At 39.0% G+C, this 136,188-nt stretch overlaps 19 protein-coding genes across 48 annotated transcripts; 8 read left to right on the top strand and 11 right to left on the bottom strand.

Annotated features, from left to right (window-relative positions):
* Positions 1 to 6,481: 6,481 nt before the first annotated feature.
* On the bottom strand, positions 6,482 to 7,706 carry LOC106375776. Its single transcript, XM_013815764.3, has 2 exons — positions 7,444 to 7,706; positions 6,482 to 7,065 (listed from the first exon to the last, which is right to left on the bottom strand). Exons 1-2 carry the CDS (start codon positions 7,627 to 7,629, stop codon positions 6,700 to 6,702), a joined length of 552 nt encoding a protein of 183 aa, XP_013671218.2. The 5' UTR covers positions 7,630 to 7,706; the 3' UTR covers positions 6,482 to 6,699.
* A 6,167-nt stretch (positions 7,707 to 13,873) lies between these two features.
* LOC106375775 (protein S-acyltransferase 8) lies at positions 13,874 to 16,550 on the bottom strand. The gene is made up of 5 exons (XM_013815763.3): positions 16,239 to 16,550; positions 15,611 to 15,796; positions 14,996 to 15,295; positions 14,675 to 14,908; positions 13,874 to 14,580 (listed from the first exon to the last, which is right to left on the bottom strand). Exons 1-5 carry the CDS (start codon positions 16,275 to 16,277, stop codon positions 14,110 to 14,112), a joined length of 1,230 nt encoding a protein of 409 aa, XP_013671217.2. The 5' UTR covers positions 16,278 to 16,550; the 3' UTR covers positions 13,874 to 14,109.
* A 3,979-nt stretch (positions 16,551 to 20,529) lies between these two features.
* LOC106396827 (glucose-6-phosphate isomerase 1, chloroplastic-like) lies at positions 20,530 to 24,235 on the top strand. The gene is made up of 14 exons (XM_013837324.3): positions 20,530 to 21,217; positions 21,289 to 21,411; positions 21,593 to 21,691; positions 21,783 to 21,866; positions 22,054 to 22,197; positions 22,277 to 22,342; positions 22,450 to 22,518; positions 22,618 to 22,725; positions 22,951 to 23,003; positions 23,088 to 23,226; positions 23,312 to 23,468; positions 23,549 to 23,627; positions 23,717 to 23,783; positions 23,874 to 24,235. Exons 1-14 carry the CDS (start codon positions 20,696 to 20,698, stop codon positions 24,009 to 24,011), a joined length of 1,848 nt encoding a protein of 615 aa, XP_013692778.2. The 5' UTR covers positions 20,530 to 20,695; the 3' UTR covers positions 24,012 to 24,235.
* Positions 24,236 to 24,772: 537 nt separating this feature from the next.
* Positions 24,773 to 31,969, top strand: LOC106396526. Its single transcript, XM_013836937.3, has 21 exons — positions 24,773 to 25,423; positions 25,687 to 25,859; positions 25,945 to 26,016; positions 26,158 to 26,292; positions 26,410 to 26,528; positions 26,603 to 26,905; positions 27,008 to 27,095; positions 27,194 to 27,299; positions 27,373 to 27,486; positions 27,924 to 28,087; positions 28,180 to 28,300; positions 28,649 to 28,873; positions 28,955 to 29,145; positions 29,642 to 29,809; positions 29,879 to 29,984; positions 30,285 to 30,422; positions 30,614 to 30,775; positions 30,865 to 31,065; positions 31,153 to 31,347; positions 31,419 to 31,490; positions 31,578 to 31,969. The coding sequence occupies exons 1-21, from the start codon at positions 24,980 to 24,982 to the stop codon at positions 31,728 to 31,730; spliced, it is 3,450 nt and encodes a 1,149-aa protein (XP_013692391.2). The 5' UTR covers positions 24,773 to 24,979; the 3' UTR covers positions 31,731 to 31,969.
* Positions 31,970 to 32,190: 221 nt separating this feature from the next.
* Positions 32,191 to 33,764, bottom strand: BNAC01G16470D. 2 transcript variants are annotated; one of them, XM_048744156.1, is made up of 7 exons: positions 33,413 to 33,730; positions 33,318 to 33,382; positions 33,146 to 33,236; positions 32,919 to 33,073; positions 32,807 to 32,834; positions 32,588 to 32,696; positions 32,191 to 32,469 (listed from the first exon to the last, which is right to left on the bottom strand). In XM_048744156.1, exons 1-7 carry the CDS (start codon positions 33,573 to 33,575, stop codon positions 32,388 to 32,390), a joined length of 693 nt encoding a protein of 230 aa, XP_048600113.1. In that variant the 5' UTR covers positions 33,576 to 33,730; the 3' UTR covers positions 32,191 to 32,387. The 2 variants fall into 2 exon arrangements, with proteins under 2 accessions (XP_048600113.1, XP_022550449.2); XM_022694728.2 differs by having other exon boundaries at positions 33,318 to 33,764.
* Positions 33,765 to 38,730: 4,966 nt separating this feature from the next.
* LOC125579816 (heat shock 70 kDa protein 5-like) lies at positions 38,731 to 39,525 on the bottom strand. Its single transcript, XM_048743675.1, has one exon. The coding sequence runs from the start codon at positions 39,523 to 39,525 to the stop codon at positions 38,731 to 38,733; it is 795 nt and encodes a 264-aa protein (XP_048599632.1).
* Positions 39,526 to 42,168: 2,643 nt separating this feature from the next.
* On the top strand, positions 42,169 to 48,925 carry LOC106396939 (rho GTPase-activating protein REN1-like). Of its 3 annotated transcripts, XM_048744154.1 has the most exons (24): positions 42,538 to 42,625; positions 42,705 to 42,858; positions 42,950 to 43,012; positions 43,178 to 43,214; positions 43,384 to 43,460; positions 43,545 to 43,618; positions 43,747 to 43,825; positions 44,179 to 44,323; positions 44,619 to 44,735; positions 44,814 to 44,891; positions 44,992 to 45,047; positions 45,126 to 45,195; positions 45,417 to 45,501; positions 45,691 to 45,934; positions 46,045 to 46,290; positions 46,454 to 46,753; positions 46,863 to 46,927; positions 47,139 to 47,199; positions 47,315 to 47,398; positions 47,504 to 47,617; positions 47,701 to 47,870; positions 47,972 to 48,038; positions 48,118 to 48,270; positions 48,356 to 48,925. In XM_048744154.1, the coding sequence occupies exons 2-24, from the start codon at positions 42,745 to 42,747 to the stop codon at positions 48,680 to 48,682; spliced, it is 2,826 nt and encodes a 941-aa protein (XP_048600111.1). In that variant the 5' UTR covers positions 42,538 to 42,625; positions 42,705 to 42,744; the 3' UTR covers positions 48,683 to 48,925. The 3 variants fall into 3 exon arrangements, with proteins under 3 accessions (XP_048600110.1, XP_048600112.1, XP_048600111.1); XM_048744153.1 differs by having other exon boundaries at positions 42,169 to 42,858; XM_048744155.1 differs by having other exon boundaries at positions 42,170 to 42,858; positions 48,136 to 48,270.
* On the bottom strand, positions 48,897 to 50,237 carry LOC106396941 (mitochondrial uncoupling protein 4). The gene has a single exon (XM_013837450.3). It carries the CDS (start codon positions 49,988 to 49,990, stop codon positions 49,043 to 49,045), a length of 948 nt encoding a protein of 315 aa, XP_013692904.2. The 5' UTR covers positions 49,991 to 50,237; the 3' UTR covers positions 48,897 to 49,042.
* Positions 50,238 to 55,445: 5,208 nt separating this feature from the next.
* Positions 55,446 to 60,454, top strand: LOC106396521 (ubiquitin carboxyl-terminal hydrolase 16). The gene is made up of 11 exons (XM_013836932.3): positions 55,446 to 56,106; positions 56,453 to 57,743; positions 57,851 to 57,936; positions 58,104 to 58,189; positions 58,296 to 58,458; positions 58,562 to 58,685; positions 58,774 to 58,931; positions 59,083 to 59,167; positions 59,266 to 59,478; positions 59,580 to 59,641; positions 59,725 to 60,454. Exons 1-11 carry the CDS (start codon positions 55,823 to 55,825, stop codon positions 60,212 to 60,214), a joined length of 3,042 nt encoding a protein of 1,013 aa, XP_013692386.2. The 5' UTR covers positions 55,446 to 55,822; the 3' UTR covers positions 60,215 to 60,454.
* A 62-nt stretch (positions 60,455 to 60,516) lies between these two features.
* Positions 60,517 to 63,818, bottom strand: LOC106396522 (AP-4 complex subunit mu-like). The gene is made up of 13 exons (XM_013836933.3): positions 63,649 to 63,818; positions 63,222 to 63,316; positions 62,872 to 63,075; positions 62,675 to 62,791; positions 62,477 to 62,605; positions 62,217 to 62,343; positions 61,813 to 61,913; positions 61,631 to 61,735; positions 61,440 to 61,534; positions 61,239 to 61,326; positions 61,104 to 61,164; positions 60,940 to 61,013; positions 60,517 to 60,844 (listed from the first exon to the last, which is right to left on the bottom strand). Exons 1-13 carry the CDS (start codon positions 63,707 to 63,709, stop codon positions 60,746 to 60,748), a joined length of 1,356 nt encoding a protein of 451 aa, XP_013692387.2. The 5' UTR covers positions 63,710 to 63,818; the 3' UTR covers positions 60,517 to 60,745.
* Positions 63,819 to 67,075: 3,257 nt separating this feature from the next.
* On the bottom strand, positions 67,076 to 82,429 carry LOC106391375 (polyadenylate-binding protein-interacting protein 6). Of its 19 annotated transcripts, none has more exons than XR_007317866.1 (7): positions 81,844 to 82,283; positions 80,999 to 81,321; positions 68,802 to 68,999; positions 68,375 to 68,718; positions 68,024 to 68,301; positions 67,594 to 67,764; positions 67,076 to 67,487 (listed from the first exon to the last, which is right to left on the bottom strand). XR_007317866.1 is itself a non-coding variant. In XM_022694725.2 (4 exons), the coding sequence occupies exons 2-4, from the start codon at positions 81,305 to 81,307 to the stop codon at positions 78,695 to 78,697; spliced, it is 474 nt and encodes a 157-aa protein (XP_022550446.2). In that variant the 5' UTR covers positions 81,308 to 81,321; positions 81,844 to 82,215; the 3' UTR covers positions 78,561 to 78,694. The 19 variants fall into 19 exon arrangements, 4 of the variants coding, with proteins under 4 accessions (XP_022550446.2, XP_022550447.2, XP_048600109.1 ...); XR_007317864.1 differs by having other exon boundaries at positions 68,375 to 68,701; positions 68,779 to 68,999; positions 81,844 to 82,282; XR_007317867.1 differs by having other exon boundaries at positions 68,843 to 68,999; positions 81,844 to 82,281.
* Positions 82,408 to 85,787, top strand: LOC106394683 (MADS-box protein AGL24). 5 transcript variants are annotated; one of them, XM_048744150.1, is made up of 9 exons: positions 82,408 to 82,612; positions 82,842 to 83,061; positions 83,888 to 83,969; positions 84,223 to 84,284; positions 84,804 to 84,903; positions 85,022 to 85,063; positions 85,152 to 85,193; positions 85,276 to 85,412; positions 85,502 to 85,787. In XM_048744150.1, the coding sequence occupies exons 2-9, from the start codon at positions 82,880 to 82,882 to the stop codon at positions 85,518 to 85,520; spliced, it is 666 nt and encodes a 221-aa protein (XP_048600107.1). In that variant the 5' UTR covers positions 82,408 to 82,612; positions 82,842 to 82,879; the 3' UTR covers positions 85,521 to 85,787. The 5 variants fall into 5 exon arrangements, with proteins under 5 accessions (XP_048600107.1, XP_013690707.2, XP_022550445.2 ...); XM_013835253.3 differs by having other exon boundaries at positions 84,220 to 84,284; XM_022694724.2 differs by having other exon boundaries at positions 82,435 to 82,612; positions 82,862 to 83,061.
* A 4,598-nt stretch (positions 85,788 to 90,385) lies between these two features.
* Positions 90,386 to 92,925, top strand: LOC106396516 (O-fucosyltransferase 31-like). Its single transcript, XM_013836926.3, has 8 exons — positions 90,386 to 90,830; positions 90,930 to 90,992; positions 91,105 to 91,186; positions 91,273 to 91,343; positions 91,423 to 91,511; positions 91,580 to 91,783; positions 91,888 to 92,158; positions 92,232 to 92,925. The coding sequence occupies exons 1-8, from the start codon at positions 90,693 to 90,695 to the stop codon at positions 92,868 to 92,870; spliced, it is 1,557 nt and encodes a 518-aa protein (XP_013692380.1). The 5' UTR covers positions 90,386 to 90,692; the 3' UTR covers positions 92,871 to 92,925.
* An 882-nt stretch (positions 92,926 to 93,807) lies between these two features.
* LOC106396515 (NADPH--cytochrome P450 reductase 1) lies at positions 93,808 to 98,143 on the top strand. The gene is made up of 17 exons (XM_013836925.3): positions 93,808 to 94,304; positions 94,489 to 94,548; positions 94,646 to 94,722; positions 94,811 to 94,868; positions 94,963 to 95,046; positions 95,136 to 95,172; positions 95,355 to 95,424; positions 95,591 to 95,782; positions 95,871 to 95,960; positions 96,178 to 96,403; positions 96,498 to 96,581; positions 96,663 to 96,814; positions 96,906 to 97,002; positions 97,089 to 97,316; positions 97,399 to 97,521; positions 97,602 to 97,715; positions 97,817 to 98,143. Exons 1-17 carry the CDS (start codon positions 93,990 to 93,992, stop codon positions 97,895 to 97,897), a joined length of 2,088 nt encoding a protein of 695 aa, XP_013692379.2. The 5' UTR covers positions 93,808 to 93,989; the 3' UTR covers positions 97,898 to 98,143.
* A 146-nt stretch (positions 98,144 to 98,289) lies between these two features.
* On the bottom strand, positions 98,290 to 102,639 carry LOC106393044 (NADPH--cytochrome P450 reductase 1-like). Of its 2 annotated transcripts, XM_048744144.1 has the most exons (17): positions 102,005 to 102,542; positions 101,831 to 101,890; positions 101,657 to 101,733; positions 101,519 to 101,576; positions 101,316 to 101,399; positions 101,193 to 101,229; positions 100,917 to 100,986; positions 100,580 to 100,771; positions 100,400 to 100,492; positions 100,058 to 100,283; positions 99,886 to 99,969; positions 99,648 to 99,799; positions 99,452 to 99,548; positions 99,147 to 99,374; positions 98,942 to 99,064; positions 98,736 to 98,849; positions 98,290 to 98,620 (listed from the first exon to the last, which is right to left on the bottom strand). In XM_048744144.1, the coding sequence occupies exons 1-17, from the start codon at positions 102,314 to 102,316 to the stop codon at positions 98,540 to 98,542; spliced, it is 2,088 nt and encodes a 695-aa protein (XP_048600101.1). In that variant the 5' UTR covers positions 102,317 to 102,542; the 3' UTR covers positions 98,290 to 98,539. The 2 variants fall into 2 exon arrangements, 1 of the variants encoding a protein (XP_048600101.1); XR_007317853.1 differs by lacking the exon at positions 98,290 to 98,620 and having other exon boundaries at positions 99,147 to 99,367; positions 102,005 to 102,639.
* A 706-nt stretch (positions 102,640 to 103,345) lies between these two features.
* On the bottom strand, positions 103,346 to 106,125 carry LOC106396513 (protein ECERIFERUM 2). 2 transcript variants are annotated; one of them, XM_013836922.3, is made up of 2 exons: positions 105,517 to 106,125; positions 103,346 to 104,309 (listed from the first exon to the last, which is right to left on the bottom strand). In XM_013836922.3, the coding sequence occupies exons 1-2, from the start codon at positions 105,955 to 105,957 to the stop codon at positions 103,497 to 103,499; spliced, it is 1,254 nt and encodes a 417-aa protein (XP_013692376.2). In that variant the 5' UTR covers positions 105,958 to 106,125; the 3' UTR covers positions 103,346 to 103,496. The 2 variants fall into 2 exon arrangements, with proteins under 2 accessions (XP_013692376.2, XP_048600102.1); XM_048744145.1 differs by having other exon boundaries at positions 103,346 to 104,114.
* Positions 106,126 to 106,245: 120 nt separating this feature from the next.
* On the bottom strand, positions 106,246 to 108,501 carry LOC106396514 (protein SICKLE-like). Of its 3 annotated transcripts, none has more exons than XM_013836924.3 (3): positions 108,348 to 108,501; positions 107,853 to 108,188; positions 106,246 to 107,299 (listed from the first exon to the last, which is right to left on the bottom strand). In XM_013836924.3, the coding sequence occupies exons 2-3, from the start codon at positions 108,160 to 108,162 to the stop codon at positions 106,620 to 106,622; spliced, it is 990 nt and encodes a 329-aa protein (XP_013692378.2). In that variant the 5' UTR covers positions 108,163 to 108,188; positions 108,348 to 108,501; the 3' UTR covers positions 106,246 to 106,619. The 3 variants fall into 3 exon arrangements, with proteins under 3 accessions (XP_013692378.2, XP_048600104.1, XP_048600103.1); XM_048744147.1 differs by having other exon boundaries at positions 107,853 to 108,164; positions 108,348 to 108,446; XM_048744146.1 differs by having other exon boundaries at positions 107,853 to 108,180; positions 108,348 to 108,444.
* Positions 108,502 to 108,643: 142 nt separating this feature from the next.
* Positions 108,644 to 112,433, top strand: LOC106396711 (geranylgeranyl transferase type-2 subunit alpha 1-like). Its single transcript, XM_013837182.3, has 9 exons — positions 108,644 to 108,752; positions 108,873 to 109,050; positions 109,143 to 109,305; positions 109,643 to 109,803; positions 109,889 to 109,993; positions 110,451 to 111,209; positions 111,287 to 111,464; positions 111,638 to 111,809; positions 111,901 to 112,433. Exons 2-9 carry the CDS (start codon positions 108,935 to 108,937, stop codon positions 112,284 to 112,286), a joined length of 2,040 nt encoding a protein of 679 aa, XP_013692636.2. The 5' UTR covers positions 108,644 to 108,752; positions 108,873 to 108,934; the 3' UTR covers positions 112,287 to 112,433.
* A 744-nt stretch (positions 112,434 to 113,177) lies between these two features.
* LOC106396512 (serine/threonine-protein kinase CTR1-like) lies at positions 113,178 to 117,897 on the bottom strand. Its single transcript, XM_013836921.3, has 12 exons — positions 116,854 to 117,897; positions 116,471 to 116,769; positions 116,241 to 116,385; positions 115,785 to 115,900; positions 114,836 to 115,490; positions 114,672 to 114,740; positions 114,486 to 114,586; positions 114,306 to 114,390; positions 114,051 to 114,218; positions 113,822 to 113,953; positions 113,547 to 113,741; positions 113,178 to 113,470 (listed from the first exon to the last, which is right to left on the bottom strand). Exons 1-12 carry the CDS (start codon positions 117,685 to 117,687, stop codon positions 113,438 to 113,440), a joined length of 2,832 nt encoding a protein of 943 aa, XP_013692375.2. The 5' UTR covers positions 117,688 to 117,897; the 3' UTR covers positions 113,178 to 113,437.
* Between the last annotated feature and the right edge of the window lie 18,291 nt (positions 117,898 to 136,188).

Raw genomic sequence — 136,188 nt, 5'->3', positions numbered from 1 at the left:
TATGTGCATTGCCGCTTTGTTGTCGCAGAACATGTCCATGGGACTGTCTTGAGTGACGCCCAAGTCAGCCAGCAACCTCTTCATCCATAGTAACTCCTTTAAACCTTCTGCCATGGCTCTGTATTCTGCCTCCGCTGAAGAATGTGACACTGTGTCCTGCTTCATTGCTTTCCAGTCCACCGGAGACCCTCCAAGATGAACAACATAAGCTGACAACAAACGACGTGTAATAGGACAAGATTGCAAGGATGCATCACAATAAATTTGAGTTCGTAAATGTCCTTCAGCATGAAACATGATTCCCTGACCCGGTGTCCCTTTGAGATAACGAACGACACGAACTGCTGCGTCCCAATGAGCCTTTCTCGGATTATGCATCACCTGAGACAAAATGTGAACTGCATAACACAGTTCCGGACGGGTAATTGTGAGGTAGACCAGACGACCAACTAGGCGACGGAACTGGTAAGGGTTTTCATACAGCGGCCCATCGTCTGACAACAGCGAGTGATTTTGCTCGACTGGAATGGACAAAGGCTGACATCCAAGTAAACCTGCATCCTCAATGATATCCAAAGCATATTTTCTCTGAGAGAGAAAAATACCAGATTTTCCCCTTGATACTTCAATACCAAGAAAATATTTAGCTTTTCCAAGATCTTTCAATTTGAAACAATCACTGAGATACTTCTTTGAATTTAACGAGCATGTCCAGGTTGTTGCAACTAATGATAAGGTCATCAACATAAATGAGAACGCACAGGCTGTCGTCACCTTTGATAAAAGTGAACAGTGAGTAGTCCGAACGGGACTGAACAAAGCCGAACTGTAGTAGAGCATTACTGAGCTTGGCAAACCAACATCGCGGAGCCTGTTTAAGACCATATAAAGACTTTCTCAGCCTGCACACCTTAGAGGGATCATCTTCTTTGAAGCCAGGTGGCATCTTCATATAAACTTCTTCTTCCAAATCACCATGGAGAAATGCATTTTGCACATCCATTTGGTGAATCTCCCAGCCCTTAACAGCAGCAATTTTGAATAGAGCACGGACAGTAGCAATTTTAACAACTGGGGCAAAAGTTTCATCATAATCCTCCCCTTCAACCTGACGATTACCACAAACAACCAGTCTTGATTTAAGACGCTCGACTGTGCCATCTGCATTGTATTTGATTTTGTGAATCCATTTGCAAGAGAGAGCTGTCTTTCCGGGTGGTAAAGTCGTGACATCCCAAGTTCTAGCCTCTTCAAGAGAGGTTATTTCTAGGCCCATCGAGTTTCTCCATCGTTCATCTTGCATTGCCTCTTTAAAGGTTTTGGGTTCTTCACCCGCAGTAATGGCTGCTAGAAAAACACGATGGTAGGCAGAGAAAACATCATCAAAAGTGTAGTAGTGGATGGGATAAAGAGTGTTACCTCGGACCGCAGGAGAATGCACTGAAATGGGGCCGATGAGAGGTGTGTCCGCAGAAGTATGTTTATCAGGGGATGGTGCCGACGAGTTGTAAGAGACAAAATCTGTTAGTTTTACCGACGGACGTTTCTGTCTGTGGCCTCGTCCTAGTAACTCTGTTTCCACAACAGGCTGAACAGGTACGTGATCAGAGTGTGTATTGGTTATGTAGTTGCCTGTGCGGCGGGTACTATCTCTTGTTCAAAATTATCATCATCAGCGTGAATAGGAGTAGGAACGACAATCAGACCAGTTGGCTCTGTAGTTTCGTATGGAAAACAAGTCTCATCAAAGACCACATCACGGGAGATAAAGAACTCATTTGTCTGGAGATCGAGCAACTACCACCCTTTCTTGCCATAGGGGTAACCAACAAAGATGCATTTTCTGCTTCTTTCACCGAATTTATCTTTGTTTCTGGTGTAACGATGTGCGAAACAGAGGCATCCAAACGTTTTGATGCTCTGGTAAGGTGGAGGCTTTCCATAGAGGAGTTTGTATGGGGTTTTTCCTTTCAAGACACTCGAGGGAGTTCTGTTAATAACATGAGCAGCTGCAAGAACACTTTCTCCCCATAATTTTGTGGGTAGGTTAGCCTGAAACAAGAGTGACCTGGACACGTTCAGTATGTTTCTGGGTTTCCTCTCAACTCGACCATTTTGTTGTTGTGTTGCAACACAAGATGTTTGGTGAATAATGCCATTCTCACTGAAGTACCTGGAGAGACACAAGAATTCGGATCCATTGTCTGAGCGAACAATCTTGACAACTTTATTAAATTGTCGCTGGACCAGCGCACATAAATTTGGTAAGACCGTACGCACTTCACTTTTCTCAAGCAATAGATAAATCCATACTGCGCGAGATAAATCATCTACAATAGTGAGGAAGTATGTTGCACCGCAAGAAGAAGGAATCCGATATGGACCCCATAAATCAACATGTATCAAACAAAAACTTTCTGTTGCTTTATTAGAACTTTCATAAAAAACCTCACGAGTTTGTTTCGACTTAAAACACACTTCACAACCACCAAATTTCTCTGGGATGTGTTTAACACCAACAATAAATGGTAAAAATTCCAAAACACCATAAGCAGGATGACCTAGACGTCGATGCCACAACGTATGATCTTCAGCAGCTCGTATGCTGTTGCTTCTGACTACTATGACATCCCGATAAACATACACACCATTGCGAACCTCACCTGCTCCAATCAGGGTCCTCGTAAAACGGTCCTGCAGTATACACAATGTGTCAGTGAACATAGCAAAACAACCAGTCTGCTTTATATCTTCGCAACAGACAACAACGTGCAAGTCAAGTTTGGTACGAAAACAACGTTCTCAAGATTTAGTTTCTCTGATAAAGAAAGCTTTCCAGACTTGGTAGCGTATACCACGCTTCCATCAGCAAAAGAGATGGGACAGGGAGGAATGGTGACAATCGATTCAAGGATGTACTTGTCACCGGTCATGTGAAGCGACACTCCTGATCGAGTATCACCTCCCCTGTTTGAATATTACCGTTGAGACGATCTGGAATGGGAGTTGGCTTTTGTTGCTCGAGAAGTTGAGTTAAAGTCGTCCACTGTTCCGGAGTGAAGTTAGGAAACGTCGAGGCTGATGATGCTTGTGCTTGGGCCGCATTTGAACTTGCTGATGAGAAGGACTTCCTCTTCCTCGTCCACCACGACCTTGAGAGAAACTTCCTCTTCCTCGAGTATTACCTCTGTTTCCTCGATCGCCTTGGTTCTTTTCTAACCACCATTCCGGAAACCCTATGATCTGCTAGCAGTCCTTCTTCTCATGTCCACTGCGACCACAGTGTGAGCAGTTGATACCTTGACGATTTGTCATTGCAGCTGCATTGAAGGCACCCTCAGCTGCCAGAGTCGTCTCTGTTTTGGCACTAAACTCAACTGTGGCTCCATCGAGATGATGTTTGTGACCACACTACCAAATCACACCTCATCCAGTCCCATAAGGAACTGATGCACACGTCCTTCTTCATGCTCCTTAGTGACCTGTGTCATCGCAGAACATGTACATTTTGGTAACGGCTTGTACGAAAGCAGCTCCTCCCATCTTGCAGATAGCTTCCCAAAGTAATCAAGCACGCTCATACCATCTTGCTTACACGCAGACAGTTCTGCTCGGAGTTGATGTGCTCTGACAGAATTCCCCATGGAAAACCTTTGATGTAGTTGTTCCCACAACTTGTGAACATCAGAGGTAAACGTTACGGTGGAACGGATTTTGGGCGAGATCGACGTCCTTATCCATCCTACAATCATGGAATTTACGGTATTCCACATATCAAGATCAGAAGATTCTTCGTCAGGTTTGGAACATCAATGAAACCTGACTTCCTCTTTGCGCGAAGAGCATTCTCCAACTCGGAGGACCATTCAGCATAGTTTTCCCCAGTTAACTGAACCGGAAAGATAGCTACTCCAGGGTTGTTGGACGACGACTGATCGTATGGAGAAGGTACCTTTTTGGTTGTTGCTGCGGCCATTGAAAAAAAAAATTAGAGAGGTTCTGATACCATGTAAAGTAAGCAGAAGCTTTAGGTAAAACTGTTCTGTATTAGACGTTGGCAATTGCCTTGTATATATACACACGATATAGATAATATACTTAGAGATATACTTGACAACTATACATGTTTATCACCTTGATATTAGGACTTATCTATACCCTTCTCAACATATGCTTTTGCTAAATTGTTTAATAGGATGATTGGTAGAGCAGTATGAGTATACTATTTAAAATTATTATAAAAATTAGTATATAATATATAATATATTTATTTTAATGAATATATTTCTAATATATATATATACAAATATATTAACATATAAAATTAATTTATTTTATTTATTTTATTTAATAATTTAAAAATTATGTTTATATCAAAAAATATCATTTTAAAATAAATTTATAATTAAAATATCTATTTTTAAAAATAACATTTCACATTTGAAGTAAATTAAATTATATAAATTAAATTATATTTTAAATGTGAAATACTATTTAAAAAAAGATATTTATTGTAAATTAATTTTAGAAGTCAAAAATTTTATTTCTGGATATAAAAATAATTTTATGATATTATTAAATAAAATAAATGAATGAATTATATATTTTTCTTAATTTTATAAATTATAAATGAAAATGCTCTTCTAAAAGCTTCATTTGAGAGCATTGGTTAGAGAGCATTTGGAGAGGATTAAATGCTTGGATTTTTAACGTTAAAACCTCTCAACTAAGTTTATTTTGGGTAAAAACCCCCAAACTAAGTATTTAAAGAAAAAACTCTCAAACTAACGTTATTTAATGAATTAAACCCTAGCAGATCATAATTACCATTACTACCGGTAAATCTTTAATTTAGGGGTTTCTACATTAATTAAACATAGTTGAGGGGTTTTACAATTAAAATTTTAAAAAACAAAAAAAAATCAAAATTTTATAGTATTATTTAAAAATTAGTAACTTTTTTTTTATAACATAAGCGAGAACTAAGTAACTGGACCGCGCGATTCCGAAAGCCAAACCGAAAGTATTGAATCTACATATAACATAGCTGAAGGAGAACTCCTCACACCACTTCCAAGCTTGTCCGCCATAGTATTTTGTGCTCTTGGAATATGTCTGATCCGGAAGTTATGGAAGAAAGTCTTACTGCGTCTAAATTCTTTATATAATTTTTGTTATATTTTCTCGGTTTTTACATTTTTAATTTATACATATATAATGTTGATGTTAAAAACACATCAAACTCATATATTTACAAAAAGAAATTTAAAATGCTAATTTTGAAAATTTAACTTACTAATTTTTAGATAATATTATAAAATTTTGATTTTTTTATTTTTAAAGGTAAAACCTCTCAACTATGTTTACTTAATATAGAAACCCCTAAACTAAAGATTTACCGGTAGTATTGGTAATTATGATCTGTTAGGGTTTACTTCATTAAATAAATTTAGTTTGGGGGCTTTACGTTAAATATTTAGTTTAGAGGTTTTTACCCAAAACAAACATAGTTAAGAGGTTTTAACGTTAAAAATCCTAAATGCTTCTGTAAATGTTTTTCTAACAATTGATGATCGGATAACGCAAGGCCTAAGTAGAATACAGACTGTGCGGTTCGACCGTACTTTATAGCCATTTTCCATTAAATTAATTAAGATTTTCGATTCTTTCAACTCATATAGGTTCAACTCTATTGATTTCACACCATTTTCTTATAGAATCCACATCTTTTGAATAATGAATAATATTAACATATTTTCAAAAAGTCATACTCAGAGAAAAAAAATCAGTTGACCTAAACATATTGAAACTGTTTAGTTTGAGTAACAACCCCTAAACAATCAGATATTTGCCTTAACTGATTTAGATTTTATTTTATATTTACATTAAATCCAGAAAGTTCGAATCAATCTTAATAAATATTGCCTTGTCTGGTTCATAGTCAATTTTTTTCTGATTTCGTAAGAAAAATATTAGAAGAAACCGCGAAATCTATAGAAGATGGACTAATTTATGAAAATTGAAATTTTCAATAATTACGTGAATAAATAATTTATAAATTTGAACTATGTATTAACAGCTTCAAAACTTGATGTTAGTAAGAATAAAAAAGGTGAAAGTTTCTAATTCTAGGAATTATATTCGCTAAGCTAGAAACAACACAATTTATTTTCCTGAAAAAGAAACAACACAATTTTCAAAGAAGATCAATCCTTAGGCCGATTTTCCAGATCGACCAGACAACAACCAAGGATGAGCTTCAACTGCCACTTTACTCAATAAGCTTAGGTGAGATTCATCTTATCTCTTAAGTCTTAATTTGGCCAACGATTAGATTTCTATTTCAGTTCCGTGTTTTGTAAGACCTTTTTCTTGGGGTTTTCCAAAACTCAGTATGTTTTTCCTAAAGCTTATAAAAGTCAATATGTTTGTACCAGGTGATGTCTTGTTAATCTTTGTTCGCTTTTGGATTTTCCAACAATTGATACAAATCAGATTTATATTTAGTTTTATAAAAAGATCATACAGCAGACTCTTTATATATGCCAAAAATATTGACAACATTAGTTCTGCAAATATTTCAAAAACTTAATTACTAGTTTATCACAACACATTTTGTGTGTGTGTATATGTATATTCATTTATTTATTATATTTTGTATTGTGAACACAAAAAAAACGAAACCGGACCGGTTTAAAATCAGACGCGACGGTGGATGTTCTCATCATCATCGTCCACAGCATCGGCGGCACTAGCTGCAAGATCAAGAAGTTTCTCCATCTGCACCGTCATTTCCTTGAGAGTAGTTGAAGCCTGGTCATTTTTGCTGGCAACTAATCCCTCCACGCGCTTCATCTGGTCGGTCGAAGACCTAACGTCGTAGTGAGCAGTGTCAGGGGATTCCTTGAGCTTCACGTTTGCGCTCTTGAGATCAGCCACCACGGCTAAGTAGGCCTTGTGGTACTCCGTAAACGTTGGATCAGTCTTACCCGTCTCAGCCACGAAAGCCGCTGTCTTCTCGGCGTGGGCTATGGTGAGCGCCATCACGGCCTCGGCCAGTGGATTCTGGAGATAATAAAGAGATTTTATTAGTATCAATACTAATGATCATTCTCATTTAAGCTCTTTCACACGTAAAGCATATGCAGTTTTATTTTTGAAGCAATAGAAACATATTAAGTAAACATGATATTCTTTTTTTTTTGTTTTATATATGCGGCTAGTTAATCCGGCCAGCTTCGGTATAAACACACTAGATGCTACAGTGTGGAAAAAAGTATCACATTGTCGGATTGTCTGTTTAAAATGTTTTTCGACTAATGCTAGAAGATTTTCGGATTACATGTTACCGGACTACCAAATAAACTGAATAAACCATAATTCAAACGCAAATTTCTTCTGTGATTTAACGCAAACAAAGAGACATTGTTTAAAGATGAGTACCAGGCCAATGGGAGCAGCCGTAGGGGGGTTGGTGGTCAATGTTTTAACGCAGTAATCTTGGTCGTGGGAGCGATCGCAGATAGCGTCAATGTATTTCATGTGAGGAGAGGCTGAAGCTGGAACTAGGAGTAGTTGCAACGTAATTGCCGCCGCGGCGAAGGTGGACAGAACTGAGAACTTTGCCATTTTCTTTGCGTCGGAAGTTTTGTTTTTATTTTATTTTTTCTCCTTTTTCTTCCGGTTGTTATTCAGTTTTCTATATGTTGATTTTCTTTTAGTTTGAGGGTGGGTATATATACAAGTACACCTAGGGCTTGGTCAGGGACGTTTGATATTCTTGGAAACTACTATATTAAGAATTGATGCAAAATGCGTAAGGTTTTTACTAAAAGTTTGCTTATATTTGCTAAATTTGGAGAACCTATGTTAATAGTATGTGGTTTGTATAGATTTAGTCAACGAAAAAAACGTCTATGATCCTCTTTCTTTGTTTAGAAAATTGAGCTATGTCGTGACAAGTGTTGATGTCCTTGGTGATCATAGAAAAGAAGTGATCTAATCTAATATGATAAGCTAAATATTAACACATTTCACTGAAGTTTTATTTGACATACATTATACTATACACTAGGTAGTAATCCGCGCACAGTGAAATAGTTTATTGGATTATTTATTAAAAATTGTATTAAGGGATTTGTTGTCTTTTTTTTTTTGGGGTGTACATTCTTATATATGTTCGAAATTCAGTTAATCTATTCAGATTTCTGATTTTTAGAGTTAAATATTTAAATCGTATTCGGATATTTAGAAATTTTGGTTTGAATTTGGTTTGAATCATTGCGGGTTCGATTCGGATTCGATTTCGGATACCCATTTAAATTATGTATTTAAAAAAAATCAAATATACATAAATCCTCAAAATAAAAAATAAAAAAATTGAATAATGAAAGACTAAATATTTAAATATACATAATAATTGCTCCCTCTGTATCACTTTAAGTGGTGTTTAGAGAAATAAATTTTGTTTCAAAATAATTTATGTTCTCGTTATTCTAGAAAAAATTTAATATCATTTGAACTTTGTTACCAATTACAAAATACAATATTTTTTCTTATTGGTTGAATTAGTTTCATTTAATGATACTTTTATGCAACCAAGATAAATTGTATAGAAATTGTATTTTCTTAATCCATGTGCAAACACCTTAAAAGCCAAGATAAATTGTATAGAAATTTGTATTTTCTTAATCCATATGAAAAAATCTTAAAAGCCACTAAAATTAAAACATAGGGAGTGGTTCAATTTAAATATTTGGATGGAGAATAAATAAATATTTTCAGTATTTTGAACATTTTCTGTTATTTTTTATATTTACGTGTGACTATGTTGATAATTTTTATATATTTTCATATTTTTGAACATCTAATAGATATAAAATTTAAAATAATTAACATATTTAAGTATATAATTGTGATTTAGATACTTTTGATATCCAAAATTTTTTAGTTTGGATCAAATTCAGGTATGGATATTAAACTTTTAGATCCATATGAGTAATTAATAAGTTTTATTTTGTGTTTATTATTACTTTCAAATCTAGTTCGATTCGGTTCTTCGGACCCATATATTTTATCCATACTTAATTTCTTCTACTAATATAAAAAAAAACGTAAAACAAATATTTTAGGTTTATTTAAAATACATAATTGTTGGACCATACTTTAAGAATACAAATAAAAATGAATGACGTCTTGTTAATATTGTTGGGCATGTTGCAAAATTGATGTGGTCTATAACCAATAACATGTATTTTCTTATAAAACATTTTTGGTACATATAATAAAAACACGATAAAATCGAGTGAAAAGTGTTAGATTTGCGTGGAAAATAATATGAACTCTTCCCTCGGCACCTTAATTTTATTTCTCAATCGATTCATGAATTTTCTTTTCTTTTAAATATTTTTCTGATTTCTGATTGTTTTTTAGCAATTTGATTATTATTCTAATTCTTTGTCTGATATGAAAACTCTGTAAATAAAAACAATATTTGACTAAACTAAATATTCAATTTTGTGTGTGGTATTTTTTACCTTAATTTTCTTAATTCTTAATCAATCACAATTATTTGTTGTCATCGTGTGCGTAAGCCTCAACCATGCTAAGTTAGGCAAGATACGAAACTTTCTATTTATAAAACATTCATTTTAGTTGATGCAAATCTTAATAATTTTGTAATTTATTTCTTTTAAAATGATATCATTTAGTAGTTGTACGAAGAAAATTTCAATTCACTAATACAAATGTTAAAAATGTAGGAACTAAAAATGACATGATTAAAAAAAATTACTGCAAACACATTAAATTATTTGCGGTGGAGTTAAAAAAATTAGTATGTGAACACATTAATTGTTAAATATCTGTGAGGTCGACATGTAAGCATACTCAAATTGAAATCGATGTGAAGCTGTAACGTGACGAATATAGTGTGAACGCATTAGTGACAAATGTTTTTCTTTTAATATATAGGGGATATCATAGAAAAACAAAGGTTATTTTATTTTGTTTTACACAGTGTTGTATTCAGGGAGAGATCTAAAAAATAATATAATGTGTGACATAATTAAAATATATAATTAAAATATTAAATAATTTAACGAATTGGACTTTATTATTTCTTTTAAAAAAAATTTACATTAGTCAGTAAAGTGTTGCATCTTATTTTAAATGAGCCATACAAAGAAATAATATTTTTCATATTTCTTTAATAATTAACTTTCATAATTTTAAATCTTCCTTTTAAGTAATGTTATAAATTATATACTGCATATAATACTTACAACCTTTATTCCTTTTAGTTTTACTAATCTAAGTATTGAAAAATTAAAATAATAGTAATAAGTGTTAGAGTGAAATTCAAATAAAAATTATACTCCCTCCGTTTCATAATAGATGATGTTTTAGAAAATTTTTGTTGTTTCAAAATAGATGATGTTTTGATATTTTTATGTTATTTTTAACTTTATTGAAAACTGTGTAACCAATTAGATGTTTTAGTCATTTTTGTAATTGGTTGGACGATTTTTAAATTATATTTTTAAAACTACTTTTTAGAGAAAATAAAATTTTTTAATCTTTACTAAGGAATAACATCATGTATTGTGAAACAAATGGAGTAGTTTTTATCATGGAAAATTTAGTATTCAAAAGAAAAAAAGTCTATAAAGAAAGAAAAACAAAAAATAGTTTTAGGTAACAAAAAGAAGAGAAAACATAAAGATTATCAAAAAAGAGAGCATGAATAGTTTTAACGGAGCTTCGAACTCGAATTAGGTAGGGCACTTAAGCCAAAAGAACTAGATATCTTTTTCTGTTTTTAAGATCACAAAAAATTATATAATCAGTACGTGGCACATGCCACACCCCTTCCTAAGATAGGTCCGCCCTTTGTCAGGGTGATCTAAAAAGTAATATAATATGTGGCACAATAAAAAGAGAGCATAGATGATTTTAAGGGAGCTTCAAACTTGAATTAGGTGGGGCACATGTAGCTTAAGCCAAAAGAGCTAAATATTTTGTTCTTTTTTTAAGATCAAAAAAAGTTATATAATCAGTATGTGGCACATGCCACACCCCTTCCTATGTTGGGTCCGCCTCTGGTCAGGAGCAGATCTAAAAAATAATATAATGTGTGGCACAATAAAAATAAATAATAAAAATATTAAATTATTCAGAGAATTGGACTTTATTATTTCTTTGTAAAAATTTACATTAGTCACTAAAGTGTTACATCTTATTTTAGATGAGCCATACAAATAAATAATAATTTTCATATTTCTTTGATAATTAACTTTCATAATTTTAAATCTTCCTCTTAAGTAATGTTTTAAATTATATACCGCATATAATAGTTATAACGTTTATTCCTTTTAGTTTTATTAATCTAAGTATTGAAAAATTAAAATAATAGTAATAAGTGTTAAGAGTGAAATTCAAATTAATTATATTTTTTATCATGGAAAAATTAGTATTAAAAAAAGTTTATAAAAAAAGGAAGAATAGTTTTATGTACCAAAAAAAAAGAAAAAAAAGGAAAATATTGTATGAAATGGTAACAAAAGTGCGTAGAAAATTGAGAAAAAAAAATAGTTTTAGGTAACAAAAAGAAGAGGAAACAAAAAAATTATTAAAAAAGAGAGCAGAGACGGTTTTAAGGGAGTTTTGAACTTGAATTAGGTGGGGCACATGAAGCCAGTTAAGCCAAAATAGCTAGATATCTTGTTCTGTTTTTAAGATCACAAGAAAGTTATATAATCAGTATGTGGCACATGTCACACCCCTTTCTAAGGTGGATCCGCCTCTGGTCAGGGGCAGATCTGAAAAATAATGTAACGTGTGGCACAAAAAAAAATTAAAACATTAAATAATTTAGCGAATTAGACTTTATTATTTATTTGTAAAAATTTACATTAGTCACTAATGTGTTACATCTTACTTTAAATGAACCACACAAAAAAAAATTCATATTTCTTTGATAATTAACTTTCATAATTTTAAATCTTCCTTTTAAGTAATTTTTTAAATTATATACCGCATATAATAGTTATAACCTTTATTCCTTTTAGTTTTATTAATCTAAGTATTGAAAAATTAAAATAATAGTAATAAGTGTTAAGAGTGAAATTCAAATTAATTATATTTTTTATCATGGAAAAATTAGTATTAAAAAAAGTTTATAAAGAAAGAAAGAATAGTTTTATGTAGCAAAAAAAGAAAAAAAAGGAAAATATTGTATGAAATGGTAACAAAAGTACGTAGAAAATTGAGAAAAAATATAGTTTTAGCTAACAAAAAGAAGAGGAAAAAAAATTATTAAAAAAGAGAGCAGAGACGGTTTTAAGGGAGTTTTGAACTTGAATTAGGTGGGGCACATGAAGCTAGTTAAACCAAAAAAGCTAGATATTTTGTTCTGTTTTTTAAGATCACAAGAAATTTATATAATGGCACATGTCACACCCCTTTCTAAGGTGGATCTGTCCCTGGTCAGGGGCAAATCTGAAAAATAATGTAACGTGTGGCACAATAAAAATATATAATTAAAACATTAAATAATTTAGCGAATAAGACTTTATTATTTCTTTGTAAAAATTTACATTAGTCACTAAAGTGTTACATCTTATTTTAAATGAACCATACAAAAAATAATAATTTTCATATTTCTTTGATAATTAACTTTCATAATTTTAAATCTTCTTTTTAAGTAATGTTATAAATTATATACTGCATATAATAGTTATATTCCTTTTAGTTTTATTAATCTAAGTATTGAAAAATTAAAATAAAAGTAATAAGTGTTAAGAGTGAAATTCGAATAAATTATAGTTTTTATTATGGAAAATTTAGTATTCAAAAGAAAAAAAAAGTTTATAAAAAAAGAAAGAATAGTTTTATGTAGCAAAAAAAAGAAAAAAAAGGGAAAATATTATATGAAATGGTAACAAAAGTGTGTAAAATTTTGAGAAAACAAAAAATAATTTTAGGTAACATAAAGAAGATGAAACATAAAGATTATTAAAAAAAGAGCAGTGACGGTTTTAAGAGAGCTTCGAACTTGAACTAGGTGGGGCACATGAAGCTACTTAAGCCAAAAGAGCTAGATATTTTTTTCTGTTTTTAAAGATCACAAACAGTTATATAATCAGTACGTGGCACGTCCTTCCTAAGGTGTGAGTCCCCCCTGGTTGTATTTGTATTTCTTTTGTCACACATTTGTATGCTGTTTGTAAGAGAAACCGATAGAACTGGATTTTGGTTGAGCTACACAGCATGAGTTTTAAGGTAGAGAGTTATGCCAGATATCATCAACTCAGATATTTTTCTTTTAACACTTTCATTAATGAAAAGGAAGGATACAAGGATGAAACATCAATGGAGGATACAAAGGTGACACAACAAAGGATCAAAACCAATCTAACGAAAAAAGGAAAGGCTCAACAAAAAAATATGCCTTAACCATAAGGGATAACCCCTTGCAATATAAGATTGGAACCGATCCACTTTGATCACACTATCAGCAATGAGATAAGCACCTTTAATACCTTCACGGGGGTGGAAATGCACACTCCAGTCCAAAAGGACATGAAGCATAAGATAATCTTGTCAGTTTGAAATCTAAGGGATGGCCAAGAGAAAGATTTTGAGACTGCAGCGACCAGATTATGGTCTTCACTTGTGAAAATGATAAGAGTCGAAATGAAGGACGTTCTTCAAGCAATCAATAGCCCATAACAAACTTTCAAAAGATGCATCAATACACTCTTTATATCTGAGAAGGATCTTCTACTATGCATTAAAACCTATAACACATATCAGCCGAGAGGGTGGAGGAGGTTCCAACCGAATGTGATTCTTCTCTTTCTGAAGTTTCCAATTCAGATATAATAACAACTTCTCATAAGATCAAGAAAACAACACAATACATATTTAAGGAAACGAAAGGAAGATAGTAAGGGGAATAATACACTCAAAGATTACATGAACTGATTGGCAAATCCCCAAAACCAAATCAGATCTTCCCACTTCTGTCCTAAAAGAAACCCCCCCAAATGTTTGGAGCAATTAAAAACAAAAGCAATCATCATCATCTTCCTCCCTTTGCAATTAGCTTTAACTCTCCCGGACATTAGAATTAGCTACATCTGCTGCTATATCCCAGCTCCCACTTCTTCTTCCCCAGCTCCCATGCCTTGTCTCTGTCCTTATCGTCGCTGCTCTATCAGCAACCCCAAGAGCCAATTGGTCAATGTCCAAAGTCTGATGAGGTTGGTCGTTGCTGGCCTCTGCTGGATTACACCGCTGTGATAAGTTCATAAGATCGTCCCCAATGTCTAGATCGTCTTCCACTTTCTGTCTCCGGCTCCCGATCTCATCCTCTGCTCCGGCTGATCGCTTGTTGATATTGGTGACGATGGTTGGTAGAGTAACAACTCTTGGAGGTTCTTCTTCGACAAAGGCTCTGAAGTTGTTCCTTGAGGGCTTAACCTTCGTGCAAAACACCTCCATGAAATTGTTTGCACACCCACGGTTATAGGCCACGGTTCTGCTGTTTGGTCTGTACCGGAAATTCTCATACGTTGTCTGCAAAATTTGCGCAGCATTTGCTATAAGTTGACTCACAATTTGCATAAGATAATAACAGAAGATGGTAGCAATGATTGCAAGTGAAACTGACCTGGTTGGTACCAATGAGGTACGAGTGAAACCCTGTGAGGCCTCCAACAAACCACAGGGCAATAAAGCAATAGATCATCAGCGCAACCGCCCAAGGTGATTCTCTCATAGCCATCCATACGGTTCCGCGTTGATGTTCCATTATAATATTGATGTAAAAAGCCGACATGGAGAACACATACACGCAGAGAAGAGTTGCCGAAGAAACAAACATAAAGAAGTACCTATAGTTTCTCTGCCAAAAGGTAAAGATTTTTCAAAGTGAATATGCTTTCAGTATAAAAACAATGAACAACATCTCTTTCAAAGTGAATGAGCTTACCAGTCCAATGCATTGGCCCACCCAGGGGCAGTGATGATCAAAGCGCTCGACACAGTTGTTGCAAATGGAACAGTGAGAGCAACGAGGAGGCCTGTAAAGCATGCAGGTATCGCAGTATTTGACTCTAACGGTGGTGCCATTAACGATGACTTCTTTCGTCCTAGGAATTTGAACACAAGGTGTTTGTCTTCCATCTGCTGATACTGTTGTCTCATAGCGTAGATCTTCCTCTGGTGGATGCGAGTTTCTAGGGACAATACCAGGATCTCTTGCAGATGTGAAAGATAGGAGGATAAACACCTATCACAACCAAACCACATGATTCAGCAAAGCAAAAAATATAAAATATTGAATCCCACACAACAAGTGAAAGAACAGGAGTTTTAACTTCTAAGCCAGAGTTACGAAACATCTTATGCTACATGACTGCATTGTATAATCAAGTCATTTTTCAACAATCAATCAAAAAAAATCTGAGGCTTTTATAAGGTTGTGTTAAAATGCCGATTGAATGCTGATTATAACCCAAATGAACAACGAGCAAACAAAAATCAAGTGTAAAACAAAGACATCAAATGAGATGTGGCTATCAGATGAGCACCAGAGAAGACTTACATAGATAGTGAACAGAATCGGCACCACCAAGATAGCGTATCCAGCGTTGTGGGGAGAGAACTCATGGAGAAGATGCCTAGCTACAAACACACAGAATAAAACAACTGGAACCAGGATAAGCAGCACGGTAAGTGGCACCGATCTAGCATCTGGACCAAATATCACTCTCCCACCAAAGATAAACTTCTGCAAAATAGAACAAGAGAACAGAGCAAATCAAAGATCATATAGAAGAGACAAGACTGTGCTAAAATCCAGCTCTAAGTGAAACCATTAAAACCAACATACACAGAGCTTATGAATCCAAACAACCACTAATACTCCAATGTAGTTTAATTCAAAACCCATAAAGCCAATACGATTACATGCTTTTAGCATCTGAAGCACATATTTTAACTAATGATACTCAAAAAAAAAAAAGATTAGACTTTGCATCATTGGTTTACACTTGCGTAACTAAGACTATATGGCTACATAGTAACCCACCTCCCTGTAGATAAACTTCGCAAAATCAACCAAGAACACAAGCATTTTCAGAGCAAAAAGAATCGATTTTGGAGGATACCCATAAGAGAAAACCACTTAAAAAAATATAGGGTCAAATCGTTCGACGACGAAAGAGCCTTACATTGCTTCCTTTCCAGGCTTGGTAGACCCGTTGTGTCATTTGAAAAGTTTATCCCCAAACCTCCGGCGCTTTCTCCGGATGAAAACGCCAGAAGAAGGAAATCGATTTCGTAAACCTGAAAACAGTACCAGAGAATCGCTTGCCGAAAAGGATTTTGATTTACAGAATAGTAGAAAGGCTAGCGAGCGAGCGTCGTCTCTTCCGATGAACGATAGCTTTTTATAAAAGAAATTTTTTAGGTTGTCTCTTTTCGTTTTCCTTTCCTCTTTTTTTTTTCTTTCTCCTTCTTATTTTGCTTATATGAATGACGTCAGCATGTTTAACTTCTCTAAGCCACAATTAGTATATGCCCTCGTTTTTCCTGCGCATTTTCGTGTCAGGCCCATTCCTCGTGCTGCAGCACAGCACTGATGTAAATGGTAACATGAAATAGAATTCAAGGAATAAATCTTGATGGGATAAGATGGATATAATTGGTTAAAAATGTAATATATTCATTCCTTTTATTCCAAATCATAATTATGAAAAAAATATTTTTTTCTTTAATTACTTTGAATAGTTATGGAATTTATGGAATTAATATTTCATTCTATTTAGATTAATGAAATGACAATCTAACTATTCTGCAACATACAACTATACTTCTTAGAGCAGCTCAAACGGTGTATATTGAAAAGAGTTCTAACAATTAAAAGTAAAACAAAAAATAAAAAAAAATATGAGAGAAAAACATGAAAGGTTCTTGTTTCGACATTTTAAGAACTCGGTTCCACCATAAAGTAACAGATGTCACTCTTAAAACTTTTCAACTGTTTTAAAAAGATAAATATGTTATAATATTAATTTTTGTTTTTCTTTTAGAAACCTTCATCGGTTTTACTGTTGAAGTTGCTCTTATGTGACAAATCACGAAATACTAAATACATTCTTTATTTCTGAATCTAACATTGTTTTCATACTTGAACAAGAGAATTTGAAAACACTAATATTAGATGCGCAGCTCAGCTTTATACTTGTACAGCTCGTTCATACTTGTATATAAAAATTTAAGTTTGGTATATTCTTAATATGGTATTAGTGACCAACTTTCTTCTATCTTTTGACCTTGTCAGTGCAACGTGTTCAACTTAACTGTCATTCGTACTCCAATTGTTCCATTAATCATTGTTTTTTTTTTTTTGGTATTATAGAATATACATCTTTGAGTTTGTTACATTCTTTTTTCTTTTGAATTTAATAAGTTCTGAACCGATGTCCGTAGTTTTTTTTCGACTATAGACAAGGGCTGGTTGTTGTTAAATTTCTTTTCCGTAGCTGGTGAGATAAACCTGGCACCACAGTATATGTGTTTGGTTCCAGTTGAATCATTTTGGCTTCGTTACACCGTTTGACTCTATTAATATACAAGACAATATTCAACAAATGTGTGTTTCTCTAGGCTTAATCGTAATACCTAAAAAAAAAAAAAAAAAAATCGTAATACCTCCCAGAACACTTAGTCTATTAGGAGACATTGTGGTGAATGCTTTTAACAAAAGGTTAGTAGCTACCGTTAGGTTTAACGCCCAACATAAGGTTTTTGAAATACTCTAATGTTATTTTAGGGCCCGTTATTTTACTATTACATATGTTGCATAATGTCTGATGTTATAACACAAAGATTAAGAAAAAATATTTCTCCAAAAACATAATTAAAAATATAAAGGCAAATATAAAAATTAGAGAAATTCCCTAGAATAACATTTTTTAAGTTTTTGTCACAAAAATAGCATTCAATGAAGAAAATGACCAAAATAAGTTTTATTAAAGAATAAAAATGTATTTTTACCTTTGGGTTAACTAATTTAGACTTAGGGTTTAGAGTTAAGGGGTGGGGTTTTGGAGATATGATTTCAAATTTAAAAAAATAAAAAATAAATATTAAAATTTTCAAAATAAAAAAGGTTATTTTGGTCATTTTCTTCTTTATGGACTATTTTTGTGACAAAAACTTAAAAAGAGCTATTTGAGAGAATTGTCCTATAAATTAAAATAACTCAACTAATCATTAAAAATGTTGTAAATATAAATTGTTGAATAGTTTTCAAAAATTAAATATAACAGAAACATATTACACTTTTTGAAACACTAAAAATCTTTTAAAATATCATAATATATTTTTTGATGAAATTTTGAATTTATTGATCAAAATCAAGAAGAATTTACAAAGAATACTAATCTAGAAGAAATGAGGTTTCGTATAACTATAGTAGATAAGTGAATTTTGTACGAAGAGCTCCACGCCTAGTCAAAAACTTTGAACCACCTTCTTAGAAATCCTCCTTGTGATACCCTTGTAATCCAGCGATGAGATCCGGTTCTTGAAAAGTTTATTAATCATACTTATCATATGCTTTGTTCCCTTATGCCCTTGTTTGTGCCTTCTAAGATTTCTCTCCCGCCAAACATGATAGACTACCACTTGAAAAAGTAAGCGAATGAGAACCTGCTCCATATGAGTAGAAGCTCCCCCACGCACTATGTTAAGCTTAAGCATATCTGACCAATCTGGATTGATTATCCTGCCTATGAGCTTGCCTGCAACTTTGTCCCATATAGTATATAGGCATAGGGACATGCGAAAAATATGTGATTTCGAGTCTCATCTCTTTCACCACACATGACACATCTTTGCGTAATCCTCCATTGCCTCATTCGATCCCCGGTAGAGAGATCGTTATGTATTGCCAACCAAACAATAAATGCGCAACGAGGTATGCCATGTTTAAACCACACACCACTACTTCAATTCACTTTTACTTTCCGACAGCGTATTTGATCCCGAGTTCTTGACAAAGAAAAGTAATTCTTGTAGACATCAGTATCGTGCTTCCAGAGAAATTTATCATCTTCCAGCCTCTGAACAGGTACTGGCTCAGCTTGAATTTTAGCATAAGTTCCTCGAAACGACGATTTCTCTGACCCCTTACACTCCACTAGTTCTGGCGAACAACATCACACACCCTTGCATTACACTCCACTGGTTCTGGCGAACATCATCACATATCCTTGCATTGCGAACAATCCCAAGATGACGAGTGCCAATTGCACCTGTTACATTGATAAATCTGCCAAAATGCAGGCAATCATCATGCCAGAAGAAGGCTCTTGCACCATTACCAACTTCCACCCTAATAAACTTAAATGCCAGAGTAGAGTACGCATCTTAAGTAACTTCCTCCATATCCATCCAGTTGACTCGTCACACACATCCCAAAAAGAGCTATGATGCAAGAGATAATGTTGAATCCATGAAATCCACGAGGAGTCGGTCATATGAAATAGGCACCATATCAAACTTAGAGCGAAGACCCTGACTGAATTCCTTAAGATGCTAAGTCTGAGTCGCCCCTCTAATTTAGGATACACAAATCCTCCCATCGAACTTTAACCTTGTGGATCTGGGAGGATCTGTGTTTATGAAATTGATTAAAGTTTTTTTTATAATTTTAAAAAACTTTTTGATAATTAGTGAATGAAGTTGCTCTGAGACAGCTATGTCTTACCGAGTTTGGTTAAGTTCTTGGTTTCTTTTGAGTTCAAGGTGTTCCTCTTACAATGTTACACTTTGATATCTGGCTGGAACTCATCCAACTTTGTTCTGTGAATATCTTCACGCTTGTTTAACTATTCCAATAGATCTTTGAGTACACGGTCCTATGCATAAATATATTTCTTGGCATGGTTAGAGACGAATGGGGTTACAAGGGGGCCTGAGATTATTCTTGTGAAACATTTGAATGGGGCCCAACATTTTAAGGCCCCAAAATTAAATTTTTTTTTTTATATATTTGCTTTTTTTTAATTAAGTTTTTTTATATAATACACAACAAAATATAACTTTTTGAATATATATATAATAGTTGAAATATTAAATAAAGTATAAATAAATATAATGTGAAATTATATAAGATATGTATAATAATTTTTTTAAATGTATTTATTTGATTGAAAAAAAAAACTTGAGCGGGGCCCCAATTTTTACAGGCCCGGCTTACAACACTATAGTTTTCGGCAAAATTTGACTCGATCGAGCTACAATAACTCACATTCTCTAAATATATTATTATCGCAAATCTAATAGAAATCACAAATCATTTGGTCTACCACCTCCACATTATTTTATGTGGAATTCAAGCGTTAGTTATAGAAACGGCGGGGCCACATGCAAAATATAATATGATGCCAAGGTCCAGAGGTAGATATTGAAGCATCGGTATAGAGTCGTATAGCTCATGAATCGTAATCTAAGCAGAACCGCTCGCTTCCACCAAAGAACAAAACTCATCTCTCTTCACTGGTTTGGTTCCTCAAATAAATATCAAAACCGGAAAACACACAAACTCAAAAAGATACCCCCCGAATAAAGCAAATATACCCTCTCTCTCTCTTCCCTCGTAAACATCGCTGTCTCCGAGATGGCCTCTCTCTCAACCCTCTACTCTTCTTCTCCTTCTCTCAAACAGTCCACCGTTAAAGCATTCACGTCTCCGACGACCAGAGGAGACTCCTTCTCTTTCCCACACACCTCCAAACCAACAACACACCTACCGTTGACTCTCTCCGCGTCACGCGCCGACATTTCCCACTCTGATGCCGCCGCCGCCGCCAAGAAGGAGCTCATCAAAGACCCCGATGCGCTCTGGAAACGCTACCTCGACTGGCTATACCAGCAGAAGGACATTGGACTGTACCTCGATGTCAGCCGCGTCGGGTTCACTGACGAGTTCGTGGTCGAAATGGAGGAGAGATTCAAATCTGCGTTTAAGGCTATGGAGGAGCTTGAGAAAGGGTCTATAGCGAATCCAGACGAAGGGAGGATGGTTGGTCATTACTGGCTTAGGAACTCTGGTCTCGCTCCTAGGCCGGGTCTAAAGACGTTGATCGAGAACACTCTTGATTCGATCTGCAGTTTCGCTGATGACATAGTCTCTGGCAAGGTTTATTACTCGATCACGCCTTGCAATGCAGAGTCTTTACTTAGCTCACTGTTTGCTTGCTTGCTTGACAGATAAAGCCACCATCTTCTACTGTGGGTCGTTTTACTCAGATACTCTCTGTTGGCATTGGAGGCTCAGCTCTTGGACCTCAGTTTGTTGCTGAGGCCTTGGCTCCTGATAATCCTCCGTTGAAGGTATCTGACGCTGTTCTCATTGTAGTCAACACTACATTTCCTTGTTGTTAAGCTTCTTGGCTAGTCCCTTTGGGCTTTATCTGATTCAAATAGTCTTATTTGTTTTCTACTATATTGAAAGTCTCAATTTTTGTTTTGGTTAACTTGTTATGACTCTTCTTTATTTTTTGACTGTTGATAGATAAGGTTTATTGACAACACCGACCCTGCGGGAATAGATCATCAGATCGCACAACTTGGGCCAGAGCTTGCCTCAACTTTAGTAATTGTCATCTCAAAGGTGTGTGTACTTTAATTCAGCTGTCTGCACTTACTGTTTACATGATACTTACTTGGTCCTGATATTGGTGAGTATGACTTTTTTTTCCTAGAGTGGAGGTACTCCTGAAACTAGAAATGGACTACTGGAAGTACAGAAAGCATTTCGTGACGCTGGTCTGAACTTCGCAAAACAGGTTTTGATCTCAGGTCTCTACGAACTGGAAAATAACTGAGACAAGTGTATATTGTCTGATTGTAAAAACTGCCTTCCCATGGATCATTAGACACTACCTTCATATGTATTTGCATATGATTTAGCTTCAACTTCCTCCCAACTGTAGTTCCTCAGCAGCATATTCTCGATGTATGCTGCTTATGCAGGGTGTTGCAATAACACAAGAGAACTCGTTGCTGGATAACACGGCGAGAATTGAAGGTTGGTTAGCTAGGTTTCCTATGTACGACTGGGTGGGTGGAAGAACATCAGTAATGTCTGCGGTTGGTCTGCTTCCAGCAGCACTACAGGTAATAATTGGTACAAAAGCTTAAAGTTAGGACGATCATTAGTTGCTTTTATGTATATTAATGCACTGTCATCGTATAGGGGATTGATATTAGAGAGATGCTTGCTGGTGCTGGGATAATGGATGAGGCTACTAGGACAACTTCTGTAAGTCTTAGTTGTTGTAGCTTGTGTATGAACTCCTTCATTGAAGATGAATTTATGAACCGTTTCACATGGTTGAGTTTTCTGACTCGCCTGCAAATTTCTTTCAGCTCAAGAATAACCCTGCAGCGCTCTTAGCAATGTGTTGGTACTGGGCTTCTGATGGCGTTGGTTCCAAGGTATTTTTCCTCAATTTTTTCAAGAACGTCTAAGGCTAGCAAGGAGATTGAGTTTGTATTGATGTTTTAAACTCATTTTTTTCTTTCTTTCTTTTACAGGATATGGTTATACTTCCTTACAAGGATAGCTTATTACTATTTAGCCGGTATCTGCAGCAGCTGGTCATGGAATCTCTAGGAAAGGAGTTTGACCTGGACGGTAACACTGTAAGCATACTCTTCCTTCAACTTTCACCGCAGGACCCTGAATGAAAGTTCATGTGCATTTTAAATGTCAGAAGATCTTGGATACTTACTTAATTACTTGTGTGTATGCATGATTGAGTTGAATTTGTTACCCCTCTGTCATGGAAGAGTTGAAACAATGTGTACTGTTTTCTCAACCATGTTATTACAATTGTGATCTCAAGGAGCGGTGATTTGAATATGCAGGTTAATCAAGGGTTAACTGTATACGGAAACAAAGGGAGCACAGATCAGCACGCGTGAGTTTTCTTCATTCATATATATATTTTCCTTAAGGGAGCTCTTTAAACAACAATATTTATTAATTTGTTGAATTTCATTAGCTACATTCAACAGCTGAGAGAGGGTGTGCACAATTTCTTTGCAACCTTTATAGAAGTGCTACGTGACAGACCCCCAGGTCATGATTGGGATCTTGAGCCAGGTGTCACTTGTGGAGACTACCTCTTTGGGATGCTACAGGTCTGATTCAAGAATCTCTTTTCCTACGACTTAGGGCGGGAGATAGTTATATGGACCACTGATGAACTGTTTTGAATTTGTACAGGGAACTAGATCTGCTTTATATGCAAACGGTAGAGAGTCCATTAGTGTTACCATCGAGGAAGTGACACCAAGATCTGTTGGGGCTCTTATAGCTCTTTATGAAAGAGCGGTCGGGTTATATGCCTCACTTGTCAACATAAATGCTTACCACCAACCTGGTATAGATATTCTGCCCAAATGTTTTGTAATATCCCAACTCAAATGTTTACTGAATCTGAAAAATAAACAACGGTCTCAGGTGTGGAAGCTGGTAAGAAAGCAGCAGCAGAAGTACTGGCCTTGCAAAAGCGTGTATTGTCAGTTCTTAATGAAGCCAGGTAAGAACCAGACCATGTCTGTTACTCTTTTCAAATCTTTGTCAAGAGAGACTGGTCTTATATACTAATCCTTCTTTCTCTGCCTGCAGCTGTAAAGATCCAGTAGAGCCATTGACACTGGACGAGATAGCTGATCGTTGCCATGCTCCTGAGGAAGTAACGTCCAACTCCTTGAGAAATAAAACTTACATTAGTAACTTTTTGAATAGACATATCACAGAAGGTTTTATCTTTTGAATTGTGCAGATTGAGATGATATACAAGATCATAGCGCACATGTCTGCAAATGATAGAGTTCTAATAGCTGAAGGAAGCTGCGGATCGCCAAGGAGTGTCAAAGTGTTCCTGGGCGAGTGCAATGTGGATGACATGTACGCACAGTGAAACCCAACACTATGATCGAAACTCAATTGAGTCACATTCTCGGTTTTCTTTATTTTATTTCTGCCATGACTATGGTTTTGAAAAGAATAAAAAAAAAGAATGCAATAAAGAGCAGGAAACAGTTGTGCACTTGTTTGAAATAAAGTTTCTTTCAGAAAGTGGAAAGTGTGTTATTGTAATGAAAACAGTGGAGGATTTCATCAACCAATCAGGTTAAGATGTTATTTTTGTTTGCATCTCTGTAAAGAAATAAAAAGCATAAGCAACTTCACATGTGAGTTAGATAAGAATGGTCACGAATGCTCTCAACAAACCTTCTCCATTACAGTATATTTAGTATTACAATTCAAGCAAGTGAATAGTTTTTCACTTACCACTTTGAAAATTCGAATTGGAATATGTTGACAAAAAAGATGGTTGATCTGCCGTGCGTAAGAAAACAAGACATCTCTCGATATGTCCCCACCACCACCTGTTTTGTAGCTAAATATAACAATCAACAAAATATAGTAACGTTACACTTGAGAACAAATTTAATAATAATCGCTTTCCCACGTCATTACTACCCGTTATGCTCCCATCGACAACAAGCTCATGGGCCACAACGACGCCGTTTCGAGTGTCTCACCAACTGGTCTGCCTTTCTTCTCTACCCCTTTCCCAAATTTGAATTCCCTAATTTTTTTGGAATAATAAAAAGTAACAAAAAGATTTCCAAAACTAAAAATAAAAAATACAAAAATCAATTTGAAATTCACAGATTTGGATCGTCTCTCTCTCTCTCTCTCTCTCTCTCTCTCTCTCTCTCTCTCTCTCACACTAGCTCCTCCCCCTGAAAAGCTTCCTGATTAAGCTTTCTTCACCTCCTCCACTGCAAAACCTAGCCTCGATCTGTAAACTCCATTGCAATCTCGTAGTACTTCATTAGCTCAATTTTAGCAACTTCCTTCACCTCAATCAACTACACCATGATCTCCAGCGAACGATTGAAATCACCCGCTCCCAAAGTCCTTAACGGCAACGAATCGTCCTCAGCTCCTATACCCGATGCTGACGCCACTGCTTCCGAAGACGATATGAGTGTAAACTCCAACGACGACGTTTCCCTCGATTCGTCTCCCGAGAACAGTAGAGTCTCCAGCGGCGTCGGCCGTAGCTACGGGAGGAACTCGTCTTGTTATACTTACTCCGAAGTGAGCTCCTCCAGAGACACTCTCGTCGTGGCTTCACGCGGACAGACGGAGCCTAGATATGATACTGATACGGAGGAGGAAGAGGATGAATCGACGGATTCAGCTTCTAGCTCGCAGTTTTCTCCTCCGGCGACGGCGACTGGGAGGAGGATTGACGGCGGTGTGTCTAGGGTTGAAAGTCACTTCCCGATTACGGACGGTGGAGCTGCCGTTGAGAAGGTTGAATCTCCGATCCTAGAGTATTATTGATGGATCCAATACGATGTCGTATTATGATTGAGCTTTCTTCGTTCGTATAGCTACGATGACTAATAAGATGATAGATATGGAAAATATGAAATTGCAATTTTGTTTTTGTTTTCGTTTATAGTGAATGTATGTTCCATCAAATAAGAATTGCTTGTCTTGGTTCAGTTTTACTTGTGTAATTGGTGGAACATCAAGGATGTGATTTGTTTCTATAATGTTGTTTCATATTGCAGGAGCTTGATGACAAGTTTTCTTCTGAAGAAGTAAGCGATATTCCCAGTGCTCCTCCATTTTCAGGGGCAGCAGAGGAGTCTGAAGAAATCAAACCAGCGACTTCAGGCGTTCAAGTTTCAGAAGCCATAACAGAAGATTGTGTAGAAAGTAAAAAGACTGGCCATTTTAATAGGTATTCTCGTTTATTTTCGCTTTTTATTTAAAATGAATTCTGAATTTTGCCAAACCATTGTAACGTTTTGCTTCTGTTCCTGTAGAACTAGTGCTGCTTCTGAGTCATTTGGGCCATCTGATCAACATCCAGCTCGGCTGCCAAATTTTCATGCAAGGTAATTAGGATCTGATTAGCGTGTTTACTGCTTCAGAAAGTTATTATAGAAACATACAAACCCCAGTGTTATCTTCAATCAGTGTAGTAAACAAGTTGGATTATTTTTAAACACTGCCGCATATTTTTGTGTACCCTACAGTGCTCGCGGGCCATGGCATGCTGTTGTTTCCTACGATGCATGTGTACGCCTTTGCCTTAATGCATGGGCAAAGGGCTGCATGGAGGCTCCCATGTTTTTGGAAAATGAGTGTGCTCTTTTACGAGAAGCATTCGGGTGAGTATATTATTTACTTGTACACATTTTATATTTCTTTATACAAACTGAAGTCCAAATCCACATGCCTCACAAGCAATTATTGAATAACATTTTTTGGTTTAAACTGAAAAACAGGTTGAAGCAACTCCTTTTGCAATCGGAGGAGGAAATGCTGGTGAAGCAATCTTCACAAGCTCCGCACGAGGGAGTTGCACCAAAACCCAAGAAAAACATTGGCAAAATGATGGTGCAAGGTAAACTTCAATTCCATATTCCATCTGCTTCTTTGGCTGCCATCCTGTAACCAGAAACTTGTCTACTTTTGCAGTACGACGTGTAAAAACCGTTTTGGATGCTCCAACCGGTTGTAGTATATCATCTTTGAAGCCATCGCTGATAAAGTTTGAGAAAATCCGGATTCACTTTTCCAATTTATCAACACGCATATCTTCAGGATGGCGGGCTCTAAGGAAGATCCATGTTCGTGTGCCAGCAAATGGTTCTTCTCTTTCACGTCAAAGCCTAGGATATGTACATGCCAGTACACAGTACTTAAAGCAAGTTTCTGGTCTCCTGAAAGTTGGTGTCACAAGTCTACGCAATAGTTCAACGTCTTATGATGTTGTTCAAGGTATGTGAAAGTTATATCATCCATACTGCCCCAGTTCACTGCTTTTCTGTTTTTTTATTTGTGAGGACTTTTATAAATAATCCGTTTGGTTCTGTCATTCAGAAACATACTCATGTAGGTTAAGATTGAAAAGCTTAACTGAAGATGAGGCCATTATGATGCAACCCGGATCCGGTGAAGACCATGTTTTGTATGTACTTTCTACATTCCTCTTTCCCCTCTCTCAAGTCCACTTTGGGTTGCTTTCCATATCTGTGGTGTCTGACAAAGTACATGGAATTTCAACAGCTTTCCTGATAGTCATGGAGATGATCTGATTGTTGAAATACTTGATTCAAACGGGAAGGAATTTGGGCGTGTGCTTGTCCAGCTAGCTAATTTTTCTGAAGATTCGGTGAGCAATTTTTACCTACGTTTTTTTTTTATGTTAGTACGTTTCAATTGCTGCTAATGAAGAATGCATACAGGCTGAGAAACTTCGCTGGTGGTCTGTTTTTCGTGAGCCAGAACATCAACTTGTGGGAAAACTCCAGCTCTATATTAACTATTCAGCAAGTTTTGATGATAACAGCCATTTGAAGGTGTGTTAGCTACCTATCATTATATTTGGTTTCTTTGATGCTTTCTATTTTTATTTGCTTCCTGTTAGTGGATTGGCATCTCTTTTTAGTAGTCTTAGAGACACTCCAGTATTCCATTTCCTTTTGAGCAACTTTTACCTTGTTGATAGTAACAACAACAAACTCTTCTTTTGTTGATAGTAACTAGATGATTTAACCAGTAAATATTATATTATAAGAGTTGTTGATTTTAGACTTTTCATTAGCAATTTTATTAAAAGATGGGAGCGTTATGGTTGTCTAAGAGCTCATGCTCCTCTCTATGTTAATTAATTGAAAATCCATCCTCCATTTGAAGTATGTGTATCCTCTGTAGATTATGTCTCCGAACACAGATATCAAAGTTATTGTATAGTGCTCTGAAATTTTGGTATATAATTTTTTTATTCTTTCTTTAGTGTGGTTCTGTTGCGGAAACAGTCGCATATGACCTAGTCCTGGAAGTGGCCTTGAAAATGCAACGGTTTCAGCAAAGAAACTTGTTGTTATATGGGTCATGGAAATGGCTTTTGGGGGAATTTGCCTCCTATTATGGGATTTCAGATACCTACACTAAGCTCAGGTATACCTTACAAATTTTCTATTTTTCTATCTCGTCATTTGAAGACATGCTATAACTCTTTTTTCACTATCTTACTTGTTTTGTGCTTTAAGGTACTTGTCATATGTGATGGATGTCGCTACACCGACTTCCGATTGTCTCCAATTGGTGCATGACTTGCTAACGCCTGTCATCATGAAAGGAAATGGCAAGAGCACGTTGAGTCATCAAGAGGTAAATCCGCAGTCATCTATTATTTTTCTTTGCCAAGAATAGGATTTGACTCCAAAGATAGCTTATATACTTTGATCATAATACCTGACTCATTGCACCACATTAGCAATATTATTGTGTTATTCACCGTCGTATTCATAGGTGTGCATGCAATGCAATGGTGAATGACATAGTTAGACTTCACGTAGTTGCTCATGTAGCAATTTTAAGCATCAAACACTACGTCATATCACCCAAGTTATTTCTGTTTGCTGTTGATTTTTTTGTTCTTGTGAAAGCATAATAGTCTTGTCCTACACATGCGCTTTCTGCTTCTGAACCTCCTTTTTTTTTCTTTGCTTTCAACAGAATCGGATCCTAAACGAAATCAAGGACCAAATTGAGCAGATTCTGAAGCTGGTCTTCGAGAACTACAAATCTCTTGACGAGTCCTCATTCTCTGGAATGAATAATGTAGTCAGTTCTGCAACAGGAGTTCCAGCGCCAGCACTTACTCCTGCTGTTAAACTGTACATGCTTCTGCATGATATCTTGTCTCCCGAGGATCAGACTAATCTTTGTCATTACTTCCAGGTATAGCATGAAACCTCTTAATTGCCTTACCTTACTATTGGTTAGTTTTTCTCATCTATTTGGCATCAATGCTTTTGATAGGCAGCAGCAAAGAAGAGATCTAAAAGGCATATGGGTGAGACAGACGAGTTTGTTACAAACAACAGTGATCCCAATATTTGGGATCCTTCTGCAATGTCGGCTGCGTACCAGAAAATGACTATGGTCTGCAAGAATGTAAAGAATGAAATTTTTACTGATATTGAGATCCAGAATCAAGATATACTTCCCAGGTTAGTCTGACAAATCATGTTCAGTTAGTCTTCTATTCAGCTATTTCTAAATAATTGGTACAAAAGATAATTGAACGCTACTGTTTTCCTAAATATCCGACTTCAGGTAGATCTTCAACCAAAATATTCTTTGCTGACCAACCCTTGTCAACTATAGTATACTGTTACTTTGTCACAAGCTCTTTAGTTTCGAAGTAGTGCTAAACTGGCAATATTTTTATCGCTCAATAGACAGACTTGTCAATATCTTAACTAGATGGCCAAGTTTTTCCAGAGATTTGATAGAAGCTAAGGGGAGGAGAAAAAGCTTCTATCAGTCTCTGGTTATACCTAATTGACCTCATCCATACTATTGCCTTCATGTGTTATTTGAGACACTGTTGTACCATTATAGTATAAAAATTTATGTGATTGACATGTTTGGATGTGTACTGCACCTCATAGCATCTTCGTGCAGGTGTTGATTGACCAATATTTGCTATATTGTTTTATGCAGCTTTCTTGACCTTCCAAACCTGTCAGCGTCCATATATAGCACTGATCTCAGCAACAGACTTCGAGCATTCCTTGTTGCATGTCCGCCCTCTGGTCCTTCACCAACAGTTGCAGAGCTTGTGATTGCAACTGCAGACTTTCAACGTGATCTTTCCAGCTGGAACATTAGGTAGGTCGTTTAAACTATTTGATTTTTTTTTGTCAATTGTTTTGACTGGTTTCATGGTTCATTTTACAGTCCTATCCAAGGCGGTGTTGATGCAAAAGAGTTGTTCCACCTATATATCATGATTTGGATTCAAGATAGGCGTCTTTCATTACTTGAATCATGCAAACTTGATAAGGTATATATATATATGGATTCTCTATGTGTTATCTTTTATTGTGGAGATGCAAAAGTATTTTTGCGAAGATTAATATGTTACAAAAGCTGAGGCTTGACACAAATATATAGTTTAACTGAAAAATACACAAATAGAGATATATTTACTGTGTGAATTATGATTCATGTGAATAGCTGGATGTGGGTGTTGTTCTGGATTCGTATATAAATTAAGTTGATCCATACTTTTCTCGTCTTTCATTCTTCTCAGCTTATGACGTTTTATTGAGAAACTAACTTTTCTCGTCTATCATCTAATCAGGTAAAATGGTCTGGAGTCAGGACACAGCATTCAACAACCCCATTTGTTGATGAAATGTACACCAGACTGAACGAGACCATTCAAGAGTATCAAGTTATCATTTCTAGATGGCCGGAATATATCTTTGTTCTGGAGAGTGTAAGTTTTAGCTGTTCCTTTGACGCCTTTTGATTCGCAACTCTGAAAATATTTACTTGTGTATTCAGTATATCTATGGTGCGAATTTGGATTCTAGGGATTTTCATAATCAGGGATTACCGGATTAGCAATTAATTTTTTGATCTTAAGAAATAGGAGTGAATAGAATGACATAAGCTGTGTTTCTTTAGGCTATTGCTGATGTTGAGAAAGCAATTGTGGAAGCTCTGGAGAAGCAGTATGCAGACGTCTTAGCACCTCTCAAAGAAAACTTGGCTCCAAAGAAGTTAAGCTTCAAGTATGTCCAGAAGCTGACCAAAAGAAATGTGATTGCATATACAGTCCCGGATGAGGTGAGCATAATGTTCCTACTCTTCTTTTCTTTAAATTTTGTGAAAGGAAGATTTGTTTTGCTGAGAAGTTTATCTATCTGCTGGTGCAGCTGGGCATTCTACTAAACTCTATGAAGAGAATGCTTGATGTTATACGGCCAAAAATAGAGGCTCAATTTAAATCGTGGTCTTCATGCATTCCTGATGTTGGGAACGCCGCTCCTGGAGATCGTCTTTCCGAGGTGACAGTGATGCTCAGAGCCAAGTTTCGAAATTACCTTCAGGCTGTGGTCGAAAAACTGGTAGAAAATGTGAGTCCATGTTTTGTACTCTTGTTAAATCCCATTACTAAATGCATAAATGCATGTGCTGTAATCAGTTATTTTGATTTTTTTTAGAGCAAGCTACAAAAGACGACAATGTTGAAGAAGATTCTTCAGGACTCTAAAGAAAGTGTTGGAGAATCGGACATCAGAAGCAAAATGCATAACCTGAAGGAGCAGCTCACCAACACAGTGAACCATCTACATTCGGTTTGTGAGACGAATGTCTTCATCGCATTGTCCCGAGGATATTGGGATCGTATGGGACAGGTAACTATTCTAACAGTCTCGCGTGATGTTTTGCGGTGTTGGAGATCTGATTTTTCTTCTGCGCATGACAGATTGTTTTAAGCTTTTTGGAGAACAGGAAAGAGAACAGAGCTTGGTACAAGGGCTCTAGAGTTGCTGTCTCTGTAAGAACCCTATGGAAACTGCCATTAATTTTTTGATTGTACGACTCTTAAGACTTGACCTCATATGTGTATTATTGGTGGCTGCAGATATTGGACGATACATTTGCAGCACAGATGCAGCAGCTGCTAGGCAATTCGTTAAGAGAGCAAGACATGGAACCTCCGAGATCTATTGTGGAAGTTCGCTCTATTCTTTGCAAGGACACTGCAGTTAGTAAATCCAAGTCTTTTTACTACTGAAAATGCTCGAAGAAGGATCAGATCTCATTTGCTCGTCTGTTTGAAGCTGCAAGTATTTTGCTTGGTGGAGCAAATTGTCGTAACCTTCAGATAGCTTTGGGTGCATAATAAAAATACGATGGTTAGTTTACCACGTTTTCGTTTAATACTAATGTGTCCATATATTACAAGACTGGTACGAGTTGTGATAAGAGACTTAAACAACACGATGAAGTGGAATACAAAAACTCTTTTTTAAAGTTGACTATTGACTAATTCAAGGAATTAACCTCTGGGAAAGCTGGATAAACAAAGGCTAAAGAAGAAACAAGTCCCTGCTTTGGACGTAAACAACACCAAACTATGTCTGATTATGTAAAGATGGTTCATTGCTGATGATTAGCGAACGTGAAGATTATATGGTTAATATCGCATTCAGGATTTTCAGTCTTTTCAGAATTGAAATTTCATCACGCCAAAATACTTCAGAAACAAGCACTTCGAATTTGGGGATCAAACTAATCTTTTTAACATTTGCATGTTTGAGAATAAACATCACAGAGAAGAAGGATCAAACAAAAGGCATATATATGTACAAATATAAATTAAATTGATATAAAACATTGCTGAGTCGAGGCTGTTGTAACTTTATGAGCACCACCATGTGAGTGAGACAATTCAGACAAGCTTTGATATGGCCTTGCAAGACACCCAGAAGGCTTTGGATGCAATACTCAGGATCATCGGGTTTTGATAGATGCTGTTATAAAAAAAGAAAAAAAAGGAATCAAAAGGACAAATTAGATTTGTGAGAAAGACTTAGAAGCATTCATACAAAACTAATGAATGAATGTGTTAAAGAGAGTGCGTTTGTGTACCCTATAGCAGTTGCGCTCCAAGAAGCTACGTTGTAAATAACTTTACTTCCTTCCCATGCTTTACGAAGCTTCCCCTTTCTCTTCTTCACTGAAAACATGGTGCTAAGTGCTACAAACATAAGCAAACTCTCTTAGTATCTAATAAAACTCTTAGATAAGCAAATCCTAGACTAGTCTCTTTGGTTATAATTGTGACACATGGAAGTTAAAAGATTTTACCTTTCTGAAGCTGATCAGGTGATATATCCTACACAAAGACAACACTGAGAATAAGTCGAGGAGGCATGAAACAGAACAGACACGAGGATAGGCCTTAATGAACGCGAAGTACCTTAGTCTGCTTAAGGGAAGATAAATAAGTAGCCATGAAACAAGCGATACCGTCAGCTATATCTTCTTCTCTAACAACAACATAATCATCTTCCGTTTGAACCACACCCAATATATCATCTTCACTAACTACGTCCCAAGAGCTACCTTCTTCTTCTGCCAAATTCAATAACTTTAAAAAAAAAAAAGTTTATCTCTACAACCAATAAAAGCAAAGACTTATCTTACCAGCAAGATCTTGGAGAAGTGAAACTTGAGCTAGCTCTATCTTCTCCCTAAAGCCATGACATTCAACTCTAGACTTGATAAGATCATAGAACTGCACAAGAACATAAACCAAACAATCACGGATCGAGTCACAAGCTCAGAGATAGTACGGTGAGGGTATACAAGTATATACTTTATCGGCTTCAGGATCTCCTTGATCGGAAGAAGGAAACTCTTCTTCTTCCCTCTCCTGTGAACCAACGAGGTTGCTGTTATCCTCTCCGGAACCACCGGTTTCGGTTTTATCGCCGCCGGGAGAAGTATCGGCGAGGTTTAGCAGCTCGAGAGCTCTCTGGCAATCGTCGAGCAAGTTCTGCAACGTCTTTCGCTTGACGCGAATACTATCCAAATCGACGGTATCATGAGCTGAACTCGAAACCTCGATTTCCATGGAGGGGGGTTTTTAGTTACAATCGAGACGAAGAAGACGATTGATTGATTGATTGATTGATTGATTGAATGTTCTTCTTCAACCTTTTTCTCTCTTTTTTTTTTTTTTTTTTGTTTGATTTCAACCGACGGAAATAGGAGAAAAAAAGGGAGAAGAGAGTCGTAAGTAAGACAACAAGCAACTCTACGATTGTTAGAAAATAGAATCTATCGAATCTTAATGAATTAATCTATAACAAAATTTAATAATGTAGATTTAAAATACTATTTTTTGTTTCACGTAAATTATTCAATTGTACGGGGTAATCATCGTACAATGATTTTTAAACCAGCATTAAATCATAACCAAATTTACAGCAAGCCGGGATTGACCTATACAAAAAGTTAACATCAAATCACCACAAAATAAAATAAAATTAGATTATTTAATCGAATCGAACCAGAAATTGGATGTGGGTTACAAAGCCAAAATCGGATGAAAGAAAGCACCGGTTTCATCGGGTACTAAACTGACAGACCAAGAATAACGCGCCTGGCGAGAAACCCCCTCCAGATCTCAGACGCCGAGACCGAACCGGCTAAGTAGCTAACCGATCAGTCCCAATCAATGGAAAAAAAAAAATTATGCATGGAATATATCAAACGCTTAGTCGCTGACAGACAAGCACAGTGATGTTTTATGACTAGACGTACAAAATATCATCTCTACAACTTCCAATCGTATATCACAATTCTATACAAAGCGTCGCTTTTTAAAATTTACAACAGCCATATTTTAATGTTTTTGTTGCGTTTTCTTTTAGTTTCTCTGTTGTTTTTGTCGTAAACTGCAAGTTTACAACTTAACACCCTTTTTTCCTGTACACATGCAACGCATTACAGTTTGTCTTCTTCTTATTCTTTTGCATTTGAAGATAACAAAAAGCATGACACCAACTATGTTACTTCGTTCGCAATAAGGCCTCGTCTACCTCTTGGTTGAACAGCCACAGTCCCTCCATGTGCATCCCATGCATACCTAATATATAGGTTATAAATTATCATTGCTTAAGCATGATTATACTGATCACTATAAACTATTAATGTATATTTTCCTCCGAATACATGTTGGTAATTCCTTAGCTTAATCTTGGTTCAATTTCAGATTCGATAGGTGATCTAATTCGTTTTTGGTTTGTGTTCGCAGATAGAAACGCAATCAAACAAGACGCAATCAAGATTGTTCATCCGGACTTCGTTTCCTACTGTCCGGGGAGGGAACGTTATCCCTCAAGAGCTTCACTATAATCAGATTCAAGTTCCGGTAACAACGATACAACCCGATCTAAACACACCAGAGAAGATGAGTTGATGTTACCTCCGAAATACACTACAGGTAATCGGATCCTGCTATGGTGACGTCACCGGAGACACTCCGACTCCGTTTCCGCTCGATCGCCTCAGGTAGATCTCGTTCTCTCTTATTATCTCTCTGGCGAGCTCTCTGCAACTTCTCTAATCTCTCTCTCGTATTAGAGTGATCGACTTGAAGAAGAAGAAGACGTTAGGCCGTAATAACGGCCATGCTGACTCAACATCGGCTTAAGTGATACGAGGGCCAGCTCGAACACTTCATCAATCTCTCATCAACACTCAATGGCCCAATAGAGTAAAAGCTGGCCCATTAGCATATCAGATTGAAGACCAAAGCCCACAATTCTCCACCTCTTTGGTTTTCAGACATTTCGATGAAACTCTAAGAGCTGTCTTGTTCCTCCTCTCTCTCTTCTCATCACCGCCTCCTCTCTTTAGACGATGAAAGAAACAACACCGACACGATTCAACCTCTTTGAATCCGTCAAACCTGAGCTTCACCTTCCAAGCTTTCTCCGTTTCAGATACTCGGAACCAGTAAGTGCTCCTCTCGACTCTTTATCATCTTTAGAATCGCGATAGAACAGCTTAAACCCTTCGGATCCATCTGCGACTAACTCACAACTGTCTTACATGTCGCATCTTGGATCTTCTCTCAGCTTCTCTCTGCTGTTTTCTGAAAGATACGACTGCAATCAGGTACCTCAACCTTTATGACTCTGAACTGATTCAGCTTCTTTCCAGAAAAGCTCATCCTCTGACACTCCTCTTATCTGATACAGCCAGAAGACCTCTCTGAGCACTCTCACGACGAACTTTAACAAGATCTCAAGTACTCCACCTAAAACTGAACTTTCTTTTTACTCGGAGGTCCACCACGCTTCTTTTGACCTCCTCTGCTCTACAGGTAACTCCTTCTCGCTTCCACCCTTTTTTTAACACTTATGAAAAACTTCTTCTGATCTTTTGTAGATGCTCATTCATATTATTTTCTTTTTATGTGATGCGAGGTCACTGCGGAGCTACCTGGAGCCACTCATGTGCTTCATCACACGTTCAAAGAATCACAGCAGAGCTGAAACTTAGTGCCAGGTACACACTTAGTTAGAAAGTCTGATGGGTTCTTAGATGTATGAATCTTCGCTAGGCTGACGATTCGTTTAGCAACAATATCTCTGATGAAGTTGAACTGTGTATCCATATGCTTAGTCCTCTCGTGATGAACCGCATTTTTAGATAGAGCAATTGCACTTTGTGAATCACAGTCTATCCTTAAACTGTCTTGTTTGTATCCGAATTCTGAGGTAAAACCTCTTAACCATATTGCTTTTTTCACTGCTAGAGTAAGAGCCATGAACTCGACTTCGGTGGTTGATAGAGCAACCACTGACTGTAAACCTGACTTCCAGGACACAGTATTTCCTCCAACCTTAAAAACAATCTCAGATACTGAGCGTCTCTTGTCTAGATCTGTAGCATAGTCTGAATCAGAATATCCTTCAACTATAAACTCAGTAGATTTCTTAAACGTTAGACACATCTCGTAAGCACCTGCTGCATATCTCAGTACCCACTTAACTGCTTCCCAATGCTCTCTGCTTGGATGTGACATGAAGCGACTGACGAGACCAACTGCAAACCCCAAATCAGGCCTCGAACCAACCATGGCGTACATCAAACTTCATACAACACTCGCGTATGGCACATCCTTCATGTATTCATACTCTCCAACTCTTTCTTTAGGATGTAGGCTTTTTAGTTTGAAGTGCGACGCCGTAGGCGTAACAACTGATCTCGCTTCAAACATGCCAAAGGTTTTTAATACCTTTTCTAGATAATTGGCTTGAGATAATTTTAGGACTCCTTCCTTTCTTTCTCTTGCGATATCCATTCCAAGAATTCTCGATGCTCTTCCTACATCTTTCATCTCAAATTCAGAACTCAATCTTTCTTTTAAATCTTTAATCGCTGACTTACTCCCTGATGCAATCAACATATCATCAACATATAGCAACAAGTATATCGCCTTGCTTGAGTTCACGTCCTTCATGTAAACACACGAGTCAAACTCACTTCTGATGAACTTCTATTTTTTTATAAATCCATCAAACTTCAAATTCCATTGTCTCGGTGATTGCTTCAAGCCATACAATGATTTCCTCAATAGACAAACCTTGTTCTCATCTCCTTTTGTAACAAACCCCTCAGGCTGTTCCATGAGAATTCTCTCCTCGAGATCTCCATGTAAGAACGCGGTTTTACATCTATCTGCTCTAGTTCATAATCAAAATTCACCACTAGTGATAGGATCAACCGTATAGAAATATGCTTCACAACTGGAGAGAAATCTCATTATAATCAACTCTTTCCTTTTGTGAATACCGTTTAGCTACAACTCTTCCTTTATAATGCGGTTCTTCTACTCTTGGGATTCCTGGTTTTAGCTTGAAAATCCACCTGCAGCCCACGAGTTTCTGATCTTTGGGCCGCTCGATTAAATCCCATGTTCTGTTCTTCTTAAGGGACTCAATCTCTTCTTTGGCAGCATTATCCCAAAACTTCCTCTCCTTGGTTCTCATGGCTTCTGCATAAGTATGAGGTTCTTCAATATCAAGTTCTTCAGCAGCATTTAACGCATACGCCACCAAATTAGCGTCATCAAACCTTGATGGTGCCCTGATATTTCGTCTTCTGCTTCTGTCTCTGGTCAATACATAGTCATCAATAGTAGAATCACCTGAGCTGACCATGATACCAGTACCAAGATCTGAATTTGAACCCCCATCTGAACTCACTGAACCCTGAACCCTGAACCCTGAACCCTGTGAACCTTCACTATCTGAATCTTCTGACTAATCTGAAAGAACTCCACCTGAAGTCGAAGCACCTTCATCATTCCTTTTAGGAGTAGGACCAATAATCAATTCATCACTGAACGACACTTTCTTTTTCTTCTTCCTATCTTCCTCAGTTCCTGATGATAGCTTTTCAGTGTCAGATTTAATAGCTTGCAAAGTATCCTTGTAAATTTCATGTTCATGAAAGATGACGTTCCTGCTCGTTGTACATTTTCCTTCATCTTGAATCCAAACCCGATAGCCTTTAACCCCAAAAGGGTAACCAACAAACACACCCTTTACAGCTCTAGGACTTGTCTTCTCCTGTACTATGTGTACATATACTGAGCAACCAAAACGCTTGAGGTGTGATAAATCAACCTTTCCTCCTGTCCATCTTTCTTCAGGAATGTCAAAATCAATGCTAGAACCAGGGGTTCTATTTATCATATAAACTGCGGTTGACGTAGCTTCTGCCCAGAACTCAGATCCCAAACCAGTTTCTGATAACATGCTTCTAACCTTGTCCATGATAGTTCTCTTCAACCTCTCTGAGACTCCATTCTGCTGCGGCATGTAAGTGCACGTACAATGGCGCTTAACCCCAGTATCCTTGCACAGCTTATCAAACTTGTGGTTGCAAAACTCTAAACCATTGTCTATTCTTAGACATTTCAGCTTCTTTCCTGTTTGGTTCTCAACCTCTAACTTCCACTCTTTGAAGCTCTCAAAACTTCGTCTTTAGTCTTTAGGAAGTAAACCCAAACCTTTCTCGAGTAGTCATCAATGAAACTCACGAAATATTTGCAACCACCGAGGCTCTCCGGAGTATTAGGTGATCCCCACAAATCAGAGTGAACATAGTCCAGAATCGCCTTAGAAGTATGCTTAGCTTTCTTAAAACTTTGTCTATGTGACTTGCCAAGAACACAGCTCTCACAAAATTTTAAATCTTCTTCTTTGATCTTACACCTTGTCGCTTCCTTCACCAGTCAGAATCGCCGCCTGAACGGCAGCTCCGTAAGCTACAGCTTCATCAGGGTTAATGCTTTTACAAAGCTCATTTCCATTAAAAAAGTCTTGCAGAAGTTGCTGAATCTTAGGAATCCTCGTGGATCCTCCCACAAGAACCACCTCATGGACACAGCTCTTGTCAAGCTTAGCATCTCTCAGAACTTTCTCCACAGGATCCATACATTTCCTGAAGAGATCCATTTTCATCTCCTCAAACCTCGCGCGGGAGATCGTCGCGTAGAAATCAACACCCTCGTGCAAATAATCGATCTCTATAGTCATCTGAGCCGTGGAAGAGAGCGTTCTCTTCACTCTCTCGCAAGCCGTTCTCAGCCTCCTCAACGCCCTCGCGTTCCCACTAACATCCTTCTTATGCTTCCTCTTGAACTCCACAACGAAATGGTTCACAAGTCTGTTGTCAAAGTCCTCACCACCGAGGTGAGTATCACCAGCCGTAGCTTTTACCTCGAACACACCTTCTTCAATCGTCAACAACGAAACATCGAACGTTCCACCGCCAAGATGGAAAATCAAAACGTTCCTCTCACCAGTCTTAGTCCCTTTCTTGTCTAATCCATATGCAATAGCTGCAGTAGTCGACTCGTTGATGATTCTCAAAATATTAAGCCCAGAGATCGAACCCGCGTCCTTCATGGCCTGTCTCTGAGAATCATTAAAGTACGCAGAAACCGTAACGACAGCGCTTTTAACAGTGTGACCCAAAAAGGACTCGGCGGCTTCCTTCATCTTAACTATTAATGTATATTTTCCTCCGAATACTTGTTGGTAATTTCTTAGTTTAATCTTGGTTCAATTTCAGATTCGATAGGTGATCTAATTCATTTTTGGTTTGTGTTCGCGGATAAAAACGCAATCAAACAAGACGCAATCAAGATTGTTCACCCGAACTTCGTTTCCTACTGTCCGAGGGAGGAACAGTATCCCTCAAGAGCTTCACTATAATCAGATTCAAGTTCCGGTAACAATGATACAACCCAATCTAAACACACCGGAGAAGATGAGTTGATGTTACCTCTGAAATACACTACAGGTAATCGGATCATGCTATGGCGACGTCTCCGGAGACACTCCGACTCCGTTTCCGCTCGATCGCCTCAGGTAGATCTCGTTTTTTCTGATTATCTCTCTCGCGAGCTCTCTGCAACTTCTCTGATCTATCTCGTTTTCAGTGTGATCGACTTGAAGAAGAAGACGACGTTAGGTCGTTATAACGGCCATGCTGACTCAGCATCGGCTTAAGTGATACGAGGCCCAGCTCGAACACTTACTCAATCTCTCATCAACACTCAATGGCCCAATAGAGTGAAAGCTGGCCCATTAGCATATCAAAATGAAGACCAAAGCCCACAATACCACAAACACGCATTACACCAAACCTCTTGCTCTGCGTTCTGGAGGTGATGTGCAAGTTTGTTGGGTAAAATATGCCAAGCACATCAATTCAAATGTCAGAAGACGTTGTTTCCAAGCTGTCCAAAGATAATTAAACCGAGAGTTCAGACTGAGCAAGTCAGAGTTTATAGATATCAAAGTCTGTCTTTATGAAATTTGTGATGAAGTTATTGATGCATGATTGAATCAATCGTTAACACGTAAGGTATATACGAGGAGTGGGAGTACCACGTGGATGCAGGATGCTGAGCTGGAAAAGAATATAATTTATGCCTTTACGAAACCACTTACACATACGGAAAGCATGCAGAGTGGTGAAGACCATGTGGATGCAAGATGCTGAGATTGAATATGAGTAAGTTTATGTCTAGGAGAAAAGGAAAGAAGATAATTAAACTTGGGATCAAGTTTATGCTTTGACAATGAATAAGTGCAATTCTAAGAAAAATGAAGTAGTTATTATATGGAAGTTGACCATATTCATGGATGATACTTGGACTACGGTTTTTGAAATGTGGAGATCATTATAAAATAGCAAGAGGTCGATGAGGAATCAACACGACTCGAAGCTGATTTTATATAGGAGTGATAATCTTTTGAGAGTGTTCTTGGGTCGTCATGAGTCAGAGGATAACATATCAGGCGACATAAAAACATAAGTTAGGTAGCTTATAAATCTTTAGGTTGCAATTATTAAGATGATAGCAAGTTGTGTAAAGTTGATTAAGCAAGTCTTGTAATAAATTGTTTAAAGTAATTTTTGATATAGCAAAAAATGTTTGTTAATCTTATTGTCTCTTTATCTTCTATCATATTATATTGTGTTGCATCTTGAACTTACAAGACTCGTACATTTTGTTTATCATATGTTATATAATGTAAAGACATTCTCATAACTAAAAGAATTCTTGCCTAAGGTTTCCGCCTCAAAAATAATACCATATACATAGGAGGCCGATTATACTTATATGTTGATAAATTTTCGTCCATGTATTTTATATGGGGTTAAAAGAAAATGTACCATATATTAAAATTACATTCTTATTATCCTTCATACGAGGACTAGCCCGCTTCCCATTACTCAAGAGGGCAATCCCCATCCATATTGTTCGATTATTATTGTTAGTTTTACAAATTATAAGTTTACGAGTCTTCAAGATCATATATTACATATTATATATGGATAAGGCTATCCTTTTGTGCACTTGAATTGTCGCAGTGCTGTATATGTGCATTTGAACTCAGAATAAACTGAATTCTGTCTTTATTTAGATCATTACCAGTTACATCCTTTTGATTCAGTTGCGGTGCGATTACCCATGTCGCATATATCTCACATGACATATATAAGTGGTAGGAATGTTCGCTAGAGCCGAATTTGGACACATCCTTGTGGAACATTAGTTTTGATCTCCAACATTTTTAGAGATTACATACATAGATATAAGCCCCTAAACTATGGAAAAAAATATTATCAAAGTTCTCAGGAAATATTTATAAACTCCAAATTCTCAGATGAGATCATGATATTCGAATAAGAGTCTTAGTGGACTGGAGACTAACCACTATTTCTACCATTTCAAGTTGCAAAAGGGACATGCGGCGGAGCTTAAGTGTTTTCTGAAAAATCAAGGATATGTGAAATAGGCTAATCCCCGTCCAAATGAGCTTTTCCATGACATCCCACAACCAACAAAGAAAACTCGAATTTGTAATTCAAATCCTGGATTGCATAAGTTATATGTGCATTACATAATTGAATTATACTGAAACACCCATCAAAGAAATAAAATTAATGGGAAAACGAGACGAATGAATCGAGTCCCCCATGCACGCAACAGCGATATCCAAAAAGATAACTAGTTTAAATTATTCAAACGAGAGAAGAATAAATTAATCAAAACGAAGCTGCACATTAACAGACGCGCACAAAAAAAAAAAAAGTGGTGGTGGATGATCGTGCTCGGCACGATTTAGTAGTAGAGTGCGGGGGTCATAGGGTCAAGCAATGCAAGGGTGTACTAAGGTTGTCATAAATCAAATAATTATCTTTTATCTACTAGTATTATTTAGGGAAGTAGAGACAATAAATATCAAGAGAAGGGGAGCGTTAATCTATGTATCAAAACTATAGATTAGAGAGTAATTATAAGAGTGGACATTTGTGTATTTCTTCAATTTTTCTTTTCTTGTTGAGAAAGGGTATGGAAAAGAGAAGAGGTCAAAAAGAGGGAAAGTTTCCCTCCAAGAAGGGTGATGACGTGTACAAGTGCCGAATAAAAACAAAACGCTTCCTTCCTTCCTCTCGTCACGCCCATGATTTTCGCTTAACCTCTTCTCTCTCAATTGAACAAACACATCATCTCTCTCTCTCTCTCTCCCTAAAAAACAATTGCAATTTTAACAATTAATCATACTCCAGATCAAAATCAAGGTTTCTGTGTACTCTCGAATTCACGCTTCTTATGATCCGAGATCGGCTGAATTGAATTTGATCGGACATTAGGATTCAGTGACGCATTTCAATGGCATGAATGAAGAAGCATCAAAGTCATGGCTCCTACCAAAAACGCAGAATCTTCTTCTTTACAGCCTTCTCCACAACAACAACAGAATCAACAGCAGCATAATAACAATCCTAATGACCAACAAGACCTGGAGGCTCATGTGCGTCTCTCTCTCTCTCCCTCTCTGGTTTTTAAGTTTTTTTCGATAGAATAATAGTAATCAACATTTTTTATTTTGCTTCCGATGATAGGGTGACACCTGTAGCATTCCACAGTCTGGAAACTCAGACTCGCGTTCCCGTGGCGGCAACACGGTAAATTACTTTCTAATGACAATTTGTTAATAAGAGGCTTAAGATATAAAACACATCTATTTACGCAAACGAAAAGATTCAATGCGTAAAGATACTATGTTGTTGAGTTTATGTTAGATATCCCCTGAATCAATCTCAGATACTGTATGCTTTCTACTTTTGTAGGTATTCAAAAGTGGACCCTTATCTATATCCTCAAAAGGTATGTTTACCTCTCAGGATGAGATTCTTAGTTCAAGTTGCCTTTCTTTATTTTTGTGTGTTCAAACACTATATGTTGATATCTGTTTCCATGGCCCTGAGAAGATGCCGCATTTCCAGCTTTCGCTTAAAATGGTTAATAAGTTTTTAAGTGGTTTTCTTTAACACAGGGCTTGGGTGGACATCTTGGAAGAAAAGATGGTTTATTTTGACGCGTACTTCACTCGTTTTCTTTCGGAGCGACCCGGTAAGCTTTCATATTCTGATCAAGGGATGAGACTGTTATTACAGAGGGTGGTTTATCTCACATTTTTTCTGTTTTATTTTACAGAACGCAGTCCAACAGAGAGGCTGCAGCGAGGTTAATTTAACACTTGGGGGAATTGATCTCAACAATTCAGGCAGGTTGGCTTATTGTTTGAAATCATTCTTTTTTTTTTTTTTCTTACTATATAGTCTTTAACTGATGTATTATGTTAATACATCTGGTTCGGTTTTGCTAACATCATATAACTTCGGACTACTTTTTCTAGTGTGGTTGTTAAGGCTGATAAAAAGCTGTTGACTGTTCTCTTCCCTGATGGCCGTGATGGACGCGCCTTTACACTCAAGGTTTCTTCAATAATTCTCTTTTGCTTTCCTTTTCTGTTTTCTTATCACCCTAATCTTGTTATTATTATCAGTTGCATCCATCTCATTTGTACATCTTATCTTACGTTCTGATATTTTATTACTGTCTGAACTTTTTTCTTGTTCATTTCATAACCGTTACACTCCGCTGAATTTTCTGTTCTAACGTGCTCTAATCTTTATCATCTTTATTGCATAGTAAACTATAGGTTGAAACGTAAATTTAAATATGAACTCGATGATTATTTTTGGCGTAATTATAAAATCAGCAAGGACCGAGATTCAGTGATGGATGGATCAACTTTGCAATCTGATTTGATACTTTTTTTTGTTAGGCCGACACTATGGAGGATCTAAACGAGTGGAAAGCTGCTCTAGAAAACGCTTTGACACAAGCACCTAATGCTTCTCATGTTATGGGTCAAAATGGTATCTTCACAAATGATCATGCAGATGCCCCTGTCAGTGTTGAAGAACAGAGTATGTTTGTCACTTTTCTAATGATTTAGTCTTTAAAAGTTCATGTATTACAACTAGATCTGTTTTGAGAGTTGTGAGAAAGTCAAAGGTTTGTCCTGTCTAGAAAACCTAGCGACTTGGGAATATATTACCATGTAAAAACATAAATTTCTTTCGTCTGGAGCTCAAGGCTGACAAGTTAGTGTTGAAAGGCTCACAATAATGTGGACACAGTTTAGAACAATCGGTGACATCCAAAGATTAGGTTCTCTTACAATTCATTTGGACAATGATGCATTTTCCCACATTTTTACAGAAGACGAGACACCAACAAGATCAACTGTCATTGGAAAACCAGTTTTGCTTGCTCTAGAAGATGTTGATGGATCCCCATCTTTCTTGGAAAAGGCCCTTAGATTTGTTGAAGATCATGGTATAGCTTCAGGCTTTCAGCTTGATTTTCTGCTTGTTTTAGCCATATTGACCATAAAAAAACAACTTTAACTTGCAGGAGTCAATACAGAAGGAATCTTGAGACAAGCTGCTGATGTTGATGATGTTGAACATCGGATTCGTGAATATGAGCAAGGTTTTGAATCTCTGCATATACACGATTAGGCCATCTGTTTATATTTTCTTGTTTTTCTGCATTGCGAATTAAAATATTAATACACAGTCACTTGGTTCAGGGAGAAATGAGTTCACTCCCACGGAGGATGCTCATGTTATTGCTGATTGTCTTAAGGTACCTGACACTTTTCACTACCATGATGAGTTAGTCTTTCGCTCTAAACCCTCTCTAATTGTATCCATGAATGTGCAGTATGTTCTCAGAGAGTTGCCTTCTTCTCCGGTGCCTGCATCTTGTTGCAACGCCCTTCTGGAAGCTTGCCGTAAGTTTAACATTCTCTTCTTTTTTTCATTTCTTTTCTGTGTCTGAGGTCCCTTCTGTGTATTCCATCGAAGCTAAACACCCAAGCAATTATTTTCCTGGGGGTTTACTGTGACATTATATTATGAATTGCGGAGCTTTACACAAATCTATTTCTGCTTTTACCATGCTTCTCCCGGGATGTTATACTTTACTGACATCTTCTCCTTGCAACATTATCAGGTTCTGACCGTGGCAATAGAGTCAATGCTATGCGGGAAGCAATTTGTGAATCATTTCCTGAACCAAATCGACGCCTTTTGCAAAGGTAGTCTCTTATCTGTTTTCACGTTTAGCTTACGCAATTTTAGAGATGAACCGTTTTTATGCGCAAAACCACCAGTCATTTGAACTCCATGAATCTTATAGAGCCATCCGCATCTCCAATTTGTCGAGCACGTTTTAGGGAGTTAGTTCACTTTCTGTTATTAATTGTGTTTGTTTTTCTTCTTGCAAGAATCCTGATGATGATGCAAGTAGTGGCCTCTAACAAAAATGTGAACCGGATGAACACGAATGCTGTTGCAGCGTGTATGGCACCTTTACTTCTTCGACCTCTTCTGGCTGGCGACTGTGAAATTGAAAATGATTTTGATGTCGGCGGTGATGGTTCTATGCAACTTCTGCAAGCAGCAGCCGCAGCGAATCATGCTCAGGCTATAGTGATAACACTGTTAGAAGAATATGCCTGCATATTTGGAGTAAGATTGTACTTCTCTGCATAGTGATCCTCTCTTATTACTGCAGTAGTATAGTGAAGCCTTCATTGCGTGCTTTTTCTTCTAGTTAATTAAATAGTCTATGGCTGCAGGAAGGTTCCTTATCGCCCGGCTTGTATTCCGACTCAGGAGAGAGTGGTAGTGGAACGGAGGTGGGGACAGATGATGAAGAGTATGACGATGAATATGATGGCACACAGGGATCTGAGGACTACACAGATGAGGAAGAGGACCTTGAAAATGAATCAAAAGGATCATACAGTGAGAATGCCGCCTCGGACGACAACCATGGGAATGATATTGATCATGATGACCGTAAGGCACGGTCCTATACTAAGGTTCAATAACTAAACCATTTCCTAATAGAAAATTATTGTTGATTACTATAGATGATTATTTGCTTATTATTAAGAATTACATATGTGGATTCTAGAATTCTCTTTGAAGTTTTCCTTGGTCTTCATTCCATCTTACTTGTCATTTGCATTGTTCATTTTGCAGGTAAATGATAATCTAAGCTCTGAATCAAAAACCCCAAAAGGAACTACGGAGCCCCAAGTTACTAAGAAGCTTTTATCGAGCTCTAAACGATCTTCACTACCACGGCATGATGATGCAAAAAGGGATGAAAATCTCCTGGTCAAAGGTGCTGATAATGCAGAGGTAAAGACTGTTGCAGAGGTCTCAACAACTGAGGATAAAATCTCATCAATACCAGATGTGGCATCTGACATTAAGAAACCGTCTACACTATCCAGTCCACCTGGAGGAAGTAGTAATAAGCGCTGGGGCCGTACCCCTGTGAGTTTCTTGTTTCGTTTCCATCCCGAGGGATTAGTTCTTGATGTGTTTTTCCTAGCTCTTAAGGGATCCAAACGTTAAGTAACAGTTTGGTCTTTTATGTGCCCAGGGGAAGAAAAACCTTTCGATGGAATCTATTGATTTCTCAGCGGAGGTGGAGGTGGACGAGGACGAGTATGTAACATCATCTCGACAAGTGATTTAAATCTTTATGTTTCTTCCTCGTGACTTCTTTTTGTTGTATTGCCTTCAGTATTTAGATCAAAATTCAAAAGCAGAACTTGTCATAACCTTATACTTGTTTAGACTAAAGTAGATCCTGTAAATCAACGTGTTCTACTACGCCTAAATAACTACTTAATCCGACAATGTTTATATTCTGCAGTGCTGACATTGAAAGACTCGAGTCAGCCAAATCGGAGCTACAAAACAGTATTTCAGAGGAGGTCAGAAATAAGTCCTGATGAGTGTGTTTTTGCTTTTGCTAACTAGTTCGCTATATAACTAGTGGCTTTTAACGAGTATACCCATTAACAACCTTCATTTTTTTTTCTTGAACAGGTTAAAAATAATGCAGTTCTACAAGCTAGTTTGGAGCGACGGAAGAAGGCTTTGTACGTGAGGCGCGAAGCACTAGAGAAAGATGTAAGGCTTAAAACAAAACCATAGCCTAGCTACGTGATGTTTGTTTTTATTGAGTGTTTGCAAGTTCTTTTAGATATATGAATGTGCTTTACCTTCTTCCTCTAGGTGGAAAGACTACAGGAACAGTTGCAGCTAGAGAGAGATAAGAAATCAGCCCTGGAAGCAGGACTGAAGATGTCAAAAGGGAATCAACCTATTCCAGAAATAGCTGATGAAAAGGTTGGTCTTCTGCTCTTGTCTAGCAATTTTTTTTTGTTTGGTTAAAATACATGTCCAACTTGAAAGACATGTCTTTTTTACAGTTGAAAAAAGATCTGCAAGACGTTGCTCAGGCGGAGACTGATATCGCCAACTTGGAACATAAGGTTGATGATCTTGAAAATAGACTTAGTCATCAGGACGCAAAAGCCTCTGGTTCAACGCATGGTGCCAGCAAAGAACCTCGGAGCATTCCAGAGAGCAGTGCAAAACTGTAAGGACTCATCAACAGATTCACATTTTACCTCATAACCTATGCTTTTCTGAATCATATTTAACGCTTAGCACTAATCTTCTTTCAACTTTGTCTCACAGGAAGGAGAAACAAAAGGATACTGAAGCAGCTTCTACTCATGTATCCGAAAGGTCATCATCGCTCAAGGTAACACATCTGTAACATCTGATATATATACGTCTCTTAGTAGGTTTGTTTCTTCTTCCTCTGCAATAATGCACTACAGATCCGTAACATTTTGCAGGATGAGCAAGGGTCTGCAAGAGAAAATGAGACAGAGAAGCAACAAGATCAACGGAGCAAAAGCTTGCAACAAGAAACTTCACGTGGCAGCTCAAAGTCTGCGGGCATGTCAAAGAGGTCTGGCTCAAAGGGAGAGGTAAGAAACAAAACAAAACGTACCCATCAAATTGCAACCAAATATTGTTCAAAACAAGGAGAGCTAAATGAGTACAAACAAACAGGGAAACACAACAACTTCTGCACTTTCCAAATTGACAATGCGACTCAACTTCCTCAAGGAGAGACGGAGTCAGATCGCAAGCGAGCTCTCAAACATGGACAAAGGAAAAAGCACAGGGCAACCCAGTCCATCCTCGGTGCAGGAAACTGAAAGAGGAACAGGGTCGAACCATAGCCATAACCAAAACCAAAACCAGCATTCAGACAGCAACAAACTCCACAGCCAGCATGTTCTTGACAGAGGAAGATCTGAGAACGGAGGAGACAGAGGCAGAGGAGGATCTGGAGGAAACCAACCCAGCACAACACCAAGGACCTTCTCCAGATAATCTCTTTATTAGAGCTGCTTAACCCCAACTCCCACTAATGTACAGCCACCATACTTAACTCCAGGTCCATTTATATGCTTATTCTTCACCCCAACAAAAAAATTAACATATTCATTCTTTTTAGTCTTTCCCTCAACTACACCTTCTATTTTGTTTTCTTAACTCTGCGTTTGATCTGTTATTTTGGTAGAGACATTCACTCACAACAGTAAAAGAAACAAAAAAGAAAGATTTGTATTCTAACAACAATGCTTGAATATATCGAAAATGAATAAACCAATACGAAAAATCCCTATCAAATCAATACTACTAGCATTCTTATTCTTAGTCGTCCTCATCATCATAACCTTCAAATGATAATCAAAAATCACGAAGCAGCTTCTTGACTTGCTCCAACGTAACAAAGAGCACAACAGTGAAAGGTCCTTGCCTGCAAACCGTAGGAACAAACCCTTTATAAAGAGCCATCGGTCCTTCAGCTCTAACCGTCTTCACCGCACAATCCCACGCGCCTTTGTACTGAGCCTCCCCACCACGCGCATCCACCTTCATATTCATCACCCTCGTCTTTATCACGTCCACCGGATTCGACGCAACAGCCGCCACGATCCCCGCCGCGAAGCTCGCCACCACGTGAGTCCCGAGCCCATCTTTCATCGCCCCGCTCTCCACTATCCCTTCCTTGAACTGGTCGTACGACGCGAGCTGCGCCGCCGTCACTATCATCGCCCTGTTGATCGTCAGAGCCGAGCCGCGCCACAGGCTCACCACGCCTTCTTGCTTCGCCATCCTCTTGATCGCGTCTCCTACGCCTGCGTAGTTACGACGCTCCGAGACGGGAAGCCTCCCGTCGGCTTGCATACGCACCATCGCCACGTCGGCTGGGTTCCCGACGGCGGCTCCGATCCCGCCACCGACTAATCCGGCGGCGATTTTACGAGTGAGACTCAGCTTACGGGACTCGGGATCAGTCCATTTGTTTTTCAACACCTCGTAGAGACCCATCCTGGTGGTGGAGTAGAGAGTCTGCCGGAGGAGTGTGGCGGAGACGCCGGAGAACAGCGCGGCGGCGCCTTCGGTTTTGACGAGGTTGATTCCGAGGGAGATGGGTCCTACTTTAGGGACCGAATGAGTCGTCTCCAGAAAAGCTGGGGGAGAATTGTGGAAAGCGAGAGCTGGGCGGAGGAGAGTGACGGCGGAAGCTTCGCCGTGGAGCTGAAGGCGAACCTTGATGAGATCGAGAGGGTGAGTGGAGCAGCCGGCGACTACAGAGGCAATCCCACCTTCCACGAAACTTTTGACGCCCATTGCTGTAACGATTTGATTTTTATTTGTTTTCTTGTAATATTAAGACCAAAGAGAGAAACTGAGAGATGTCTGAAGAAGAAGAACACTGGTAGATGAAGTATTTATAGTGAGTTTTATGACGCGGTTTTGTGTTGTGGAGTAAGAGCGGAGCTGTTCAATGTTGACGAATGCTTTATTCCAGCTTCTTCGCAGTATCTGAGAGTGGTCTAATCATTAAAGTTTAACCCTAATTGCTGTTGGGATTCCAGTCAGACTCGCCGGTTTTACATCTAGTCAAAGCTAAAAAGACGTGTGTGCGCGAGGCGGCCCATTGTTTGATTTTTGGGCTTAAGTCAAGATTAATTGGGCTTTTAAAGCCTTCTAAAAAGGTTTCACAAAGACTTTTACGTCGCCTTGAGAGATTCGAACACTCTAGGCGTGGTGGATATTTTACCCCTACCCGACTACCCGAACCGGAACCGACCCGAAAAACCCGGTTCGGATCAGGTACGTGTATAACCAAATTACTCTATTGGGTCTTACTATTCAAGACTCGCGGATCTACTATTCGACCCGAAAATTACCCTATATCCGATAGAGTTTTATTAGACCCGAAACCAACCCTACTGGCTACTTCAACCTATTCTCTTCCCCGATGTACCGTTAAACCTTTTACTTTCCAAAATTAGTTCCACTCCCCATAAGCAATTGAATCGAAGAGTTTGTCGATTTATAAACTCTAAATCCGAAAATCAAACAATATCAAACTGGAATCTCATCAGAATCAAGTTCTTCATCGAAATCCCCTAACCCTAGCCACTTCTTCATCAGCGACAGCGTTGTCTACAAATCAAACTAGGGTAAGTCTCGAACTTTTGATTTGAATCGTGTTTATGTTTTTGGTTTAATCAGATTTTGATTCTTGATTCTTGCTTATGGTTTTGTTTTAATCCGAGTTTGATTCTCCATTCTTGGCATTTTTGGTTCCTCTGTTCTTTCTTTGAAGCTTCTTTCTTGTTTAGGGTTTAATGTTGTCTTATCTATAATGCAGATGGCGTCTTGTGATGATGGTTCAGAGTAAGAGTTAGATAAATCAGCAGATGAAGTTGAGACTCCAATCTCTCGTAAGAAATCAAAACATAAGAAACCAGAAGGCGCAAGTGGTTCAAGGTCAGAAAATAAGAGGATGTCAAAGGTATGGGAGCACTTCACTAGAAAGAAAGAAGACAATGATAGAACCATCTGCAACTATTGTGGAAAAGAGATGGCATGTGCAACAAAATCAGGAACAACAAGCTTGAAGAAACATGTGACTCTTTCGTGTAAGTCTTACCAAGCATAGCGGGCTGTGAACAAAGAAAATAATCAAGGTGCTTTAGATGTCGGAGGAGATCGTAACATGAGAGTGTGCAAAGTATCTGAATTTTTCTTTAGACAAGCGACAAATGAGATGATGGTTGTGGGAGAGTTGGCTTTATCTTGGGTTGAGAGCGTAGCTTGGAGGAATTTCTGCGACAGAACTAAGCTTTATGTGCCTCATTTTAGAAGAATAGAAACCCGGGATATTGTTGAGACCTTTGTGAAAAAGAAAGAGGAAATGAAGAAGATTCTTAACGAAAACAAGCAACGACTTTCACTGACGACTAATATCTGGCTTGCTCCTCATACCGGTTACAGTTATATGGTGATTACAGCTCATTTTATAGACAGCTCGTGGCAATTGAGGAAGCTCATCATTGGATTCAAGAATGTGTATGATCACAAAGGATCAACAATATCTAAGGCACTTCTTGATTGCTTAGAGGAATTGGGTATCAAAAGATTGTATAGCATAACTGTAGATAATGCGACAACTAATGGTTCAGCATTGAGGAAGTTTAATGAATCTTTTATTGAGAAAAATGGAGATAAAGCACTTGTTCTAGATGGAAAGTATCTGCATTTTAGGTGTGCTACTCACATTCTCAATCTGATTGTTAAAGTAGGTTTGCTGGAGATAGTGAGCAGTGTCCCGCCATTCGTAATGCCATTTATTTTGTGAGGTCTTTAACTCCGAGGCAGATTTCTTTTGAGTGACATGTAGAATCAGGAAGAATTCAGAGAGGAAGCTTACCTTTAGATGTGAGAACTAGGTGGAACACCTATTTGATGTTAGAGCAAGCAATGAAGTTTGGGGTGGCTTTTAAGAAGATGAAAGCTGAGTAAAAGCCCTACAACGACTACTTCAATGAAATTGTGGATGGAAAAAAACGAGTTGGACCACCAATTAAAGATGATTGGGAAGCAGTTGATAGGTTAGTCCAGTTCTTAATTATTTTCAACAAAGCTACTTTGGTTCTGTCTGCAACAAACTATATTGTTGCGCATAAATAGTGTCATGCGATCGTCACAGTCACGAGAAACATCACTGCTTTAAGCAAAGCTCCTGACCCTGATGAAACTTTAAGGTCTAAGGCAGCAAACATGTTAGGGAAGCTAGGCAAGTATTGGAATCCATTTGGGACAAATCCTGGGAAGATGAATAAACTTGTCATTGTCGCTGGTGTTCTTGACCCAACCAAGAAGATGAAGGTTACCACAAAGCTGTTTGAGAAGTTGTATTGAGAAGGCTCAGTTGAGGTTACTCATTTGGAAGATGAAATCGAGGACATTTTGAGGAGTTTGTTTGATCAGTACAACAATGGCAGTGGCACTGGTGGTTCGGGTTCAACATTAAATAGTCAAGGACAAAGACCATCTTCTCAATCTCAGTCTCAGTCTCAGTCTCAGTCACAAGATCAGTTAGGAGATGAAGTATCTCAGATGAAGTATCTCAGAGGACAGTACTTGGTAATGGGCTTGCGTATGAGAGCATGAACGGCATCTACAAAGAGCTTATTCAAGAAACATGATTTCAGGTAAAAACTAGTGAGTTAGATACTTATCTTAAAGAGAATGTAGAGATTCCAAACCTTATAGGCGGTTCAGAGTATGATGTACTCTCTTTCTGGAGGGTTAATAGTGCAAAGTATCCGGTTCTATCACTGTTAGGTAAGGATGTACTTGCAATGCAAGTGAGTTCTGTTGCTTCAGAGTCGGCCTTCAACACCAGTGGCCGAATTTTAGACCCACGCAGAAGTTGCTTGACACGCTATATGATAGAAGTGTTGATGTGCATGGAGCAGTGGCTCAAATGTGAGATATAGACTCAAGGAAAAAAGAATCCCAGGAAAAGAACAAATGCTTAAGCTGATAGAAGAAGAAGATGCTCTTATGAGATGTATAATTTCTGGTTTCTAATCTCTTTAATCTTTATGTCCATTATAATGACCTTCACTGTTTTTGTTTTTTAGAATTTGAACTTATCTTTCAAGCTTGAAAGCTGCTGATTGCGGCTGTTGGAGATTGAATATCAGTTTGTTGTTGTTGTGTTTTCCTTCTCGTTACCTAGTTTTTATGTTTTTGCAGTTGCACTTGATCAGTTTGTTGTTGTTATGTCTATTTGTGACTTATGTTAAAGACTTAAACTTGTGTGTTAGTTTTATGTTATGAAACTGCTTGTGTGCTAGACTGCTAGTAATGTTATTGTTGCTATTAAGTTTAAAATTTGACAGGGTATATTGCATGTTTGTAAGCATTGCAGGTTTGTAAAATTATAAGCATTGCAGGTTTGTAAATTGTAAGCATTGCAAGTTCTTAGTACAAGTTGATATCTCGGGTAAACATGGTATTTTGGACCCGAATACACTATTTCGTACCCAAAATCAAAGAATACCCGGCCCGTAAACCCCTAAACAGACCCTAAAACCCGTTAACCTAACCGATTTTTTTAAAAAACCGAAATGTCGGATATTATCGGTTTTTACAATCAAGGACCGACCCGATCCGGACCTGACAAAAACCGAATCGACCCGGAACCGAAAATTTCAAATTACCCTATCGGGTCCTCTACTCTACAATCCGAAAGACCCAGACCCGGAAGGATACGACCCGGACCCGAATGTCCATGCCTAAAACACATGAATGCCCATGCCTAGAACACGCTTTAACCACTCGGCCAACACGAATTTTTGCTTTACATCTGATAAATATTAATATTAATAAGTATGTTAACCTAGCAAAACCGCATGCTAACATGCAAGGTTACAAGCATACCTATCTATTGCATTTGTATTTGACTCATCACACCACTCAACGCTAGGGGTGGGCACTTCAGTTATTTTCTCGGTTCGGTTTGGTTTGGTTAGTTCGGTTCTAGTATTTTTCCAACTGAAATAAACCATAGTTAGTTTTGTTTGGTTCGATTCGGTTTGTGTTCGGTTTGGTTCGGTTTGTTTATTGGATCAGTTTAATTAGGTTCTTCTTAGTTTAATTTTTTGTAAAAAAAATTATGTGTTAAAACATAACTTATGTAAACATAAACCATGAGAACTAAATTAAATATAAAACTGAAACAAAAACCCTTAAAAAAATCACAAAAAATATATAAAAATTAAAACAAATGAAAGTTAACTAAAAAAACAACATTATTATTAATGTTTCTTATATCCTTATTAAAAAATCTGCAATAAATCATCTTCTATGTGACGCTGTGGAGAAGAAATTTTGTTTTTAATAAAATTTGCTTTAGGTTTTAGGTTTAGATTTAACATCCACGTTTACACATATAAGAATATAAAAATGTAGAGTTTTCTATTTTTTTAAATCAAATATTTTGATGATTACATATTAAGTTAGAAGAATATATGTTAATGAATGAAAAATAAGTGGTTTGGTATTAGAATTTTAGTATATTGGTATTACTAATATTTTTAATTTAAATAATTACAAAAACACATCGGTTTCTCGGTTCGGTTAAAACCGAACCGAACCAAACCATTCGGGTTGGAAAAATCTTCAACCGAATGGTTTGAAATATATTTTGGTTCGGTTTAAATCGGTTTTGGTTCGGTTGGTTCGATTTGACTCGGTTCGGTTCAGTTTTTTTGCCCAGCCGTAGTCGACGCATCCCTTTCGCATTTCACAAACATGTGCATTTATATTCGAAGAAGCATCATTGTTAAATATAATACGAGTTAGTTTCAGAGGGCTAGCTGCCACTTAATCAAAAGAGGAGGTTGCACTTGGCGTCATTCCACTACGCTTTCATGTTTATTAATTGACTTCTCCATAATCTGAAGAGCTGTAAATCGGTTTTTACCCTTCCACAGATCTGAAAGGAACCAAAGAGAATACCATATTTTAGAAAGGACATATTTTCGTTGAACAATTATTTTCTCAATATGAAATAAAAAAATGACCACCTGAAAAGTATTGGTTTTAATTAAAAGACTTCCTGTGTTTAAAAAAAAAAAAAAAAAAAAGACTTCCTTGTAGGACAAAAAGAATAAGATAAAATCATAAAATAAAACAACCGAGGCAAAAAAAAAAAAAAAAAAAAAAGAAAAGAAAATTCGTGGTAAAGAAACGTCTTCGTTTTGGAAAAAGTAAATATTCTTGCTAATTTCTTCCTCCTTGTACCGAAGAACCTCTCTCTCTCTCTCTCTTTCTCTCATCTTCCTTTCTTTCAAACCCTAAGCTAGAAAAAACCAGATTTTTACATTTTTTTTAGAGAAGAAGCAATCAACTTGGGCTCTTGAAGGGTTTGTTTATTCGTGTGATCTTCGATTTGGGTCCGTCATCATTTGGAAGCTTACCCACCAGCGAAACAACTCTGAGCTCTCTCTCTCTCTCTCTCTCTGCATGCCAAATCTCCTTTAGTGATCCTCAAATTAAACCTCCTTCCCGGCTAATACGCCGGTGAGATCTATGGTTGGTGGTCAGATTTGGAGTTCAGTCTCATTTATAATTGTGTGTGCATCTGGGGGAGGATAAATGCTCCTCGTCTTGGATCTAGGGCTTTCTAGTCTAGTCCTTGTGATCTCTCTGCTAGCTATACCTCTGATTGGCTTCGTCGTTCGCCGCCAATGGAGGCTCGCGGCTCTGAGAAGGGAGGAGATCCGGAGACTTCTTATTCATGCTTCTGAGGAAGCTGCTAGGGTGGAGCGAGAGGCCTCTGTCGAGTTCTCTTTTGCTCCCGTCGCTAATAGCTTCTATTGTCCTGTTTGCTATTGTCCTGCCTTTACTCGATGCTCTCGTTGCAAAGCCGTTCGTTATTGGTATGTGTTAATATGTTATGATGCTTGCATTTCATGAGCATAGGATGTGATGAATAAGTTGTACTTAGTAAACTTTAGCAGTATCATGGACTCATACTGGACCGGAGATTTTAAGAGAAATGACTTCGTTTTCTATGTTAATAGGTTTATGAGTAGTTAACTATCTTCTGAGAAAGTACAGTTTTTTTTTTGAATCTTGGCTAATCTGTGGCCATTGGGTGACAGTGGCTTAAGCGCTGCACGTTAGCGTCTGTCAAATTTTCAAGCTTTTCTCACTACCCTATGAGAAGTTATAGTCTTGGTATTGTTCCTCACATAATTTCTTTTTTTTTTTGTTTCTGTTTAGTTCCGGGAAATGTCAAATCATCCACTGGCGGCAAGGTCACAAAGATGAATGTCAGCCTGCTTCCATCACATATAATACAGACGATGAGAAAAGTGACTCTGATTTGAAATGTGGAGAAGGAAATGAAGGGCTTACTCGCGATGAAACTGTATTGCTGCATTCAGAAGCAGCTACTGGACCAATCAGGGAAGCAATAATTTCTGAGCCTGCCAGATCTTCTGAAGATGTGAGTGGAGAAAGTGCAGATAACAAAGATGACCTTATAGATAAGGAAGAAGCTGTTTCTGTTGCTGAAACATCTGGATCCTCGTTCTCTGGCTTTTCCTCCTCACCTCGTGGTGACTCTAGTGATGATACTTCTCTTGGTGAGTGCCTTAGTTCATCTGATTCCGAGAGATCGGAGCCCTTGCTGGATGCTCATGTTTCTGTAGCGGCAGAGGAGACCTGTTTCAGCAATATTGATGATGTTCCATCTAAGCCGCTGTCTCCTAAATTTGTGCATTTGGTTGAGTCTGTAGACAACCTCGCTAGTTTGCCTAAATTGAATCTGCTTAAACCTGAGGGTGGTGCTGGGCAGAACCAGAGCCAATCAAGTAGCTTACTCGGTCCGGATAGGCTTCCAGGATCAGCTGACCCGTCTCTTCTGAAGTCGTCTGATTTTTGGGGTACGGCTCTTGGATCAGCAGAGTGTGTAATTGAGAATCGTGATAGTTCTAAATCTCGTGAACCTGGTAAATCCTCTCTGCATATATCCTTTGCCCCTTCTAGAGATACCTCAGCTGGTAAAGTTTCTGAGCATAGGAATTTTATTTCGGAAGAAACTCCCAGGGCTGCATCAGGGTCTCCTAATTTTCATGATGAAGTGAATAGAAATGAAAGAATTGCTAAAAGATCTGATGAAGCTGGAATTTCACTATCAAGTTCGTCTTCTATCAAGGCGCCACTTCCTTTGAATCCTACTGGTTTGTCCACTTTGACCCTTCGTAAGTCAAAGAGCACCAGTACTGGAAGTGGCGTTGTGCTGGCCCCTCTGAAGGTTGGGGAAGTCCAAGTTTTGGCATCCAAGACCACAAAGGCGAGGGAGAGTCCTGATGTTGTGAAACATTCAGCTGTAGGTGCAGATTCTGGAAGAGTTATTGACCATCAGAAAAAGAATGGTGTTGCCGTTCGCCGTATAAATTCTCTAAATGGAAAAAGTGGTTTGAAGGCATCGGTACTGAAAGTTGTAGACCAGTGGACCAAACCGAAGTCATTAGCTGAGAATGAGATGGCAGGAAGACATGGTCATAAGGTAATCACTGGGTTCTAGGATGCTATCATCATTGTGTAACACTCATTTCCTACATCAACAAATCATCTCAGCTAATTTGTTCTTATCAACTTGTTTGTGACATGCAGGGGCTCTTTTCATATGAATTGTTTGTTAAGCTGTATACGAATAAAACTGAGCTCCAGCCTTGTGGCCTCATCAATTCTGGCAATAGGTAACCCCAGTTACTCGTTACATAGCATTTTTATCCTAGTAATTATGCTTTCTAAAGAAGAGCAGTAATTATGCTTTCTAAAGAAGAGCAGGTTATTTTGTAGCTGTTGTAATATTCAGCTTGTAGTTCACATTCGCTGATGTAAGAAAATTCTCTTTTGTTTGCAGCTGCTTTGCCAATGTTGTCTTCCAATGCCTTATGTTCACTCCTCCTCTGACCACATACTTTCTCCAGCAACATCATTCTAGAGCATGTGGGTCTCTGCTCTCTGTTTTTCTCTTTTCTGTGTAATATGTGCTAGTTGTTCTGGGATGCTATGTTTTGTTATCAAGCTCTAAATAGGTCACTTTAACTATTAGGTCCAAACAAAGAACAATGCTTCACCTGTGGGTTTGAGAACCTGGTCTTAGAGGCAACAGAAGGGAAGTCTTCATTGTCCCCCAGTGGGTTGCTGTCACGGCTGCAGAATATTGGAATCTCTCTTGGGAATGGCAAGCAAGAGGATGCACATGAATTCCTTAGGTGAACTGACATTTCTGCAATTGAACAAACTCTGGTGCATATATATATATATTACAACTTGAACAGTCTTGTTTTGATTTCATTTTCTTCTTGCCTTTTGCAGGTTTGTTGTTGACACAATGCAGACACTGTGTATCAAGGCATCTGAATACGATGAGCCAAAGACTAGGAAACTAGAGGATACAACTTTAATTGGTTTGACTTTCGGCGGATACCTCCGTTCAAAGGTATTGTTATCTATTAAATTTCTACATGACCTATTATACATTGTTTTGGAGGGTGTAGTAATGCTGATCGTTTGAAAATGTCTGCCAGATTAAATGCATGAAATGTCAAGAGAAATCAGAGCGGCGTGAGAAAATGATGGATCTAACGGTTGAGATTGATGGGGATATTAGCACCTTGGAGGATGCTTTGCGTCGATTTACAAGGACTGAAATATTGGATGGAGAAAACAAATACAAATGTGGCAGGTTGATACTTCAATTCTCTTTTCATTGTTTTATGGATGATTAGAGTTCTGCATGAGCTATTTATATGGTTCTGCAACCTCTTATTCGATTCTGGCAATGAGGTTTACAATCGATGGTTGATGGGTGCTAACTTTTTTCTTCGTGTGAGCAGGTGTAAATCCTATGAGAGAGCCAAAAAGAAACTAAAAATCATAGAGCCTCCAAATGTCCTTACTATTGCACTAAAACGATTCCAGGTAACTTCTATCTTCAGTGGATACACGGTTTGTTTATGTTGAGGTCCATCTGTGTTCTCTTGTTTGCTCACAATTTCAGGACACTTAAATTTTTGCAGTCAGGGAAATTCGGGAAGCTCAATAAGTTGGTTAGGTTTCCAGAAACGCTGGATTTGGCTCCATATGTCAGCGGTGGAAGTGAAAAATCACATGACTACAAACTCTATGGAGTTATTGTTCACTTGGATGTAATGAATGCAGCATTTTCTGGTCACTATGTCTGCTATATTAGAAACAGCCAAAACAAGTGGTACAAAGCAGATGATAACACGGTAAGATGCTCATATCTTATTAATGCAAAAGCTGTTGTCAATTAGTTTCCAAATAAGCTTTGTAATGTCGTGACTTTTGGTTGTGCATTGATTATTTTCAGGTAGTAACTTCTGATGTTGAAAGGGTCTTGACAAAAGGAGCGTATATGTTATTCTACGCAAGGTAAATAAATACTATAATGCGTCTCTCACTCTTTAAGATTAGGGATTATGCTCGATCTGGTTACTTATGCTAACTGACTACAGGTGCTCTCCAATGCCTCCAAGATTAGTAGTATGTAATAAAACTGAAGCATCCACCAATAAAAAACGGAGTGTGCCGCCGCCGGTACCTAAGACTACTGTCTCACGGTCTGTGTCTACCGCAAGTCCTGTGTGTTCTTCCAACACTCCCGGTGGTGACAGATCTGGCAATATACAGTCGTTTTATTCCAGCTTCCAGAGGCTGCAGAGAATTTTAGAAGAGGACTCGTCGAGTGACAGTTCTTCTCTGTTTGACAGCAACTCAGATGAATGCTCTTGTAGCACAGACAGTACAAGCATGGACGACTTCGCTGACTTCATTTTTGGAGATCATCAAGGACGGGCTCACGGACATTCCGAGGCTCCCTCTCCAACATCAACCTCTTCCTCGCCTTCTCCTCCCTTCACTAGGCACTCGCGGCTAGGTGACTCGAGTCGTTATTCTCCAGAAACTTGCCCAGCCTCAAGACATCATCACAGAGGAGAAAGGTAAGGGGAAACGATGTTTTTTTTTGTCGACTGGCTCAGCTAAGTTAAAAGTAGTAGAACAAAGTAGTGTACACACGTAGAAGGGGGTTGGTTTTATTAACAAACCTTTTTAGGCTCTGGTGAAATGTTGTTACTGAGAAGTGGTATATATAGTAGTGTATAGTGGGGAAGAGAGATTTTGCCCATGAAAATGTACTGTAATGGAACGGAATTTACGTTTGTTAATAAGGTGTTTTGATTTTTATCTCAGTAATAAAGCTAATCTAATCGTGTACAAAAAAGGTGTATTAAATTATTATTGAGAAGTGTCTCAATGTTGCGCTTTTATTTCCTTGCAATTGTCATAACTTGGCATATGTTGCATTCAGATTCATGTTTCCAGGGTAGAGAACAAAACAAGACAATATGTAAAAAATCCAAATAGCAGAGACAACATTCAGCTCGTACTGTGAAGGATCCTCTTTAGTAGAAGTATGATCCAAAAATGAACAAACATTGTCGAGGAGAGGGTACTAGGACATAGACAAACATTATCTCATATCCGAGCCACATACGAATTGGCCTGTGTCACATATCTCACCCAACGATATGGATTGTAACTACTTGATTTCTTTGCTATCTGCAAGTACTTGACCTGCATTACAACAATTCATCACAGATTAGTGAAAACTGAACAGGGCGTCTAATGGAAGTGCAAGAAGGGTAATAACCATTGGTATTTTTACTCACCTGAAGTTTAGAAACATTGTACATCGGTATGGTGAAGGTCATGCTAACTGGCCCTGCTTCCTTTGTGATATTACCTAAAACGAAATCAAAATGTTACCAGTGATGCTTTATCTGAGAGGACAAATAAGGAAGAAAACTTTTAAGAGGATGGGTCACCCACTCACCATGAAACTCCTGTGAAAATGTCAGCTTTGCACGCAGTGTATGTTCAGCCCCGCCAACAATCTGAAACACCACAGTTAGCTTATGGAAGCACAACACTATCTTTATATATACCTAGGAAACGATTCAACACTTGCCTTTTTCAAACTCCATTCAAGCATTTTGTTGGTTTCCTTGAAATCTGACTTCTGTCCAGCCGCACCAGGTTCTAACCCAAAACTAGCCCTGCCACAACAAACATAATCCCTCGTTGAATCCATCTCTTGTTTGATTCAAAATTTACCATGACTGACATTTACGAAAACGCATTTTAGCGTACAAACCAAAAAGTTATATACCTGGAAGTAAAATTTGGCAATGGCATCTGGACAGTAATCGTGTTTGCAATTATGTCTGAAGGGAACTCAGCGCGTATTTTGATAATCACTTCAGCCTAATTTTCAACAAGCAGAGATATGTGAATTAAGCACTGTGATAAAAAAAAAAGACATTTATATAGTTCAAAAGATGTCTACACATCTGATTGTACCTTAAGGCGTCCGGCCTCTTCAATCAAGGTATTAACATGAAAAGGAGGTTTGAACTCTTGGGTCATACGGTAATTCATAACTGGAAATTCACCATCTGGTGGAACCTGAAAACGAAACGCAAATTAAAGAGCAAACCAACATGTTGTGACAAGGGACTATGTGGTAATTTTCTGAAGCTCACCAGGGACAAAGTTCTATCCGAGTCGAAGCTATCAAGACGAACAGACTCATGAAAGTTACAATCATCAAGTATCACCCCTGATCCTGAAGAACTCCTATAATCTGCAACAAAAGAATGAATTTATACCTCAGTTTTAATGTTGCTAAGTATTAAATTGTAAAAGTAGATCGAACCCACTTTATGTGTATGAAGTTGATAAGAAAAATACTAAGGTAGTAGCTATATATTAAAAATCGGTTAGAAGGAAGCTTATAAGTGGAATCATGCAGCTTAGTTCACATTTTAAGCATTATCAAAACCCAAATATCAGTTACCAAGGTTTCAAAGAGTGAAACAAGATAGAATATGACGTAGTTTCACTCTCTATAATAACATTTGAGTGAAGGGGGTGAAGAAAGCAATACCATATACTGATCTTCCTCCTCTTCCTATGTTTAGATCTTCATTAAGAGCTATACGAATTTCCGGATTACCAGAAAGATAACTCTTCATTTGAATGGTGCCATCGATCTCAGAAGTCAGTATATAACCCTGTCCAGAAATCAGAAAATAACATTAACATGCAACTACATATATTAGGACACAATGCATAGCGTTGATGATGTGGCAAGGTGAATAGAGCCTGGCAAGACTTCCGTACTGGGCAAGAAAGTTAGTTACTCACGCTTGAACTAAAAGTAACACTGATTTTCTCAATGATGTCCACAAAAATTTCCTCTCTTCTCCGACCACTAGGATCATTAGCTACAACCGACTTTGTGACTGCTGTTCCAGGCATTCTTTTGGCTCCTTGCTGCATAACATTAACTCAAGGGGTCAGTCACATCTACAATAAAGAGGAAAAAAGAAATTCAAATCTTACAGTAAAGATGGCAGCAGGATCAATAGGTTGAAGGCGTGCAGGAGCAATCACAATCGGCTCGTTGAATACATAGGACTTCAAAACCTCGGTTGAAGTAGTTTGCACGTAACCAAAATCCTAATAAAAAAGAGCATATGGTCATCATATACAGTAATATGCTGGCTAAAGACGAGAAAATGAATGTGGAAATGACTTACAATAACTTCATCAAGCAACTCATAGACGAGCACAAAATTTTTCCTGAATGAATCTTCGTTCAAAACACCGAGGTAGTCCTTGATAACACGAGCGATCCTTTGTAGAAGCTCCAAGACAAGAGACGGTGAAACGTTAACCCTCGTAGTCGCAACAAAGTATAGACCAACAACCTTGACATGGAAGTAGTTCACGCCATCCACATTCTATAAAGCACACAAAAAAAAGAGTAAGATAAAACCATTACATGAACAGTTGACTTTAAAACATACCAAAGAAAACTAATTCATTTTTCATTAAACAAAGTATTTGATAATTGATATCTCTTGATGAGTAGGACGAGGGTACCTACAAAGATAGGTGGTGCCTCAGCATTAGCATCCTCCTTCCAGAACTTGACTTTACGGAAGAATGTCTCTGTACTTCCTTTGGGTACCTCAGCTCGATCTGTAGCAATATAAAACGTTACACAATCTTAGTGGATCCAATCAAATGCGTTCAAACAAAACAAGGTTCTTCTAATACACAAACACTATCATCTCCTCCGGCAAAACGGAAGAAACTAACTTTGATGCAAGAAGATCTGATTGGATATCAAATCGTATAATCTGATCGGAAATTGAGATGAACATATATGTTAGCAGGTAAGAAATGCTGGATAGATCAAACAGATCAATGAGCTTAGAGCAGCTTCGTGGGATAAAGAATGTCGAAACAGTGACAAGAAGTCTCTACTTTGAAGAAAAACAGAATAGGAAGAAGCAGAGAAGGGAGCTTACAGTCGCGGAAGACGATGTTATCTCCTCGTTGAGATAAGACGAAGAACTGAGAGATCATCATCTTTTTACTTAGCCGATGATTCCGATTGATCGCCGATCGGTGTGGTTCACCTTTTTTTCTAACCGATTGCCGTCGTTATCGTAAAGCTTCTTCACGACCCGGAAGGTTTCGTCTTTTTGAGATTATGGATAACCTTTGTTCGTTGATGGGCCCATTTCAGGACGTGAATCTGGCCCAGATCGTCTCATCTCTTAATTTTTTAAATTAGGATTTTAATGTATCAAATCAAAATTTCCGTTGTTGAAACCTCCTAATTCTTAGTTTCTAGGAAACAAGCACGTATGCTTCTTTAGAAATGCATCACTTCGACTTAGTTTTACTCTGACTCTGTAATGTGCTTAATATGTAACCCTTAGCATATTTGAAATACAAACATACCATTTTTTTACACAAAGAAAAACATTTTAAAACTAAGGTTCTAAGGCAATCATACTAATTATACCAAATATTTACCTTTGCAAAATCACCATCATTTACTGAGTGTTTATATATTTTTCTGACCCTTGTAAGACCTTATATATTATACGCATCAATACTATTAAAAGGGAAGAAATCCCAAAAAATCTATTTATGAAAGTTGTTTGGATACTTTTTTTTTTTTTATATTTTGGTCTTCCCCTATATATTATAACAGCATGTGACCAGCATTAAAATTTTAAAATAAGATTCTTAACGAACACATCTCGCTTAAAGAATATATTGAAAATATGCTGATGAATATTATCTTACCAAAAGTCGCCATAAATCAAATTAACTTCTTCTCCAAGTTTTTTTATTCAACCAATGCTAAACATCTTATATACGCGCATGGCATGTCTCACCAAACCTTTTTTTTTTTTTTTTGTTAACCGAGGGTTCCAGGCCGGAGCCCAGACATCCCTCGAGGTCCGCAGCAGCCACGTCATTTCCACTCCAGAAGTAGCAGGGTGGGCCCGGGTGGCCACCTAGTGATTAAACCGTAATGGGGTGCCTTCGAACCCATGTCGCTTAGCTCACTGGTGTCCGCCTACCACTAGCCACCAAGAGGTGGTTACCAAACCTGACTTTTGAAAAAAACAATTCACGGAGACAAGAAAACCAAAAAATGTCGTCGGAGATAATTATTTTCTTTTAGAGTTTCGATCCGGAAAAAAAGACACGATTTTTGCTGCACAAAAAAAGATCTTACCTTTTCGTTGTCGGAAGATTAAAAATATTAGTGTGAGCTTTAAGCCTTTAACTTAAACAAAACAAATTTAACTGTTAAACCCCATTTTAAGTTAAAAAATACTACAAACCCGATTAACTTCAGACCCATTTTTAATTCTTTTTTTTAAAGTCCAAATTATGAAGACCATTAATTTTATACATAAATATATATAAATAAAACATTATTTAAATAGTATAGATTTCTAATAATAAAACATTTGTCTCAAACTGATTTTTTAAAAGATTTATAATATAGCTACTATTAATAAAATTAAAAAGAAAAAAATAATTGGTTCACTATTTTGGTACATTGATAGTTAATGTACTTACAAATACACTTAATAACATTTGTTATTTAATAATAAACATGTTGGTATTATTCTTAAAATTTTATGTACAAAAAAATATTTCTTATGATGGTCAAATATATATTTATATATCAAAAATTTCAAAACAAAAAATCAAAATTATATTCTTCTCAGTGGGTTAACAACGGTCTTTTTTATTTTAAGATATTTTTACCTTATTCGTTTTATTATATCTTACCCTCACTATATATGAGTAACTGAATCTCTCAGTTCGACCACAAGTTTGCCTCGGATATTAAAACTCAATGAAAACATTGTACCAGACTAAAATAATAATAATAGAACAGACTTTAAATACTATAGATATCTAATAATAGACATAAATTCATTTAATATTTGGTTTTACGGTTAAAAAAAAAAATTGCGCTTAAGAAGCGCAGATTAAAATCTAGTTATGTTTTAAATTAGAAGTTGTTTAAGGTCTTTCTGCACAAAAATGGTTAAATGTCCAGTTTCCTATCTATTTAATTATTTAAAAATTATTACGATAAAAGAAATAAATTAATTAAAAGTTATACTTAAATCATAAGCAAAAATTTTACCTTGCAACTAAATTTCTGAAATAGAAAGAATATGAATTATGCACCCCCACCGTTTTCTCTTGCGTTTGGTTAAAATATTCATTAAAATTCTACTTTGTCAAAAATTTCAAAGCTAAAAAGTCTGAAGGAAAATATTTATTTCGTATAGTATTTCAAACAACACTTACAAATCTTCGAGCATTTAAAATCAGCAACATCTTCTTCCATTACCTTTTGCTACCGACGACTGATTTTGTGCCAGCGAATTCACAAATGGATCATATGCGATGGAAGCCCATATATTTTCACCTTTACTTTTATTTTTCAGTAATACAAGAAAACAGAAGACTTGACTAAATTGTCCACCATATTATTCTAGTCTAACAGGAGATCAACTTTAGTTAGGGTTAAAACTTAATAGGGTTATAAATGGCTGACGTATGCAGAAATGACAATTAATGATGGTGGATACGATAGATATTATCAGGTGTCGCATCTGGTGTGGATGAACAATAGAAAAAAATTGGATGGAATATTTAATAGAAACCATTTATGAAAAATATAAACCAAAAGGTAGATATAATATAGTATCTACTATTTAGTCTAAATAACGATTTACTAAATTGCAGCTTAATATACTCATCGAGTGAAAAGAACCATGAGCCATTAAATACGAGAACGATCGGGGGACCATTTAGATGAGAACACACAACCGAAGGTCATTCATTCAGTTGAGAATGAATTAGAAGTTAATTACGTCGTTATTTAACACTAAATCCTTTGTTCGCGCTACGCGCGGATTGTATTTTGTAAATTTATTTCCAATTGTTTCTTTAGTTATAAGTTAATTTTCACAAACTATTTTTAAGAATTAGCTGTTTCCAATTATAAATAAGTTTGCTAAAAAAACTGAATTCATCTGTTGTTTTAGTTTATTTTTAAATTAATATATGTTATCTCAAAATCTGTTTTTGAAGTTTTGAATCTCTGTCAACTCTGTCAAGAAGGTCAGCTATGACTCTAGATCCCCTACCATTGTTGGGTTTTAACTTTTATTAGGTTAGACATTTTGATTTTAATTATCTAATTTATTGTAATACATATAATTTTTTATATATTTTGACGTCTCAGCTTGAAGATAGCAATAGTAAGAAATACGTGAGATATGATCCTCAATGGTTTTGTCCACAAATTGATACATTTATGATTTTGTCTTTCTTCCTTCAGTGTAATTGTTGTACAAAGATTATTTGTTAATTTTGATTCAATTACATGTGCATATGATCTTGTGATCTGAATCAATCTTTTATTGTAATTTACAGAAAAATTAATCTGCAGAACTAATCGTAAACGCTGAAAAGCTCTGGTAAGACCACTATTAAAATTTTGCAACTTGACATAAATGAAGACAATACCAAACTATTTCAGAATCCTACAACCCCGAGATTCTCATCACATGGTAGAAGGTAATACAGAGTAGAATATTAATTTGATGGATCACATTACATATATAGCTTTTCCCTCGATAGGAAGACAATATGAGAGACATGAACATAGCAGTAACATGAATTTCAGAGCCATGTATCAATCAGGTAGTCACCAAACCTCTCTACAACTATATTGCATTGGTCAAGGTCATTGGTTGACATAAAAAAAGATCAAGGCTTGGGTGGTTTTCTTGATTGTAACACCACCAGCTCCCTACAAAAGTAGCACTAATTAATTAAAAACAACCGCCTTCAGACTAAAAAGGCAAAATATATTTACCAAAAAAAGGCAAAAGATTCATCAGAATCAGTTATGTTACTTTCTTCATTCGAATAAAGGCATTTGGCTCTCTTTCGATAACCATGTACTTTTGTGCCACCGATGAACATCCCATTTGAGCAAGCGTTCCACACTCAAAAATCGCTGTTGATGCCACTGATTTCCTCAGGCTTCAAGCCTTGAACATCAAAATCGATGTTCACTCTTTGAACTTATAAAACAAAGATAATACTAAAACGATAAAAGAAACAATAACATAGACACGGGACAATGCAAACTCAGATTTTCACTAAGTTTTTACTACAGCAAACTTGATTTCGAGAACAAAATATCAATGAACACTTCAATCTAGAACACAAGGAACTTCCCTGGTTCCAAAGTTTAAAACCGCTTTTCCCTATTATAGCAATTTGTATAAGATACCAAAAGACTGCAATCTATCAAGAAATGGCTAAAGAGATAGGATTTACTTTGCTCAAAGGAATAGATTTTGTTATCACCATGTAGGCATTGCGGCTAACCAATCTGATAGTCAATTCAACGTTTTTGAGACAACCGTGAAGTGTAATGACCCATTCTGGAAACCAATGATCAGGTGTCATCCCGCTTAGTTTTGTTCTCTGATGAATTGCTTCAAGAATGAACCGAACAGACTCCACAAAAAAACACAATGAGTGAACCAAGAGCCACAAATCCTAGGTTGTAGCAAGCCACTTCATTGAGAGTTGGAGACAATGTCAGAAACACACTGCATATACCAAACCCAAGGACTGTGTTTATAAAATGAAACGACTGTGTTTATGAAATGAAGATTGTAGTACCTTATTCGTTACACCCTTCTTCGGCTCTCTCGTTTCATCAACATGCCTTACCATGAACCGCACTAACTAAGAGAGAGCCACTTCCTTCGCCCCTTAATCATACACCTCTTTTGTACAACCATCAAGGCCAAACACACTGTCAAGAGGCATAGGAAATTGTTACATGGAACGTAACCAAAAGGCAAGAAACACCTCACCCTCTTCTAGAACCTCTCCTCACCCACGTCATTCTTCTAGGAATCTATCCCACACCATCCTTCCCATCTTCTTGCATTGAATCTTGATGGGCCCTTCCCTTCCTCCTCTTATAGTGATACATCTCACGTCCTTGGGCCCTCTCATAACTGAAATCTCAGTAAAAACAGAATTTGGATCAAGAAGCTACCAGAGTAAGCAATTCTTACCAAATGTATATGCAGTGGGGTACATGGAACTCTCAAAAATGGAAAGATGGCTCCTGTGCTAGACCGTTTCATCATTGATACACTCCCAATCTGCTACGTCTTTCTTTCTCACTTACTGCCTTCAAACGAACAGAAACAAAAATATTCTCTTCTCTCCCACTCGATCCTTGCATCTGATCCTCTCGTGTAGCCATCTTCATACCTCACCTCATGCCTCTCATCTGTCCCAAAAGAAACCAGGACACAGAAAAAGCAGCAATGTCATATATACAGAGAGAGAGGGAGGGGCGGGGGGGGGGGAGGAAATTAAAAATTATGAGACAATTCAATCTTTGTATTTCACAACTTCAGTCAAGAGCTTTGTCGAGTTTCATGTCGACAGAAGAACATTTTCTCTATCCACGTGGTTTATAGTAATATATACTAATCATCAAAGAGCATGCAAACCTAAAGCCAATTGAAGCATAAACCTTAAGATTAAAACTTGGGAGAACATCATAAAGTATTAGTTGTAAAGTTGACCTTATATTTTGGGATGCATTTAACAGCAACCTCTCTTTTTTGAGCTTAGGAGAGCAACTGTAAGACCCGATCCCGGCCGACTAGGCCGCGGTCGATGCCTCACGTCGCTCAGTCCATACCCAGACCGAACCTCTAAAAATTTTGCCCTTTATTTAAAATATCGCCCATTGGCGAGGGCTAACTCAGATCCTAGCTCAAGACTACCTTAGTCATTCCCTAGCTAGATCCTTTCAACTTATGCACAGCGGAATAACATCTATCATCCATTGGACTAAATCCAATCTAACACTTGTCTGGTCAGATCACCTCAGCTACTGGTCAGTAAACACAACTGCCAGCTAGCTCCAAGGTCGGTCCCGAACCCAAATCAAGGCATACAAATCTAGATCTATGCAACATTGCTAGATCATACCTTTGCCACATCTACGAAGCTTGTTAGCTCATCGGCCCAGCTACACTAGCTGAATGAACTCACAAACCAGCTGATCGAGCTGCGAGGTAGCCTTGCCCAGCTCCCCGTCCACTCGTCCAACTCCCTTATACCTGCATAAACTCTTCCCTTGGGTACTTAGTCATTCAGCCAACCATCCCCACAGACATAAGTAACCCTTGAGAAGTCTTCAAACAGCTAAGGACATGCATCTAGCCCTTACCGGCTCATGCACTGTCCCACATCCTTTTTGCCTTATCAACTTCTGATACCAAGTCCAGCTCATGGACTAACAATGCCCATCAGATCCTGAGTCAATCAACCAACCACCCCACATGACTCAGAACTGATGAGTCTTCACACTTCCTAATCGGTCATGGAACCATGTCCCACTGAACCTGATTAGTGTTGCTCTTACCACCGGTGCATCCTTTGATCAATCAGATCAGACACCTTGATCCATCATCCAAGCATCAGGTCGTCCATCCTTACCCATAATCAGATCACACACGGCCTGCCTTACCAACACCAAGGTTGATAACCAGCAATTCCTTATGATCAATATCATAAGTGACAATATGTTCCAGCACACAAACATATGATCAGATATCCTAACACAAGGATCTGATCCCAATATGCCCTCAGGTGCAATTTCGACCGCAAGCAAACCTGCTCCAAAAACATAGCCAATGCTTTGCACATAGCTTACCAACCCAATGTTGATAACTAACATTCCTTATGATCAATAATCATAAGTGACAAACATTTCACAATACACAAGCATATGATCCGATAACCTAACACAAGGATCTATCATTGCATGGCTGGTTCCATAACTAATCGATCATTTTCTCATTAAACCCAAATCTGGCCGATTTCAAATGTGATCCAAAAACTAAATAAAATTCATGTAAATTCATGATAATTCCCAACTAAGAGAATGCCATAATCCGAATTTGCAGAACCGGCCTCGATCCTAAAGATCTCGGCCACGAACAGCCAAACCAGCCAAACTGACCATCTCTAAATCAATTAGATAAAACCCAATAAAAATCATGATAATTCATTATAAATACCCACTATGAAGAATCAATCATCAGATCCCCTCAAGTCCTTCAGGAACTATGAGATCCGATCATACCTTCCAAACCAAGGCCATGGAGGATTTCTCCTAACCGGCCAAGGCCATGGTTTAATGTCATCAAGTCTGATCCAACAGACTACACCATAATCATTCATAATATATATATTCCTCAAGGACGTGCCATACTTGGCCATGATCAATTCCACAGTCAACAGAATTGTAATTCAAGAGGTAAACATAAAACCGGTTACCTTATACATGATCTGATTAGATCATGTGCCTTCCCTTATCATGGACGGCCATGATCCTCCAGGGCACGCCTCCATCATTGTCCTATCACATACCTCCAGTATTGATAAGATCTATTCAAGGGTCGCACCAACTTCTCATCCATGGAACTTCCATGAAACCAGTTTCTACACTGCATCCGCCTTCAAGGCTGTCTTGGCCTGTAAGAGTTGAGTCTGGCCTTCTCCCTTCTCTCCTGATTATCTGCGTGTGTTCCCAAGACACAGAGGAAGCCCAGGATGTGATCATCCATGATCAAACATCCTCACAGGGTCGTCCATCACTTTCCCCTTCAGTGCCCATGAAACTGCCTTTGTACACACATCTGCCCTTAAGGCTGTTCATGCCATTGAGACTGGAGTCCGGCCTTCTCCCTTCCATCCTGACCATTTGAGTGTGTTCCCAGGGCACAGAGGAAGCCTAGGACATGATCATCCATGATCAATCACCATCAAAGGGTCGTTCTCAACTCCCCTTGTGATTGCCCACAAAACTGCCTCTTTGCTGCCTTCACACCACTCTTGATCTTGGATGGAGCAATCCGACTCTCTCTCTCTTTTTCTCTGGTTTTCTTTGTGTTTCAGGGTGTAGAAGGAAGCCCCTGGTGTGCCTGCAAAGTCACGGACTTGCCTGACTTTTATAGAAGAAGGGGTGGTTACTTTGTGGTGGTTACTTTTTAACCATTCCATCCCTTCGGTTTCAATCCTGGCCATTGATTTAAATCAATGGTCCAGATCACACCCTTTCGCCTCTGGCAGTTACCACACGCCCTGGAACTGCCAATCCACTCCTGGACAAGGCCAAACAAGGCCCAGACTGATTGCCCACGCCCCTGGCTCAATCCCAAGAGCCCACCAGCCCATCGGCACACACGGGTCACCCACATGGCCCGGCCACTGTCCAGACCCGGCCCAACTGCCCATGACTTGAACACTCAGTCCAGCTGAGTTGAGCTGATCCCCAGCTGTTCCAGCTGAGTGAGCTAGTCCATCTAGCTCAGGGAGCTGACACACTCTTCAGTGAGCTACACTGAGCTGCACTACACTTCACCTAGCTGGTCGAGCTTGCTTACTGCATCGCCCAGCTGTTATACACTGTGTCCAGCTTGTTTCCTTTATCTTCTTCAATCCTTCTAAGTCCCTTGGTCAATTTCCAGACCTAGACTTAGTTTTCCCATGATCCATTCTGATCACTCACTTCATCGAGCTTCACCTGGATCTTGTCCAGCTACCAGCTCGCTTGTCCAGCTCCTTTGAGCTTGTCTCCTTCTTGGATTAGCTATGCCTTAGCTTCCTGATGCCCTTAACCTTACTTCCAGGCTATGACACGCTTGTCTTTGGGCCATATGACCATACTGGTGCATTTCCACGCACCGCAGTCCGTCCGGACGATCCTATCCAGAATCGGGGACATGACAAGTCTCCCCCACTTACGAAGGATTCGTCCTCGAATCCAGTGGTGTTAACCTCTTGTCTCATGACAAAGGTTCCATCCGAACTCCTTTGTACCCGGAACATGGAGCATGCTCGATTGGTTCTTTCTAACCAATTTGTTGCATCTCCCACCTTGTTCCTTCTCACTGACCACGTCCTGGTCATCATATACACAACAAATCTCCCCCACTTGATAGATATTTAACCCAAAATCTTATCAAGTGGTCCATCAAGCACCCATACAAATACCTGACTTGTGTCTCAGACCCAACTCTCCAAGTTTCGGTCCTAGTAGACACCAAGTCTCTTACTCTCTGACCCTAGTCCATGACTAGATCATCTTCAGTCCCTAAAAACTTACTGCATACCCGAGTCTTAGTAGATTTACCCAATCTCCAAGCCACTCAATGTATCAGTCAAGTCTTAATGAACTCGTTCCAATCTTTAGGCCGCTTGTTGTACCACAAGTCCAAACAGATTGTTTTGTTTCCTTATGTCCTTACAGACACCAAGGGTTCATGATCCCAGCCTAATCGTACTGGATCATCCGTTAACCGACCACAACCTTTTCCAGCTTGGCCATATTGCGATCTTAGTCCCTACTAGACTAAACCGCCTTAACTTTACTTCTGTCCATCACTGAACTTTGTCATATTTCGATCCTGGTCCATTTAGGACATGATCATATTCCGGTCTTGGTCCACTCAAGGACTCGACCGTGCATTCCGACCATAGGTCCATCTCCGAGTAGGTCGTGTCCTGATCCTCGTCCCTTACCGGACTTGATCATATTACGGTTCTGGTCCACTCAGGGACTCAACCGTCTCAATCAATACACAGCCTGAAGCTACCATCTTTCTGTTTCACAAAAAGAACTGGTGCTCCCCAAGGCAATACACTAGGGCATATGAACCCCTTCTCAAGCAACTCCTCAAGTTGCTTCTTCAGCTCTGCCATCTGAGCTGGTGCCATTCTATATGGACTTTTAGATAATGGGGCCGTTCCAGGTTCCAATTCAATGATGAATGGGCCAGCCCTATCAGGGGGAATGCCATGTAGTGCCCCAAACACATCCTGAAATTCCCGAACCAACGGTATACCCTCTGGGTCACAGGCCCCTACAACCTCATCAGTGTAAATGGTAACCAAAAGGCCTCACAACCATTTCCAAGCATCCGTTCTATTGGACTGCTGAAACCACCAAACTACAAGAGGTTGGCTTGATTCCTTGGTACTTAATCGGGGTCCAAACTCGTTCTCAAGTTGCACCCTTCCCAGGTGACAATATAGAGTTGCCCGATACTTTCCCAACCAGTCCATGCCCAAGATCACTTCATGATACTTGAGGGGAACCACAATCAGATCTATAGGCATCAGCCTATCCAAGATCACCACAATCAGATCTATAGGCATCGGCCTATCCAAGATCACCACAATCAGATCTATAGGCATCGGCCTATCCAAGATCACCACAATCAGATCTATAGGCATCGGCCTATCCAAGACCACCACAGGGATGTCCTTAACCAGACCGAGTGAGTTCATAACTTGCCCTCCGGCCGCACTCACTCGTTCAGGACCATCCCATGTTCCATTCTGGAACAAACCTTTTCCAATCATACTTGGACTCACAAAACTATGTGTAGCTCCAGTATCAAATAATGTGTTTCCACACTACCGATCATTAAGTACTTAGATGAGTAGGATCTCGATTTGATCACACATTTGGAAAATGTCCCATACCATTCTCCAAAGCATCACACATCTGTGAACGTCCCATACCATTCACAAAAGTGTTTATAGTATACCTCAATCCTCATCATACTAAGATACTTAACATCGTGTTTCCAATTCCTCTTGGAATTGATCCATTCCATTCACTCCATCTTAAGGAATCCTACCTTGACTTACACTGAGTCCAAGCTGATCCATCTGATCACAAGCCTACTCATGTACTAGCCATGTAGTGTCTCCCTTAGAATAACATGAACATTGCATATGCTCACTTGTTTTGAACGGTCACAAAGGAATAACATTTACCTCCAAGAGAGTGCTGCACGTTTCTTTCAACCTAAGCCACTCTCTGGTCCATGTTACTTCCCTTGTCCAGGTCGTCCATACAAAGATCTTGCATTGCGTCCATCATCCAATCCGTCCATTATTCCCAAATAACTAGATAAACTAACCTTTATGTTTTCAGGGTCTTGCCGTGGAAAAGTGTATCTTGGCTAAGCCGGCTCATCTTGGAACTTCCCCGTTCACAAGCATGAAACCCAAACTTACCTCAACTCTCACTTGGCTCACCACAACTAAGGTTTCAAGTCATCTCAGTTTTCAGAAATAATTTCGGTTTGGAACTCAACATCTTTGAGCACTGTCCGTAACAGGATCAAGCATGCTCTGATACCAACTTGTAAGACCCGATCCCGGCCGACTAGGCCGCGGTCGATGCCTCACGTCGCTCAGTCCATACCCGGACCGAACCTCTAAAAATTTTGCCCTTTATTTAAAATATCGCCCATTGGCGAGGGCTAACTCAGATCCTAGCTCAAGACTACCTTAGTCATTCCCTAGCTAGATCCTTTCAACTTATGCACAGCGGAATAACATCTATCATCCATTGGACTAAATCCAATCTAACACTTGTCTGGTCAGATCACCTCAGCTACTGGTCAGTAAACACAACTGCCAGCTAGCTCCAAGGTCGATCCCGAACCCAAATCAAGGCATACAAATCTGAGGTTCCATTCCCCTAACCATTCTATCTAGATCTATGCAACATTGCTAGATCATACCTTTGCCACAGCTACACTAGCTGAATGAACTCATAAACCAGCTGATCGAGCTGCGAGGTAGCCTTGCCCAGCTCCCCGTCCACTCGTCTAACTCCCTTATACCTGCATAAACTCTTCCCTTGGGTACTTAGTCATTCAGCCAACCATCCCCACAGACATAAGTAACCCTTGAGAAGTCTTCAAACAGCTAAGGACATGCATCTAGCCCTTACCGGCTCATGCACTGTCCCACATCCTTTTTGCCTTATCAACTTCTGATACCAAGTCCAGCTCATGGACTAACAATGCCCATCAGATCCTGAGTCAATCAACCAACCACCCCACATGACTCAGAACTGATGAGTCTTCACACTTCCTAATCGGTCATGGAACCATGTCCCACTGAACCTGATTAGTGTTGCTCTTACCACCGGTGCATCCTTTGGTCAATCAGATCAGACACCTTGATCCATCATCCAAGGATAAGGTCGTCCATCCTTACCCATGATCAGATCACACACGGCCTGCCTTACCAACACCAAGGTTGATAACCAGCAATTCCTTATGATCAATATCATAAGTGACAATATGTTCCAGCACACAAACATATGATCAGATATCCTAACACAAGGATCTGACCCCAATATGCCCTCAGGTGCAATTTCGACCGCTAGCAAACCTGCTCCAAAAACATAGCCAATGCTTTGCACATAGCTTACCAACCCAATGTTGATAACTAACATTCCTTATGATCAATAATCATAAGTGACAAACATTTCACAATACACAAGCATATGATCCGATAACCTAACACAAGGATCTATCATTGCATGGCTGGTTCCATAACTAATCGATCATTTTCTCATTAAACCTAAATCTGGCCGATTTCAAATGTGATCCAAAAACTAAATAAAATTCATGTAAATTAATGATAATTCCCAACTAAGAGAATGCCATAATCAGAATTTGTAGAACCGGCCTCGATCCTAGAGATCTCGGCCACGAACAGCCAAACCGGCCAAACAGACCATCTCTAAATCAATTAGATAAAACCCAATAAAAATCATGATAATTCATTATAAATACCCACTAAGAAGAATCAATCATCAGATCCCCTCAAGTCCTTCAGGAACTATGAGATCCGATCATACCTTCCAAACCAAGGCCATGGAGGATTTCTCCTAACCGGCCAAGGCCATGGTTTAATGTCATCAAGTCTGATCCAACAGACTACACCATAATCATTCATAATATATATATTCCTCAAGGACGTGCCATAATTGGCCATGATCAATTCCACAGTCAACAGAATTGTAATTCAAGAGGTAAACATAAAACCGGTTACCTTATACATGATCTGATTAGATCATGTGCCTCCCCTTATCATGGACGGCCATGCTCCTCCAGGGCACGCCTCCATCATTGTCCTATCACATACCTCCAGTATTGATAAGATCTATTCAAGGGTCGCACCAACTTCCCATCCATGGAACTTCCATGAAACTAGTTTCTACACTGCATCCGCCTTCAAGGCTGTCTTGGCCTGTAAGAGTTGAGTCTGGCCTTCTCCCTTCTCTCCTGATTATCTGCGTGTGTTCCCAAGACACAGAGGAAGCCCAGTATGTCATCATCCATGATCAAACATCCTCACAGGGTCGTCCATCACTTCCCCCTTCAGTGCCCATGAAACTGCCTTTCTACACACATCTGCCCTTAAGGTTGTTCATGCCATTGAGACTGGAGTCCGGCCTTCTCCCTTCCCTCCTGACCATTTGAGTGTGTTCCCAGGGCACAGAGGAAGCCTAGGACATGATCATCCATGATCAATCACCATCAAAGGGTCGTTCTCAACTCCCCTTGTGATTGCCCACAAAACTGCCTCTTTGCTGCCTTCACACCACTCTTGATCTTGGATGGAGCAATCCGACTCTCTCTCTCTCTTTTTCTCTGGTTTTCTTTGTGTTTCAGGGTGTAGAAGGAAGCCCCTGGTGTGCCTGCAAAGGCACGGACTTGCCTGACTTTTATAGAAGAAGGGGTGGTTACTTTTTGGTGGTTACTTTTTAACCATTCCATCCCTTCGGTTTCAATCCTGGCCATTGATTTAAATCAATGGTCCAGATCACACCCTTTCGCCTGTGGCAGTTACCACACGCCCTGGAACTGCCAATCCACTCCTGGACAAGGCCAAACAAGGCCCAGACTGATTGCCCACGCCCCTGGCTCAATCCCAAGAGCCCACCAGCCTATCGACACACACGGGTCACCCACATGGCCCGACCACTGTCCAGACCCGGCCCAACTGCCAATGACTTGAACACTCAGTCCAGCTGAGTTGAGCTGATCCCCAGCTGTCCCAGCTGAGTGAGCTAGTCCATCTCGCTCAGGGAGCTGACACACTCTTCAGTGAGCTACACTGAGCTGCACTACACTTCACCTAGCTGGTCGAGCTTGCTTACTGCATCGCCCAGCTGTTATACACTGTGTCCAGCTTGTTTCCTTTATCTTCTTCAATCCTTCTAAGTCCCTTGGTAAATTTCCAGACCTAGACTTAGTTTTCCCATGATCCATTCTGATCACTCACTTCATCGAGCTTCACCTGGATCTTGTCCAGCTACCAGCTCGCTTGTCCAGCTCCTTTGAGCTTGTCTCCTTCTTGGATTAGCTATGCTTTAGCTTCCTGATGCCCTTAACCTTACTTCCAGGCTATGACACGCTTGTCTTTGGGCCATATGACCATACTGGTGCATTTCCACGCACCGCAGTCCGTCCGGACGATCCTATCCATAATCGGGGACATGACAACAACCGTAATCAAAATGACCCCTCCCGATCTCTTTCCCTAACTCCATCCTAATCTGAAACTGCAGACGTTTGTTTCAGAAAAAAAAATTGTCAACGCGTCAGTCTGTAGTAACTAAATTAGAGAGAGGCCAGCAAATTATTATTTTATAGAATCCGACAGCTACGATATCACACATTTTCTTTGTTAGATAGAACTTGTTGTAGTTTTGGAAAATTCCTTTAAGAAAAAAGTAGAGTAATGTAAGAGCAACAATTTAGGAAGAGTGCGTTTGTTAGTTGGTTGAAAAAAGAATTAAGTATTTGCTCATTCTTCAGGTTGGAAATGTACTAAGACACAGACCCGCTGCAAACCATCGTTGATATCCATAATACTTGTATCTATACTTCACCTTGAAGTTGTTTCTGTTGGCAGAATGACGATTACTCGATTAGAATGGGAGATGGGAAAGTATTTGGTTATCGAAGATACACCTTTTTGTATTCAACGAAGGAAATTAAAAATTATGAGACAGTTCAATCTTTGTATTTCACAACTTCAGTCAAGAGCTTTGTCGAGTTTCATGTCGGCAGAAGAACATTTTCTTTATCCACGTGGTTTATAGTAATATATACCAATCACCAAAGAGCATGCAAACCTAAAGCCAATTGAAGCATAAACCTTAAGATTAAAACTTGGGAGAACATCATAAAGTATTAGTTGTAAAGTTGACCTTAGATTTTGGGATGCATCTAACAACAACCTCTCTTTTTTGAGCTTAGGAGAGCAACCATAATCAAAATGACCCCTCCCGATCTCTTCCCCTAACTCCATCCTAAGCTGAAACTGCAGACGTTTGTTTCAGAAAAAAAAAATTGTCAACGCGTCAGTTTGTAGTAACAAAATTCGAGCGAGGCCTGCAAATTATTATTTTATAGAATCTGACAGCAACGATATCACACATTTTCTTTGTTAGATAGAACTTGTTGTAGATTTGGAAAATTCCTTTAAGAAAAAAGTAGAGTAATGTAAGAGCAACAATTTAGGATTTGTGTGTTTGTTAGTTGGTTGAAAAAAGAATTAAGTATTTGCTCACTCTTCAGGTTGGAAATGTACTAAGACACAGACCCGCTGCAAACCGTCGTTGATATCCATAATACTTGTATCTATACTTCACTTTGAAGTTGTTTCTGTTGGCAGAATGACGATTACTCGATTATAATGGGAGATGGGAAAGTATTTGGTTATCGAAGATACACCTTTATGTTTTCAACGAATTCTGAAAGCAATCTTCATTATTTCCACCTTGCACTTCCTTCAATGTCAACTGAGAACTGCCCTTTCCATGTTTCAAACTCTTAAGGCATATGTCTCTTCTTTTAGCTAGGCTTGTCAAGCTTTTTATTCTTCTTTCTACAAAACCATGTCACAATTAGCCAAGTTTAGTATTACTTAAAGCAGGACGTCTAAACATCACAAAACTGGAGATAAACTTTGACTCACCAACGTCCGCTCCTCTTCCTCACACTCGACATCATTCTTCCTCTGCATCTCTGAATACCCATCTTTTTCGTACTCCTGGACTTGCATGTAGCTTCTTCAGCCTATACCAGACAGTATGAAGAGATTTTAATCAGGAAAATCTTGTCATGTGCTAATGCTACAATCAAAAAATTTCACAGTAAGGACTAAAACACTATTAACATAATTAATTAGTTCATTCTCGATCAAATATTCATGAAGTGTTCATCTAATCGCAAGAAAACATACTTCTGGTGATCGTAGGCTTCACGGCGGCCACAGATTAAATTTTCTCAAATTAGGATCCATATCTAATGGAAACATCTGGTACCTCGGAGCACTCATTTTGTAACAACACCAAACAAACAAAATAGATTCATAAAGAAGTCAAAGCAGAAAAGTGTTAAGAGATGCAATGCAACTTTTCAGAGATGGTATTAAATCTTACGTGACTGTTGGAGAAGATAGGTAGGCGATAACACAGATGGAGCCAGAGGAAACTGTTTCCTCTGATTATGGGATCTGACGGGACCATGGCGGTAATTTTCGGTGTGATTTGTTAAGGAGTTCTGTGTAAGTGATGAGGGAAGTAAGATATATACTATGGGATGGGATGGGGTACCTGAAGAGGTCGTCGACATCGGGTGATTACAAAAATTTAAAAGGCTTTGAAGAATCTGAGTGAAGAAGGAGTTATGTGTCTTCAGTGGTGTTTGTCAATTAGGGTTGATTGAAGATCAGATGGGACTTTATATAGAAGGAGAAATAGGAGGAGATGGAACGAAACCATTTAAGAAGACTTAAAAACATGATAAATTGTCGAAGCGTGAGTTACGGTAACGGAGAATTGCAGAATTTGATCGATGAAGACAAAGTTGGATAGTCGGAGAAGAATAAAATTACGCTTCAGACCAGTTTTGACGACGACGTGGCAGAAGAATGATTTATGATATGTTGATTTTTTTAGTTAACGTGGACAGGTTGAGAGTTGAGTATATCCTGCTTTTAGTATTGTTAGATCACAACTGGGAGCAGTCTCTTACCTGCCAGCTCTATGAGAGCAAGCCCATCCATTAGAACTTCTAATGAGCTCTTATGATTAAATTAGTAGTTAATATGGTGATTTGAGAAGTTAAAAAACTTTGTTAGTGTAAATAATTTTTTCCTCCTCCAATGGGAGAACCTCATAGGAGTTCTTAAATAATTTTTTTTAAAGTAGAATGATTTAAAATAAAAGCATACATAAAAAGAATCTCAATCCTTAACACCCAAACTTGAAATTGAAAATCTATACAAATGTACTCTCTCTCTCTTTCCACAATGAAACAAAGCGTTGTGGACAATCTACTCTGGTGTAATTTAAGTGTGAAACTAGTGAAATAGGTTTACCTCATGTTGAGTGAGCATTTCGATAGTTGCATCAAGATCACCATTGTTGGCCAAGTAAACATCACATATAGACTCATCTGACAAATTAGAGAATGAAGCCAAAAGGAACTCCATCTCCATCTCCGAATCATCATCCCTCATGTGAGAGCCTGGAAAACTTCCCTTCCCTTGGACTCCATAACCATAGGGTTGGTGCTGAACGTCATGTGTGGCAGTAGCAGCAGCAGGTTTTGTAGAATCAGCTTCTCTTTTGTAGAGTGGTACGTAAGCTGCTGCGTTCGGATTCAATCCTGATCCTCCTGGCTTCATTGCTAATTCAGATACTAAAACAAAAAACATAGCAAATTGATTACTCGATTCGTACAGTAAAACAAATAAGGCTTTTGCTGCAAAGTCGAAGCTAGCAACCAGATTCTCGCTTACACAAGCTTATCACATGATTCCAATATGAAGCACAATCAAAATTAAAGCCACAAAGAGATCATAGTTACAGAAGATATAGAGTCGTTGAGTGAGAATATGTTAAGCTTCTATTGTTCATCGTAACGTCTTAGGCATCAAAACTAATTTACACATGGATTCCGCGAATCAAATCAAGAACAATATGGAAACCTAGTGGAGAATGATAACATGAACATACAAATTATCTAGCCTCTAAGCCATGATCTATCGAACGCGATTCTAGCTATCACATGAACACAGATCGCAGGAATCAAACAAAAACTTAAAAATATCTTCAGAAAATATATGATATAGCAAACACGAACAGATGTCGTCGTCGTTGAGATCACATCAAAGATCGCCTGTCAACGGAGAAAAAGAAACGAGAGAGAAAGCGAGCTTACCAGAATGAAAGAGTCAATCACGTTGAAGAAGACGGTTCGAGAGGAGAAACGATCGTAACTGCAGAGATCTACGAACGGCTAAGAAGGTGGGGGAAAGCGAAAGAATCAAATGATTCAGACGAGGAAATCAAACACTCTCGGGAGTGATTGAGATTGGAGGAGATTACCAAGAAGAAGATCGAGATCAGAAGGGAAAGAGAAGATGGAGCGATTGAGATTGGAGGAGGAAGAGAAAAATTGATTTTGAGAAGTCGACGATGAAGGAGAGAAACATAAAATAGATTATCCAATACCAAAGAGACACGTAAAGGGTTTTTACCAGCTGTAAAAATACCACATTAAACACCGATTCTGTGTTTTTATCTCTTTTTCATTTTTTTTTTGAATTTTGTTTGGAACCCCGTTTTAGAGCTGCCGATGGATGTGCTCTGAAACACAAATTAAGTTTACGTGTGTTAGATGTTTTATTGATTGGTGTTAAAAAAAAAAGATATTTTAATGATTTTTAATCTAGGAAACTGATGGAAAGCAAAACGTATGGTCCATTAATAAGTGAACCACTGTTTAGCTAAAAAAAGCAGACTCATCTTACCAATCTCGAACACACAACACACAGTCACCATCTCTCTCTTTATTTCACACGCATACATTTAGGGAATCAGAAGCCTATAAACAAAAGAAAGGAAAAAAACCTTTTTTATCTTCACAAGTTAAGAAAGTGTGTGCTGGGTTGTAAAACATAATCCAAGATCCTCTCACTCAAAGAAAGGTAACAGTTGTGAATCTGTTTCTTCTAATCCTTAAGCAGATCTCTGGATGCATTAATTCATCTAGTCTTGTTATTTCTTTTACTTCTATGCGTAATTTCTGGATCTGATCTTTCTCTCTCTCTTCTGTCCATCTAGGGTTTCTTGAGAATATTATTTAAACCCTCTTTAGCTAATAGTCACACTTCATTTCCTTTCTTTGTTTCTTGGTCTAAATGTTGCTATGGGTAGGGGAGATTCAAAATCTATAGTGAAGAAGATTGGGTACAATGGCGAGAGAGAAGATAAGGATAAAGAAGATAGATAACCTAACAGCGAGACAAGTTACTTTCTCTAAGAGAAGAAGGGGAATCATCAAGAAAGCCAGTGAACTTTCGATTCTTTGCGATGCTGATGTTGCTCTCATCATCTTCTCTGCTACTGGAAAGCTCTTCGAATTCTCTAGCTCAAGGTATGTGTACTTTCATTTTATAAAATTTCTATCATTTCTCTTTTCAATCTTTGGTTTGAGAGATGATAATATTGTTAAGATATGTAATTATATGAGACTTTTAGTTATTTTTTACTCTCTAAAATAATTTATTCTTGGGCTCGGAGAAATCATATACGTAGTTAGCTGCGTGTCACGGCATAATTTGATAATATATATTGAAGCAGTAAAAATAAAAGATTCTGACGACCTAACATAATTGTACTTGCTCTTATCCCTTTCTTCCAATAAGAATATAAGAATTATGTTTACTATGACCTTACTCATCCTGTAATTACGTTAATATGTAACATAATGAAAACATAACTACATAATTAAGTATAGGTTATTTACTTTTCTTAACCATTTTCATTTAGACATATGATAACTTTTCTATAATCTAAAAGGGGAGAGTATAATATTTTTTTTGTAACTGTGCTAAGTTATGCAAGCAAGTGTATATATATGGATACATGGTACTTACCACAATTAGAATGGACTTCTTTTTCTCTTTCTCTTACTTTATTTTGTATTACAAAAGTCTTTGACAGTCATTTTTGGTTTGATTGGGGATTAAGTATTAATCACTAGTTTATTTATTGTGATAAGCATATATTACCATAACTCTAATGGAGTCATCCAATAAATATCATCTGCACATGTTTGACTTCATACTTTTGATTTCTTTCTTCTTTTTGGTAACTAAAAAAAGGGTTCCAGTGTATTCTTTAGATTATTAATTTAATAAATTGCATATATGGACGAAGGAAAGCTTTATGAAAGATGGATTGTTTGTTGATACGTGTAGTATGAGAGACATCTTGGGAAGGTATAATCTTCATGCAAGTAACATCAACAAAATGATGGGTCCACCTTCTCCGTATCACCAGGTATTCTCATTATCACTCACTCTCTTCTATAGTTATTTTATCAAACCCTTGTCTTGTCTCTATATTATCCGCTAATCTTCACTTTTTATGCGAGATTGTTTGAATTGTTTGGTGTAAGTCCACATATAGAGACATGAAGTTACAAAGTTAACTAGCTAGCATCAATGCAGCATTAATCTTGAAGCATGTAATTACGTACTTGGTTCAACATATCAGTTACAGAACCTGAAAATTTTGACTTTGCATCTAGCAGCTAGAGAATTGTAACCTCTCCCGACTAAGTAAGGAAGTCGAAGACAAAACCAAGCAGCTCAGGTATGGCTTCATCTATATGCTATGCTGATAAACAAATCTTTCATGTGTGGTTTTTATGTTTTGAAGACAATGTATGAATGTTGCTTATATGTTTTAGAATCTATTCATCTAAGAAAACGAAGCTATTTCATTTCATGGGTAGTTTTTTCGATGTCTTATTTATCAGGTTGTAAAAATTATTTCTAAAGCTTAAAAGAGTTTAGTAGTTTTCAAATATGACCCATAATTCTCCTTTTATCAAACTTTATATCGCTATAACATCTAGTATTAGTTTACGTAGCTGGTATTGCGTGAGTTCAATACAAATCTTCAAAGCTATGTACCTTACTAGTTGAGGCGTTCGTGGATATTATACGACGTTAGCTTGGTTTCTTCTTATTCTATGTGAGATTTTTTTCAATATCCATATTAGTAGCATTGTATGCTTAATGTGTGCGATGTGGGTTTAAGTGCTTCGTTATAAACTTGAAAATGTATATAAAAATGTGATTTTCATGTGGTACTCTAATGTAATCCTAGACAAATGAGAGGGGAAGATCTTGAAGGATTGAACTTAGAAGAGTTGCAGCGGCTGGAGAAATCGCTTGAATCTGGACTTAGTCGTGTGTCTGAAAAGAAGGTTCATTACTAAATCATAGACTAATAACAAGCACATTTTTGTAACGTGACATATAGTAACTATAAGCTGTATAAATATATAAAAATGTAACATTGTTGTTGTTGTTTTTGTTAACTAGGGCGAATGTGTGATGAGCCAGATATCTTCACTTGAGAAACGGGTAATAAGTACAATTTGTGTTATGGATAACATAATGATTAAGCCTACATGTAAGTATGCATATTAATAAGTGAGGTAAACACACGCAGGGATCAGAGTTGGTGGATGAGAATAGAAGACTGAGGGAGCAAGTATGGCTCTTGTACCTTCATAGAAACAATTCTATATTTATAGTATTAGTATTCTGATTCATTATAATAATACAAATATTAGCTTGAGTCGTTGGAAATGGCTAAAACGATGGCGTTAAAGGAGGTTGTGGAGACAGAGTCGGCGACCACAAATGTGTCAAGCTATGACAGTGGAGCTCCCATTGAAGATGACTTCTCAGATACTTCCCTTAAGCTTGGGTATAATTAACTAATTCAGTGGAGATATACATTCAGTGTGTGGAATATGTCGATGTTACTTATTGTGTTGGTTTCTTTTATTTTGTTAGGCTTCCGTCTTGGGAATGAATCGGAGAAAGAAGAGTGCAGCAGAGTTGACTTGGATGAGACATGAAACAAACTGATCCGAGTCGTCATTTTTCACTTTCTTTCCTTTCATAAGTGTTGAACAAAATTCAGATGTGAAGAATGAAATTCTCATTGCATTGTGGAGACCGTGATAGCAAGCGTATCACATCGTGTTACTGTTTCTCTTTCTTTTCTAAAACTATTTTGCAAAGAAAAATCAATGGGCCTGATATTGTCTTTTAATTGATTATTTATCTTTAGCAGCCATCTATTTTGCTTGATTAGTAGCTCATCAACTAGCATGTCTTGTTAGTGTTGCCCTAGCTCGATGTTTTACACTCCATGATCTTCTAAGAATGCTTTTTTTTTTTTTTTTTTTTTGATAAATCTTATCGGATGATCCGGTCGGCCTCGGGAGGAATGCACTTAATGCTACATAGTTGACCGGCTACCACACTGCATTACCCGAGTTTATAATATCTTCCGACTAATGCCAAGAGGTGAATCGATCATCTGTTACGATCCACCATGTAAACCAACAAGATTGACCAAGTGATGATAATATAGTTTATAGGGAGAATCGAACTCATGATTGATTTGGGTGCACACCGAGCTCCAAGAGACCACCAGTTGGTTAAGAAAGATTTTTTCTTTTTTTTTTTTTAATTTTTTTTTTATCTCTTATTCTTGTTGCAAATGTAATATGCATCGGATCAACAAAGAGAGGCGAACAACACTTACATGGAGTGTCTTGTGCTTTAGCCTCAACGAGGATTAACATGTGTTTCTTAAATTTGTTTATAAACGTCCGTTTGCAACAAACACCATTATGCTATTGTTGATGGTATACTTTGGCAATGTTTTATGAAGTTTGGTGTATTATTATTGTATTGATAAAGAAAAGGTTTAATATAGGGCAATTTTCACAAATAAGTTTTTTGTCACAAAATAGACCTTGAAAAAACAAAATGACCAAAATAGATTTTTTTATTTTGAAAATTTTAATATTTTTTATTGTATTTAAAATTTGAAATCATACCCCAAAACCCCACCCTTTAACCCTAAACCCTAAATCATAAACCATAAACTCTAAATCTTAAACCCAAAAACACACTCTTTAATAAAACATTTTTGTCATTTTGATCTTTATGGGCTATATTTGTGACAAAAAACCTTTTTAGTGCTATCCTATGAAATTTATCTTTAAAAATATACTTTCGGGCTAATTATAAATTTTTTTTTTAAAGAAACCACCTTGTGTGAAAATCTGTCTTTTTCTTTTGAAATACTTGTGAAAATTTGTCTAACCCATTCAAGTCAATGCCAAAGCCACTTAGAGCATCTTTAACCATAACAACTCTATTGGGTGCTTAAACATTTTTTTAGTATTAAATGGATGTTAAACATTTTTTTAAGCAACTTTTAATATTTTGACCTCCAATAGAAGTTGCTTATTTTGGGGTGCTTAAAAAAATTATTAAACATTATTTTATATAAGATTAAATCTATTTATTATATAAAACATATTTAATCATAACATTTAGAACATTCATTTTAAAATAAAAACATAAAAACAAAGATTAGTACAATAATCGACAATAATTTGAAAGAAACATCCGAGCTCAATTGTTGTCCTCGTCACGTCCAAATTTACTCCACAAATGTTCAACCAAATCAGCTTTCAGTTGTTCATGCATTTGTCTATCACGAATTCTAGTTCGAACACCCATCATATTGGCGATATTTGAAGGGATATCTGTTGAATATTTGAGATCCACATGTGAACTTCCGTTGTCTTCTGCTTGTTGGAACTCGGAAAGATTACATTGCGTGTATCCATATCGTTCATCTTCAACTATCATATTATGGAGTATGATACATGATCTCATAATCTTTCCAATTTTGACTTTATCCCCAAAAAGTGCTGGATTTTTAACGATGGCAAACCGAGCTTGCAAGACTCCAAAAGCACGCTCGACATCTTTTCGGACAGCTTTCTGGTGTTGAGCAAATAAAACTGCTTTCGGCCCTTGTGGTAGCGAAATAGATTGGATAAAAGTTGCCCATTTCGGATAAATACCATCGGTGAGATAGTAAGCCAAGTGATACTCTCTTCCATTGACAAAGTAAGTGACTTGCGGAGCTTGACCATTTATTATGTCATCAAAAACAGGTGAGCGATCAAGAAAATTTATATCATTTAAGGTACCTGGAGGTCCAAAAAATGCATGCCAAATCCAGAGATCATATGAAGCAACCGTCCGTGACACAAGCATAATAGGGCTTCTTCGTCTCTGATTATTTCACTCCCATTGCTCCTGAAAGTAACAAGAATATGAAACATAAGAACATTAACAAGAAACACAAGAACAGAACAAGTACATGAACACACAAACAAGAACATTCTCATTACTTAAACAGAACAAGTACATGAAACAGATAACAAACACATGACACCAGCATGAAACAGATAACAAACATATGACACTAGCAGAGAAGAGCTTCTTCTTTTCACTAACTGGAGAACAACTCATTGATGAGTTTCTTCTTTAGCGTTTCTTCATATTCAGGGAGTGGCTCTGTTCTAGCAAGTAGACGGTCAAATAGACCTATCTTTGAGAGTTTTTCTCTCCTAGACAAATCCTCTTGCTTATACGACCAAACCCGCTCAAACTCCTCTCGCCCCTTCCCCTCTTCCATTGGCTTCTTACCACTACGCTTGGCAGCCTTAACACCAGGGGGCCGATCAACCGTTTCACCAGCCACCCCCTCAGTTGCGCGAGATGTTGAGGATTGAGCCCCGTCCTCTCCTCTTCTCTTTTTTGAGGTTCTCTGTGTAGATAGATCACACCACTTCTGGTCATGGCGAAGCTCCTTCCACGCATGTTCCAGAGTGAATTTTTTTTTATAGTTGTTCAAGAAGATAAGGTGAGCTTGTTTGAGAATATCATTCTCATTTTGGCCTGAGGTTTTCTGTCTTGTTGTGGCTTCATAAGATCCACAGAACTTGGACACAAGATCATTGATCTTGTGCCACCTATTCTTGCAGTGCAATGGCTCTCTTTTTTCCAGGCCTACAAGCTTCGGACTAGCAGCAAAGTAGTCGGCTACTCTCTTCCAGAAGGCCCCAGACTTTTGCTCGGTCCCAACAACCGCATCTTTGCTGGTGTTAAGCCAAGCGCTGATGAGGACCTCATCATCTGTTTGCGACCAAGACCTGCGTTCTTTACGCTGCAGTGGATTGTCTTGCTCGAAGTTTGAATCTTCTGTGGTTTGCGTGCCAAATAAAGGAATGGGAGAAGATTTTTAAACCTATGCCACTATCTTGTTGACTTTGGAGAAGATCAACAAAATTTAAATTCAAAAATGGATTAGAATCCATTTTTGAATATGTCTTACGTATTAGAAAAGAGAGATGGAAGATAAGAGAGATGGAAGATAAGAGAGATAGATAGATGGAAGAGATGAAGTTAAACGCATTCATTTAAATAGATAATATAAAGATAAACGCATTCATCACTCACACAACCAATATTCTAGCTAACCATCACTTCTATTTATCACACAACCATAACCTAGTTCACTAAATAAAAACATTAACTATCTAACTCAACCGTAAAGCTTGCAATCAATTCATTAGAAGTAGACATTTACCTGTATTGCGAAGACCAAATGTACTCCTATGCTTTGAGCTTCCTTCGTCTTCTACCCTCGACCAAATGTACTCCGCATGTTAAGACACAACACACATAAAGTAATCAAAAAAAATTAGGGAAAACTCTTAAAAATAAACTTTGCTTCATATCTGAAACAGACATAATCAAAAAGGATTTTGATCCACCCATCTTAATTGAAACAAACTTGCAACCAAAACATATCTAAACAGACAGAGTCAAAACATATCTAAACGACTTTATCGTAGAGAGAACATCAAATTTGATCCTACCATCTTAATTGAAACTAATCCAAGTTGAAACAAACTTACAAACAAATCTATTTTAATCCATCCATATTGATTGAAACAAACTTGCAACCCAATCATGTTCGATGAAACCATCACCCGTTTCAGGACAAACCGCATCAAACAAATAAACGAGAAAGAAGGAAGCTTTACCTTCGCCGAACGCCACCTCTGTCGCCGTCGAGGAGAGCTTTGTCGCCGTCGAGGAGAGCTCCGTCGCCACCGATACACCAAATCGACGAGACAGAACAAAGGCTTCGTCTCCACCGAGAAAGGGCTCCATCACCAGCAATACACCTAACCAACATATAACAAACACAAAATAGCCTATCAGAACAATAAGATTCAAAATCTAAACACATGCAAAATCGAAGAACACAAGAGACGCTTACCTTTCGATTTGAAGAGAGCCAGCGTCGCGAGAGTTCCGTCCCCGTCGAGGAGAGCCACCATCGAGATCGTCGACGCCGAGCCACCGAGGGAGACGACGATAGCAGAGCCACCGAGACGATTACGATTCGCCTTTCGGGAGAGAGGATTCGAGAGAGAATTCGAGAGAGAGAGAGAGAACCAAGTTTGATTTGTTTCACGCGTAACCGAGGCTTCCCCTCCCCTCTCTTGACACGTGCACACTAAGCGGCGTTGTTTCACGGACTTAATTAAGCGTCGTGTTTTCTATTTTTTTTTAAATTAAAATTAACCCTAAGCAATGGCCTAAGCACCTGCGATAACGGTGGTCTTAGGTTTTAGATCATGCAAAATTGCAATTTGACACCCAAAGGATCGTTGATCAAAAAAAAAAAAACACCCAAAGGATCGTGTGTTCCGGCTACATGAGATAAAATAGTCTCGTATGTGGGGTCCCTACTTTCTTTCTATTTATTTATTTATTCATTTTTGTTTTTGCTTGGAATTGTATTTCACTGGTGTTTTTTTCTTCTCACAGGAAGAGACTCAAAACTCCAGAGATCGAGTACACTTGTGTGTGTCTACCTCCACCTCCGCTAGTTACAGGTATCAACTCCTCTGTCTTCGTATCCTGAGATTTGGATCGCTCTTCCTAGATCTTCCCTCCAATACTCTCACCAGAATTTCGGATCAAACGTAAGATCTGGATGAAGGCAAGCCACACTGAAAAGTTTGCTCCTTTACTCGATCGTCGCTGAGTTCTCGACGTAATTGTCTCCATTGTTGTCGAATCAATTCTCCAAATGAAGCAACTTCAGCCATTACACAGCCTTAACCAGACGCAGAGGATAGCTCTCGCTGGGGTTCTCGCCCTCCTCCTCCCGATCTTCTCCCCCAATCTCTTCCGCCCTCTTGGTCGCGCCTCTCCTTCTCTCTTCTCCGTCAGTCTCATCTCTCTCTCTCTCTTTATCTCCGACGATTCAATTAGTATCTTTCAACATGTCTTCGATTTCATACAGACTTTGAATTGTATTTGGTAGGAATGGAATGCTCCAAGGCCTAGACATCTGCGCTTACTCGAAGGTGCTCTTCATCGACAAATTGTTAGTGGTTTTGCTCTCATGTTCTGTTTTTTTTTTTATTACTGTATCAAAGGTCTTTGCTTTGTTCCTTTTGGCTGAACCTTATTGTGTTCTCACTCGAACCAATGTGTAGTCGATCAGACAACAGGTGGAGTTATGGTCTCCCTTGCCAGATCAATCTTGGAAGCCTTGCACTCAATCTTTTACAGGATCTCGTTAGCTTTCTTCTTCTTCTTTCATCGTTTATTGCGTTTGGCACATAGTAACAATTTGGATCTGATGGAATTGTCACTCTTTACAGCCTTGCCTGAGAAGTCTCAAGGGTTTCTTCAGGTGTTCCTCGACGGTGGACTTAATCAACAAAGAATGGGGGTTAGTAGAATCTGCTTTGTTTATAACGCTGAGACATTATATCAACTTTACAGACTTCTCTTTCGATTTGTTACTGCAGATATGTGATGCGGTTGCTGTTGCCAAGATACTGAACGTCACGCTTGTGATTCCACGCCTTGAAGTTAATCCTGTTTGGCAAGATTCAAGGTAACTCTTCTATCCTACTTAACTTGCTGGCTCCTAAGTGATTCGTGCTGTGACCATTTCTTTTGCAGTTCGTTCGCAGATATATTCGATGTGGATCATTTTGTAACTGTCCTTAAAGACGAGGTCCGGATCGTCAGAGAGCTTCCTACACAATACGCTTGGAGCACGCGTGATTACTACGCAACAGGCATTCGAGCTACTAGGATCAAGACTGCCCCTACTCATGCCTCAGCAGAGTGGTATGTTGAAAACGTCTTGCCTGTTATCCAGAGGTTTGTGTCTCTTCTTAACTCTAACTGATCTTTTCACATTAATCATCACTACACTGTTACTATTATGAATCATCCGCTCTCTCCTTTTTTCTTCTTTCTGACAGTTATGGCATCGCTGCTGTTGCCCCATTCTCTCACCGTTTGGCGTTTGACAATGTTCCTGAAAGTATACAACGGTTACGCTGTAAAGTGAACTTTGAAGCATTGAACTTTGTTCCTCGCATTCGTGAGCTAGGAGATGCTCTTGTGCATCGACTCAGAAACCCTCCTTCCACCTCTAAAACATCAGGTGATACGGATCCAACAGAGAGAGTAAACACCATTGCAAAATCTGGAGCTGGAAAGTTCGTCGTGCTTCATCTTCGCTTCGATAAAGTCAGTGTGATCTTCATCATTTTCTTAGATTAGTTTCTAGTTGTGACATAGCTTGATCTCTTTCTTCCCCTAGGATATGGCTGCTCATTCAGGATGTGACTTTGGAGGCGGCAAGGCGGAGAAACTAGCGCTGGCGAAATACCGCCAAGTGATCTGGCAAGGAAGGGTGTTAAACTCACAGTTCACAGACGAAGAGCTAAGAAACAAAGGGCGTTGTCCATTAACACCCGAAGAGATTGGTCTCCTTCTTTCAGCGTTGGGTTTCACCAACAACACCCGTCTCTACCTAGCTTCCCACCAGGTCTACGGAGGAGAAGCGAGAATCTCCACCCTGCGTAAACTCTTCCCGGTGTTGGAAAACAAGAAAAGCCTAGCCTCTGCGGAGGAGCTAGCTGAGGTAGAAGGGAAAGCTTCTTTGATGGCTGCAGTGGATTACTACGTGAGCATGAAGAGTGATATTTTCATCTCTGCATCTCCAGGGAATATGCACAACGCATTGCTGGCGCATAGAGCTTACTTGAACTTGAAGACCATAAACCCGAATATGATACTGTTGGGACAGGTTTTGGTGAACAAGAGCTTAGGGTGGTCTGAGTTTGAAGGAGCAGTTGTGAATGGGCACAAGAACAGGCAAGGCCAGCTTCGTTTGCGGAAGCAGAAACAGTCTATTTACACTTATCCAGCTCCTGATTGTATGTGCAAAGCAGCTTAAGCTGTTAACTTTTTCTGTTCCATATAATTTTTATCATTGTTCTAGACGCTTTCTAGGGGACTACAAAACTAGCTGCCAAGCCAATTATTCAAGTCTAAGGGTATCATTGGTTTCCCCGCCACCACTCACAAAAAAGACAGCTTTTGCGGTTGTTGGCGTTTTGCAACAATCATTCAAACCGTTCTAAACTTTAAAAATTCAAAAGCTGATTCCAACTAGCGTCTGCGGTTGCTTGATGATAATTTTTTTTTAAAACAATATAAATAAAAATAAAAATATTCAATAAAAATTTTAAATTGAAATTATAAAAATAATAAAATATATCTATTATATTTTAATTAATATTATAAATTTTAAAAATAAAAATATTTTCTATAATTTAAAAAAATTTAAAACTATAAATTTCTAAATAATATTTTTATATTTATTACCATATTATGATTTTTGATATTTTTATAATTATATAAAATGTAAATATTGTTAATTTATTATTTAATCGCTGCTGCATTTGGTAACCAGTCATAAGCCTATGCGTTAGTAAAAATATAAAACAAAAAATTAGATAAATTTTATACTAACATTATTCTCTAGTTTAACAGATTTAAACTAAACTAGATTACTTTAAATTAAATTTAACCATTAAACTGATTTAACATGGTTTAAGTCGATATGAATCGTATAAATTAGATTCTAAAAAATTATTTCGATTAAGATCGATTTGTTGTTTGTTACAAAAAAAAAAAAAAAAAAAGGATCAATTTGTTGCCATATAAACCGATCTTGATACGCATTCAACTTTATAACGAAGGTGGTCTTTTATGGAAAAATATATCTTTTTAAATTACATAAAGATGGAATCGATGTAACTAAAAGTTTTCGATGTTACTTTGTTGACAATGTAATAAAGAAGAAGAAAAAGAAAAACAAAAGTGGGAGATTCAAAGTCATAAAACGTAAGGAAAAGACAAGGACCCACTCAGATTCAACTCTCAACCTGTAAACTCAATTATCTGTCTTCCTTCTCCTACCGTCTCCCTCTTCGATCTCTCCCGAGTCTTCCGTCCTTTGGAGAGAGAGAAAAGATCCAATCTTTCTCAAAGTCAGACGAAGAAGAAGAAGATGAGTTCTGCTCTGTATGCTTCCGGTGTGTTTAAGGAGGTCAAGTCAATCTTGGGAGCCTTTCTCGGCGACTCGGTGTCTGACGACGTTGTTCTCGTGATTGCAACCACGTCTTTGGCACTTGTAGTTGGGTTCGTGGTGTTGGTATGGAAGAAAACGACGTCGGATCAGAGCCAGGAGCTGAAGCCTTTGGTGATCCCAAAGTCTCTGATGGCTAAGGACGAGGACGAGGAGGATGTGGATTTGGGATCTGGCAAGGAGAGAGTCTCTATCTTCTTTGGTACTCAGACTGGAACCGCTGAAGGATTTGCGAAGGTATTGTGTAACTATTTGCTAAAAAAGTGTTGATTTTTTATGATTCTGTTGACTTATTAGTAGCTCTTGATGTTGGATGTGGCTTAGGGTTTAACTAGAACTTCTCACAATTGCTCTATTTGATTCGTTATTGTGATTCAAAGGTTTGGTCTTTATGAGAACATTTTCATTTTCTGTTTCATAGGCATTAGCAGAAGAAATCAAAGCGAGATATGAAAAAGCTGCAGTCAAAGTCATTGACTTGGTATGATTTACTTACATTATTATTCTATTCACTTCATGCGAGACTGCTATCACTTGGATTTGACTTTCTTACTTTGCTGTTTTATGGTTTTGATTAGGATGACTATGCTGCTGATGACGATCAATATGAAGAGAAGTTGAATAAGGAGACTTTGTCATTCTTTTGTGTTGCTACGTAAGACATATTCCAATCTGATGATGATATCTTTTGCTATTTCCCCTTCAAGTGTTTGCTGGATTTATTTATTTGGTAACTTGTTTAGTTATGGAGATGGAGAGCCTACTGACAATGCTGCTAGATTTTACAAATGGTTTACAGAGGTTTGTAGCCTCAGTGCAATCAAATCAAAAGTATTATTCTCCTCTGATTTCTTAGGCTTCAACAAATGAACTACTCTGTGTTTCATGTCTCTAGGGAACTGAAGGGGATATAAGGCTTCAGCAACTAACATATGGTGTGTTTGCTCTTGGTAATCGCCAATATGAACATTTTAATAAGGTACCGTGGTTAAAAAGATGTGCCTGCTTCTAGCTTATTATCGATTTTCTTCCGGCCTTCACTAATAATAAAATGATTTCTTGGAACAGATTGGGATAGTTCTTGATGAAGAGCTCTCTAAGAAAGGTACATGTGTATGTTTACATAGTTTTGCAACTCTTATCTAATGCTAGATATTGAAAAGACACTGAAGGACATATTACTGTGATGTTTACCTATGATGATAATGATACTGAATGTTTTCTCTTTTTTTCCGTCTCTTTGGTGCATGAGGGAAAACGTAATTGTTGTCGTCATATTCAATGCAGGTGCAAAGCGTCTTATTGAAGTTGGTCTAGGAGATGATGATCAGAGCATTGAGGATGATTTTAATGCCTGGTTTGTTTCTGTTCCTTTGTCTTACGTTTGCTACTTTGGAAGACTTTCTCTAGTCTTCTACCCCATTACTGTAAAAAGGGAAGCTTTAGAGTTTGCTTGAGTAAATGTGTTTGTAGTGAGAGATTATTTGACCTCTACGCTGTACAATTCATTCGTTTTTTTGCAGGAAAGAATCGCTATGGCCTGAGCTAGACAAGCTCCTCAGAGACGAGGATGACACAAGTGTGGCAACTCCATATACAGCTGCTATTCCTGAGTATCGGGTGATGATTCATGATCCTAGTTTTATATCTGAGAAATCAGTGGACTCGAGTGTTGCCAACGGAAATTCTGCTATTGACATTCATCATCCTCGCAGGTATATGAAGATCCGTGTAATATAATATACTGGATCAATGTTCTACACTTTTGGTTGCGTATTAACATTTGCTCCGTATTCGGAACAGAGTTAATGTTGCTGTCCAGAGGGAACTTCACACACCTGAATCCGATCGGTCTTGTATTCATCTCGAGTTCGACATATGCACTAGTATCACGTAAGTATCTAACTCTGAGCTGTAGTTATTGTCTCCTACCCTTGGATTAGTTACAAGGCAGCACAGTTATCTTGGCTTGCATAGACTTTTTGTTTCCACGTATGATTATGCTATAGATTGAATATTTTGACCCTTTAGTCAACAGCAGATCGTCATCATGAAGATTATAAAATTACACCCGTGTATAGTAAAAATTAATGGCATCTTCTCTGTGCAGATATGAAACAGGAGACCATGTAGGAGTATATGCTGAGAATCATGCTGAAATAGTTGAAGAAGCTGGAAAATTGCTTGGCCACTCTCTTGATTTAGTGTTTTCCATACATGCTGATAAGGAAGATGGTTCACCATTGGGAAGCTCGTTGCCACCTCCCTTCCCTGGTCCATGCACACTTGGTACTGCTTTGGCGAAATACGCAGACCTTTTGAACCCTCCTCGAAAGGTTAACTTCTGTTTGCTTTGAGATCAGATTTTTCTGATGGTTTTGGTTTCTGCTTGTTCCCAATAATTAAACTTGTTTACTTTTGGGATTTCAGTCTGCGCTAGTTGCCTTGGCGGCCTATGCCACTGAACCAAGCGAAGCCAAGAAGCTTAAACATTTGACATCACCTGATGGAAAGGTTCTGAGTCACTGGTGTATCTTGTTCTAGGGTTTTAAAGTTTTCTTGAGTTAACATCCTTGGGGGGTCTTTTGGCTTTAGGATGAATACTCACAATGGATTGTTGCAAGCCAGAGAAGTCTTTTAGAGGTTATGGCTGCATTTCCATCTGCTAAACCCCCACTTGGTGTGTTTTTTGCTGCAATAGCTCCTCGTCTACAACCTCGTTACTATTCCATCTCATCCTCGCCTAGGTGATTATTTATATTTGAGATACTAATTGTTAGCATAAGAAAAATAGAGTCTCCGTCATTCAAAGTCCCTCTCTTTATTTTTCTAATACAGGTTGGCTCCAAACAGAGTTCATGTTACATGCGCACTAGTCTATGGTCCCACTCCTACTGGTAGAATCCACAAGGGGTTGTGTTCTACGTGGATGAAGGTAATCCTCACCTTCATTTGTTCACTATCTTTAAGTTCGCTTTATGTTGTTTTGTTTTTGTTTTTAATAGCTTTTGAAAAACTCAGAATGCAGTTGCTGCGGAGAAAAGTCGTGAGTGTAGTGGAGCCCCAATCTTTATTCGAGCATCTAATTTCAAGTTACCGTCCAACCCTTCAACTCCCATTGTTATGGTGGGACCTGGGACTGGCCTGGCTCCTTTTAGAGGATTTCTGCAAGAGAGGATGGCACTGAAAGAAGATGGAGTAGAGCTAGGTCCATCTTTGCTCTTCTTTGGGTGTAGAAATAGGCGAATGGTGAGACTTGTTAGTTGTTTGCACCTTTTCCATTTGCAGTGTCATCAGCATGTTGACCTGCTGCTATATGTATGACTTGCAGGACTTTATTTACGAGGATGAACTCAATAACTTTGTTGATAAAGGCGTAATCTCTGAGCTCATTGTGGCGTTCTCTCGTGAGGGAGCACAGAAGGAGTATGTTCAACATAAGATAGTAGAGAAGGTAAGCATCAACATCAGGCTTTGGAAAAAGAGAAATGTATTATAATGTCATTTCTCATTTGCATTTCATTTTGTATTCAGGCAGCACAAGTTTGGAATCTAATAAAGGAAGAAGGATATCTCTATGTTTGCGGTGATGCTAAGGGCATGGCCAGAGATGTCCACCGGACTCTACATACCATTGTTCAAGAGCAGGTAATGAATAAGCATTGTCAAACAAGTAGTAGAATTTCTTGTTTTGTTTTGGTTGAATCCCTTGGAAGACTGATACCAACTATATTTTTATAAATTTACAGGAAGGTGTGAGTTCCTCGGAGGCTGAGGCTATAGTTAAGAAACTTCAAACTGAAGGAAGGTACCTCAGAGATGTCTGGTGATTGATGATGTTTAATTTGGGATGCTCTACCTTTTTTTCAAAGATTTCTTGGTAGGAATGCTGTTTTTACCATTTAGATATTTATTTGTTTATTTTCCTCCTTCTGTCTCATTTTCTTGCTTAATATATAGCCAAAGATTAAAGATTTGTCAAAAGTGTCTTTGTATGGAACAAAAGTATTAAACGGATGAAAGACTATACAGTCCAATAAATCTGGAGAGTGGAAAAACTCCATGATATTCTAGTATCCTCTTTAGTCTCCACATTGTTCGGCTGATTTAAGCTTTTAGATGTACAATCTTCTCTCACTAATGCATGTCTTGCGGTAGTACATTCATTCGAACCCTTTCAGAATAGCCAAGTATGCCTCAATTAGAAGTAGAATACAAGAAATAAGCTGATCAATCAATGTCTCATGAATGAACTGGTTTTTGAAAATTTCAGTTCCAACTTTCAACTATGACTATGAAATTTCGCATTTGCCTTTATAATATAGTTTATTGTGATTCTTTTTTCCAAGTATTGTTTATGAGAGAGAGAGAGAGAAGAAAATAAACAAATAACTACCTAAATGGTAAAAACAGCCTTCCTACCAAGAAAGCTAAAAAAAGAAGGGGAGAATCCCAAACTATAACATCATCCATCACCAGACATCTCTGAGGTATCTTCCTTCAGTTTGCAGTTTCTTAACTATAGCCTCTGCCTCTGACGAACTCACACCTTCCTGGAAATTTTGTAAGATAAAAATACAGTTGGTACCAATCTTCCAAGTGTTTCAACTCAAACGAACAAAGAGAAAACCCAAATTCTACCACTGGTTCCACAATGTTCATTCATACCTGCTCCTGAACAATGGTATGTAGAGTCCTGTGGACATCTCTCGCCATGCCCTTAGCATCACCACATACGTAGAGATATCCTTCTTCCTCTATTAGATTCCGAAACTGTGCTGCCTGAACACAAGATGAAAATGCAAATGTATGAGAATACTTTACATTCCTCTTTTCCCAAAGCCTGATGCTGATGCATTACCGTATATGCTTACCGTCTCTATTATCTTATGTTGAACATACTCCTTCTGTGCTCCCTCACGAGAGAATGCCACGATGAGCTCAGAGATTACGCCTTGATCAACAAAGTTATTGAGTTCATCCTCGTAAATAAAGTCCTGCAAGTCATACATATAGCAGCAGGTCAACATGCGGTGGCACAGCAAATGAAGAAGGTGCATTGATTGCAACAAATCTCACCATTCGCCTATTTCTACACCCAAAGAAGAGCAAAGATGGACCTAGCTCTACTCCATCTTCTTTCAGTGCCATCCTCTCTTGCAGAAACCCTCTAAAAGGAGCCAGGCCAGTCCCAGGTCCCACCATAACGATGGGAGTTGAGGGGTTGGACGGTAACTTGAAATTAGATGCTCGAATAAAGATTGGTGCTCCACTACATTCACGACTTTTCTCCGCAGGAACTGCATTCTGAGTTTTACAAAAGCTATTTAAAACAAAAACAAAAAGAGAGCTAAAAGATAGTAGAAAAATGAAGGTGTATTGACCTTCATCCACGTAGAACACAACCCCTTGTGGATTCTACCAGTAGGAGTGGGACCATAGACTAGTGCGCATGTAACATGAACTCTATTTGGCGCCAACCTGTATTAGAAAAATAAAGAGAGAGACTTTGGATGACGGAGAAGCTCAAGACTAGTTTTCCTTCTGCGAACAACTGGTATCTCAAAAAGAAATAATCACCTCGGCGAGGATGAGATGGAGTAGTAACGAGGTTGTAGACGAGGAGCTATTGCAGCAAAGAACACACCTAGTGGAGGTTTTGCAGATGGAAATGCAGACATCACCTCTAAAAGACTTCTCTGGCTTGCTGCAATCCATTGTGAGTATTCTTTCTAGAGCCAAAAAAAAAAACTAAAGATGTTAACTCATAAAAACTTTTAAAAAGTTAAAACAATTAGATACATCAATGATTTAGAACCTTTCCATCAGGTGATGTCAGATGCTTAAGCTTCTTGGCTTCATTTGGTTCAGTGGCATAGGTTGCCAACGCAACTAACGCAGACTGAACCCAAAAGTAAACAAGTTTAATAATTGGGAACAAGCAGAAGCCAAAACCACCGATGCTGATCTCAAAATGAAGAGAAGTTAACCTTTCGAGGAGGGGTCAAAAGGTCTGCGTATTTTGCCAAAGCAGTACCAAGTGTACATGGACCAGGGAAGGGAGGCGGCAACGAGCTTCCCAATGGTGAACCATCTTCCTTATCAGCATGTATGGAAAACACTAAATCAAGAGAGTGGCCAAGCAATTTTGCAGCTTCTTCAACTATTTCAGCATGATTCTCAGCATAGACTCCTACATGGTCTCCTGTTTCATATCTGCAAAGAAATGCCATTAGTTTTTACTATACACGGGTGAAAATATGATAGGGTCTTCACGACGATCTGCTGTTAACTGTCATGCCTTGTAACTAATCCAAGGGTAGGAAGCTTACGTAATACCAGTGCCAGATATGTCAAATTCGAGATGAATACAAGACCGATCAGATTCTGGTGTGTGAAGCTCCCTCTGCACAGCAACATCAGCTCTGTTTCCAATAAGAAACAAACTTTAGAATGCAACCTAAAAATTTTAACACCGTATTCCAGTATGTATAACACGGATCTTCATATACCTGCAGGGATGATGAATGTCAATCGCAGCATTTCCGTTGGCAAGATTCGAGTCCATTGATTTCTCAGATATAAAACTAGGATCATGAATCACCAGCCCGTATTCAGGAATAGCAGCTTTATATGGAGTTACCACACTTGTATCCTCCTCGCCTCTGAGGAGCTTGTCCAGCTCAGGCCATAACGATTCTTTCCTGCAAAAGAAGAATGAATTATACGCGCAGATGTCAAATAATCTCCCAAGAAAACACAAAATAATAAAGCCAACTCTAAAGCTTCCCTTTCTACACTAATGGGGTATCAAAGTAGCAAACGTAAGACAAGGAATCAGAAACAAACCAGGCATTAAAATCATCCTCAATGCTCTGATCATCATCTCCTAGACCAACCTCAATAAGACGCTTTGCACCTGCATTGAATGTGACAACAACAGTTGCATTTTCCCTCAAGAACCAAAGAGACTATAAAGTAAGCATCCAAGTTACCAGACACGAAAAGAGAAAATATCCAGTATAATCATCCTAAGTAAACATCAGAGTACTATATCTCCTACGGTGTCTTTCCAATATCTAGCATTGGATACGAGTTGTAATCTATGTAAACATGCTCATGTACCTTTCTTAGAGAGCTCTTCATCAAGAACTATCCCGATCTGTTCCAAGAAATCAAAATAGCCAATATTTAAGGCCGGAAGAAAATCCATAAGCTAGAAGAAGACACATTTTCTTACCACAGTACCTTATTAAAGTGTTCATATTGGCGATTACCAAGAGCAAACACACCATATGTTAATTGTTGAAGCCTCGTATCCCCTTCATTTTCCTGGATCCATGAAACACAAAGTATTGAGGAACAAACCTTTTGTGAAAAAATCATATTAAATTTGAAGAAAATGAAATTCCGATTTGATTTGTGGCATTGAGGCTACTGAGTATACTGACCTCTGTAAACCATTTGTAAAATCTGGCAGCATTGTCAGTAGGCTCTCCATCTCCATAACTAAACACGTTATTAAAAGAAATGAATCCATCAAGGGCATATGGAAAAAGAGGTCACAATCGGATTGGAATAAGTCTTACGTAGCAACACAAAAGAATGACAAAGTCTCCTTCTTCAACTTGTCTTCATATTGGTCGTCATCGGCAGCATAGTCATCCTAATCAAAACGATGGTAAAGGAAGAAAATCAAATCAAATGATTAAAACTAGCCTCTACCAGGAAGTGAGCAGAATCATAGTGTAAGTAAATCATACCAAGTCAATAACTTTGACTGCAGCTTTTTCATATTTCACTTTGATTTCTTCTGCTAATGCCTATGAAAATTAATGAAAATGACCCAACTCATAAAGACCAAAACTTTGAGTCACAATATCAACTTCCAGAATCATAACAAAGCATATAGCTTTTTTAGGCATAAGACACACTACCTTAGCAAACCCCTCAGCGTTTCCAGTCTGCGTACCAAAGAAGATAGAGACTCTACTCTTCCCGGATCCCAAATCCACGTCATCGTCCTTAGCCATAATAAGAGACTTGGGGACCATCAAAGGCTTCACTTCCCTCCCCTGATCCGACGTCGTTTTCTTCCATAACAATGCAGCAAACCCAACAGCCAGCGCCAAAGACGTGGTTGCAATCACAAGAACAACGTCGTCAGAGACGGGAGTGTCGAGGGACATCCCCAAAACAGACTTGAGCTGCTTAGCCAAAGCAGAAGAAGCATCGAATGTAGATGTCATGTGTTTTGGGTAATTGATCTTCCCCGTCACTCTTGTCTCTCCTCTCCAGAGCTGGAGAGAGCAGAGAGCAGAGAGCAGAATTAGTTTTACTTTTACGTGTGGGAAGTTGAATCTGAGAGAGACGCCTTTGGTCTTTTCTCAAAGGACTTTTATTGAATCTCCCAAAACTCTCTCTTTTCTTTCTTTTGTTGTTGACATTTTTGTTTTGGACTTTTTCAAACCTTTTTAAAAAAGTCACGTGAGAAAGAAAATAAACATTTTCGTCCAACTCCAACGACTCCATGAATTTTGGCTCCTTAAATGTTTTCATTTCACCTTTTTCTTGGGGATAATTTGCAATTAACAAAAAAAAAAAAAGAATTGTAAAACTCTAGATGTCTGTGAAAAGTCATCTTCGTGGTCTGACTAAAGGTTCATTAATGCTTCTACATCAGGAGATCTGAATTTCAATTCCCGGAGAAGGCGAAATTATGCAAATTAAGAGAGAAAAAAAACTTACAAGAGATCTGCAGCATGGGGCAAGGAGTACCGTCAAGCGTGGATCTCATAGGGCGGCTCAGATGATGCAGTCAGGCGTGAATCCTCATACGGCAGGTAGAATTGTCGGCTGTAAAATCGTCTGTAATATTTCTCATAGTCGTAATAGCATAATTACTCAGCGTTAAAAAAAAAAAAACTCTAGATGTCTAGAAGTCCATTTAGTTTGATGGTTTAACTAAAATATTAATAATGTTTCTAAATGTATGTGGAGATGTAAATTTTAAATTCCACATAAAATGATTTATTAACAATTATACAGATTTATACAAAAATTCATCAAAATATTTTCATCATCAGATAAGTAGAATTGTCACAAATGTTTTTTTATAAATCAGTCAGTTAGTTTTATAAATTATGTAAAATTATCGGTTTTAGAATTGTATATGTAACATTTCATTATAATAGAATAATAATTCGTGTTAAATAAAAAAAACTTTTGGATGGTGATGCCAATGAAAAAAAATTAAAGTGACTTGAAAAGTATGTAAATCAAAAGACAAACACACACATTTTATTGATAATCAAAGTCACCATCAGTAAAAAAAAATGGACAAACAGAACCATCGGATAAAAAATAGAAAGTGCATGTAAGTTGCACCACACAGAACAACAACAAAACAACAAATTTAATCACAAAAAGCTACATAATCATATTATTCAACTCAATCTTCAGCTTTGCAAGCTCTTCTTCAGGCATCACCACACTTACAGCCCTAGCAAACTTTCCCTTGGGAAACACCAACACAACTCCTTTGTCCCCCACACCATGAATCGTGTAGTTCACGAAATCAGGCTTCTCTCCTTTAATCTCAAGTTCGTCACACATGTCAAGATTCACAAACGTTAAGTTTGCACCGTACGTGATAAAATCCGAATAGCCTCTATCTTTTTCTATCATCCCCTTGATCACACCGTTCTCTTCTTTTCTCTCGTTCGCTATGAGCCCCGCTAGTTCGGATACCTCGGTCATCTCATCTTTCCTTTCCACTACACTTATTACCAAGTCATCGTTCCAACATGTTGAAGACGTTTTACGGTCACAGATTGTTATAACATTTGTGTCTTTTTCCCCACGAATATTCAGTATCGAACTCCATATCAATGCATACAGAATATCAACCTCTGAGGAAGATTGGTACTTGGCCATCAACCGGTCGATTTGCTCGAGGCTAAACTTAATGTTGAATCTCCCCATCTTGCATTTATTGCTAAGTAACCAATACTCCCCAACTGATTCCACCTTCTTAATGGAAATGGCCTGCCCATCATCATCAACTTGACCATTAGCATGAGGTGTCAGTTCGGGTTTTTTCGGGTAAACGGGTTTGGATGGGCCACGAGTCGACATTAGTTGTCCCATCGTTTTCATGAAAGTTGATGCTGAAACTACATCTCCCAGTACATGGGCCCAACTTAGCCCTACTGATAGCCCACCACATTTGAACTGTGTTATCTGAAAATAGATTTCAACAAACAAATTATATTACGATATATCTCATCTATGCGGACCAAAACCTTATTAGACGTACCTAAGTATGGGCTTCGGACGGATCGGGTATCCGGATAATTTTAAGGTATCCGGATTCGTATCCTTATCCGACGGATCCATAATTTTACTATCATTATCCGGATCCGGATATCCTTATAAAAATTGTAATATCCAGCGGATATCCGGATCCGGATTTGGATTCTTAAAATAAATAAAAAATAATATTAATATATATAAAATATTAAAAATAATTTTTTAAAAAATATATAATGTTTTTAATTATTTCTATGTATAATATTACAAAATTTACATACAATTTATATATAATATTATAAAAATGAAAATATATTAAATAAAATTAATTTTTATATATAGATATTACTATTTTTGAAATAGTTATTAATAAAACTTACGGATCCGGATATCCGGACTAAAAAATAAAGATATCCGGATCCGGATCCGACTTTGACGGATCCAACATTTTACTATCCGGATCCGGCCCCTCCGGATATTTGGATTTTCGGATCGGATCCGGATCGAATCTTGGATCGAATCCGGATCTTGGATAAAAGTCCCGGGCCTACCTAACTACGACAAATCATTTAGCTGGTGGTGCAGACAGCTTATACAAAGGTTCTTGATTATATATTTAGAAACAAATCGTTGTGGAGACCGTCTAAGCAAATGTTGATCTAATCTATTCTTACTGGAATAAATAAAAGTCCAATGCGAAGTTAAGATTCTCAGTTTATTAAGTGTCCAGTTCATAGTTAAGATAAAACAAGAAAATAATCTTGGAATGAATGCTTGATAGCAACTACCAAAACAAAAAGTTTGAATTTAATTATGTTGGTTTTTAGTTTGAGACCATAAATAATACTCCTTCTCTTTTATTGTAGGTACTTTTAGCAAAAAAAATTGTTTCACAATGTAAGTAATTTATCTATTTCAATGCACTTTTTTTTTACATTTATTGGGTACTGTGTGACCATTTAAATAATGTTAAGTTTTTCATAATTGGTTGAATTTATTGAGTAAAATGATACTTTTTAAAATATAACAACTTTCTTCGTATTAGTACTTTTAGGCTACTTTACTTTTAGTGTTAAAAAAAAAGGCTGCTTATATTTTTAAACTGGAGTAATAAAACTCGTATATATGTAGTAGTTACCTGGAGGTAAACGAGTGGAGAGTATAAAAGATCAGGACCAAGAACGTGATCGTAGACAAGGAACCGGTGGTCGATGGAACGGTCGTCCAAGTCTAGCCACTCCTGGACCGTGAACCCTTCGACTTTAGCTTCAACTATGCGCATGCCACTGTCGTTGCAGCGAATGTAAGGTATGGCTTGAGCTGAAGGGTTTTTGTTGTCGAGAAGCCGGATCCGACCAGTCACATGGTCATAACACGGGAGGTCGAGCAAAGGAAACGTGATGTTTTTCAAGTCGACGATGGTGAAGTCACGTGTACCCTTGAAGAAGTAAACAGCTCGGACGTAGTGGAGCTTCACGGCCAAGTCCATGGCCGTGAGATGCCGTGGCTTGTTCTCGCCTGTCATAGAAGCAGGTACCACCGACGAGATCTTCATATCTGTCACTGGGCTTGCCTCCATTTCGAGTGATAGGAGAGAAATAACTAATGTGTACTAGTTTAAAGCCTAAATAGGACGTGTTATAAGCATCTAGTTGCATGTCATGTGATGTCGGTCAGTTGAGACAACCTTTTCGGTGACATTAAATGTACATTTTAATACACAAAGCTATCTTCCTTTGGAGAGTTGAGTCCTCGGATCCAACAACAAACACCCTTTTATTACATCTATGATCCATGTTCGATCGCTTCAACTAACAACTGCACCTCTCTTATTACCAAACCTATTCCATCCAAAACCAAATTGAGATAACCGAACAGCAAATCAAATCTTAATATGGTTGAGGTAGATTTCATGTTTTGTATATCAGAAATACCTAAACAAATCTAAACCAAGCCAAACAAGAAAAACAAACCATCCATTCAAATTTACTTCAAACATACCTTTGTTAAGAAACTAAACCCAAAGCGACTACAAACTGATCTCAAACTTAAACTCAATCGAAACCCTGATTAAACACCACGTTTACCAACCATTCTACTCTGTTCCTAAAGATGACCATCGTTCTCTGTTGTGTCTCGTTACAAGCCATGTAACAATACCTGTTCCAAAGACTCATCAGTGATGACGGTACTCTATATGCTCGGATTTGGTGTTTACCCATTTGCTCAAATTCTCTTGATTCAATTGCTTGATTCATCGCACGTGGCCTCATCTAGAGAAGCAGCAAGGTACTCAGCAAGGCTCTGCTGATTAGTGCTAGGTTTGTGGGAAGCTTCTGATATCATAGGTTTCTTCGGTGCTATAGAATTGGGACGCCAGGCTTGACCTGTTGAGTTGCTGCTTGAAGCATCTGAGCAGCTCTTCCACAAGACTGGCTGAAGATACTTCCATGGATCCTCAGCCATGGAGTTGGAGTAAAATCGTTCTGCACCTTGTTCCATGGGTCTTCTTCCTCCACCTCGCCCATAGCTTGTGTTCATACCGCGTCCTCCTCTGCCTCTGCCTCTGCCTGAGTTAGGATATGTGTTTCCAGCCCAGTTAGAATTTTGCCGTCCGTAATGGGGAAATTGTGGAGGGTTATTGTTATAGTTGCCTCCTCGAGGACCTCGACCACCATATCTGTTATTCCCCATATCATGGTTTCCCTGAGGGAATGGATAAGGGCGAGGTACCCATTGAGGTGGACCTAAATGGTTAACAGGTGGTGGAGGCCTAAAGTTGTTGTTATTCCAAGGGGCGGGTGGACCTCTGTACGAGGGTGCCATCCCTCTTGGTTCGGTATGCAGATTATCACCACCGTAATGAGCTTCTTGAAAACCACCATGATTGGGATGTGCCTGATAGTCATTCCCCACCGATCCTGTTCACAATTATAGTGCAGGGATCAGAACTGGATTACTTTTGTTCGTTCCAAAAGAAAGAACAAGAAGATAAATGAGTAATAATGTGAAGTGGTTATAGTACAGTATATTCCTAGAAACTGAAGCATAAAGGGATATTTTAAATTAAGCTAGCTGAAGCTGATAGGCTAGGATCCTGGTTCTTGATGAACACTGACAATTTTTTTCTTTCACTGATCTTGAATTGTCGGTTACTATCAAGAACATACTAAACTCTAACAAACAAAAAAATACTGTGGATTTGTTAAAGAGATCACCTAACTCTCCCACAGAATGTTTCTGGATTTGTTCAATCCTATGCTAATATACACCAAGGATCAAGTAACATGCTAACACACAGTTAGTTAAGCCGACGTGGAACCAAGTAATCTTCCCTATGAAGGCTTATCAGTGGACTACTTTCTATGGCCTCCTCACAGGAATATAGACAAAGTAAAAACTAAGACAGAAGCATTGCCTATCAAGAGTATCACAAGCACAGAAACAAGCTGACAATATACAAAAAGTAATCACCTGGAACAGACGGTGGAAACTGCGGTGCTGGAGGGCTCACTTGATGTCTAGGAGATGAGATGTATTGTTGCTTAGGACTCTTGTTTCTCTTGAAACTAGAATAAGCTGCCATCGGGTCGGTGTAATAATCAAACCTTGGCTTATCATACGATTCCTGCTGGTGAGTGGATGCCTCAGCCAAGGGATTTGAGAGGTGACTTGTGTTCATAGAGGTTCCAAGCTCTGTAGAACCATCATTCTGTGCAGCAGCAGCAGCAGCTTCCATCCGCATTGCTTTTAGCATTTCTTTTCTTTTCTCTGAATCTTCCATTGCTGCTCAGCTTCAGAGCTAGTCAACTACAAAAATATAAACTTTTTTTAGAAATTAACCATTAAATCGCACAAAAAGAGCTAAGATCTCTCCACGCGAGAACAATCTAACCCTAAACCCCCAAATTATCCCAAACTCTGTACGGATACTCAAATTGGGAAAACGAAATTGAGGGTGATGCTAACCTTGGTTTACTCAACTTCTTCACTTCCTGGTCGCCAGAGGTAGAGGATGAATGACAAGTGAAAACCCAGAACACGATGATGACGATCCGACGAAGCCTCCACAAATATAAACGAGACTTCTAAAACCCGGTTCGTGTTCGACCGTGTTTTTCCAATTAGAACCGGTTTACAGCGATTAGAATCATAAACCAAAATACGATAATGACGAAGGGTGAGAATTAAAACGAGACTTCCGAAACCCGGTTTGTATTCGACTGTATTTTTTCAATTAAACCCGGTTTATGGAGCTTGAAATCATAAACCAGACTCCGATAAAACCCGCTGCTTTCTCAATCAATTGCACGAAGCAACCTCTCTCTCTCTCTCTCTCTCTCTCTCGAATCTCGTTGCTACGTGACCTAGCAGGCGATCTCTCTAGTCTTCTCCTTTTCTGCATCTCTGTTGATTTCTAGAGTTTGATCACGCTCTTTCTCTTGATCGAATCTTTATCTAAGCTTTCTAGTTGTATTCCGAATCTCTGATCAGATCAAAAGTTTGAATCCCACACTCTCGCCTACCTCACATTCGTCTCTTATCATCGGGGAAACATGCACGGCCGTCCAAGGAAGGCTTACAAGCCAGAAGAGGAAGCAGCCTCCGCTGCTAAAGCCGCTAAGCTCAGGGCTCTCCAGTCTCAGTTCATGTCCAATCACCATAACAAAATGTACAAACTTTCTCTTTAAATTTCTCACTGATCGGATTAGTTACTCTTCGTTTGATAATCATCTGTTCCTTGCTGGATGTTCTGGTTTCTAGTTATACCAAGGAAGCTGTTGACTTGAGCACGAAGCTCTTAGAGATCAACCCTGAGGCGTACACCGCTTGGAACTACCGGAAGCTAGCCGTGGAGGATAAGCTTTCAAGAATCGAATCTGATCCGGACTTGATCAAGACAATTCTTGATGAAGAACTTAGAGTGGTGAGTTTTACTGCTCACAAGTTGTACACTTTTGTGTATTAAAGACACAGCTATTGATCTTAGATTGACTTCTTTAGCTTGTATGAATCGCTATTGGTGTGATACCAACAACGGAAATCATTCCAGTGTGATAAGAATACATATGTGTATGTGATTTCGAATTCATTATTGATAGATCCTTTGTACTGACTATGTATTCCGAGATTGAAAGTTTATCTCTTGTTCTGAACTGTTAGATTAGTTGCTTCACTTTGAAAACTGGTATCCATATATGCAAGATCTTCTCTTTATGAAAGTAGTTGATCATTGATTACTGTGAGTTCTGTTGTAAATTCAGGTGGAAAGTGCTTTGAGTCAGAACTTCAAGTCATATGGTGCTTGGCACCATCGGAAGTGGGTTTTGAGTAAAGGGCATTCTTCCGTAGGGAATGAATTGCAGCTTTTGAATAAATTCCAGAAGCTGGATACAAGGAACTTTCATGCTTGGAACTATCGCAGGTGAAAATTAGGGAGATGCGACATTCTTTGTAAGTATGTCATGTCCATGAAACTTTGCATATTCGTGTGTTTGTTCCTTTACCAGGTTTGTTGTGGAGCTAACCAAAAGGTCAGAACAGGATGAGTTGAAGTATACAGACGATATGATTGGTTCCGATTTCAGCAACTATTCTGCTTGGCATAATCGTAGGTATGCATATTGTCTAGTAAAATATCTAAATTCATCAACTATGCTGATTTACATGTTCAAATTCTCTTTTCTTTTTGTATTTAAAGAAACGGAGACACTTGTGAACTAGATTGATGGTCGAACGACTTAGATAAAAGTAACTAACAGAACAAAAATGAAGTTCATCCATGAAGAAATCCAATTTGCTCATGAACTATATGGAGCCAATTTGCTCATGAACTATATGAAACTTCCTTCAGTGGAACAATTATTTCTGTCTGGTTTACATGGTCTCTTTAATATTTGGTTGATATAACCCACCACAATAATTGAATATTAACGAAAGCCAAGGATTAATTACAAATTCACACTATAGCTCCTCGATTCAGTCAACATCACAAAAGGAGTTTCTCTGCACATCAGGATATTTGCATGTCTAGCTAATAGTAAATCTTTTTGATTGTTTGATATTCTGCAGTGTACTTCTTTCAAGTTTGCTTGCAAGAAAGGCTGACGGTTTCTTACCAAATAAAAAGATTCCTGATGAATATAAACTTGTACAAAATGCTATTTTCACGGACGAAGATGACCAAAGTGGGTGGTTTTATCATCTTTGGCTTCTTGATCAAACTGTTAATGTGGAGACTCCTCTTCTCACTTCCTCATGGCCTTCGCATGGTTCCCGTATCAGTCTCTATGCTGGGTGCTCAAATGGCTCTTTTTCTAAGCTCACTACTTTTGGTTCTGAGTCGGGTTATTTTCCACTCGTTCTTAACTTTGATCAAGCTGTTGGTGGAGTCAGTTCGTCTACTGTTACGATTGATACTGAATTGAAAGGAAATGAGGACCTTGTTTGGGAACCTGTTTCAAAGAAAAACTCTCATGTGTCCTGTGTATGGGTTGCTCGTCTTAAATATATAAGTTCAGAACCATGCTTTGGCAAGGAATACAAAGTGAAGGTCAAAATTGGGAACTCTCCAGGAATTGTTTCTTCCAGAGGATGTAACTTTAGCGCTTCTTATGAGTTCGTCTTTACAGCGCATGTTCATGACACAGTCGAAGAGTCGTCGCAAGAAGGCATTGTTTCATGGACGGATGGTTTTGATATCTGGGATGCAGAGTCAAAGGATTTGAACGCTCTTACTACGTTGGATCGATCAAACGCTCAGATGGATTCTAAATGGCGTCAGGAAGCTATAGCGGAAGAGATTGACTTATTTCGTGAATTGCCTGACAGGTATCCTATTTTCTGTCTCGCTTTGATGGGAAAGAGAAACTTGAGTCTTGAACTTTGTGTTCTTTTTTTATTTTTAGCAAAATTGGAAAGCTCACTCTGGCAAGGCTTTTGATGGCTAAAGCTATGATATCGGATGATGCTGTTAAGGGTGTTCACTATAACGAAATCCTCGAGCTGTATAAAGATCTAATGGCACTGGATTCTTCGCATTATCAGTACTACAAGGATGTGCACAGCGTAGCTTTACTCCGCAAGGTACTTAAGACTTCTTTTTAGCTGTGAACCACAAGTTGAGATTCTGCTCTAATGAATAGCTGTATTAAATGTTCCCCCATTCTCATGCACGGTTTATGGTTTGATTGTTTGTTTTAGATGTTTTTCGATCTGTTTCATCATACATACTACTCATAAAGTGAATGTTCATGCAGGTGACTTCAAGCACTGAAGACTTGTCAGGACACCTCTTTCGTTGCAGGAATATGAACAACTCTGTATGTCTACGGCTGAATAACTTATCGCTATCTCGGATAGCCTCTGTCGAGAAGTTGCTGTTTGTCCAAATGTTAGACCTCAGTCACAATGAGCTTCATTCAACTGAAGGTACGTTGCTAAATATGTTCACTGTTTTTCATGCTCATGTCCTCGGTTTCAGCTGTTGCATCTGATTAAATGGTGTGTATGTGCGTCACAGGATTGGGGGGAATGCAACTTCTCTCTTGCCTAAATCTGAGTCACAACAGAATCCGGAGTTTTTCAGCTCTGGACTCCCTAAGACATTTGAAACAGCTGAGAGTGTTGGATGTTTCACACAACCACATCGGTGAGCACTCAGTTGACACAACACGGTACCTTTGCTCTTCACCGCTTTTTAATTCGGAGTGGACTCAGGATGAAGTTGGTCGACAGATGCCTACTTTGGTCACCAAATACTGGGATGCGTATTTCGTGTTAAGAGATTTGAATCTCAAACAGTTAGATATAACAGGCAACGTAATCGCAGGGGACGTGTTCAGCTCTTTTGTTCTCCGAGTTGTGCCAAAGCTTGTATGGCTTGACGGCAAGAAACTTGAGATTTAGATCATAGGCCAAGGTTTTTTGGTTTATTTATGGATCATCAAACTCCCCAAAGCAATTTGGATTCTCTTGATGGTTCTTGTTGTTGTGATCTGTTTCTCATCAATCTTGTTATATGACCTTTTATAATGACTGCATCCTCTGAACCGATTCCAAACTTTTTTTTTTTGTTCATTACAAACCAAGTAAACACAATAATAACCTTTAAAGGGGTGGACACTTTACCCGATATCCGCACCCGAACCCGAACCGAAGTAGCAAAATATCCGAACGGTATTGAATTAGGAGAGATTAGATAACCGAACCCGAATAGATATCCGAAGATAACCGAACAAATGTATAATTAACCTTATATTTCTAGTTTACTTCTCTCATTTTATATAAAATATTTATATTAATACTACACATGCTTTAAGTTCATATGATATACATACAATTACGAAGAAAATGATTTCCTACTCACTTAAAATGCATGTCAAACTTTTTATTTCAAGAATTAACAAAAAGTTACATCCAAAATTTAAAACAATAACCAAATTAATGTCTTTTTAATTTCAAAATGTTATGTCCAAATCAATTAACCATTTAATCTATTAAAAATAGAAAATTAGTTAAATAAAAGTTATATTTTTTAATACATGAAATTTGAGAAATGCAATTTTATTTTTTTTTATAAAAAAATTCTAAATATCCGAAGCCGATCCGAAATAACCGAATCTGAACTAAAAATACCCGAACTCGACCCGAAGTACAGAAATGTCCGAACGGGTTCTACACCTCTATACCGAATACCCGAAAATACGAAATACCCGACCCGAACCCGAACGCCCACCCCTACTTTAAAGAACCATATAAAACTGTATGTTGTTTCAGGATACTCTTTACTCTGTTTCCTTTTGTTACCAATAAATTTTCAATTCAACATAAACTTTTGGTAACATACAACTTACAAAGATTGCAAACTACAACAAGTGCAAGTATCATGCAACCATCTCCAACCGCAAGAAACCAAATCTCATAATCTTATTCATTGTCTCGCATGTTATGCTCAAAGTCAATACTTAAGAACTATACAAGCCAAAAACAAACTAAGAAACCTTCCATTCTTCCAGGTAAGGCCTTGTCTCATTGATTTGTTTTTCTCTATCTTAAAGTCAAATTGAGGAGCTAATCAAAGCATCTCGCACCTGATTGTTTATGTTAGTACCTTAAAAGCTTATATATATTTAAGCTATTGAATGGAGTGGTTTAAGTTGAATTTACCCCTTTGTCTCCACCCATTTGGATCAGCTGCACTGGAGACTTTAGTAGCTTCTTCAGTGTATCCACTATGCCACCAAATGCTGGCCGCTGAGCCGGTTCATCTGCCCAGCAAGCTTCCATTAGAGATACCAAAACAGGAGATGTATTGGGAGGGATTATAAGCCTCCTGTTTTGGAATGCTACAGCTCCAACCACCTGATCAGCGTACCAAGACTCAAATTTAGAACTCTAATACTAATGAACAACATATGTGAAGAGGGAGAGGTGTTGGTTACCTGAGCAGGACTGAGTCCATTCCAAGGCTGCTGCAAAGTAATCAACTCCCATAGGACAACTCCGAAACTGTAAACATCTGATTTCTCATTTGTTGGCTCTCCTCTAAGAAACTCTGGAGCCATCCACTCCGGCTGTTAAACCATACCAAAGATAAGAAGTTTTACATGTCAAAACATTTTTTCTACCAGCACATATCTGCAGTAGTTATATCTTTAAGAGAGATCTTACTGTTCCTGCAACAGACTTTGATGGTATGAAGGTGTTTGCCTTGAATCTTGACAGTCCAAAATCACAAACCTTCACTGTCCAGTTCTTATCAACCAATAAATTTGGGGATTTCAAGTCCCAATGCACTACAGGAGGATTAAGACAGTGTAGGTAGTTGAGCCCCTTTGCCTGTTCCAGTAAAACACACAGATTCAGTTTCAAATTTAACTCAGAAAGACAGATTAGAAGATTAAAAAAAACTGAAAAATCACAAACCACATCCAACGCCATACGTATCCTCCTCCTATGATCTAGCAACTCTCCAGATGCTGGCCTATGGATGAGCCGAAAAAGACTGCCCCTATCTCAAAAGAACAAGATAAAAAAAAACATAAGCAACTCGGTAATGCAGACGTTTAAGATGAAAACAAACATCATGGTGCAATGAGGTTTTACCTTGGCAAATATTCTGTTACTATAGACAAACGGGTTCGGTCTGTGACAGCACCCATGAACAGAACAACATTTGGGTGACGCACACGTTTCATTATTGCAACCTTCACATGATTTGAGAGTTTCAGAGAGGTTTCAAAAGTTATTACATGGGAGTTAGCTATTCAAAAGAGATGCTTATTTACATACCTCTCTGAGAAACTCTCTGAACTGGTCATCATGGAAGTCTTGGATTGATAAAATTTTGACAGCCACATCCTTAAACAAGAAACAAGAACTTGGTTAGAAACTTGTTTAGAAAAATCTTATTTCAAATGAAGTGAGAGTTAAGACATTTAAATAGTGAAACCTACTGATCCATGCCACTCAGCACGATGAACAGTTCCAAATGACCCAGCACCCACGCGCTCTTTGATATGCAACTCTTCCCATGAGATCTCAAGCCAATCTGATGCCAAGGAAGGCTCAATGTTCAAGAAAGGTGAGATAGCATCAACAGGTAACCTGACTTTCTTATCTTTCCGAGTCTCAGCTTCAGCTATCTCTCCTTCAACTGGTATGTCTCCATTTATCTGCTTGATACCACTGTTTACAATTGGATCTTCTAACAGAGAGGTCTCCTCTTTGCAAGTTTCTTGTGAAGCAATCTTGTCTTCGCTAAGTTTTGGTATATCAAGTGGTAGAGCAGCTCGAACAATAGATTCGGTTGAAACCGTTGAAGATGCTTTAGTGAAGCAAACTTGTTCAACATGAGCACAACACATTGTTGATGCAACATCCGGCAACTCAATGTCTCTGTGAACATGGCCTTGAATGCTTTCGGAAAGAGCGCACGAAGGCTTTGACTTAGTGTGACAAGGAGACGTGCTACGCACGAAAGGCCTTGAAACTTCTGTAAGGTGACTCATCCGAAGAGGTGAAGGAATCTGAGAGTGTGTTCCACCGTTGATAGTAGAGTCTGGATCATGGACGTTTCCTGGTTTTCCGATAAGGTCAACAACATATTCCCTGCAAAGAAAAAGATATTAAACTACGCTCAAAAAAATGGAACACAAGCTCAAAGCAACTAAACTTTAAAGCTAGCAACTATCTGTAAGCACAGAATCAAGGACATACACAAGCAGACCTCTGGGGAGAAGAGACCCAATCTGTTAGTAAAACATAAAGACTTCATAAGTGTTTTTGAGTAGAGGCAGGTGAAAACTTCCTAAACCAAAACTAAAAGTTCACAAGTGAAAAGGCATGAGAAAATGTTTTGCTAACAGCTAGTGAGAGGGTTAAAAGCTTTGAGTGCTATCAAACCTTGATAGCTTCTTATCATCGTCGATCTTGACAAGGCAACAAGACTGGTGGTTCTCTTTACAGTACCTGCAACCTCTAGCTATCCGACATGGTAAACCAATGTAATCAGCCAGTTTCTGCATATTCAAGGTGAGAAAAGTCAGAATCCAACAACATATACATGTAACTGGTAACTAATAAAAGGAATACATGGGATTGATAGGAATAACTATCTACAGAGTTTATCGGAATGGAATTAGCATTCCATTTACTCCATAACTTTTTTTTACCGCGGAATGATTTTTCAAATGAATGTTATTTTATTCCTGGAATGATATGAGATACATAGATCCATTATTTTCATTTTAACTGGTGAACATTTTCAAGAAGCATTCACGAAAGATTTTATTCCATAAAAATGCATTGCAGTTGCACCCAAATACACTTTGCTTAATCAAGTGCAAGTCCATGTCTGACCTTAAATAAGATGGCACGGTGCCGACACAACCCCATGGTTAGACTACCAATAGGAAGAATAATACATTTCCGAAACTCCTTGAGTCTATTGCTAACCAGTTTCCATCTCTTATGTAGATCACCTTGCTCCATCTGAAAGTTCCCTCTATAAAAAACCTCCACTACCTCAGCGCACACACACATATATATATATCAAGGAGAAGATAGAGAATAAGAAGAGAGAGTGTTACCCCATGTAAACAGCAACGAGTCTGCCAAGCTGCTCCACGAGTACTAACATGTTTTCAGAAGAACAGTAGAGCTCATGTGCCTTGTCTTCCATTTCTTTAAGACGAGAGTCTTCACGTCTGTCTATTAAAACAACTTCCATTGATGTATCCCTAGGCTCAGTCTCCTTAAGTAGCAGAAGAGATGGTAGTTTTTTTCCTTCTTCAGAATCGTTACACATTAACCAAAGATATGGATCCATTCCTAGTATGCTGTAAAACCCATCTGATATCTTATCATTGTATGACAAACAACCACTTACCTGAAAAAAAAATAATAATAATAATAATCACAATTTGAGCCAACTAAATCTCATCAAATGTTTAAAATAAATATGAGTTCATACCCAGAAACGGTAAGAGATAGTCTCTGTGCTCTGTATCTGAACAGAGTCGCCACCAAGATTAGCTTGAGAACTTAGCCTCCTAGCAAGCGTGACTTGCAAGTAATAGCCTTCCTTTGACTTCTGCGCTAGGGTTTGCTCTTTGCTCTCATCCCTAACCTCAGCTTCTCGCTCCTCCTCCTTTGCCACGGAGACACGTGTAGTGGTCGAGGTCTCTCTCGCTTCTGTGGGACTTGAGAAGCTTGAGAAGTTCCCGTCCACCGTCGTCCCGGAGAAGAAACTCCCGGCGAAGCTGCTCTCACTCGACATTCTTGGAAGAGAAACCTCCCTATCGAAGCTCCGGTCAATGTTCCGTTCGTTAATGTTCACCGTCCTTGCAGAAGAAGACGACGCAGCCGCCGCAACGATGGAATCGGGAGAATCAGACGACGAAGAAGGAAGCAGATGCTCTCTCTCCTCATCACCTTCGCTGGACATAGAGAGACGCGTGGGCCTCACATGTCCTGTGGTGGTAGAGGAGCGAGAGAGTTTGGCCTTCTTCTCAGCAAGCCACTCGTAGAAAGCCGCTAGATGCTGCTGCTGCTGCTTCTTCTCCGAGATACGATCATCAGAGAGACCGTTCAAGAGATCTGAAACTGCAGAGTTAGAAGAAGGGAACACAACCTCCTCCTTCTCCTTGTTCGGATCTCCGCCGCCTCCATTAGGTTTCTTTCTTTCGAAACCAAAGCTCTCCACAGACGGTGAAGACTTCTTGTCTTGATCAGTCTTGTGAGAAAACGGATCGAACCCGCGATCCGGAAACTGACGGGGGAAGAAGTAAGTCGTGCGGTGAGGCATCTGAGAAACTTTTCAGACAAGAAAAGCCTTGAAATCGGAGGTTTGGGTGTGGACAAAGGAGATGTGTTTGGTCGGATCAAGAAGCGTTTGAGATTGCACGAGGATAGGAAGGGAGAAGAAGAAAAGTAAAGAAGCAAATGAGGAATAAAATATTTGAATTATAGAAAAAAATAAAAAAAATGGACAATTTTAAAAGTCTTTAAAATGAGAGAGGGAAGGAAGGAGGGAGAAACTTTATGTGAAGAGCTTACACGTATTGTTTTCATACAATAGGATGATGACACGTGGATTTGTGATCTTACTCATGCATTGCTTGGTTCATGAGCGCAGTTTTGTTACTTTATGAGGTAAGGAGAGTATGGGATCACTTTCTTTTTATTGTCAAAGGTAAATGATGACTCACGCGACGCACGAGTTAACGAGAGACGACCCTGTAACATAACCAGCAAAGATTTCAATATTAAGTATCTCACAATTTTAAGAAACAATTATATTAAAATAAATAAATGTTCAAATATTTGAGCTATATCTCAACTCATTCATTTAAAAGTAGTTGTTTAATTAATTATTGTGAAATACTTGAAAATCTCTTCAATGAAATTGCTCTAACATAAAATGTAATAATAGAATCATCTTATCTATTAAAACAAAAGTCATGACTTCTTTCATGTGTGATATTTTATTTTGAACCATCTCTTAGAAAATAATCGCGCTTAATTATCATAGCATTCATTTTTATAATAAATAGTGGTAAACGAGCTCCAGCTGGAGCTTCCGCCCTAGGTTCGATCCTCTTTGACCACCCATAGACGCCTTAAGTGACAAGAAAATCCAGATTTCTGTGGACCTCTTAGTTATTAGTCATTGGACCTAGAAAGTCTTTGGTGTGGGAACCGAAATTCGCACTGTCAATTTCCGTTTAAATTAGGAAAGTTAGGAAAACCCTAATTTCCCAGAGGTCCCAGATATCTGTTAAACCACACGCCAAGCAATCAGAACACACAATTAAAGACGAAAAGAAATAAGAAATCGTAAAAGAGAGCAAAAGGAGTTTTATTCCGAATCCGCGTATGAACCTTACAACAAGGTAGAAGCCTTGGCTATGAGAGCTGTCGGCGAGATTCCTAGTTCTAACAACCTAAGACTGCAAAACCTAGTTGAGTCGCAGCTCGAAATAACAAAAACGGAAAGTTGCCTAATTGCTCTAAGTGCTAAGTTTGCTCTGAAAAAATCTCTCTCCATGCCTCTCGCCTAGGACTCCTTATATATTGGCTCTTAGGTCGGTTTACGCTTTTACTCTTCTGCCCTTAAGCCGTCATAACATAAAACTGGAGATATTCCATTTTTTCCGATCTTCGTAATTATCTTCAAAATTTCGTATTTATCTGCGGAGACTTGACATTTATCTTTCCTTGCGAACCAAGCGTAAACCGTCATGCGGCTTATGGGCTGTTGGTTAAGAAATCGTAAGTTGGGCCTCGAGTAATGTCTTAGGTCCCTTTGGGCCGTCTTCTGACTCGAAGCGTTTATTACGGCTTCTTTCGATAAAGAACGAACTTTCCGCGGTTTTTACCGTAAACTTTGATCGATGACTTAGAATGGCGGGAAACATGAAATGGGTTCGCTACGGTCTTCGGGAGATAGCATCGAAGGGTAAACGAGAATGCATGGTCTAATGTCGTATCAACGTTTCGGAAGAGCTCAGTCGCTACGTAGCGACTGAGCTTCGGCTCGAGCTCGATCGCCACGTAGCGACCGAGCGGAACGAACGCTCGGTCGCTACGTAGCGACCGAGCTTCGGCTCTAGCTCGGTCGCTACGTAGCGACCGAACGGAACGAACGCTCGGTCGCTACGTAGCGATCGAGAGGAACACGCGTTCGGTCGCTGCGTAGCGACCTTTTTTGAGCTCTTGTCCGATGTCTCGTCTTTCCTCCGCAAAGCTTTTCGTAAGGAAGAATCTATTTCGAAAAAGTATTCGTCGAAGAAAGTTTCTCGTTTTCTTCTTCAGACGTTTTGAATGTTAACTTCGTCGTAACCGTTTTTGACCCCAACATCTCGTGTTTCTTCCGCAGGGCTCTTCGTAAGAATAAATCTTTTCCGAAGATTTATTTTTCGTAAAAACGTTCATTCCGATTTTTACTGACTTTCAGACATTAATTCCGTCGTGACCGATTTTGACCCCAACAGTTAGACCCCCAGCTTGTTAGAACCATGAGCTTCTAGCGTGAGGTTCTAGCGAGTGGCTTGGCAAGTTAGGCAAGTTAGGTGAGTTAGGCGGAATTTATGGTCGAAAAGGTCTGTGGTAAGTGGTCTTCTCGCTCTTCTAAAAGTAGAACGCGATAAGATTGGGGCTGCGCCTTATGACGGCTGCCTACGTACCCTTGCTGAAGGGATCAAGCCTTTCGTAGTTCGTCTTGGAGTTAAGGTTTGTATGACTAGTTTTCCGGCGAGACCTTTACGGTCTGGTTTTTATGTAGAGGTTATCAGGCGTGTTGCTGCCGATGGCATTTTATATGGGTGTAGAAGGAAGACTACGAGTTGTCATCTCGTAATCTAACTCTGTGTGAGCTGCTATATCCATGATCTGTTTCGAGAGTTTTCCGCAGTGTGTAAACTTGCGGGATTTATGAAGACGCTCGAATATTGGCAAAGAGACAAATTTTGGGATCTCGTATCAAGGTTTTTGATACTATGCCTAGAGATGTTAGAGACCAGTGCGCTGGGTTTAGGGTAAGACCTAGGTTTACTCCTGGTTTTAGAGGTTGCGACTTACGTATCCCGTTTCAGTTTCATCATGATTCCATACCAATTTAAAGTCCGCAATAGGTTCTCGGCTTATACGACTTGTATGGTTGGAACCAAGCATCTCTCCAAGGACAATTTTTAAGCCTCATGGAAGTGCTGACCAAAAATTTTGGGTTTCTTTTATAGCGCTATTATTGCTGGGGTCAAAAACGGTTACGACGGAATTACCACCCGAAAATCTTCGGAGATCGTATTTCCGAAAGAGATAGTAAAAAGGAAGATGTAACTTTCGTAAAATATAACCAAACACGAAGTTTTTACGAAGAAGTATCCTTGAAGATTCAAACCAAACTAACCAAGCTCGACCGTTGCGTAATTACCACGCATACACGCTGTCCGGTCGCTGCGTAGCAACCAAGTCCGAGCCAAAGCTCGGTCGCTACGAAGCGACCGAGCTCGAGTCAAAGCTCGGTCACTACGTAGCGACCGAACGCTCGTCCAGCTCGGTCGCTACGTAGCGACCGAGCGATCGTCCCGGTCGGTCGCTACGTAGCGACCGAGCTCGGCCAAGCTCAATCTTTACGTAGCGACCAAACTCGAGGCGAAGCTCGGTCGCTACGTAGCGACCGAGCACTCATCCCGCTCGGTCGCTACGTAGCGACCGAGCAATCGTCCCGCTCGGTCGCTACGTAACGACCGAGCAATCGTCCCGCTCGGTCGCTATGTAGCGACTGAACTCGAGCCGAAGCTCGGTCGCTACGTAGCGACCGAGCGTTCGTCCCGCTCGGTCGCTATGTAGCAACTGGGCTCGAGCCGAAGTTCAGTCGCTGTGTAGCGATTGAACCCTTCCGAACATCGATACGACATCAATCCATGCATTCTCGTCAAACCTTCGAATGCTATCTCCCGAAGACCGTAGCAAGCTCAGTCCATGTTATCCGCTATTCAAATTCATCGATCAAACTTCGCGGATTAGAAACCGCGGAAAGTTCGTTCTTTATCAAAGAGAATTTGTAGTAAACGTATCGAGTCGGAAGACGGCCCAAAGGGATCTAAAACACGACTTGAGGCCCATCCTACGATTTCTTAACCAAAAGCCCGTAAACCACAGCATGGTTTACGCTTGGTCCACAAGGAAGGATAAATGTCAAGTTTCCGCGGATAAATACGGAAGTTTTGAAGATAATTGGAAGATCGGGAAAAATGGAATATCTCCATTTTTATGCTATGATCGCTTAAGGGCAGAAGAGTAAAAGCGTAAACCGACCTTGGAGCTAGTATATAAGGAGTCCTAGGCGAGGAGCATGGCAGAGGATTTTTCAGAGCAAACTTAGCACTTAGAGCAATTTAGGCAATTTTCCGTTTTTGTTATTTCGAGCTGCGACTCAATTAGGTTTAGCCGTCTTAGGGTTGCTAGAACTAGGAATCTCGCCGACAGCTCTCGAGCCCAGGCTTATACCTTGTTGTAAACGCTCATACGCAGATTCGGAATAAGATCTACTTTGCTCTCTTTTTTTATTTCTTATTCTTATCGTTGTTATTCTCGTGTTCTGATTGCTTGACGTGTGGTAATTAGCAGATATCCGGGTCCTCTGGGAAATTAGGGTTTTCCTAGTTTCCTTATTTAAACGGAAATCGACAGTGCGAATTTCGGTTCCCACAGGTTGGCGCTAGAAGGAGGGGGGGTACAGATCAATCTAACCCGCAAAAGCCACATCACTCTCAATCAGACATGTCAACTAACGACGCGGATAACGTGCAAACTCCTCTTAACGGAGACAGCGGCAACTATCTCCACACTCCAGTAGCGGACGTATCCGCGGCCAACGCCGCGACGCTCGAGGAGTTTAAAAAGATGTTCGCCACCTATGAGAAAAGGTCGGAAGAACATGATAAGCTCGTGAATACCTTGACCCAATAGGTTGAAACCTTAACGGCAAGGACCCAAGCAATCCGCCCCCGCGGAACCACAAAAATCAGCGGGAAAAGGCTCGAATTCGCTACCCCACTCGACAGATCAGGAGTCGCGCGGGAACGACCTTCCGGTCAAAACCCTAGCGAGAAATCTCCCATCGAAAAGGGGAACCCTGAAAGTCTTCCGCCCCCTGCAAAGGACTCGGAGGATAACGGAGCCGAACACATTGACCTGGATCCTGGCGATGTTTCCAATGACACTGACGAGGACGTCGACAGACATCCGAGAAGGACCAGATGCCGATCTGCTCGGGAAGGCTCCCCGTTCGAAAAACCAATGACAGAAGAGGAAGAAATCGCCTATTGGAACGAACAGGAGGAGCTGGTTGAAAGACAAACCGAGCTCACTCGCAGTAAACGCCGTCAGGCTCGGAAATCTACTGACGAGACATCGGATATCCGCGATCTTCGCGACTACATCACCAAGACTGCGGAAGAAGTGAGGGCCGTAAAGTCTCAAATCCATCATGCTACTAGTGCTGCCCCCGAAATCGATCGACTGTTGGAAGGAGCTCGGAAGACCCCTTTTACCAATCGCATTTCGAACATGAGGGTGTCCAATCCGGGAAAAATCAAAGTACCGAAGTACGATGGTACGGCCGATCCAAAAGCGCACCTTCAGGCTTTCCACATCGCGATGGGAAGAGCTAGACTGAAGGACGGCGAAAAGGATGCCGGCTACTGCCGCCTGTTCGTTGAAAACCTGGAAGGAGCAGCACTTGAATGGTTCGCACACCTTCGTCGTAACACCATCGGGAGTTTCCGACAGCTCGCGTCGGAATTTCTCAAGCAATACTCTGTATTCATAGACAGAGAAACTTCCGATGTTGACCTCTGGAGTCTCTCCCAGAGGGAAGACGAACCCCTCTGCGAGTTTATCAGTCGGTTCAAGCTGAAAATGTCAAGGGTCAGTGGGATAAGCGACAAAGTGGCCATCGACGCGCTGAGAAAGACGCTCTGGTACAAGTCGAAATTCAGAAAGTGGATAACTCTCGACAAACCACGAACGATCCAGGACGCCCTCCACAAAGCAACGGACTACATCATAGTAGAGGAGGAAACTAAAGTCTTATCGCAAAAACATAAGGCGGTAAGACCATCCTCGAAAGACGTGGACCCGAAAGGGAAAAAGAAGAACTCTCGTAACGGCAAGAACGTCCATCACGAGGGGGAAGATCTCCAGGGGGCGCATAACTATGCGATCAACTCGGATCAGGGTCGGACCACGGGCAACACATGGACTCGCAATCAAGGGTATGACGAAAACACCTTCTGCGAGTTCCACCAATCCCGAGGACATTCCACAACCAACTGCAAAGTCTTGGGAGCAAGACTGGCCGCGAAGCTACTCGCTGGAGAGCTCTCGGAAGTAACTAGCGTCAAGGATCTGATCCTCGATTCTGATCGCCCTCCAAAGACGGACAGAAATCCATCCGCTGAAAAATCCCCTCAACAAAACCAGCCTGGGGATAAACGCGGCAGGAGGCCAGACGACAGAGGGAACGATAACAATCGCCGCAGAGTCAATATGATCATCGGAGGATCACAATACTGCGGCGACACTGTGTCGGCCATCAAGGCTTACCAACGGAAGGCGGAGTCGAGCGCAAATTGGTCTACATGGTCTCCTCCCCGAGATGGCCAAAATTGCTCGATCACCTTCACAAAGGAAGAGGCCGGCGGCATCGATCAACCTCACTGCGACCCGCTCGTCATAGATCTTGTTATACGAGACTTAGAAGTCGGAAGGGTACTCGTCGACACGAGAAGCACATTCAATGTAATCTTCCGCGACACTCTCAAATGGATGAGCATCAAACTCGGAGAACTAATTTCGACGCCAAAACCACTCACGGGTTTTTCAGGCGAAGTATCAATGACTCTTGGATCGATCCAATTGCCAGTCATGGCCAAGGAGATCACGAAAATCGTCGAGTTCGCGGTGGTCGATCATCCCGCTATCTACAACGTGATCATGGGAACCCCATGGCTCAACGCCATGCAGGCAGTTCCGTCAACCTTCCACCTGGGTCTCAAATTCCCAACCCCAAGCGGAGTCGCGGCCATCTGGGGGTGCCAAAAACAGTCGCGGCTGTGCTTCCTTGCAGAGCACAAGTTAAGGCAAATCACGACTTCTGCAGCTGTAAACGGCAAGCGCACGAAGATAGACCAATCTTCGGCCAAAAGCACCCCGGTAAAAAACGAATTAAAAACGTTTACCAACGCAAACGCATCGGACGTCGAAGCTCAACACAAGTCTAAAGCCCACGCTACAACTCATCCGGAACATCTGGAAAATAACGTTGACCCAGCCACGATCGACAAGGTCAAGGCGGACATCGCGACATCTACAGCCGAGTAAGAACACTCGAGGCATGAAACAAAACTACGAGATGGCTTGATCCTCGAAAGGGGTACGTAAGCAGCTCGTCAAAAGACGAGTTCAGCTATCCCCCTCTCTAAAAAGGGGGGGAGTGGGTGCGTATACTCGTATACTCCCACTTAAAAAATCGCCATTATTGTAATCGAGTTTTTAAGAAATTTCAAAAACTTTTACTACAATATACGTTGTCCTTTTTATCGAAAAACGTTTATGCTTCAGTTAAACACAAAAAATTTTCAGGACACGCCTGGAAACATTAAGACTCTTGTTTGCAGCCTCATCAGGCCAAAAAATCGTAAAAATATCTTCATCCTTCAAACGCACAAAGATACACGTATAATCCTTGAAACAACTGCTAGAAGTCGCAAAGTTAAAATTCGAAGATAATACGAACAAATTGTCCGAACGCGACCACCAAAACCTTACACCCCGTTCGTCGATTGGCCCCGACGAACACGCCAGCCGTCTTAAACAAACGCAATTCGATCACTCTTTTGATCTTTAAAAACGTCCAGCACAAGGACAAAAGCGCACTACAACAAAAATCCGAAATTTTGGTTTAGCACTTCCAGTTAATTCTGAGAAGATGCTCGATTCGTACCATACGAGTCATATAAGCCGAGAGCATATCGCGGACTTTAAATCGGTGCGAATCAGGAAGAAATCGCAACAGGAAAAACGATAGACGGCTAGTCACCGCATAAACCTAAACCGAAAGTAAACCTAGGTCTTGCCCTAAACCCAACGCTCTGGTCTCAAACATCTCAAGGCATGATATCTAAAAGATACGAGATCCTAAACCATGTCTCTCCGTTCGTATCTCAACGTTCTCGAAAATCGTAAAGATAAATAATTTTTACGACAATCACGAACTAACCAACAGATTGAACGTCTCATCGGAATTAAATATGAGACGACAACTCATATTTACTTCAAACCTACTCAGGAAAACTCGAAAACGAAAACATTCATCATATAAATAACCGCATAAAGCGGTAAGGGGATTCAAAGCCACCAACGGCCAATCCAGATAAACGATAAAAACGGCCAAAACAGGCCCGTACAAATCTCTCGGCCACAATCGGCCATAAACATGAAACAGAAAGACGAGCATCTCTCTTTCGATAACTATTCCACCTCTCATAATCCAAAGTCCCCGGACAACGAAGCACCGAACCCATCCGCGGGATGATCCACTTCCTCGCCATCATCGGGAAACCCAGTCAAAACCTCCTCGGTATCAGGGGAAACCGGGATGGAATCCCAGAACCCTTGAATCCACTCGTCGATCGGAGGGATAAGCGCCTCAGCGTGGGCACGTTCATTCATCCCACTCTTGATCAAGCTCATTTCCTCCTCAAACGCATAGTCATCGGCTCGCGTCCTCCAAAGACTTCCGACCGAACCACGACACTCACGAAAGTCACCCACCAAGGTAATGGCATTCTTGAGGTTCCCATACTCAACCTGGAATTGAGAGGCACGAGTCTTCATCACCTCGACGATTTCCCTCTTGCCTTTCCTCTCCGCTTTGCGGATGGCCCGCGCATGATCACGAGTAAGTTGCGCCTCTCGCTCCAACATCTCGCCTTGCACGCGAGCGAGATCCCGCTCCGCTTTCTCCGCTTTGAAGCGGTAGACCATGGCTTCTCTATGGCCCGCCTCAATGGCCGAACCCAGCAAGCTCAGGCCCTGCAAAATCGATTGACATGTTATAAATATAAATATATATAGGACAATCACCAAAAAATTCTCAAAACATTAACCCCATTGATGATGCGAGATCCTTCCGCAGCGACTCTCGGCCTCGCCGATTCTTTCGTAGGAGGAGGAGCATCGAAACCCGGTGGCAGATCAGCAAAGAAATCATCAAAATCCGGAATAGGGACCTCGCTCGAGATCCCATCCTGGAAGCATAGAGTCATCCATCGAAAATTCTTTGTCGCCAAGATCGACATCTTTTCCCTTCCGAGAGCTCGACTCCGGCACAGCTGTTGGAGCTTCGACGGGATTCTGGTCGTCAGATTCGGAGTCGCATCCCGTGTCCGCAGCCAAAGCCGGACCGGATTGCACGAATCTCAATGCCTTCCGAACCCTCTTCGGCGTAAAAAAAGTCCAGAAGAAGGGACCGTTCCTGAGAAGATCCCTCACCGCAATGATGTCCTCAGGGAACAGAGCAAGAGGGTTGATGAAGGGACGATCATTCGGCAACCTCCGGAACAGTGGAATGCAACTCTCTTCGACGGACGCAGCGTCTATACGAACAAAGAAAAGAACTTCTTCCACGAGTTGAGGTTCGAAATGAACTTCTTAACCACTGACATAAATTTCCGAGGGACCAACCTATGTTTATCCGTATCTGTGACAAGTTGAAGCCTCAAAAGCGCTTCATGATGATCGACGGAATGCTAAATGGCAAGGGGAGTCAACTGGCTTATCGCAACTTCGAAACGGTCCAACACTCGGACGAGAATTTCGGGTATTGGGAACCATAGGCGACAACGCACTACGAACGCCTCGTAGCAAGTGAAGTAACCCTCTAGGGGGGCTGTTAGCACATTCCCCACGGCGAGGAACCCGGAACTCCACAGCATCCGGGATATGGTAGAACGATCGCATGATCGCGAGAAACTCGTCGGTACTCCTGCTTGTATCCCCTTTCTCGACTCCACGATGGGTCAGGACCGGGAACGACTTCTCCTTGGGAGGGGTCAACAAACCATAATGAGCAACCCACCATGCCTCGTTCACGGCAGGATGTACCGAGTGAGACACGAACTCCATCTTCGGAACAATGAGCTCTTCGTAAGCACTCGCGGATGAAGACCCTTTTTTTGCAATCTTTTTCTTGCTGGACATCTTTAAACTTCTCCTAAGAAAATAGAGGAAAATGGTGGAAGAATTGAAAAAATTATGAAACAAGTTACCTCCCTTCTTATAAGCATGAGGATTTACTGTTCAAGCTCGGACTTTCGGATATTAATTCCATCCATCACGCCAAACTTGCCGAACATGCCTAACCGCACGCTAGGATCCTACGATGCATGATCCTAACGGGCTGGGGGGCTAACTGTTGGGGTCAAAAACGGTTACGACAGAATTACCACCCGAAAATCCTCGGAGATCGTATTTCCGAAAGAGATAGTAAAAAGGAAGATGTAACTTTCGTAAAATATAACCAAACACGAAGTTTTTACGAAGAAGTATCCTTGAAGATTCAAGCCAAACTAACCAAGCTCGACTGTTGCGTAATTACCACGCATACACGCTGTCCGGTCGCTGCGTAGCAACCAAGTCCGAGCCAAAGCTCGGTCGCTACGAAGTTACCGAGCTCGAGTCTAAGCTCGGTAACTTCGTAGCGACCTTGTTGTAAACGCTCATACGCAGATTCGGAGTAAGATCTACTTTGCTCTCTTTTTCGATTTCTTATTCTTATCGTTGTTATTCTCGTGTTCTGATTGCTTGACGTGTTGTAATTAGCAGATATCCGGGTCCTCTGGGAAATTAGGGTTTTCCTAGTTTCCTTATTTAAACGGAAATCGACAGTGCGAATTTCGGTTCCCACAATTATCCTTGTGTCGGACGTACGAGAGTCATCTCTACGAGATGGCTAAGTCTGTTTAGGACGTTAAGAGTTTGTTGTGATCAGCAACAAACTTAATAGTTAAAATTACCGTTTCGAGTCTTCGCGAAGGATATGTTTTGAGAAAATGTTAGTGCGTATGACTGTCTGGTCTTCCAAGAAAGTGTTTTTATCGAGGAAGAAAATTTCGTCGAAGAACGAATCTTCAGGCGTCTGCGACATCTCGCGATGCTGAAGATTGTTATTCTTTCGTATGCCGCGTTTCGTGCTTGAAATATTTGCGGGCTTGAAGATGTTTCGCGATGTTGCAAGGGATTAGTCTTAGCCTCGCGTTTGGGAAACATTCTGGTTTGACTACGGATGTTCGCAGCCAGAATTGTTGTTCCTGTTTGGATTTGATTTGTGATCGAGGAGTTAGGACCAAGGGGTCGCGTAAATTTGTCCCCGGAAAGAGGCATCCTCCTATACCGTGCTTTGTGTGGTGTTGGCCTTCCGAGATTTCTTTCGTGTCTATTTGAGGATGTTCCGTATAGCTATAGGAGCTCTGTTACGAGTTTTCCTTACATGCCGCATTTTACGAGTAAAACACAGCGGGCTTAAAATGAATCGTAGTATATGGAACTTTGTCGATTTTTGACAAGTGGAACCTTTCCGTTAACTGTTTGGTTGTTAGGACTGAGTTTTGTTATGACGAATTTACCGTATGATTCCCGTTTTTGGGTGGTACGATAATTGTTTGTGTAATAGTTACTTGGCGTTTAAATTCAAATTCCGGATTACCGTTTAGCCGTCAAGTTACTGGAGCGGTGGTCACTCAATTGTTTTGGCTTTGCATGAAGGCTGTGCTCAGCTTTATAGCCAAAGACGTTGTTGCCAAAGGATTAGACCATGACACTTTCGTGATGTCAATAAGGTCAAGTCGGTTAGAATCGTCCTTAAAGGGGATGCTGTAACCTAGTTCGGCGTCGAAGGTAAGGCGTAATTGGGCGAGTGATGAATGGCGTTTATCGAGATTGATAGGCCGAGTATGCCCATGGTGGTAGAAAACGTTTTTCCACTTTAGGGTTAATTTATACGATGAAAGTTTCGTATAATGTTTCCTTTATTCGTATGGAAGTTGTTTCCTTTGTTTCCGAGGGAGATAAAGCCTAAGAAGCTCGATACAGAGCCCCTGCGGAGTCAGTTGCGGGGTGATTTCCTGCTCGGACGTGACCAAGCGGAATGAGAGCGGATGCCAGTGAGTCGCGGGGCTAAAGAATGAGACCTTTTAGATCGTGGTGCGAGGAAGTAAAGTTTATATTGGTCGTCCAATGTCGGATCATACAGATTGGTTTTTTGCTATAAGGAAAGTACTTTTTCGTAAAACCTGTTACGTTTACTTTCGAAAGTTACTTCGTATGACATGATCTGATTATACGAATGATTTTTTGCGTAAGTAACGGGCGACCGGTTTTTACGAATTTATTAAATTTACGCGACATATGGAGATGTCAAAATAACGATGTTTCCGCAGATTTTTGAAAAACGTTTTCGCTTTTGTTTTTATTCTTCGGTGAAAGTTTCTCTGAGTCACTCATGGAGTTTTACCAAAGGTTATTTCACCGAGATCTAGTCGCGAAACGTTTTTGCAGGTTTCTTGAATGAATCAGTTAAACAGCGATAGACTTAGTCGACGAGCGGGGAGGACGTGTTCTCTTTGTCGTATTTTCTGTTACTTTTGTTCTTGATTTTGCTTTGTCGCAAATGTTTTTGATGTTTTTCCGTGAGTCGGTTGGTTCAACGGAAAATGAGAGTGATGCTTTGATGCCTGAAGAATTCTCGTATAATGATTCTTATACGAAACTCGTTTTATCAAATCGGAAAAGATCTTTATGACTTCAGCAAATCATCGACTTTCATTCTGAAGTTTGGCAGAGGTTTTCTAAACGAATGATTGCGATGATAGATGCTGTATAGTCTTTGAGAATTTTTCCAACATGGTTTGGATCAGTTCCTATCGTTTAGACGAATCTCAGATTGTCGTTTGCTTTTAGGATGATCTTGACGAGACATCGCATTGTATGAATATTTTTCCGCATATTTCAACGAGAGTTTGCTTTGTCGAAAGCGTTTTCTTGTCAAAAGCGTTTTCTTGATCTTGACGAGATATCGCACTGTTTGAATATGTTTTTGAAGTATGGGGGTATACGAGTATAGTATACGCACCTACTCCGTCCCTTTTTTCTCGAGGAATAGAATGATCGACAGTCCGAGTCGGTTTGAAGACGACGCTTGGACTGTGATTTGGTTGTTTCCAGGTTGAAGACTTGGAACATGTCGGTTCCGAGATAATTGCTAGAAACGAGTCGGTTTTAAGACGACGTTCATGTCTCTAGTTTTTTCTCTCCTTAGGAAGCGAGCTTGATATGCATGGTGATCGTTTCTCGATTTTCGGAGAGTTTAGATCGGTTTGCAAGATTTGGACGAAAAGTTATGGGACAATATATCGAGACAGGAAAAATCACCTAAGACTTAGTTCGCTAGACTATCCACCTAGGTTTTACGTTCCCTAAAGTTCTATGGCAGTCTCAAAGGCGTTTTTATTTCTTAGTAATTTCCTACGAAAACTCCAAGTCTGATTTCAGAAATTTCTATGTGGACATTGGTCTCTTTTGCCTTAGGTAATGCTGTACTCATTATTCTTTTGCATTCCTATCTTAATAATGATGATGGCGTCTCATGACCTCAGTTGCTGTGGATCATATCACACACTAAGTATACATTATTAGGTCATGAATCTCGGCTTTCACGAGCTTATGGACTACAATACTTTATACCGACAGGGAAGGATAGATTAAACATCTCCTCTTATCCTCACGACAAAGCCTTGTGGGAGTAAGCCATACAGCAGCAGTAAACTATTCTGCTATGCTGGATCCTTAAGGGATCTGATGTCGGATTGCAACCTGATGGTTGAACTTTTCTACTAGCTCGTGATCAAGAAGAATAAGGGCCGGACGCCTACAGATTTGTTCTGTATCAGTCTTCTAACCTCTTTTAGGTTTAGTATAAGCACAAGGAATATTGAATCTTTATAAATATATGGACTGTTATTGGATTGTCTTTTATACAACTCCAAGATTATGTCGTGATCAATTTCTTTTACATACTATATGCAGCTGCTTTTCAGTCCATGAATCAGCTTAGGAACGAAGCTGTTCTTTCATCTTATCCAGTGATCCATATGTTGCTTTACTACATCATTGTATCTATTTTCTTATGACCAGACCTTTTGTTAATTTCGAAATTTTGTAGCAGCAACCACCACATAGGAGTTCATCTCCTTATAATCTGTTCCTTTGATCTCTGTGAGCACCTTGTGTAACAAGCTATGATCTAATGCTGTTATTAGGAAACATGAACACTCTAGACCTCGTGATCATGTGCCTTTTCTCACGGTTTCTTTATCTCACAAGATCCATCTATTTCACTGGTTTTATCAGATGACATTTATGTATATGTATATGGCCAATACGCCCATCTCTCCTTTAGATACTTTGAACCTCCACGTTTATCTTTCTGATTGTATGATCTTTATGATTGTATGAGTACTCATTCGTGGGTCCATGATCCTCGCTTATCTCTTTATGTTCAAGTGCTATTCTCTTATGCATCTTTTATATAACATTCATGTGTGTGTCGACACCTTCATATGTGGTTCCATTTTGTTCCAGACATCATCTAATCACTTTGAGATTTCGTTATCTAGGACCTTTGTTACCTAGTAGCTTTGGCGTCCCAAGACTACATGGTTTGGTACCTTAGATGTGTAGCTGCGCAGCCTTTTCTCAATGTCTGGTATGGTTTCTCTTATAATCTCGGATCTGTATTCTATGCACCATTCTTTTCTATCCGAGATTCCTTTATCTTATGGAACACTTGGTCTATCTTGTATAGATTCTATAGCAACTTGACTATGTCTCTTCTAGGACATTAGATTTCGTTTGGTGCTAAGCTGGTTAGTCATTCTTTTTCGGGTCAGTGTCTGGCATCTCGATTATCTAACTTTGTATAATCTTTCTTTGGATGTCTTAAATCATAATCTCTAGTCCGAGGATCTTTTCCAAGACAATGATGTAATTCTTTTACTTTTTAATCTTTCTTTATCCAGCTTATAATCTTTCTCCGTTAATATTGAATATTCGGATTCATTTGTTTCATGCAATCCGTACCTTGCCACTATTTTGATCACCCGTATTTTGGCTCACGGTTCTTTTGAATTTGTGGAGAAAGTTCTTATTCTTATATATTCTCAATCCTCTTCTGAGATTTCATCTTAGACGGCACACATATGTATGTGGTGGTTTATTCAAAATCTCTTAAGATGGAGTATGTCTGGTTTTATGACCCGTATATAATCTGAGATGGGAATATCTATGCTCACTTATATGGCCTGATGCATATTATCATTTTATACATGTAAATTCATAATGTCCCCAAGCTTATAGACTTTATAATCTCATCCTTATAGATAATGGCTTTACATGGCCGAACCTTTATAAGTAATAGCTTACTTGGCCGAACCTTTATAGGTAATGGATTGTGTGCGGTCAAGCCTGCACTATACGGCCAAGTCACAGCCAATTCACGGCCAATTCACGGCCAAGTCACGGCCATTTCGTTTATAACATGGTTCTATACCATGCTTCACGAATTTGTAGTGTGATCATGGATTTAGGGTTTTATCCTCTCTCCCCCTCATGAACATACTATAATTTCGTGGTGCTTCGGACAATAAAGCCTTAATGAGTTTCCCTTTGTGTACATGTTTCACAACGTGAGATCTTTTATGGGATAACTCTTTGTGTCTTTTCAAAATTAATCTTTGCATCAAGTTTTAGACTAGGATGGCTAATCCTATCATGCCATATAGTGTATAATTTTCGTGGTGTATCTCAATATGGTCACCACGTCTCTTGCCTCTTATCATACTGATCTGTAGCATAGTTTTAAATCAGTAGAGATCATAGGTATAGTCTCGACCACTTACTTATAAGGTCTTAGGCGTTTTGTTTCTTTAAATCCGAAGGAACTTGTTTCCTTCTTGCCCATTGTTTCTATTTGGAAACCATTTATAACTCAATGGGTCACATATCATTGGGTGTGTATAATGCCTTAGCCATAGTTTCTTTACTAGGCTTACTATACCCCTTTCACGATTTCTTACTTGGTATTATGCCCTTTAGGCAACTCTTTATCACTAAAAACATTCATATGTTCAAGTAAGATTAGGCAAGGTGAAATCAAAAACTCTTTTATATATATATAAATCGTGAAACATCAAATAGGTTAAAAGCAAATCACAAAATCAAGGATAAAACGTCGATATCTTTTCTATAAGCCGGCCACAGCTTCTGTTATTGTGGACACGACTGCCTTGAATTCATCTTGATCCAATTTCTCAGGATATCTCATCTCACTGCTTTTGTTGCTCAATGTATCTTTTCTGAAGTTTTTCAAATCTGCTAATGGTATCTATAACTTTCTGCTCTCTTTGTTCAGTTGCCAATAGGTATGACAATATGTCATTATAGGTTGTGAAACCCTTAGCCTTATATGATAACAACTGATCCTTTGGATGGAATGTGGAACAGGTTTTATATAATAAATCCTCATCTGTTACCACTTCATCACATAGTTCAAGACTATGGGCTATTTTCATTAGAGCATAATTATATTCTTCCACGGATTTAAAATCCTGGAACCTGGGAATCTTCCAATCATTCATGGCTTTTCGCCATAATTCCATTGAGTATATGGATTTTAGCTTTATCCAAAGATCATAAGGATCCTCAATATTTTCATACTGATTTCTCAGTTCCTCAGTGAGATGATAGCGCATAATTGTTATGGCTCTATGCTTTTCACTTTCAATTTCATCACTGCCTTCAATGATACATTTCCCGAGTCCTCTAGACTTCAGGGCAATTGAAGTGTTCATTTCCCATTCTGGATAATATATTCCAGAGATATCTAGGACAGCATAATCCGAAGGCACAAATCTCGATATCTGAAATCATCAATCAATTCATGATTTAGAATTCTTGCAACCAATTTAAATAATCAGTGCATGTGATTTCATAAGTCTGTCTATGATGCTTAGGCCACACGGCTTTGCAATGTGATGCTTAGGCCACACGACCATATTAGTGTGATACAACAATCCTAGAGATTGGATCATAATGCAATCCGGGTCATATGACCATCCGGATACTAGGCCACACGGCCACTTAGATATGCACTAAGCCACACGGCTCTCAATCAAGCAAGGCCACACGGCCATATAATGGAAGCAAGATAATTAATTTAAATGCATTCAATCATACTAAATGAGATTATCAATCTAGATGCATTTAGTTGCATATCTCTTAGGTTTTACCAATTTCAAGGTTGGTAATATTAGATTTTAGAATCAAGCAATCTAGCAACCTAACTCTCATTCAATCTTTCAAGTAATGTGAGATTTAAGGTTTCAAGGCCTTTAGGAATATAAATCGAGATTAAGGGTTTCAAGGCCTTAAGATTTTAATTAGATCTATCAATCAATCTATCAATCCTAAAATCTCAGATTATCAATCAATATTCATTCAATTTCAAAATCAATTTTCAATTTAGGGTTTTAGGGTTTTAATTTTATTAATCAAACAATTTTGATTTCAAGGTGATCAATTTTAATCTCAATTAATCAATAAGTTTTTAATAGTTTTCGAATTAGGGTTTTAGGGATTTCGAAAAACTTTTATCTTTGATCAAAGGGATTTGATTTGAGATTCAAAAACCTTTAAGGTTCTGATTTTAATTGATCAATGGATCAATCTCGTTTTTAGGGTTTATATCGAACTTATAGAGCTTCGATTTACTCATAGGGGATTGATCTATTAACCTATGGCTTTTAGTTTTAGAGATTATATTTTAGGGTTTCAATCTTTACAAAACAACCAGATTCGATTCTTGTTTTCAGATTTCGAATTACCTTTATTTTGTAGGGTTGAACCGGACCACCAAGTGAGCTGAACCTCTATCTGCACGTGGACGGACGCTGGCTCCTTATCGGGTCGCGAGTTGTCTTGGACGGTTTGGCGTCTGGTCGCGGATGTGTGCTGAGGTAGTCGGATTAGGGTTCCAAAAGTAAAACGGCGACGCGTATTGTAGCTGAGCGTGAGGGCGCGTCTGAGATCGGATCGACGAACCGTTTGCGCTGATGGATTTTTCTCGTCAAGGGCTTCAAGATGATATGTGGATCGTCGTATGGCTCCTCAGGGTTTGAGAGATTGATCAATTTTAAGTTGCGCCGGATTTAGGGTTTATGTGTGACGGATTTTAGGTTAGGGTTAGGGGTTGGCGATTTTCTTTCTCAGGGTTTTGGGAGTCTATCATGCTGATAACGTATTGTAATTAGAGAGTTTAGAGAGTGAACATTTTTGTGTTATTATTAATGATCAATGGGGTTCCTTTATATAAGGATTACAAGATAAAGATAAAAGGAAATAGTACATATCCTAATCCATCTGGATTTAGGAAAACTATTAAAACATAAACTTATAAGGAAAAGGAATAGGGTTTCATTTTCTCCTAGTCTTGTGTGTGGCCGCCTCTCTCTCTCCCTCTCTAAAGTTGGCTCTCTCTTTCTCTCTTCTCTCTAGGGTTTCGGCCATCTCTCTAGGGTTTCGGCCATCTCTCTATCTTCTATGTATTGGGCCGGGCCTGGTTATGGACATTCACCATTGGATTTATAACATAAATTACTTATCTAACATATCAATTTGATTGTATTAT

Source organism: Brassica napus, chromosome C1, assembly GCF_020379485.1.
Source record: "Brassica napus cultivar Da-Ae chromosome C1, Da-Ae, whole genome shotgun sequence".
Taxonomy (NCBI): Eukaryota; Viridiplantae; Streptophyta; class Magnoliopsida; order Brassicales; family Brassicaceae; genus Brassica; species Brassica napus.
Note: the sequence above shows the minus strand (reverse complement) of the source record. Positions and strands in the feature narration are given on the sequence as shown.

Bases quoted from the DNA above. Each gene is read 5' to 3' on its own strand.
- LOC106391375 (XM_048744152.1), bottom strand. From the start codon at position 81,307: ATGAAGCCAGGAGGATCAGGATTGAATCCGAACGCAGCAGCTTACGTA. The intron at 78,935-80,998 runs GTAAACCTATTT...AAACGTCTGCAG, and splicing joins AAATGCTCACTCAACATGAG to TTTCAGCTTAGGATGGAGTT.
- LOC106375775 (XM_013815763.3), bottom strand. From the start codon at position 16,277: ATGACACAACGGGTCTACCAAGCCTGGAAAGGAAGCAAT. The intron at 14,909-14,995 runs GTAAGCTCATTC...ACCTTTTGGCAG, and splicing joins TGGGCCAATGCATTGGACTG to AGAAACTATAGGTACTTCTT. The intron at 14,581-14,674 runs GTCAGTTTCACT...CAAATTTTGCAG, and splicing joins ACCTCATTGGTACCAACCAG to ACAACGTATGAGAATTTCCG.
- LOC106396512 (XM_013836921.3), bottom strand. From the start codon at position 117,687: ATGCCTCACCGCACGACTTACTTCTTCCCCCGTCAGTTTCCGGATCGC. The intron at 114,741-114,835 runs GTAGGTTTCACT...TTCTTGTTTAAG, and splicing joins GTGCTGAGTGGCATGGATCA to GATGTGGCTGTCAAAATTTT. The intron at 114,391-114,485 runs GTAAAACCTCAT...CTTTTGAGATAG, and splicing joins GTAACAGAATATTTGCCAAG to GGGCAGTCTTTTTCGGCTCA.
- LOC106396526 (XM_013836937.3), top strand. From the start codon at position 24,980: ATGATCTCCAGCGAACGATTGAAATCACCCGCTCCCAAAGTCCTTAAC. The intron at 26,906-27,007 runs GTATGTGAAAGT...TCTGTCATTCAG, and splicing joins GTCTTATGATGTTGTTCAAG to AAACATACTCATGTAGGTTA. The intron at 31,491-31,577 runs GTAAGAACCCTA...TGGTGGCTGCAG, and splicing joins GCTCTAGAGTTGCTGTCTCT to ATATTGGACGATACATTTGC.
- LOC106396827 (XM_013837324.3), top strand. From the start codon at position 20,696: ATGGCCTCTCTCTCAACCCTCTACTCTTCTTCTCCTTCTCTCAAACAG. The intron at 23,004-23,087 runs GTGAGTTTTCTT...GAATTTCATTAG, and splicing joins GGGAGCACAGATCAGCACGC to CTACATTCAACAGCTGAGAG. The intron at 23,784-23,873 runs GTAACGTCCAAC...TGAATTGTGCAG, and splicing joins GTTGCCATGCTCCTGAGGAA to ATTGAGATGATATACAAGAT.
- LOC106396521 (XM_013836932.3), top strand. From the start codon at position 55,823: ATGCTCCTCGTCTTGGATCTAGGGCTTTCTAGTCTAGTCCTTGTGATC. The intron at 58,459-58,561 runs GTGAACTGACAT...TGCCTTTTGCAG, and splicing joins GATGCACATGAATTCCTTAG to GTTTGTTGTTGACACAATGC. The intron at 58,686-58,773 runs GTATTGTTATCT...AATGTCTGCCAG, and splicing joins GCGGATACCTCCGTTCAAAG to ATTAAATGCATGAAATGTCA.
- LOC106393044 (XM_048744144.1), bottom strand. From the start codon at position 102,316: ATGACATCTACATTCGATGCTTCTTCTGCTTTGGCTAAGCAGCTCAAG. The intron at 101,734-101,830 runs GTATGATTTACT...CGTTTTGATTAG, and splicing joins CAGTCAAAGTTATTGACTTG to GATGACTATGCTGCCGATGA. The intron at 99,800-99,885 runs GTTCTAAATCAT...TTTTGGCTCTAG, and splicing joins TGACATCACCTGATGGAAAG to AAAGAATACTCACAATGGAT.
- BNAC01G16470D (XM_022694728.2), bottom strand. From the start codon at position 33,575: ATGGAAATCGAGGTTTCGAGTTCAGCTCATGATACCGTCGATTTGGAT. The intron at 33,074-33,145 runs GTAAGATAAGTC...TGAATTTGGCAG, and splicing joins ACTTCTCCAAGATCTTGCTG to AAGAAGAAGGTAGCTCTTGG. The intron at 32,697-32,806 runs GTAAAATCTTTT...TTATGTTTGTAG, and splicing joins ACCTGATCAGCTTCAGAAAG to CACTTAGCACCATGTTTTCA.
- LOC106396514 (XM_013836924.3), bottom strand. From the start codon at position 108,162: ATGGAAGATTCAGAGAAAAGAAAAGAAATGCTAAAAGCAATGCGGATG. The intron at 107,300-107,852 runs GTGATTACTTTT...AATTGTGAACAG, and splicing joins GTTTCCACCGTCTGTTCCAG to GATCGGTGGGGAATGACTAT.
- LOC106375776 (XM_013815764.3), bottom strand. From the start codon at position 7,629: ATGGCAAAGTTCTCAGTTCTGTCCACCTTCGCCGCGGCGGCAATTACG. The intron at 7,066-7,443 runs GTACTCATCTTT...TATTATCTCCAG, and splicing joins CGGCTGCTCCCATTGGCCTG to AATCCACTGGCCGAGGCCGT.
- LOC106394683 (XM_013835253.3), top strand. From the start codon at position 82,880: ATGGCGAGAGAGAAGATAAGGATAAAGAAGATAGATAACCTAACAGCG. The intron at 83,062-83,887 runs GTATGTGTACTT...TGATACGTGTAG, and splicing joins TTCGAATTCTCTAGCTCAAG to TATGAGAGACATCTTGGGAA. The intron at 85,194-85,275 runs GTATGGCTCTTG...TACAAATATTAG, and splicing joins ATAGAAGACTGAGGGAGCAA to CTTGAGTCGTTGGAAATGGC.
- LOC106396515 (XM_013836925.3), top strand. From the start codon at position 93,990: ATGAGTTCTGCTCTGTATGCTTCCGGTGTGTTTAAGGAGGTCAAGTCA. The intron at 94,305-94,488 runs GTATTGTGTAAC...TCTGTTTCATAG, and splicing joins CCGCTGAAGGATTTGCGAAG to GCATTAGCAGAAGAAATCAA. The intron at 97,003-97,088 runs GTAATCCTCACC...TGAAAAACTCAG, and splicing joins TGTGTTCTACGTGGATGAAG to AATGCAGTTGCTGCGGAGAA.
- LOC125579816 (XM_048743675.1), bottom strand. From the start codon at position 39,525: ATGAAGGAAGCCGCCGAGTCCTTTTTGGGTCACACTGTTAAAAGCGCT.
- LOC106396516 (XM_013836926.3), top strand. From the start codon at position 90,693: ATGAAGCAACTTCAGCCATTACACAGCCTTAACCAGACGCAGAGGATA. The intron at 91,187-91,272 runs GTTAGCTTTCTT...CACTCTTTACAG, and splicing joins TCAATCTTTTACAGGATCTC to CCTTGCCTGAGAAGTCTCAA. The intron at 91,784-91,887 runs GTTTGTGTCTCT...TCTTTCTGACAG, and splicing joins GTCTTGCCTGTTATCCAGAG to TTATGGCATCGCTGCTGTTG.
- LOC106396513 (XM_013836922.3), bottom strand. From the start codon at position 105,957: ATGGAGGCAAGCCCAGTGACAGATATGAAGATCTCGTCGGTGGTACCT. The intron at 104,310-105,516 runs GTAACTACTACA...ATCTATTTTCAG, and splicing joins CTCCACTCGTTTACCTCCAG to ATAACACAGTTCAAATGTGG.
- LOC106396941 (XM_013837450.3), bottom strand. From the start codon at position 49,990: ATGGGCGTCAAAAGTTTCGTGGAAGGTGGGATTGCCTCTGTAGTCGCC.
- LOC106396711 (XM_013837182.3), top strand. From the start codon at position 108,935: ATGCACGGCCGTCCAAGGAAGGCTTACAAGCCAGAAGAGGAAGCAGCC. The intron at 109,306-109,642 runs GTGAGTTTTACT...TTGTAAATTCAG, and splicing joins TTGATGAAGAACTTAGAGTG to GTGGAAAGTGCTTTGAGTCA. The intron at 111,210-111,286 runs GTATCCTATTTT...TTTTATTTTTAG, and splicing joins TTTCGTGAATTGCCTGACAG to CAAAATTGGAAAGCTCACTC.
- LOC106396939 (XM_048744153.1), top strand. From the start codon at position 42,745: ATGGCTCCTACCAAAAACGCAGAATCTTCTTCTTTACAGCCTTCTCCA. The intron at 43,215-43,383 runs GTATGTTTACCT...TCTTTAACACAG, and splicing joins CTTATCTATATCCTCAAAAG to GGCTTGGGTGGACATCTTGG. The intron at 47,618-47,700 runs GTTGGTCTTCTG...TCTTTTTTACAG, and splicing joins CAGAAATAGCTGATGAAAAG to TTGAAAAAAGATCTGCAAGA.
- LOC106396522 (XM_013836933.3), bottom strand. From the start codon at position 63,709: ATGATGATCTCTCAGTTCTTCGTCTTATCTCAACGAGGAGATAACATC. The intron at 62,606-62,674 runs GTAAGATTTGAA...AATGTTATGCAG, and splicing joins ATCCTGCTGCCATCTTTACT to CAAGGAGCCAAAAGAATGCC. The intron at 61,535-61,630 runs GTACAATCAGAT...GTTGAAAATTAG, and splicing joins AAGAGGCCGGACGCCTTAAG to GCTGAAGTGATTATCAAAAT.